The 130,251-nt window shown below is 48.1% G+C and overlaps 7 protein-coding genes across 11 annotated transcripts; 2 read left to right on the top strand and 5 right to left on the bottom strand.

The window, feature by feature from the left end:
- Positions 1–2,060: 2,060 nt before the first annotated feature.
- On the top strand, positions 2,061–3,076 carry GPR119 (G protein-coupled receptor 119). Its single transcript, XM_048513809.1, is given in 2 exon segments — positions 2,061–2,813; positions 2,816–3,076. Coding segments are annotated over 2 exon segments (1,014 nt in total).
- An 8,281-nt stretch (positions 3,077–11,357) lies between these two features.
- On the bottom strand, positions 11,358–27,687 carry SLC25A14 (solute carrier family 25 member 14). 2 transcript variants are annotated; one of them, XM_048514928.1, is made up of 9 exons: positions 27,400–27,687; positions 24,331–24,478; positions 23,633–23,727; positions 21,918–22,003; positions 21,385–21,480; positions 15,842–15,966; positions 13,830–13,965; positions 13,130–13,210; positions 11,358–11,817 (listed from the first exon to the last, which is right to left on the bottom strand). In XM_048514928.1, the coding sequence occupies exons 1-9, from the start codon at positions 27,461–27,463 to the stop codon at positions 11,776–11,778; spliced, it is 873 nt and encodes a 290-aa protein (XP_048370885.1). In that variant the 5' UTR covers positions 27,464–27,687; the 3' UTR covers positions 11,358–11,775. The 2 variants fall into 2 exon arrangements, with proteins under 2 accessions (XP_048370885.1, XP_048370883.1); XM_048514926.1 differs by lacking the exon at positions 27,400–27,687 and adding an exon at positions 27,157–27,274.
- Positions 27,688–32,788: 5,101 nt separating this feature from the next.
- Positions 32,789–39,034, bottom strand: RBMX2 (RNA binding motif protein X-linked 2). The gene is made up of 6 exons (XM_048514592.1): positions 38,960–39,034; positions 38,255–38,370; positions 38,100–38,151; positions 36,384–36,513; positions 34,844–35,024; positions 32,789–33,690 (listed from the first exon to the last, which is right to left on the bottom strand). Exons 1-6 carry the CDS (start codon positions 38,962–38,964, stop codon positions 33,098–33,100), a joined length of 1,077 nt encoding a protein of 358 aa, XP_048370549.1. The 5' UTR covers positions 38,965–39,034; the 3' UTR covers positions 32,789–33,097.
- Positions 39,035–47,053: 8,019 nt separating this feature from the next.
- Positions 47,054–53,592, bottom strand: RAB33A (RAB33A, member RAS oncogene family). Its single transcript, XM_048514593.1, has 2 exons — positions 53,075–53,592; positions 47,054–47,642 (listed from the first exon to the last, which is right to left on the bottom strand). Exons 1-2 carry the CDS (start codon positions 53,267–53,269, stop codon positions 47,187–47,189), a joined length of 651 nt encoding a protein of 216 aa, XP_048370550.1. The 5' UTR covers positions 53,270–53,592; the 3' UTR covers positions 47,054–47,186.
- A 3,945-nt stretch (positions 53,593–57,537) lies between these two features.
- On the bottom strand, positions 57,538–62,428 carry MARS2 (methionyl-tRNA synthetase 2, mitochondrial). The gene is made up of 3 exons (XM_048513697.1): positions 62,137–62,428; positions 59,608–59,942; positions 57,538–58,800 (listed from the first exon to the last, which is right to left on the bottom strand). Exons 1-3 carry the CDS (start codon positions 62,387–62,389, stop codon positions 57,634–57,636), a joined length of 1,755 nt encoding a protein of 584 aa, XP_048369654.1. The 5' UTR covers positions 62,390–62,428; the 3' UTR covers positions 57,538–57,633.
- A 69-nt stretch (positions 62,429–62,497) lies between these two features.
- AIFM1 (apoptosis inducing factor mitochondria associated 1) lies at positions 62,498–89,954 on the top strand. Of its 2 annotated transcripts, none has more exons than XM_048515001.1 (17): positions 62,498–62,670; positions 68,221–68,348; positions 71,095–71,188; positions 71,515–71,544; positions 73,293–73,417; positions 73,515–73,645; positions 75,313–75,403; positions 79,763–79,847; positions 79,977–80,053; positions 80,690–80,798; positions 83,115–83,222; positions 84,878–84,966; positions 85,076–85,216; positions 85,846–85,988; positions 88,162–88,286; positions 89,316–89,512; positions 89,663–89,954. In XM_048515001.1, exons 1-17 carry the CDS (start codon positions 62,592–62,594, stop codon positions 89,732–89,734), a joined length of 1,824 nt encoding a protein of 607 aa, XP_048370958.1. In that variant the 5' UTR covers positions 62,498–62,591; the 3' UTR covers positions 89,735–89,954. The 2 variants fall into 2 exon arrangements, with proteins under 2 accessions (XP_048370958.1, XP_048370957.1); XM_048515000.1 differs by lacking the exon at positions 68,221–68,348 and adding an exon at positions 65,165–65,307.
- Positions 89,955–93,217: 3,263 nt separating this feature from the next.
- Positions 93,218–127,007, bottom strand: BCORL1 (BCL6 corepressor like 1). 3 transcript variants are annotated; one of them, XM_048514558.1, is made up of 14 exons: positions 126,764–127,007; positions 116,390–116,522; positions 114,445–114,535; positions 111,142–113,541; positions 108,779–108,917; positions 107,679–107,759; positions 106,839–107,264; positions 103,462–103,697; positions 102,746–102,952; positions 100,124–100,290; positions 98,303–98,448; positions 96,998–97,075; positions 95,759–95,912; positions 93,218–94,667 (listed from the first exon to the last, which is right to left on the bottom strand). In XM_048514558.1, the coding sequence occupies exons 2-14, from the start codon at positions 116,473–116,475 to the stop codon at positions 94,385–94,387; spliced, it is 4,494 nt and encodes a 1,497-aa protein (XP_048370515.1). In that variant the 5' UTR covers positions 116,476–116,522; positions 126,764–127,007; the 3' UTR covers positions 93,218–94,384. The 3 variants fall into 3 exon arrangements, with proteins under 3 accessions (XP_048370515.1, XP_048370517.1, XP_048370516.1); XM_048514560.1 differs by having other exon boundaries at positions 103,480–103,697; XM_048514559.1 differs by lacking the exon at positions 126,764–127,007 and adding an exon at positions 125,383–125,551.
- Positions 127,008–130,251: the final 3,244 nt, after the last annotated feature.

Below are 130,251 nucleotides of genomic sequence, written 5' to 3'. Positions count from 1 at the left end.
TGGGTCAGTAATTCTTTCAGCATAACATGCTATAATTTTGTATTGAATTCTAATAATTGTTGGAGTGTTGTGGGGTTTCCGGGCTGTATGGCCGCTCTTGACAATGCCAGCCACAGATGCAGATGAAACGTCAGGAAAAAAATGCTACTGGAACACAGCCATACAGCCTGGAAACCCCATAACACTCCAGTGATTCCTGCCGAGAAAGCCTTTGACAATACATCTAATAATTGTGTTGATCTTACTGTACTTTCGGCAAAGCCAAGACAGGAGGGAGCAACAATCGGCAAGAAAACAGCAGGGGCAAAGGCTTTGCAAACTCTACCTCCCCTCCCTGCATGCTTCCATCACTAGAATTATAACTTTGGGTAAAATCAGAGGGGATCTCTCAGGTCTCACCTGAACTTGTCAAAGGCATTTCAATCATGAAGGAAGCAGCTAGGTAAAACCTCCCCTTTCCGTTCTGTGTCCTGGCAAAAGAAAAAAAACCCTCATCTGACAATCCTCCGCTAGATGAGAGAAAAACCAGTCATGCCAGTAGAAAATGGACCAGCTGGCAAATTCAGCTGGCAATTTGGGATAGTAGAACCAAGAGAGAAATGAACACCAAGGGGAGGAGACAGCAATAGAAAATGTGGCAGAAACCATGGGGAGCATTCCACGCGAAGAGTAAAGTATCAATTACAGCAGAGATCAGCAACTCTTTATAATTAAAAAGTCCAACTATGCCACAATTCCGAATAAGAGAGCAGTAAGAAAGCCTGTATAAGAAAGCCCGTTTTCTGAAGTAGGATTTTGGCATTACAGATTTATCAGTCAACGTGTCACTTATGAGTATCTGTAGCCCAAACACTGGTTGTTGCCAATCTTTTTTTAAAGGAGGTGATACAGCTCAGATCTTACAATAAATAATAAAAACACGGGAGCACCCTGCACAATTGTTTTAGTGGACTGAAGTCTGTGCAAGGTTTGTCCTTTCATTACTGGCAATTGTTAATCACCTCTACCATTTTGCTGTCCGTAAAGCATTTCTAAAAGCCTTCAAGTAGCATAAGCATGTTTGCTTGCTTTCCCTTTCACAGAATTATTATTCTAGCGTTCCACTCACCCCTCCAATATGACTTACATTTTTCAGTTTCTTTTGAGTTTTATACTGAGCTGCATTTGGCTCTGAAGTCATCGGTTGCAGACCCCTGAGTCACAGGGAGTGTGGGGGAAATGTTGGGGAAACCATGTCAAGGATGAAGGACATTTTGGATACATGAAAATTTTTGCAGGTAAGTATTTTAGCTCTGGGAAGCAGCTTCCCTTGTTTTAAACTTATAATGATGTCCTTCCAGAGAGCTTATGAAAGCCAAGGTGATGTGTTTGATTCTACAGGCCCCTTAATCAATGTAGCTCTCTGAAAAGAGGAATCTTGGTTTATATGGAGCTCAGCTGCAGCCTCCCTCGTCCCTCATTACTTCCATGATCACAGGTTGTCATTTTTAAATAGCATTAAGCATTCATTTTTCTTTTAGACCTTTCTCAATTTTATTTCCATGCAAGGATACTCAAGGAGATGAATACATGGGTTATAGAAAATAATTCAGAACTTTTGATAAATCCAGATAAAATATTCTCCATCCCACCTACAGATGGGCTTATTATAGAGCCTAGAGGCAAAGGTCAAGGTTACTCAGAAAGCTGTGCGCATACAACTAAGATGCAGGAAGCATTTCCGTCCTGTCCTTGGGGGTTGTCTGGAAACTGATCCTGCCAGGGGGAGGGATTATGCCCAGCACGGTAGGAGTTTCTATCAATATGAGCTTTTCAAGGCAACTAGCTAGATGTAGTTGCTCAAAACGGGCTAGAGCTGAACGGGTTGATCCCTGGTCAGAGTCAAGGGCTGATCATCTCTTGCTTTGAGATTTCCCCCCATCACCTGCACAAATCAGGCGGTCTTCTGGACAAATAGCTCAAGGAGAGGTGCTCCCATTTGTGGCAGCTCTACTGGTAAACTTCAGCTTCCGACTGCTTGGAGTCTCAAGCCCTGCCTTGCTCCAGTAAAGAAAACTGCCATGGGAGATGTGTACTTTGGGGTGCTGCTTGCCATCCTGGCCTTGCTTATCATAGCCACCAATGCTGTTGTGACTGTCGCATTGGTACGGCTCATCTGGAAGACTGGCTGTCTTGGACTGTGCTTTGTTTTAAATCTTGCCATCGCTGACTCTTTGGTTGGCTTCACCATAACTGGGCTGGTTACAGAAGAGCTGGCCGGCCACGCCCACCACACGACCCGAACTTACTGTATCCTGCGCATGTCGTGCATCGTCTGCCCCTCGGCTGCTTCCATCCTTACTGTCATTCTGGTGGCCTTTGATAGATACCTGGCTATTAAACATCCTTTCCGGTACTTCAAAATCATGCATGGTCTGGTTGTCAGAGCTTGCATTGGAGGACTCTGGCTCCTTGCCTTCCTGATCGGCTTTCTCCCTTTGATTGTTCAGAGCTTCCAGAAGAAGGACTATCAAGAGCCATGCACCTTCTTTGGTGTCTTCCTGCCCACCTACATGCTCACTGTCTTTTGCGTGGCCTTCATCCCAGCCTTGTTTGCTTTCACCTACATTCACTGCCACCTGCTGAAGATCGCTTCTTCGCACGCCCAGCAGATTCGAGAACAGGAGCAAATCCACTCGTCAGGGACCTACGCTGCCTCACAGCCTTTTAGTGATACCAAAGGCCTCATGCGACGCGGTGACCATCTCCTCCTGAGTGGGTGTGTTTTGCTTTTTCCTGGAGGTCGCAGCACGCCTTTTATCTGCGAATCATCGAATTGCAAGATTGTGCATGCCAACACTGCAACTTGCATCACGTCCTTGAGCACTACCTGTGGGTGTTGGGCTTATGCAACTCTCTCGCAAACCCCCTAGTCTATGCCTACTGGCAGAAGGAAGTGCGCTTCCAGCTCTATCAAATGTGCTTGTGCATGAAGAGCAAAGTCTTCCCCCTGTTCCATGTAGACAGCTGTCATCATGCTCCCAGCGGGACGGTGGCCTCTGTTCACACCATCTCACTGCCCAAGCTCGAGGAGTGACATGGTAAGAGACATGTGTGTGTGTGTATCCTGACTTTTCAGTGTGGGGTTGTACCAAACCTTCTAAAGCCTTACCTGGTGTACCTGTGACAAAATATGGTTTCAGATTTTCTTCCGCACACGCAAAATAATGCGTTTTCAAACCACTTTCACAACTGTTTGCAAGTGGATTTTGCTATTCCGCACAGCTTCAAAGAGTACTGAAAGCAGTTTGAAAGTGCATTATTCTGCATGTGTGGAATGAGCCTCTCTCTTAGTGTTAAGAACTTCAGGGCAGCCTTTATGGTTGCATTTGGAGGCGAGGATACAAGATGTTTATAACATCTCTGTAGATTTTAAAGCACGCAGATTGAGTGGGCTTTAAGGGGCACAGAGACAGGCAGTTCCAAAGCAATTCCAGACCTTTCTCTCCAAATCATGTCTCTTTCCAGCCCAGGCTAAACTGCTGTTCAAACCTTCTTGCATGTACATAGAAGAAAGAATGATTTCAGTATGTTCGTGTGTGTATGTGTGCATGCATGTGCACATACATACCTCACATCCCGAGCTAACAACAAACTCCCAGTGGTGTCCATTGTCCCTCATCAACAAGCATATTGCGCCACCTTAAGGGGAGTGATTTCTTCATTTGACACCACCTTGCAGCACAGCGCACAATTCAGCACATGCTTGTTCTTTGGCACTTGCTGGTGCAAAACCTTCAGTTTTATTAAATAAAAGGAATACTCTATATTTGGGGGAAAAAATATTGGCAGAAGCCAGATGGGTATTTCATGGTTTGCACTGAGCCCAAAATGTGGATCTCCCTGCCATGCAGACTGAAAGAGCATGCAGACAAATGTTTTTGTGAGCATGTGTCATGTGTGTATGTTGGTCCTCACTGTGTGGCTTTATGGAAAGCTGCAGTTGCAATCACTGCCAGCCAAAAGAGCCATATCTTGGCATGAGGGCAGCACTTTAAAAAGGCTTGCAATGTATCCATTCCTCTGGTGGCAGCTGACTCAAGATGGGAACCCATGGGCTTATTGCAAGAGGAATGGGGCAACGGGCAAGGGCCTTTCATACTTTCCTGAGAGCTTGTGCGGTGTAAGGGTTAAGAGCAGGTGGACTCTAATCTGCAGAAGCGGGTTCCATTCCCCACTCCTCCACATGAGTGGCAGACTCTTCTCTGGTGAACTGGATTTGTTTCCCCACCCCTCCACATGAAGCCTGCTAGATGAGCATAGGCTAGTCATTGTTCGCTCAAAACTCTCTGAGCCCCACCTACCTCAACAGGTGTCTTGTTGGGGGGAGTGGAAGGGAACTCTCTCAACCCCACCTACCTTAACAAAGTTGTGGGGAGTGGAAGGGAATGAGTTTATAAGCTGCTTTGAGACTTGTTACAGGAGAGAAAGGTGGGGTGTAAATCCAATTCTTCTTCTTTTGAAGTATTGGACAGGTTCTACATTAGAAAAACAAGGCTTAGAAGAGCCATAGATAGCATCTTAAAGAGCACATATAGATCCCAAGCCATTGAGTTTGTATCACTGTGAGATACCGATTTAGCACCTTATCGTGTACCTCAGTAATGAGACCATTGTGGAACGCCACCACATAGAAAACCTATGTTTACACTAGACCTTTGGACTGAGCCCCAGGAGTGCACATATTCTCGTTTACACACACATCCTAAGAGTGGAGAAAGAGGAGTTTATAAGGATGAGATAACTGGTCATGCAGTCAGTGAGCGGGGAGCGGAAATTTGACTTGCTTGTGAGTAGTGAAGTGTGAGACGTTCTATTTTAGACCCTGCCTATTCAGGCAAGAGAGAGGAAGCCAAACAAAACAGCCTGGTTTGACGCAAGCGCCCAGTAAGTGAGATAAGAGCAGCAGTGGAGTCCATAATCCCTTCCCCACAATACCCAGCATCCTGAAGCCTGGGTCGCTGGGAAAGACAAAACTGCACCTTCCTGGCAACACAGCAAATTTAATAGGCAAAAGGGTCAAACATCCTCCACAGCTCATGCATCATTTTGCACCGTTCCTGTCAGCCGTAGTTCTATAATTGTATCTGTCAGCTGCCCTATATAACAACAGGGAAAATGGCCTCGCCTCAGCCACTGGGCACCGGATCAAGTTGGTGCCTGTTTGATATGGCTCTTATCTTGAACTGTATTGTAACAGTAAGCTGTTCTGTGAGTGACAGCCACAATGCAGTAGTGCAGTACAGGGTATTGAGAGAACACACTTTACAAAAAAATCTATTTTTTTTGTTTTAAAATATGCAAAAATGACTTACTTCACACTGAGGGACCACCTCTCCCATATGGGTTTAGGCCCAACTGGGAATTATGCTTGTTTTATTAGTATACTTTGCATCCTTGTTTCTAAGCTGGTCCAGTCTGCATTTTAAGAGGGGAAAGGTGAGGGGTTTTTTTTACATCCTAAGCATTACATCCTAGGCCAGTGGTGGCGAACCTTTGGCACTCCAGATGTTACAGACTACAATTCCCATCAGCCCCTGCCAGCATGGCCAATTGACCATGCTGGCAGGGGCTGATGGGAATTGTAGCCCGTAGCATCTGGAGTGCCAAAGGTTCGCCACCACGGTCCTAGGCGTTACTTTAAGTTGCTGTTCACAAAGATTATGGTTGGCCCTAGATAGCATAGCATTTTTTGGCCCTAAGGGCTTTTGCCTGTAGAGCATACCTTTCTCACTCCCTCAGGGAACTCCAAATATCCCTTGTAATTCTGGTCCAGTGGAGCCCCCTCCCCAAAGACCAAAATTTCGTGAGGCCCCACATGCAGAATGTCCCAAAGTTAAATCCCTGGCATTCAGTTAAAGGATAGGGAAATAGGTGATGTGAAAAACCTCTTCCTGTGCCCCTGGTGAGTTGTTGCCAATCTCAGTAGGCAATATTATTTATTTTTTGAACTTATGCCCCACCCTATACAGAGGTCTCAGGGTGGATTACAAAATTTTACACACAAACAGAACATCATGTAAAACAATCATTAAAATCATTGAAACAAACTTCCAAAATATTACCCATTCACAAACCCTCTCCCACCCAGCTTCCAGAGGGGGCATCAAGGGGGTCAAAGGCCAAAGGTCGGCCTTAAAGGGTTGGCACCTGGCGAATTTCCACAATAGCGACCTCGACAGAGCAAGGGTCTGGTGCAGTATAAGGCAGCTTCACGTATTCATTTTGGGATGCTGCCGAGGTGGCGGTGACAATTCCCAGCACTGTCTGACTGAATGTCTTCATTCTGGCTGCAATTATTTTGTAACATGCAAATTGGCCCTAAAGTAGCATCCACAGCTGTATGTGGCTGTTCTGAGAAAAAGGACCCTTCCCTATGCAAGAATGCAATTAAGGTGGTTTTCTGTGGTGCAGGCAGGATCATTGGTGCCTTCCCTAGTCTACAAAAGAGGATCTATCCTCTATCAGAGCAATAGGCCCTCACTCTGCTTCTCTGTTCTGTTGCTGCAGCACTGGGATGTCTTGCACTAGAAACAGAAGACCGCAGCAGTTTGTGGACAGAAACACGAGCCATTCCTGCACTGACTGCTCTGCTATCTCCTTACTCGGAAAAATCAATGGGAAGAAAACCTGAACTATATCTTCAAGTATACTCAGAGATGTTCATGGGGATCCACTGCTCGGCAGTGCTACGGCAGGAACAATAGTAGCCTTGAATGCTAGATGCACAGTGTGATGGGTGTCCTCCACGATTTTGAGATTTATCTTTAGGAGCAGCAGTGGCATAGTGGTTAAGAGCAGGTGCATTCTGATCTGGAGGAACCGGGTTTGATTCCCCGCTCTGCCGCTTAAGCTGTGGAGGCTTATCTGGGGAATTCAGATTAGCCTGTGCACTCTCACACACGCCAGCTGGGTGACCTTGGGCTAGTCACAGTTCTTCTGAGCTCTCTCAGCCCCATCTCACCCATCTCACAGGGTGTTTGTTGTGAGGGGGGAATGGCAAGGAGATTGTCAGCTCCTTTGAGTCTCTTACAGGAGAGAAAGGGGGGATACAAATCCAAACTCTTCATCTTCTTTTCTTGTAAAAACTTCCAGGAGTATCGAAGCAGCAGACAACTTCATAGGTGGCTGTTGTGGGTTTTCCAGACTGTGTGGCCGTGGTCTGATAGTTTTGATCCTAACTTTTTGCCTGCATCTATTCTATGGCTGGTATCTAAATTAGAGAAATGTCCCAGTTAAGATGTGTTTATGGAGACAAATTTTTACTACTGTGGACATGGAGACATTTTTACTACTGTGACATGCCTTTGAAGATGCCAACCCTAGATGCAAACTAAAACACCAGACCACAGCCACCCAGCCTGGAAAACACACATATCAGCCATGAAAACCTCTGACAATACAATTCTATGAACTCATCAGTGGGTTTTTTCCCCCCTTTCAAGTTCTAAGTCATACACTGAGCTGGCGCCTATTATAGTAAACATATTTGTGGCCTATTCTCTTTTGTGGACTTAACTGCAAGGCTGATTTAAGGCATATGGTTATTAAGATGGGAGATGTGATTCCAAACTTGTACAGCCAGCCTAATTGGCACCTCGTAAGTGTTAAATGTTCAGATACTCCAGATTATGCAAACAGCAGCTACAAACTGTTTCCTATTTAGGCAGCTTTATTGCCCTGTTGATTGCATTTGTGCTCACAAACAGAACGGCATGGATAAGTGAGTGGTACTAAAGGAATAAATGTTAACCAATACGCTACAGCATGGCATGATTGCATTGCTACCCATGTTATCTGTGAGACCCACCAATCCCTTCTAACAGTCATCCTGAATCAATTTCTGCCCAAAGCATAGAATGCTGAAGGCAAACATACGCCCATATGACGAAAGGCAAGGGAGGACAATCAGGAACAGTTATGTTCTTGAACTCTGCTGTTCTAGGGCTCTTCACTTTCACAGACCCCTTTCACTGTAACCACAGAGAGCCAATACAGTGCAGTGGTTTAAATGACAGGCTATAACATGACAGATGGGGGAGACACCAGTTCAAATCCAGTCTTTGTCATGAAATTCAGCGACTGACCTTGGGCCAGTCCCGCTCTCTCAGCCTGACCTACCTCACAAAATTATTGTTATGAGGAGGAAATGGATGGGAAAAGCATAATGTAAATGGCTTTGGATAAATACCTACGATAAAACATAAATTGCCATGCACATACACACACAGCAGGTATTTGTGGAGGTACCCTCACAGGGCCAACAATCAGATGGTGCTTGAGTGTTCCTTTTAATCTCTATTTTGGTAGATTCTTCTTTGTGGCAGAGGCAAGTCTATAGTAAATTACATACACATTACAGAAACACGCTGCAGTTATTTTTATAATCTCCTTGCCCTGCCATGCACCTGTTCCCCAACCTGTAACCGAATTTCATCAGCAGGATACATTTTCTACCCAAAAGGGTATTCCCACCTTGTGGCAGAAGCAAGTTAAAGTAAATTACATACACATTACAGAAACATCTCGCAGTTATTTTTACAATCTCCTAGTCTTGCCATGCACCTGTTCTCCAATCTGCAACCGAATTTCATCAGCAGGATACATTTTCTACCCCAAAGCGTATTTCCACCTCCTCTAGAGTCCTGCATATCCACACCCTTACTAGCAAGGCTCCCCTCGACTTGCAACAGTTTCATGAAGTAGTGAGTGCGCCACTATCAATGCCTTTATAGGAACACTCAATTTTCAAGCTGTTAGTCAAGTGGTTTCCTGCCTGCTGGTTCATGGTCCAACTAGCAGAAATGTTTATAAGGTCACATATGGGCTAGGGCAGTATGGCGGTTAAGAGTGTCAAAAGGACCTTGGAGGTCCAGGTTCAAATCCTCACCCTTTCATGGAAACCTCCTGGGTAACCTGGGCTAGTTACAAACTCTCAGTCTAACAGCCCAATCGGGGTGGGGGGTGGGATTCCCCTCTGGAACCTGTGCAAGACTATGCTGGTAGATTTGCCCTCCCTGGGGTACTTAACCCAGCGGAGGGGCAAATTCACCAGCACTCGAGTCGTGTCAGCATGGTGGGGGTGTTCCCGAGGGTGCAGCTGACCTTAGTCAGCTTCCATTACCCATTCAGTGCCCTTGTGTCGGCATAGCTGGCTTTGGAGATACGCCATGATTTTCACGGTATATCTCAGCGGTGGCGAACCTATGGCACGGGTGCCAGAGGTGGCACTCAGAACCTTCTCTGTGGGCACGCGTGCACAGAGTTCATCGTGGGGGGGGGGGAATTGCCCCCCCCCCCCACATCTAGGCTGGCCTGGGTCGCTGGACTTGATGTGTGTGCACCTCAGCCAGGGTGCGGCTGGACTTGATGTGGCCATGAGGAGGGAGGCAGGGAGGACTTGGCTGGCAGGCCTGGTGTCTGTGCTCCAGGTGGCTGCTGCCTGGGTGGGGGGGGGTGGGGGGGCGAGGGGGCAGAGATGCTAGAGAGGCGCAAAGCGGCACATGTGGGACTTGCTGGAGGCTACAGCAGGCTGACCCCTACTTGAAGGGGTTATTCAGGTTAAATTGCCGCATTGGCACTTTACGATAAATAAGTGGGTTTTGGGTTGCAATTTGGGCACGGTCTCGAAAATATTCGCCATCATCGGTATATCTTCACTTTTCCCTAGGGAAGGATTCTTGAAGGTTTTTTCAAAAACTCTTTGGGCTTCCTGCACTCAGGAAAGATCTTTGGAGGGGCGGGGCGCCGCCAGAGCAGTGCTGCCCCATCTGCCCAACAGCTCTGGATTAGGCTGTAACTTACCTAAGCAGGGTCAGCCTTGATTAATACTTGGATGGAAGACCTCCAAGGAACACCAAGGATACTATGCAGAGGAAGGCAACAGCAAACCACCTCTATTGGTTTCTTGCCTTGAAAACCTTGTTGGGTTGCCATAAGTCCGCTGTGACTTGATAGCACTTCATAAACACACAGAGTATACCGTATATTTTAGAAGCAAGTATGTGGCTATTTATTTCAAATCAAATTAGGACATTTTGCTCTTCTTCTCTAACCTCTCTGCTGACCTTTCCCCTAATCCTCAATTCCTCCCCTGTCAAAACAGCAAAGATTCTGAATGCTGCACAATTGATCCTTCCTTAAAAGGCATCAGACCTTTAAAGTGAAGAACTGGAAAACAGCACCAGGGTAAAGAAAAACTGAAGAAAAACCTCAAAATGGTGCTCCAAAATGGCTGGAGGTGTGTGTTCCTAATGTCCTTTAACATTCCTTAGGGGCAACTTTTTCCCTTTTTTAATGCCAACACCTAGAAGTTAAGATCACAGCTCTGATGTCTAAATCAAGATGGCTGCTGTTTAGAGATGCCTTCCTGTGATACCTCAGATACAGAATTCACAGCTATTTACCAACATCTAGTCTTTTCAGTACCAAATAAAAACTTGACTGCTTGTTAAAGACATTAATTTTTCTTTGTAAATTGTGCTGTTTTGTTTTACTGAGCCTGTTAAAGATAGCGTGTTACGTTTTTATGCTACTTTACCCTTTCGAATAACCTGTATAAAAATATTTAAATGTTTCTATTTTGCTGTACTGTTATTAACAATCATCACTGATTTTGTATTGTTGAAGGCTTTCACGGCTGGATTCAACTGGTTCTGGTAAGTTTTCCGGACTGTGTGGCTGTGGTCTGGTGGATCTTGTTCCTAACGTTTCGCCTGCATCTGTGGCTGGCATCTTCAGAGGTGTATCACAGAGGGAAGTCTGTTACACACTGTGTCCAGAGAGAAGGAAATGTTTGGTGTGTATATTGTCCATGTCCCAGGGTGCCAGCCACAGATGCAGGCGAAACGTTAGGAGCAAGATCCACCAGACCACGGCCACACAGCCCAAAAAACCCACCAGAACCAATCACTGATTTTGTTTTATTGGATTTTTGTTATGGAAGAAGAAGCTAAAAAAACATAAAATTAAGAAAAAAAGTGAAATGTTCTAGCTGTTACCACTGGAACGCAATAGACAGAACACTTACATTCTTGATGAAGAATAGGTCTAAACTGGAGCAAGCATAGCACCAAGTTATTGCTCACCCTGTTCCCTACTCCCAATGATAGTTGCATCAAATAGGGTACTCCGGCATTCCATGATGTCACAGCAGCTCAGCCTTGAGGGTGACCCAATGGAACACTCAGATGAGCAACTTACAGTCTCAGATAGGCAATTTGAGTTTTTAACTAAAGATGTCATCCAAACCAGGGCCAGGTTGCCTACTCTGACCATGACACAAAGAAACCTGCACATCATTAAACACGAGACACAGATGAACTTCCAATAAATAGTTTAATAAGGTCACGTGATAATGGAGGGAATGCAGCAGTCCCTTGTGTTCCCCTTTCACTGATTAGGGGAAGACAGCCTGCTGCAAAACCCACACTGCAGTAAACTGCACTGGGAAGGACCTCTGAAACGGACACAGCTCTTCACAGAAGATACAGACTCCAACCCACACGCTCTCCCCCTCACACTCCACCTTTCCCCTGTGGGAAAGCACATGCAACAGGCTCCGGGTATCTCTGGCCCCGACATCCCCCTTCATCCAAGCCATGCTCCCACGACTGAGCATTCAGCACAGGGACAGAATGGCGGCAGGCCTCAGTCAGTCCAGGCAAACGACGTGAAGATGCAGGAAAGGGGGAGATGAGCTGGGAGGGCAGCTGGGTCGCCCCTCAGAACTGGTCCCTAGAAAGGGATCCTCTTCAGCTGCTCATAGGTGATAAAAAACTGCCGGTGAGTTAAAGGAATGACCAGAGAAGACTTCAGGGTTAGAGTTCTCATCCCTGTCCTTCATGTGCACTTATTCTTAGCCCACCAGCTAAGCAACTATGTTCATGTTACATGTCTCAGCAAACCAGCTAAGCTTCTTTTGAGGCTGGTGCTACCAGGACAAAAGAAACGCTTAAACCACCCCGTTGTGAGTACCAACCTAAGAAATATCCACTTCTATGAAATGTTGTAGTCAGTCTCCACTGCAAATAGAAGGGACAGTTACCCAGCCAAGTGAGCAACAGTTTATCTACAGCTCTGCACAGCTTCCTGGATTGCTTTCCCCACCAGAGCTGCAAAGATAGCTTATCAACTGCAGCACGTATGTGAAGAAACAGAGAGGCCTTCAAATGGAAAGGCAGCTGTTTCTCAAAGGCTACGACCAAGAACTTAATCCTCTCAGCCCAAGCATGGAGTAACTGCTTCAAGAATTTTCCAAACAGCCCGGGTAGCGTTTCACCATCTGCGGCAGGCACGGCAACTGGCCCCGTTCCTTTCCCGTACGGACTTAGCCGCAGTCATCCATGCAATGGTCATCTCCAGGCTTGACTATTGTAACTCACTGTATGCTGGTCTGCCTTTGAATGTGATCTGGAAGCTTACACTCGTCCAACATGCGGCAGCCAGACTCCTCACAGGGACGTCTAGCCAGGACCAGATCACTCCGGTCCTGTATTACCTTCATTGGCTGCCCATCGAGTTCCGGGTCATGTTCAAGGTGCTGGTTCTAGCCTTTAAGGCTACCATATAAGTGGCCTTGGGCCTGAATACTTGAGGGACTGCATCTCCCCATACTGCCCCGTTAGGACCCTCATTGGAGAAGTACCTATTAGAGGTCCCTGGCCCCAAACAAGTCTGGCTGGTCTCTACTGGCTGGAACTACCTTTTCGGTCCTGGCCCCCCTCTGGTGGAACAGGCTCCCTAGAGAGACTAGGGCCCTGCAGGATTTGTTGATTTCTGCAGGGTCTGCAAAACAGACCTGGTCTGCCAGGGATTTGGCCAGCCAGGTTGAAGTATGTTCCATCATCCCGGCCTCCAGTGGGCTCAGGAGCAGGGGATTTTTTTTCGCCATCTGTATTCTGTTGGTTTTACTGGTTATGTTTTAAATGCTGTATAGTATAGGTTTTAATATTGTTAGATTCTATTTTATATTAAATGCTGTATGCCGCCCTGAGCCCTTCGGGGGGTGGCGGCTAATAAATTGAAAGAATGAACAAATAAAATAAATAAATATCTCTTGCCCACAAAAGGCTCACATGTGAAAGGATACAAGGATATTCCAGGGTCCAAGCCGCAACCAGTTTGGCCAGAATCCTTTATACAGTGCGAAGAAGCCCTCACTTTTCCATGTCTGGGGATGAGAGAGAGAGTTCACTCAAAATTCCATCTAACCTACACTGGTCAGAATGTCAAAAGGGCAGAGGTGCATATACTGGCTGGTGACCAGCTGGCCCTTTAGTTGCTTGCCACTGTCATTCCAAGGGCTAAAAGGGAATACTGGAGCCCCAGGCAAACTACCCCAAACCAGTTTTCGGGTGTGGGACAAGTGCAAGAAACAGACACACTCCTGTAAGGATGCCAATGGTCATTAGAATGGGATTTGTGTAAGCCACCATTCTCAGGAGATTATTCCACTGACCCCAAGAAAGGGATGAAAACAAACCTATAACCAAAAGGTTTAAAAACAAACAGAATTCTTGCTCAATTCATGACCATCTTCTTTTTCTTGTTTATTAAGAGGAAAAGGTATTAGAAGAGGGTCCTGTCGTACTCTTTTGCCTCTTCAACAAGCAGTACGAGGTTTGGGATTTTGATGAGCTTTTTGTTAAGCTTTCGGGCGTAGCAAGGAGCAGCTCCCCATATCTCAGCACTGCATTTCGCTTACCCAACCGCCAAGCTTGAAATCTGCCTCACTTCCCATTTTGTCTATGACATTTGAGGACCAAAAAGGACCCCTTCTCAGAACTCACCTTTACCAAACCATCCAATGTGCCCTTGTAGAGATCCACGCTCCCCACAAGGGCCCGCTGATTCATCAGACGTGTCCGCACCACATCCACTGGGTTTGAAGCAATGGCACCGGCCAGCCCACACGTAAAACTGGAACTAAACGGACAAGCATATAAAAACATGCAGAAGTTCTGCACTTCAGACAGAGCACACTGGAGTTATGGAGTCCCCTCATCTCCAATGTTTCAGTTCTGGAAGTTCTTGGCTCTCTCAAGATATGGACAAAGCAGACTATGTGTCTATATACTTTGCCTAGGCTTAGTAACTACCCATTATTTGAACCCCCCACATTTTCCTTCCTCTGGTGTACAGAGGGGCGGTGTAAATCCCTCTCTCTGGGTTTGCTTTGGAAGGAAAATCAGAAGCATCACTAGGCTTCCCTTGGTACTTCCAGACTCTCTCTGATACCCGAGGTCAAGCAATTGACAAGATACGTTACCAGATGACTCCCCCAGAGACAGGGCTGGCCTCTCAAAGTGAAAGATGTTCACACGGAGGGCTCCAGGCCTCTCACTTGTTCAGCAAGCAGAGGCAACCCAAGAGACAAGGTGGTGGGAACAATTAGTTAAAAAAAAAAAAAAGATGACGCCGATGAAGGGGGAGCAGAGCCTAACTTGAAGAAAGATACAGAATGCACCACAGGGTTGCAAGATTAGTGTCAAAAGGGAATGGATTTTACCTTCCCTCAACAATCGACACACGCAGCCTGTTTTTATCACATATGAACAGCAAGCTCATGTTAACACAAGAGGATCCCCATTTGATATCTAGGTTGGCCCAAGTGCTGTCCGTTTTCTTTCTCAACTGGAGCTAACTAAACTTTTCACCTTGTGCCTAGCAGGCACAGGACAGAACAGCAAGCAAATAGGACCTACTGCTTATATAGTCAACCAAATCAGTTAGCCAGCAAAGGGACTGAGGTAAACAGTATTCTGAAAAGACACACTTATTAGGACAAACCTCTTTGGTTGTACAATCTGTATACAACTGCTGACTGGAAAATATGTCAGTTGGCGTTGACCAGTAATTTTCTCCACATCTCCCCCCCCCCACCCTTTACTTTTTGAACTCTAGGATAGACAGCTAAGAAACAGAACAACCCCCAGATATAAAGACTACTGGATATTACAACAGAGAATTTTCCTATTTAAATTGTTTCTTATGTTTACATACCAGGCATTTTGGGTTTTGATAAATTAATATCTGAATGCTCATCCTACCTAGCGTATCCTCTAAATATATACACAAACTATTGCATCTAAACGTTTCCCAGTCTTTTAAAGAAACTCCCACAATGGGTAACTGCAGCCATTCTTAGATCACCAAATGTATTCTCTTGTTAGGCTAAGGGATAACTATATTATTTGAGGCATACATTGGTGACATGGAACAAATGCAGTAATCCCTGAAGTTGCCAGATGTATCTCCAGCCCTTGACAGAGGAGCCCATTCGAAGATGGTCTCTTTCTCATCTACCTGGCAAACTAATCTGCACACAAGGATACAGCAGAAAGAACTGCATTTCCAAACACCATTCTCTCAATCCTACAGTAGTGCGTTTTCCAGTCTTCTCCTTCAGTAAGACTGCCTGTTTCCCTCCCAGGGTACAGCACCATGGTGTAGCTGTTAAAAAAAGTAGACTCTAATCTGGAGAACTGGGTTTGATTCCATAGTCCTCCACATGAACTGCAGACTCCAATCTGATGAACAAGGTTTGTTTTCCCACTCCTACATATGAAACCTGCTGGGTGATCTTGGGCCAGTCACAGTTCTCTCTAAACTCTTTCAGCCCCACCTACCTCACAAGGTGTCTATTATGGGGAGGGGAAGGGATAGAAATTGTAAGCCACTCTGAGACTTACACTCTGAGAAGGTAGAGAATAGCGGGGTATAAAAATCAACTTTTCTTCTTCTACAAAAGCTGAGAACAAAGCAGGCGACCTTAACATACAGAGAACTGGAAAATACTCACATAAAATGCGTAAGGACTGTGTCCCCTACAAATCCTGAAAGGATTAAGTGTTTCTTGGTGATGTCATAGACCGGCAGCTCCACTCCAACCACAATGGCAGCACGCTGAGCAGTAGGGACCACACCCTGTCAAGAGACAGAAAGTTAGCATGCCCATTGTCTGTAACTTCCTTCCATCATTATTCCAAACTGCCTAGAGCAGTGGTTCTCAAACTTCCTAATGCCGCGACCCTTTAATACAGTTCCTCGTGTTGTGGTGACCCCCAACCATAAAATTATTTGTGTCTCGGTTCCTAAGACCATCGGTAATATGTGTTTTCCGATGTTCTTAGGCGACCCCTGTGAAAGGGTTGTTCGACCCCCCAAGAGGTCGTGCCCCGCAGGTTGAGAATCGCTGGCCTGGAGGTTAGCAAGCTGCACAGTCCTTCTGGATGACAAAAGCCTGCTGGATTCTATGCCTACTCTCAGGATCCAGTTCTTTCTATAATTAGCATCAAAAGCTTTGTTTCCCTCAACCCCCTCTCCCCCCGGCCACCTTCAATTCTGCAAACAGAACTATGAATGCCTTGGCTGGAATACATTGTACAACCTTGCTTATGTTCATTTTCATTTACAATCCATCCCTCCTAAGAATCTATAATTTAAGTTTGACTGAGCAGGTCAAAGCCCAGGAAAAAGACTGGGTGGTGAGATGTTTGTATTTGACATTCCACAGTCCTGAAGATTCCTCCCCGCCCCTCTGCCCCACCCCAATTCTATGATCTCCGTTAAGCTCCACAAATCCAGTTGATCTGCAACTGTGATTCCAAATTGCTTCCACCAGCTTCTGAAAAAATATTCTAGTGAACCCACACAGAGAAATGAGCAAATCAGTATCCTCCAGATATTTATCCCCAGGACCAAACCACTATTTGAGTCTTTAACAAGGTAACAGAATGAGTTTGCTTTTTAAAAATATTATATGAACAACAACTGATTCATGAAACCTCAAAATTGTGCCCATCTGACATCCTCTTTCCCACAATGGAGTAGAGCTGGGATTTAGGAAACTTTGACAACAGACATCGTTTTCTGTAGTGAAAAGAGTCTCTGGATGCAAGGCAGAGAGTGGCAGCGAAGGTTAAGAACCTTGAAATCCATCCATTCTCATCAGTGCCACAAAAATATTTGTTTTATGATTGAGGACAGTGACGGTTGTCATCTAGCTGGCCTTTCCTCTAGCGGCGGTGTCAAACTCGTGGCCCTCCAGATGTTATGGACTACAGTTCCCATCATCCCCAACCAGCATCATGCTGGCAGGAGATGATGGGAACTGTAATCCATAACATCTGGAGGGCCGTGAGTTTGACATCTGTGCCTCCTTATACCTATTCTTCCCTTAATTATCTTTGAAAGCATTTTTTTCCCACCATTGAACTTTACTATTCCGTTCCTGCTTTTTTCCCCCTTTGAAAGGCTCAATATGATTCATTCATCGCACCGGCAGAACACTGTTCTTCCGGGTTTTAAAGTGAGTAATATGTTTTAATGGCCACTGTCATGATGTAAGCTGCCCTGAGTCTGGCCTAATCAGGAAAAGGCAGGTTAGAAATCGAACAAACAAATAACATTGCTAGACCTCATTATGGAGGAAATATTGAAAGTTTGCAAATACAACTTAAGGGGAATTTCTGCAGTGATGAAGTAGAGGCTCTTTGCTTGGTTAGCAACATTTGTCTGAGCTCTATACCAGTATGGTTCCCTATGCAGTAGCTGTCCTCTCCTTTCTGTCTGGTCAGTCTGTGCTTGGAGTGGAGGAGGCAGTCAACAGTTTGCATTCAGAACTGAAAGTACTCCACTTCAGAGGATATAGCTGGCATTTTCATGTGTGGCAGAATGGCCCCTGCTGACCAATGTGCACCACTGTTTGGTTCTCTGAGGTGACTAGATGCCAGCAACCATTCTCAGTCTCTGCCCAGCAGCACATAACTCTACTGGCTCATTCAACCAATGAAATGGTTCTCTCTTTCTCTTCCCTCTCTTTTGGAATGTGGCCACCAACTAGTTATTTCAAGACTTGTTCATTTAAAATATTTCTAGTCTACCTTTCAACCAAAGGACAGTCCCCAATGCAGTCCAATTACCTGCCAAGAGGACCAGTACTCCCAATACCCCTACAACGCTGCTATTCTAACGCTCCACCTAGTGCCCATATCTCCTGCGACTGAAGGTCTGGTTACCATGGGGACAGCTTGCCACATTTGCACAGTGCTGGGGAAATAGCAATTTCGCAAATGAAAGCCTCCTTCCTCCTGGCACCCATTTTAGTGTGTTTGAACAGTGGAGGTTTATATGGTAGGGAGAACAACTACCAATATTTAAAATAGTGCAGATTTTATTAAAAATAAAAAAATCTACACATATACACCCTGGACTGCAATAGATTGAGAAAGGAACAGAAGTGAAAGGTGCAAACACACAGTTCCTCTGTCCTTCACCCTATATGAGCCCTAACTGATTTGTTCCAAATCAGGCTCATCAACTTAAAAGTTAAGTGTTCTAAAAACTTTCCTGTCCTGCCTGCTGTAAGTGGCATTGGCAGCTATCAAGATGGAGCTCATATGTGAAAGCTCCCACGCGCAGATGGAATCAGCCAAAATGGACCCATGTTCCTCCATGCCAAGGAATCTTATCTCTTCTGTTCCCCCTGCCCCCCTCCCCTTTGTGGGCCAAAGAATACTTTTCTGAAATCTCCACAAAATACAATCAAGAGCCAGCACAGTATAGTGGTTAAGAGGAGGTGGACTCCAATCTGGAGAAGTGGGTTTGATTCCTCACTTCTCCACATGAGTAGCAGACTCTTCTCTGATGAACTGGATTTGTTCCCCCACTCCTCCAAAGGGAACCTGCTGCGTGACCTTGGGTTAGTCACAGGTCTCTCAGAACTCTCTCAGCCCCATATATTTCACAAGGTGAAAGTGGTGGGAGAAGAAGAGAAGCAGTTTGGAAGCTGCTTTGAGACTCCTTCCAGGAGAGAAAGGTGGGATATCAGTCCAAACTTCCCTTTTTCTTGCAGCCCCGAGTCACTATGTCGACTTCTAGGTGTCAGATTATAGCTACGGTGTGATCTGGTCATTTCACAGTCTCAGGCCAGGATGGCCATTAGTATTTTCAAATCTTTGATGGCTGGTACTTGGGACAATGTTAGAGAGCAACTGACTCAGCTAATACTAGGGCCAAACAACAGTTCCAAACCATTGGGGACTTATCTGCCTGGACCTGAAGCACGTACCCGAGAGACTGGTATTATCCTTTCTTTGCTGTCCTTTCTTCCCTTCTCTCTAAAGAACAGAAACAGTAGCTGCTGAGCTGACATCTTTATAGTAGTCAGGGCTAAAAGCTTACTTATATATAAAATATAAACAGATTCTTAGAATACTGATCTTCACACTTACAATGACATACTGCTGCTCCACAACTGTAGCATGTAGCACAGCCTAGCATTAACCCACATTATTCAATTACCACAGCTGAGAATGGAAGCACACATAGAACACAGCACATCAGCCAGAACTACAATATTTACATGAAAGGAAGACAATCTCTGAAAAAAATAATTGTAGCTTCTATACAAATGTCAGATGAGCCCCTTTTTTGATGGTGGCATTTAATATTGTAGCTCTTTAAGTCCAGGGTAGTAGCAGTGACTTTCATTCAGCTCAGGACTAAGATGAACAGGACCATCTGCCTGGCTACTGTCAGGTCAAATGGCTAATCAGACTGGGCCTGGCAGATGCCTTCAGCGTGGTGTAGTGGTTAAGAGAAGGTGGATTCTAATCTGGAGAACCAGGTTTGATTCCCCACACCTCCACTTATCTGGTGAACCAGATGTGTTTCTGCACTCCTATACATTCCTGCTGGGTGACCTTGGGCTAGTCACGGTTCTTCGGAACTTTCTCAGCCCCACCCACCTCACAAGGTGTGGGGAGAGGAAGGGAAAGGAGCTTGAAAGCCACCTTGAATCTCCTTACAGGAGAGAAAGGTGGGATATAAATTCAAACTCTCTCTGTGGCTGTTTCTGCACAGCCAAACAACAGCGCCCTAGGGACGGTAAAAACACTGTCCCTGGGGTGCTGTTTCAACAGCTGGGGCGCTGTTTGCACACCCCTCACTCCCTCCCTTGCATGCCACCCCTCCCCTGAATTGCAGCAGCACCGTGCTTGTGCCCCCAAGCAGTGTGAAGATGCCGCTTTTGAACCTCGTCCATTGAGCAAGGTTTTTCAAAAGCAGCGTCTTATTGCTGGTGCAGTGTGAACCGCACTGGTGTGAGGGCGCCACTTTTGGCCCCTCCGGTGTTTGTGAGGCACTCACCTTTCCTTCCTGTGCAGCTCTGGACAACTGCAAAGACACACCCACACTGCCCTCCGACCCCCAGGGGTCAGAGTGCAGCATTGGCATGTCTTTGCAGCAGCCCAGAGCTTCACAGGAAGGAAAGGTAAGTGCCTTGCAAACACCCAGGGCAGCTCTGTGCAGAGACCCCTGCAGGCAGCGTTGGCATCAGGACTGCCCGCATGGGACTGTGTGAGCGATCCCGACGCTTCACCAGCTTTATTTAAGCCGGTGGGAAGCTGCTGCTACGGCCATGCAGAAACAGCCTGTGTCTCTTTTACAGGAAGGTAAGTAGAACAGTTTTATTTCAAAGGGCGTTTAGTGGAGGCCACATTGGTCTGACAGGCCTTGGTACACTATTTTTATCTGTACGCTATTATGCTGATTTACAGTGTGCACTATTATGCTGATTTACAGTGTACACTAGTATGCCGATTTACAGTGTACGCTATTATGCTGATTTACAGTGGAACCTCAGCAATCACCAGTAATCCATCCGGCAGTGCTCAGCGAACTCCGAAACTGGCGTAAACTGAGGCTATGCCATTTGCGCATGCGCTAATGCAAACAGCATAGCTAATTTTTGCAAAAAGCATAAATTTGCGCAAACAGTGTAGGCAAACACCAAGGCACCTGGCGACAACCGAGGAAGAAAAACAGCCGGGCGCAACCGACGCACTCCAAAACCGGCGTAAACCAAAGATGGCGATTACCGAGGTTCCACTGTATTTGGGTTTTTTAAAAAATGTTTTTGCTACATCTTGCTTTTGCTACCAGCAGGATATAGCTGGATATAAATATTTTAAAAGATAAACAAAGTTATTTACCAGGCAACATTCCCACACTCTGAGGGGACATCCAGAAAGGAGACAGCCTTAAAGGAGTCAGCCACAGAGGGAATTTTTAGCCAAGTGGGCACGGGGGCCAATTAGTAATGGTATCCTCCTCCCTTGACAGCACAGTGGATTCTGCTGCTTTCTGCACTACCCCAAAAGAGCATATCCATGTAAACACAGGGATCCAACTGAAATAATCTTCTATCGTTTCAAGGATTTCCTCTGCAAGGGTTTTCTCTCTCCTAAACAAAGCTGCGCAGGGCAAGCAGGTGTGATGCAGGCATTCTGAGAGCAAGGCTGTTGTTGGACAAAGACAGACTACACCCGAGGCAGCACTCACCCTCCAAAGCCCCCGTGTGCCTTCCTGTTGGTAGATGTCGATGAAGCTGTGAATCATTCCGCCTTGAAACAGGCTGCCCTGAGCCTGCATTCGGATCTAAAAGAAGAACAAGAGTCACAGCAGCAAGCAACTTCCCTAGCGCAGAAGAAAACAAACTTTCTGAAAATGTAGATCACTCGTTGTGATCCAAAATAATCGTCAGGGAGACCAACAGACTAAGTGTACATATTTCCAACCTGGCTAGGAGAATAAACTTACATTGCTGTCTCATACCTTTCAATGCCACTTGCCACAAACAACACACCACTACATGAGTTAGCTGAACTGAACAGACACAACAACTGAGGAATGTTACAAAACTCTCTGTTCCTATCTGGTGGTCTTTTGCTTAGGGATGAGGAGTATGACACACATGGAGTAGAAGTCATAATAACGCCAGAAGCTTGGAGAACATAATGTGGAATCTGCAGGTTACAGTGGGCCCATATTGGCCAAGGAAGCAACAAGCATTAAGTGCAGGCAGCCCCTCTTACCTTCAGCACATCTGTCGGATTTGCCAGTGTAGAGGAGATCACCCCTGACACCACCCCACAGATTACATTGATCAGTAACGTTTCATCTGCAATGAGGAAGAAGATATTTGGGGTACACTTAACAAGACTGCATGCTTGAGGAGAGCATTAAAGTAGATTTCAAGAGGGGTAACAGAAGACAAGGATACACTACTACATAAAGACCAATTGCTCCAACTTTCCAGTCTCTTCTCTCCTGTGCCTATGGTATCAAGGACAGCATTGCATGACTGCTGGATTCTAATTCAAGCATTTCGGCAGCTAAGCAAATGATAGTCAGGGAGAGGATTCAGTGCAGTTATCTCCCTCTTAAGGAAGGCCACCCACTCTTCATGGGCACAGGCCTTTTGTGAGAACCATGTTCAAAGAGCTTTAGTAGTGGGGATTCTATTGACACCTGGAGCAACCATCCCAACACAGGAGGACAAATACCCCAGCAGAATATATTAGATTTTTATTAGTTCAGAATGGAAAGGCCAAGAGTTAGAGCAGTTACGGCAGTGGTACTGACCGCAGCACTCTCCAAAGGAGACCGGGTCACTGGCTACCCTGGGCCTGCAGGGAAACAAACATTTAGGACATAGTACCCAGAAGCACAGAGACCACAACACAGCACATGTGACACAGGAATAGATAGAAACTGTGCCAGGGAGTGCAAAAGTCAAGCTAAGATGCGTGCTTGTTGGATTCTAATCAAGGAATGATAATTGACTGTTGCAGACTTTATAGTCAGTCCCTCTCCTGTCTGTGTTTTCCAACAGTTACATGAGAGCAGCAGCAGTACTAATGTGCGCTTAAGAGCAATGGCACTGATCTGCAACCTTCTAACGGGAACGTAAAAGACCTGAGCTGCTCTGGGATACAGTCCTGATGTGCAGAAAGAAGCTGAATAGCCCTGAGTTGCTTGAACAAACACCAGAACTTGCCCAGCTCTAAGAAGAAGCACTTTCCCCATGCTCTACACACCCAGAGATAAGAACATAAGAAAGAGCCTGCTGGATCAGACCAATCTAGTTCAGCACTCTGCTACTTGCAGTGGCCCACCAGATGCCTTTGGGAGCTCACATGCAGGATGTGAAAGCAATGGCCTTCTGCTGCTGCTGCTGCTCCAGAGCACCTGGTCTGCTAAGGCATTTGCAATCTCAGATCAAGGAGGATCAAGATTGGTAGCCAAATGTTATAGATAGACATAGTGACAGCACGTACAGGCAGATAGCTGTTAGCTCAAAAGGTTTTCATCTTTGAGGTATAAAAAATGACTCTCTACGGCAGTGGTTCTCAACCTGTGGGTCGCAACCCCTTTGGGGGTCGAGCGAACCTTTCACAAGGGTTGCCTAAGACTCTCTGCATCAGTGTTCTCCATCTGCAAAATGGATAAATGTTAGGGTTGGGGGTCACCACAACATGAGGAACTGTATTAAAGGGTCGTGGCATTAGGAAGGTTGAGAACCACTGCTCTATGGCATCTTTGGATGTAATTTCCCTGTCTTGTCTTGGTGGCGCTTGTGTGTCCACACTGGGTATTTAGGACCCGGGGCTATAAACAAGGAAGAAAGCCAAAACAGCATACAAGGGGCAACCAGCTAAACAGCAAGTAATTATTTATACATAACCATCAACATACAGCTTTACAGATTACGTTTTTTGAAAGACTCATAACATCTGGAAGCACTGACCTTCCAAGCGGTCCACAAAGAGCCGCTTCAAGCTCTGATATATGCCAATCTTTATGGTGCCATAAGACGCTTGTCTTAGCAAGGCTGGAGCAATTCTGCAGCAGAAGAGGAAGAAAAATGACAATACAGATTGGGGGAGGTGAACTGTGGTGGCTGGGGATAGCATGGCGACAGCAGCGCCATGCTACCTACATAGGAGTTTCAGACAGAACAGAAAGGAGGGTAGGTTTAAATCCCTCCAGCCACTAAATTGCCCCATAGAACAAACAAGCTTATGCTGTACTTTTGTGTGGCGCTAATCTGGAATGCGGGGAGGTAGTGTTCCCTGGATGGTATGCTGAAGTCGGCTCCATCCCCAGGAATACCTTGGGTTTGCTCATTGTGGAGCTGTGGGGCAGCCAGATGCTGACATTTTTACTCTCTCAGCCGGCATGTGTGCCCCTTACACCACCGGAGGGGGCAAATGCGTTGCCATGGCCCTTCACCACTCCCACAGCCTGCTGTCTCTCCCCACATCTGGCCTGTCCAACCCACAGAACAGAAGCACTGCTGTTTTCACCAGTATCTCAGAAATCCAGCTTTGACTCTTAGTACATAGACGACCCTAAACCTCAATGCAAAATTTTGGGAAAATGGCAAAGATGTTGTGAGGTAACTAGCAAGGAAGATGTTATATAAAAACAAATGGAAGACCTTACCCTGAGTAGAGTGCTAGCACGCCTTCCTCCTTGTAGATGCAAAGCAAGGCATGGAACATGCCCCTGTATTTGATCTCTCGGAAACGGGCATCAATGCTTTGGCCTTGAACCTGAAGTCGTGTTTTGGTGAGATCCACAGGAAACGTCCCTATAAAAGAAGACAGGCCACAGCTCACAGCTATAGATAGGAAAGCAGGTGACTGCGATTCCACTCAACAGAAACGACCCGTTTCCTTTGGGCTTTGTTTCCTTGGGCATTGCAGAGCTGTGTAGTTCATGGAAAAATCAGTCTTCAGGTACCTCCCAATGTGTAATTCCAGTGCACACTGGCCACTCAAACTATATTTGAGAAACAGTGTTTTGCAGCCAAAGAACAATGGAGTAAGTTTTTTTTAACTGGTTAGAACACGATGACAGAGAGATGATTTGTTACATAAGAACAATGCTTCTAAGAAAAATTGAGTAAACTTGTATTTTCAAGTGGTATGAACAACTTTGAAAAACTTGTAGGTCAAAAAGCAGTATATAGCTCTTAAAAAAGAAATAAAAATCAAATATCTAATAACTCTATATGAAAGTAGGATGCAAACAAGCTCATGGGTTTGCTTTTCTTCATACAAACACAGCTTGTGCTAGCTTAACCACTCAGACTGGTGGATGAAAATGAATGTACTCCATGTGTACCTCAACATTCTTATAAAGGAGCTTTGGTGGTGCCAATGACTCAGGTTCTGGCCATATCCAGATCTGTAAAGTGCCAGAGACAAAGATCTTTTGATCTTTATTTGGAAACATCATTTTACTTTGAAGTACTGGCAAACTGGCCAGTTCCCAAAATGGGTGCCTTACATGTGCACGGCACAATCGAGCCGTCCTGCTGCTGAGAAATGTCTCATTTGAACTGGCACAGGGACAGTCTCACAAACACTGCTTAGAGAAAGCAATTCTGTATTAGTGATGGATTAGGCAGGATTGTTGCTGGGTTTTTTTTTTGTCAAGACAGCACTATTGGCTTTTGCCATCTTGATAGCAGAATTTCTCAGCCATTGCACTATAGTAACTCTGAATTCCGAATAAGGTCAACAAAGTCAAGTCATGCCAGCCTTCTGCAATAATACTACAGAGCTGTCATAAGGATTATCAAAATAATGAATTAAAAGTAATTTGAAAGTCATATATACTTTTCATATATCACAGTTACATATTACTTTCTCCCAATGGGCTTACAACCTAATGGAACCCTCCAAAGTTGGGGAAGGGGGAGAGAGAACAGAACAGAAGAATAAGCAAATTCTGATAGTGCTCTTTTATATTGTTACATAATGAAAATTACGCAACTATCCAGTGAAACCACCAGCAGTAGAGACAAATGCCAAGTTTTAGTAATTATTATTTGAGGGAGAGAACACCCAAGGTCGTTCGAGGTAACTTGAACAGTCAACTCAATATTTTGCATTCTGTGGTCTTTCAGCGCAACCGTTTGCAACCTTTACAAAGATGTACAATTAACACCAGCTGGCTGCCTGACCTTCCCATGCTAGTGAATGAAATACACTCTGCACATGCATGGCAAATTTTTCATGCCTACAGATATCAGCTGGTAGAATCTCATTTTCAGAGAGGTACACCTCACAAAAAGATGTTAGTCAATGGCAATGGTTAGTCATATTCCTCTGCCACAGAACTCAACATACTGGACCTCCTTTGCTGTAGAATGCTCCACATGGGTCCTAGTGCCCACCTAGCCCTGCTCCCCACATCTGTTTGAAAGTTTGATGATAGTCATTCAATGAACTATAGATGCTCTTGTATCAAAATACCACGTTTGGTAATCCACAAAATAATGGTTTTGACAAAAGCGGTGTGTAAAAGTGAACGATCATTCTCATATTTGTTCAGGAATATATTCTAATGAGGAAGTACACAATTTTCCTCAAATGCTGTAACTCAACTGACTGTACTAACATCTTTATCTGAGCCAGATTATAGATACCAAAAGCAGGAGAGGGCTATTGCTTCTTGTAAGCTTTCCAGTTACACAATTACAAGAGCAATGAAGAAGAGGAAAAAAATTACTGAGCGGTTAAGGAAGAGCTTTTCTTTGTTTTGCATCTACAACGGCACAGACAAAGCATGACATGAATTTCTATGAAAGGAGTTACAAAGATGAGATACCACTACCTGCCCCTGATAACCCCACCCAATTTCTGAAGAGCGCGTATAGAAAAGGGCCTGCAAGGAAGGTTTTAATTGTTCTTAATTGAACAGTAAGCTCTATTACATTTTCATCCTACCCACCCCCATCTCCAGGGGGGTCAAGCCAACATATTCTCTATTTCAAGCTCCTGATAACCCTACAAGGTTGAGTGAATGACTACCTCAAGGTCACCCAAGAAGTTTCACTGGCAATCAGGACCAGAACCGTGAGCCAAGGCAAAGTAATGGCTAGTGGTATACTAGATCCAAGCCCCGCTGCAGTTTGTGAAGTCCATCACTGTCTCCCTTGGCCTAACCCACCTAACAGGGTTGGTTTGAAGATAAAAACAGAATCGGGGAGAATCACTGACAACTTCTTGGAGAAAGGGCAAAATAAAACACTTAAGGATGCTCGTATGGGAATACCAATTGATGCAGATACCCACGTGTCAATTTACCCTTGTCAACATCCAAATAATGCAAGTGGAGAACTCAACCCGGCCCCTCTTGTATACCAAACTAACTACTGGGTAGAAAGCACGGTCACCTTCTGCGGTGCAGGACCTAACCAAACCCCCTCTTGCCATGAGATTGGGTGACTGCAGGCCAATTCTTCTCAGCCTGTCCTACCTCACAGGGTTGTTAGGAGGATAAAATGGAGCGAAGAGCTTGGAGATCCTTTAAAAAGATTAAAATGCGCGAGACAGAGACATGCAGGCCTCCTGACATGCTTCAGAGAGGAAGGGGAGCCGAAAGGGAAGGAATCTGACTTGGCCGTTGCTAGGGACCGGGAAGGGGCGTGGCATGTTGCCCGGTAACGGCAAGGGGCGGGGCGCGCGGGAGGCCTGGCTCGCTTTCTGTATTCTCACCCACCGAACTCAGCCACGAGCGAAGCCAGCCCTCCGTACACGAACGGCTTCCAGCTCAACGCCGACATGGCGGCGGAGGAGGAGGAGGAGGGAGCCGGCGGGGACTCCCCCTCCCGTAGGCAGCAACCCGGCTCCCGCTCTCGCCGTGCTCTTCTTTTCCCCCTCAGTGGAAGAGGCCGGTTCTGAGGGACCGCACGGTAGCCGGCAAAGGCCAAACAGGAACGAAAAACGAACCCTTCGCGGCCGTGTGATCGACACGCGCCGCTTGGAATTGAGCAGACCAATGGGCGGCTCGCGGGCAGGGCCGGAGAATAGACGATTTGGGCCAATGGGAGAGTGGGGATGTGAATCCCCGCACACTCAGCGCTCGTGATGTCATAAATATCGCCCCGCCCCTACATTCTGCAGGATGGAGGGGCGTGACGATGGATCAGGCGGGGGAGGTCGGAAATGTGGGGAGGGATTTTTTTGTTGTTTCAGTATTAGAAGTGGTGGGAGTTACGTAGTCGCTGCGCAGGTCTTGTGCACGAGGCTTTTGACCTACGTGAAATATTCATTTCACGTAAAAGGTCAAAAGCCTCGTGTATGTGTATATATATGTGTGTATACACACACACACACATATACACACACATATATGTATACACACACGCATATATATTTGCCGTCTCATCTGTTAAGCCAAGATTGACACATGCGAATAAGCTGTCTATGTAGAATTAGTTATTAAATCACCCCTCCTGTCGATGTAGAATTAGTTATTAAATCACCCCTCCCAGATCACTATTGTCTACTGTGGCTAGCTGGCAGTGCTTTTCTGCAGAGGAATCACTTGCTAACCGAGATCTTTTAGATTCCTAGGATCCAACCCTGAAATATTCTATATCTAATACCTATGGTTACATACACCTATTCTGTATGTAACACCTGTATGTAACACCTATGTGTGTGTATGCCCAGGGTGTCAAGTCACCATCAACAAAGTCTGCAACATTGGGGCATGCAATATAAATGCTGCAGAGAACTATGCTGGTGGTCTCACATCTAAATACTAACCAGGGCCAACCTTGTGATTAGGCTAACCTAGCGTGTCAGGCATAACATACATTCTCTACCCCATGAAAAGGTACATCCTTTTGAATTGACTAGTTAATGTAAACCTGCTAAGAAAATGCTGGTGCTTCCAGAGCTGCCAAGAACCATGATGATATGTCCCTGGACACAGATGCCATCTGCCTCCCCCATATATAATGACCTTAATTCAACCCATTTTTTTTTTAAAAATGTGGCATCCTGATAGCATAAATACAATAATAATTGTTTATTAGATATGAAACAGTAAATGAAAAGGGACAAAGTTGTTATAGAATAGCTTTTACATGATCTTTGCAGATGGTAATAAGGTATAATGCAATAAAATAGCAACCAGAGTCAGAAAAACTCCCCTGTTAATGATGCAATCCTAAAGAGCATTATTCCAATCTAAACTCATTCATTTTTACTGGAGTAATTGTGTTTAGGATTGCACTGTAAGAGCCCAGCGGAATATTGAAGTGACTATCTATAAAATACTGATGAGACTCAAATACTCCACACAGAATGAAGGGAGGCATCAGTCTCTCACAAAAAGCAATCAACTAAGAAAATATGTTAAAATATTCTGCTCATTCAAAATAAAAAAGCAAGCTCACAACAATGTGAAGGAGCTTAATGGGGAAGGCAAACTAAGGAGATGCGACAGGTGGATTGTTTCTTTCACAGAGAAGAGGCAGAAGAAGCTGCAGGTCAGCTTGGAAAATTGCCAGCTGACGGTTCTGCTCAACCCGCCAAACTGGTCTTTCACACTTCTTTTGCCCTTGGGACTGACCATATTTTAGATTCCAGGCATTTTCTCCCCAGTTGGAGAAAAAAAACTACCCTAACAATATTATAGAGGGAGCATCCCTTTCTCAAAAAACTGCATACACTCAAATGTATTAGATGGGGGTGTCCAACTCTGGCCCTCCAGTCATGGATGACGATTCCCATCAGTCAGGCTGATGGGAATCATAGTCCATGAACATCTGGAGGGCCAGAGTTGGACACCCCTGATTTCGATATTTCCTGAACGAAGAAAGGGAGCAGGGCTATATTAAGCCTTGGTTTTTTGAAGATGAGAGGACAGTGTGGGAGTCGTCCTTGGAAGAGTGCTTAGCTTTGTGACCAGTAGATGGCAGTCGCAGAATTTTGCTGTGCCCGTAGAACATTACAGCAGAAAGATATGAATGACACATGCTGACACCACGCATGCAAGCCATGAGGGTTGTGGGGCTATGCAGACAGATGCCAGGAAGATACTGCAGTTCTTCAGGTGGGCACCTCTTTTCCTGACATGTTCTCTGACCCTTTCAGTGCTGCACAATAGGCAGAAATTAGTCCAGTATTTTTTCCAAACAATACACCTCTAAGGTTAAAACAAAACAAAATAAAACCCCTTAGGGTATGGTGGAAAATCTTTAAATATCAAATTACTGCTTCTTGAACAGCTTTTAAAGACACCTCCCCCCCATGCAACCCCACAAAAAGAAGCAAGTGATCAATGTCTTCTCTGGACAAAATCTTTCTGGTATCAGCTATGCAACAGGGAGATGTTTGATGAGATAAAATGGGCAAGAAACATAGATGGTACTCTGAGCTCTCTGGAGGAGGAATGGGATATAGACAGATAGGAACAGAAGCTGCAATAAATGTATTATTGCCAGACATCAACCAGAAATTAAAAGGACAAAACCCACTCAGCGTAGCACTCACAACATTGCAGAAAATGTGCGTTCTATTTATTTATACTCCACTTTTCTCCACAATGGGACCAATGTGGCTTACATCATCACTATCCTACAATCCTCCATTTTATCCTCACGACAATCCTGTGGGGTTGTGTGCTGACAGCAACAGGCTGGAGGTCACACAGTAAGCTTCCATGGTGAATTTGGGAACTGAATCTACCTAGGTCTTCATACCATCACCCCTACTCCACGCTGGCTCTCTTTTTAAGCATCTTCTTGAAGCAGAAGGAACTAGAGCAATCACATTTTCCCCAATATATATGAAGCTGCCTCCTATTATGCCATCTATTCTGACAGGTAATAGGTCTCCATGGCTTTCGTCAGCCTAACACTGGCCATTGATGTTCTTCAAAAGGAGATGCCAGGGATCGAACCTGGGACTTCCTGCATACAAAGTGTGTCTGCTGCTAAGCCCCTGGCTGCTTTAGCACAGCAGGGAGAAATTCAGGGGGAACTGTATTCTTCACTGGGGAAAGCAAGACCTGCTGAATTTGTCATGTACCGACTGCTGGCAGAAAGCATCTGATGGTTTCTAACAAGGTTTGTTGATTTTCCTAACCACCTTCAGCCTCCCTAATCTCTACCCCCTAATCAGCACATATATATATAAACCCTTTCACTCCATGACACCTCCAGTTAAAGATTGCAAATGATGTGGAAGACCTTTCCTGGAGACGCTGGAGAGCCTCTGCTACTCAGAGTGAACAGTACTAACCCTGAGAACTCAGTTGCTTGAATCAGTATAAGGCAGCTTCATGTATTCAATGCCCCCCTTTGCATGTGGAACATTCCCTCCCTCCCTCCCTCCCTGTTCCTGCTCTGGTTGGAATGAGTCCCCCCTCTCCAGCTTTCAATAGGCATTAATGGGGCCATTGGGGGAGAGGACAGGAAGCAGCCAAGCATTCATCCATCATGTCTTGATGTAGCTCAGGGGAGAATTCCTTCCCAAGAGAAGTATTTTGTGCTGGGATTTTATTGCTGTTTGCATTGTTTTTTGCAGTCCTGCGAGCTTCTTTAACATACAAATTTAGGCTGAGAAGTAGGACAGAAAACAGAACGGGGTAGAGCCCACAAGCTTTTCAACAGCTGAAAAAGGACGACCAAAAAGGCTACATTTGGGATCTTGGGACACACATGTACAAAAACTGTAGCACGGAGAACTGGGTGACATTCACTGGAAAAGCTGGCTGAATTCAACCCATTAACAGAGCCGTCCGGGGGGTGGGGGTGGGGAGCTCAGTGGCAGCAGGGAACCGTGCAGGGAAAGTGCTGCTGTGCCACTTCCAGTGGAGCTCCAGGAAGCACAGCAAGCTGTTGGGAAAAGAAACTCTACTGCTACCCAGAAACCCCCACTGGAGAAACTAACTTATGCCATGTGTTTTGGTGGCATAAGTTACAGACCTGCACCAGTGGTGTTCCAGGGCCAAAAGCCCAGTGGAAGCCAACTACTGTCAGTTTCACACCCCAGGAACGACCCTAGCTCACCCCCAGCTGTGATGGTGTCGTGTTTTACACCACCACAGCTCTAGGGCCCAGAGGTGTCACTCCAAAGGGGAGCAGGGTGTGCTTGACACACACCAGTTAGCGCCCCCCTGTGGGAGGGAGTGTGGTGAGGATGTTCAAGGAGCAGGACAGGGGGGTGGAGGGCCTTTACCAAATGCACCTGGTGCTTTTCCTCCTTGCTACGCCTCTGCTAGGGCCAGAATCCATTTCTGGATTGGGCTCTGCAGAACTCTGTGGTGTCTGCCTGCCTCCCTGTTTGCCCTCTCACCAATGTAAGTGCCCCTTATGCTGGTGAGGTGGGCAAATGCGTCAGCACAAGCCCTTCCTGTTTTCACTGCCCATCCTCCCCATCTGGATTGGACTGTAAAAAAATATTTAAATGGCACACAGAAGTCACTAGGATATCACGCAAAGTTTACCTCAGAGATTGTGATCTGACTTGGAGATCTCCTAGGCCTATTGGACCCAGGTCATTTGGGGCTTTAAACATTGACACCAGCATCTTCTAGTATGTTGAACAAAGAATCCGAAGCAGCCCAGATGCTGGAAATCCAGTGCCGTAGCTTCCTAGTAACCCCAACTCCTAATTAACTTCTGCAGTAGCTAAACTCCTTTTCATCTATTGGCATCGTTCCAGGGGCCAGCCTAGCTGCTCCATAGATTGAGCTAGCCCAGGGGTAGGGAACCTGCGGCTCTCCAGATGTTCAGGAACTACAATTCCCATCAGCCCCTACCAGCATGGCCAATTGGCCATGCTGACAGAGGCTGATGGGAATTGCAGTTCCTGAACATCTGGAGAGCCGCAGGTTCCCTACCCCTGAGCTAGCCTAACTTGCACCAAGAGTCCACATAAGCAAAGCTCTACGACTGCAGATGTTACAAATCACGTCTTCCAGAAACAGTCTGGCTTTGCTGCCTCTTGGTCTCCAATGAAGGTTCTCTGTGCAGTAGAACATACCCATCTTCAAGCCTTTACACCGCCTGACTCAACAGGATTCATGAGTGAGAATACAACAGGAAAGGCAACTTTGGATGCACCACGGTCTTCAGAAACATAGCAGTCACAACTGTTCAAAGCACTTTTATTCAATCTTGGCTTGCACAGGACATATTTTTTACAAGATACTGAGCCACACCATTCTGGCCAAAGTAAAGATAGTCCCCAGCATATATGCTATGTCCAGGCAAATGAACCAGCAAGATTCAGTCCTTGGGCCTTTTTCTGCCACTCAGAGGAGCACAGAGTAGCAGTCAATCCCCATTCAGGATATCTGCCAGTAGCCAGGGCTCTAGCCTTCATTTCACTGAGCTAGTGCTGCAGTAGCTCCACCATCCCCCGATGTCTCTTTCCACTTGCAAGCTGGATCAAAAAGGTCAGTAGTATCTGGAAGACTCCTTCTCCCTGGATGACTTGTCACTGTTCTCCCACCGCTCTTGGGATCTCCTGCTTTCTGCTACTCTCACTCTGTCATCCACCTTCTTATGCTTCTCCTCATTGCGACCACCATGAGATGATCGATGATTCTGCCAGCCCCACTCTGCGCCCCTCTCTCGAGACCTCTCTCTCTGATCCTGCCGGCCCCTCTCTCGAGATCCCTCTCTCTGATCCAGCCAGCCTCTCTCTTTCCCCTTCTCTTGAGATTCGTCTCTCTGATCATGCCAGTGCCTCTCTCTGCCCTTCTCTCGAGACCTTTCTCTTTTATCCTGCCGGTCCCTTCCTGTGTCCCTCTCTCGGGACCTCTCTCTCACTCGCTCGTACTTGAGTCCTTGTTCTTGCTCTGTCCGGCTGCCATGTTTGTGGCCAGCTGAGCTCAATGTTTGCTGACTTGCACTAGCGTACCGTTCGTAGCCTGGATCTTCCTTCTCCACTTTGATTTTGGCTTTAGCAGGTGGTGCATTGACAGGTGGCTCCTCTTTCACACGTTTCCGATGTTCCTTCTTTTCTTTCTTCTTCTTCTTGCTTTTCTCTTCAGAGGGAAAAGGAGCACATATTGAAATCTGAAAACCTTCTGGAGAAATCCATCTTTGCTCTTTACCCTTCCCATCTGCATATTCCCCACCCTCATCCCCCCAGTGAATATTCCATCTTAGCCTCTCAGCTTCCCTGGACATATCTTGTCCAGCATCCCCAGACAGGGAATATTATCAGGACCAAAAATTATTTCTCCAAGGATGTCAGGGAAATACACATCAGGCTCCCCTCCTCCATTTTATCCCTGCAACTACTGTGTAAGACAGATTGGTGTCAAACTCGTGGCCCTCCAGATGTTATGGACTACAGTTCCCATCATCCCCTGCCAGCATCCTACTTATCATACTGGCGGAGGGATGATGGTCAAGCTAACTAGTCCATAACTATCTGAGGGCTATGCAGTATTGACACCTGTGGATTAGACTGAATGTGAACAACTGATCCAAGATCACCAAGCAAGCTTCATGGCAGAGCAGGAGTTTGAACTGGAGACTCCCAGATCTCAGTCTGACACGACACCCCACTGGCTAACATACCAAGTTCTGCCCTGTGCCTGAGCACGGACTCTTGCCCTGAATCTTCACTGAAAATTGTAAATTGTCCTGACAGACATTCAATGCTATCAATGAGTGCATGTTTGCAGGCCAGCAGAAAGCAAAAAATCCCACCTGAATTATACTGTGATGCAGCTGAACATCTCTCTCCCTCCAGCTCCCAACTATCATCAAAGGAGGGCAGGAAGCAACAGTGCATCTCTCTGCCATGCCTAATTTCAGTTCCCCACTGAGAATTTCCCCCTCAAGGAATTTTTTGTACTGAACTTTGTATTTGGGAACTGGTTTGTGAGCCACGTTTTGACTGGAAAGCAGGATAAATACACCCATTTAACATTTTCTATGGAAGTAAATCTTTAAAGACCAAGGAATGTCATTCCAGCTCCTCCTTCTCTTCCTCCTCCAAGCAATCAGATCAAATAAGCCTCTAGTCTACCACACCACACCTAGCTGAGCAAAAAGCATACTGGTGACACAGCTTATTTCCCAATATACCCAGTCTTGGCCTACATTTCTGTCTAGGAATCAGAAACTCTCTCATATCAAGATGCTTTCATGCATGCTCTTGCTCACCAACTCACACACAACAGTCACCTTTTTTGTGCTTCTTTACTTCCACCTTTTCATCTTCTGAGGATTCAGGTGAGCTGGGAGGAGGCGTCTTAATGCCACATCCTTTTTCCCGGAGCGTTTTGGTTATATCATCAATATCCTCAGAATCTTTGGGAGGGCGATAATTAGCCACATGGTCCACACGAATTGTCCTTCCTTTAATCTGTCAACAGAGTCATGCGTTATGGGAGAAGCACACACATCTGCTAAATGCTCCACGAGATGCCAAACAGCTCTTCTTTCTTTCTTTCTTTCTTTCTTTCTTTCTTTCTTTCTTTCTTTCTTTCTTTCTTTCTTTCTTTCTTTCTTTCTTTCTTTCTTTCTTTTTTACACACACACAGAGAGTAATCTAAAACTTAATCATGACATGGGTCCATCAAAATACTCACTGGCAGCTCCCCACCAGGGTCCCAGGCAGAGGACTTTCACAGTACCTCCTATCTCAGGGGTCTGCAACCTGTGGCTCTCCAGATGTTCATGGACTACAAATCCCATCACATCCTGCCAGCATCATGCTGGCAGGGGATGATGGGAACTGTAGTCCATAACATCTGGAGGGCCGTGGGTTTGACACCAATCTATCCCACACAGTTGTTGCTGGGATAAAATGGAGAAGGGGAACCTGGTGTGCATTTCCCTGACAGCATGGCCAATTGTAGTCCATGAACATCTGGAGAGCCACAGGTTGCCGACCCCTGTCTGATCCTTTTTAGCTGGAGATGCCAGAGATTGAACTTGGGACTTTCTGCATGCTAAGCAGGTGCTCTACCACAGAGTTACAGCCCCTATAGCTCAGTAGTAGACTAATGCTTGCTGGCATGGAAAAGTCCTAGATTCAATCACCAAATGAAAGGGGAAAAAATAATGTAGGAGGAATGGAGAGTCACTGCCAGTCCAAATAGAAAGTACTGGGCCAGAAGAATAGCCTGACTCCTTACAGGTGGGTTCGAAAATCGTGACAAGTTCCTCTGACATCTAAGGGAGACCTTTCAAAGTGTCTTGGGCAGCAGGTGTTCTGAAAGACCATGGAAAACTTTCACCACTCAGAGCAGACAATACCAAGCTAAATGGGTCAACGGTTCACCTGACAGTGTGAGAGCTTTATGTGTCCCGCAGTTTCCTAACAAAAGACAAGATTGATAGACATGCTGTTTCCACTCTGCTTCAAGCCTCAGAACGCTGTCACAGAGATAGCAGCCATTTCAGATAGAAGCCATGTCAGTAAACCATACCAGGAGGTAATACAAGCGGGGTAGGCATGTAAATTTGTTTCAGCAAAATTAAAACAGCAGTGGCGACTTCAGGACCAATAAGACCTATTCCAGCATAAGCTTTCCTAACTCAGATGCATCTGTTAAAGTGATCAGCTGACTCTCAAAAGCCAGTGCTGGTGCCACTGGGACTTTTAAGGTGCCACTGGGATTTCCATTTTAATTTTTCTTATCAGGTGGTGGAGTTATTTCATACGGCACAATACCACAAGGGTAGGATTTCCTGGCTTTTCCCTCATTGCCAGACATACCTTTATCCCATTAAAATTGTCCACAGCAAGAATGGTGCTTCGCTGATCTTCATAGCAAATGAAGCAGAAACCTTTGGATTTTCCCGTCGTCTTATCGCGCACCAGGTTGATATTCACAATTTCCCCATACCTGAAGGGAATGTCAAGGAGGTCAAAAGTCTTTCCCAAAAAAACTTTCAGAAAACGTAACAAATGCTTCCGCAGTTTTCCAAATCATGCAGTTCCCTGGGGCAGGTAGCTGAGAAGAACATAATTCTACTTGTTAATGAGGACTAGGAATCTGAAAGTGGGCTCAGGCCAACTAGTCCAACACCCTGTTTACAACAGTAGCTAGAATTCACACACAAGGCATAGTAAGGGTCTCCTCTTGCTGGTTATCAGCATTGGCTTTTCAGAAGTGTCCTGCCTTTGTCCACGGATGTTCCATGGTTCTTCCACTCATCTAATCCTTCTTCAAAACTAACATCACATGCTAAGAAAAATGTAATATTATTTATTGTCAATTATATATGTAGTTGGTTGAATTTTTTATTATTAATTTATTAATTAATTTATTTATTTTTCGAACTTATATACCGCCCAACCCCCGAAGGGCTCTGGGCGGTGAACAACATAAAATTCAAATACAAATAAACATAAAATCCATATAAATTAATCACTAAATAACATTTAAAATGCAGCAAATTAATACATAATACAGCAATGCCCGCAAAGTCCTTCTTAGAGTTGGTGATGCTGTATTGTGGATTTGCTGTTTATAATGTGATGTTCATTGCTACTTATAATGCTATGTTTTCCAATTTTTAATATTTTGCATAACGTTATGGTGTTGCTATGATCTTCTACCCATGGTTTTTGTGATTATGATATTATGGTATTATGCTTATTGTTGCCATATATAATGTGAACTAGCTTGCTGGGCTGATGTTATACTGTTGCTATGCAATGTCATGATGTTATATTGATGGTGATTTGATTATCGATATTTGTTACTTGAAATACTGTTGATACTGCTGTTATATATTATGTTATTGATATATATTTTGCTGTGCACAGCCCTGAGCCTTTCGGGGGAGGGCGGTATACAAATTAAAGTTCCATTCCATTCCAAGAATCTCAGATGTGTGTCAGCACCAGCTAAAAGTGAATTATTAACATGGATCTGTGGGCAGCAGGTTAAAATCTCAGTGGCCCACAAAGAGACATTCTGTCGTCCAAATGTGTGTCTCCTACACGATCCTTTCTCAGAATAAGTATTTAGCAGGGACGGACAAAGGATTCTTTTAATGGCTGTTTTATCTGAACATAATTTATTGTCATGGTGTTTCATGACTACCTAAATAAAGAATTAAAAAGAACAAGGGGCTTTGGGATAGTAAGAGACAGAATTCAAAGTAAATGTTCCTTGTCAAGACTAGGGCCCAAAGGGCTTCATGACAGAATTAGGTATCACTTCTCAGCTGCCAGCATTGGTGGGGAGGTGGGGGGGGGAGGGGGGGAGTTCTGAATGGAATGGAAAGTGTCATCAGGTCACAGCTGACCCTGTAGGTAGGGTTTTCAAGGAAAGAGACAAACAGGGGTGGTTTGCCACTACTTGCCACTGCATGCCAACTCTGGACTTCCTCAGTGGTCTCCCATCCAAGTACTGACCGAGGCTGAGCTTCTGAAATTGGACTAGCCTGGGCCATCCAGGACAGGGCAAGAACTTCAACTTACTGTGAAAACACGCAGATAATGTCTCCTTCGGTCAACTCGTATGGTAAACCTCCTAGAAAAAAAGAGCAAAATCTAATGTGGTTTTGACACAGACAGTTAACCACCATTCCTGCAGGGATTGGTCACCCAAGGCTACCTCATTGCTGGATACATACCCAAAAACACCCACGCGCTGTCACTGTACTCAGCATGCCAGGAGACCTTCTCTTGCACGCCCAGCTCAGCTTCACGTTTGTTCAGCTCGTTGATCAGCTTCACTTTGGTCAGAGGACTAAAGAAGATGAACAGAAAACAGTGCTTTCAGGAAGTCTTGCTATTACCTTTCGTCCCTGCTCTGTCGCCTGCCCAGCTTCGACAGGGAACCATTGGGGTCTCAAGTCTATGGAGGAGGAGTTTATACCTTGTCTTTCTCTCCTGTTAAGAGACTCAGGTGGCTTACAAGCTCCTTTCCCTTCCCCTCCCTACAACAGACACCTTGTGAGGCAGGTGGGGCTGAGAGAGTTCCGAAGAACTGTGACTAGCCCCCCAAGGTCACCCAGCAGGAATGCAGGAGTACGGAAACACATCTGGTCCACCAGATAAGCCTCTGCCACTCGTAACCACTACAACCACGCTGGCTCTCAGGAGGGCTAAAAGAAGACCCATGCTACATAGAAGACATGTTTTGAAAGCCCAGCATCTCCAAACAGCCGAGGGGTACAGAAATTGGTTGATTTGAATGAGAAGGCACTCTGCACATGCTCAAGAGCACTCTTCCATGTTATCGCTTCACACGCTCCAGGCGCAGACTTGGCACGCGCACAGAAGGGGACTCTTGCCCGCTGCATCTCGACCACCCCCAAACCCTTCCACCAACCTACTTCATATTGCTGCCTTCACTTCACGCTATGCGCATGCTCGACGCAGTCCGGCAGTCTGTGCGAACAGGGTTCCCATCACGACTTTCCCGTATTGGGCGAGTCTCTTGGTGAGTAACCAATTCAAATTTCTCTTTCTCCAGCCTCCCTTCCTCTTTGCACTTCGACTGAAACGCAAACAGCCATTGGTTACACAATTGTTGGGCACGCTCGATAGCAGCCGCCCGTGAAGCCACATTCCCCGTTTTCCGCCCACGTTTGTAGTGGAAGGCTCTCAACCTGGTTCCAAAGGTTGGTAAATAAGATGCGGTAGAGAGGGAAAAGAAATACGGGATGTGTTGCCTTAAGGCTTAAAATATAAGGGCAAAATGTTTTTATTGGGACGAATCTGGACTGCTACCGTTGAAGGCTGAATAGTAATTCCCTTAAAACCGACTTCATGGGCTGTTAAAGCCTGTAACTGTGTACTTTCCAAATGCTTAGGTACTAGACCAGTTCACTCCATTGGAAGAAAAGGTTTTATGTTCATAAATAAAAGCGTTAATATGTTTAGTTATAGAAGTGCCTTGCTCTATAGAACAGATGACCCTCCAGCTGTGCCTGGAGTGGGGACTCAAATAAAGTATGTGTGCTGAAAGCAAAGGAAATAAGGACTTATGTACGTTTAAATGCTTACAAATACCCTCCCCAAATGCTTACAAATATACATACCCACCACAAAGATCATAATATTCTCCCCCAAGCCATTCTCTCTTCAGATCCATATAGATCAAAATAGGATAACTGTAATTATTCTGTCAACAACTCATCCGTGCTCTATTTTGGAACATTGCTTTCTGCATCCAGCTTTTGTATGTTAATGATTTAGGACCAGTCTGGATGGGAGTCCAGCTTTAATTCTCTCAGCTGAGGAGGGCATCCAGTGCTAAAAGAAACTTCAGCACTTCTGTCGTTTATCTTCCCATGCCAGTGCTGCCTCCTTGTGTTGGATTTTGAAAGTCAGGCCCCCTCAGTCATGAAAGAGTTCACTTGGTATTGCTTGTAACCAATAATTAGACTAGCATGTAGCAAACAGGGGGCCCAGCATAAAAGGTCTTTACACCAGTGTGGTGTAGTGGTTAAGGGCAGGTAGATTCTTATCTGGAGAACCGGGTTTGATTCCCCACTCCTCCACCTGAGTGGCAGAGGCTTATCTGGTGAACCAGATGTGTTTCCGCACTCCTGCACTCCTGCTGGGTGACCTTAGGCTAATCACAGTTCTTCAGAACTCTCTAAGCTCCACCTGCCTCACAAGATATCTGTTGTGGGGAGAGGAAGGGAAAGGAGCTTGTAAGCCATCTTGAATCTCCTTACAGGAGAGAAAGGTGGGGTATAAATCCAAACTCTTCTTCTTCTTTCAAGAATGTAGGTGTCCCTGCTTCATAATATTATGCACTCTTGAGGTGCAGGAATTTGGTCGCACAGTTACTAAGGACCCACCTGAAAATCTGTAAAAATTGGAACGATTTAAGAAAGATGATGCATGAGTCAGATTATTGCTTCTTTAAATGAAGATGAATGTCTCTTAATACTACATGTGAAACTTCAAAGCAACTACTTAGAAATACTTAGCTAGATCCACAAAGCATTGTCAAATCTTAAGGCAACCATTTCATGCATGCAAATTAAAGGAAGGAGCTGATGTGGAGGATGACCGAGGAGCCGCACCACAAAAACCAAGAAGTCATAAGTCCAAGCAATCACCTTGTCCCAGTGTTCAGTGTCTGAAAGTTAAATAGTCACAATTACTTGCAGTGGAAGTATATAATGCTATGCGCTCTTGAGGAGCAAGAGATTGGTCATGCAATTATTACAGACCCTCCTGAGAACCAGCAGAATTAAAACACTTTAAGGAAGATGATGCATGGGCCAGGTTATTGCTTTTTGGTTCTTTAAATGAAGATGAATGGCCCTTCATAACCACTTATGAAACTTCAAAGCAACAGTCTGTGGGCAGTCCTCTCTATGTGTATGGAAATGTAACTGTGCTGTTAAATGTTCTTAATACAGAGCAGATGAGTGTGGAATTGAAAACTGTCCATACGTGAGAGAGGTCACTGAGAATTTATTGGTGTGAACAGAGTTATTGATGGCACCTGCAGCGTTTTCCCTAAAAAATAGTCCTGAAATTCTGACTCAAAGAGTTCATAGCATCATAGAAGCATAGAGCTAGAAGAGACCACAAGGGCCATCAGATCTAACCCCCTGCAATGCAGGAACACACAAACAATGCACTCCCAACATATATTCATCTAGCCCAGGGGTAGGGAACCTGCGGCTCTCCAGATGTTCAGGAACTACAATTCCCATCAGCCCCTACCAGTATGGCCAATTGGCCATGCTGACAGAGGCTGATGGGAATTGTAGTTTCTGAACATCTGGAGAGCCGCAGGTTCCCTACCCCTGATCTAGCCTCTGTTTAAAAACCTCCAGAGAAGGAGACTCCACCACTCTCTGAGGCAGTGAATTCCACTGTCGAACAGCCCTGACAGTTAGAAGTTCTTCTAAATGTTTAGGTGGAATCTCTTTTCCTGCACCTTGAATCCATTACTCCGTGTCCTAGTCTCTGAGGCAGCAGAAAACAAGCTTGCTCCCTCTTCGGAGTTGGAGCATTCTTTTATCTAAGACAGAATGTGTGCAGTTTAAACAAAGGAGTGTGCTCTCATAATAACTGAATTGCAAATGGCACATCAGATTCACACTTAGAAGTATGAAATCAGTACAAAGGATATTGTACAATACAAAAGACTGTGATATTAAAGTGAACAGTGATCTTAAGGAGGCCAGGCCACTGTGAGACAGTTGCAGAGAAGCAACAAAGGAGTACTACCATTGAGATATGGCTATTGTGCAAAATGTGCAACTTGCATCTGAATCCTCAAACTGGAAGGAGATGGTTAAGCTATCGCCAGATGAAAGAGTCAAGTGGTTAAAGGCAGCAACAGAAGAATTGGAATCTTTGCAAAAGAACCAAACTGGACACTTACAGTGGACACTTACAGTGTTATCCCCCTGGAAGGCAACCAGGGGATAGATATTCAAGATAAATTCAAGACTAATGAAAGTGTTGAAAAGTACAAAGTATGCCTATTTGCAAAAGGATTTTCACAGAAACCTGGGAGTGATTGTTTGGAGATTTATGCACTTCTAGTGAAATACACTTCAGTTCGGATTCTATTGATCTTGACAGCTTCAAAAGATAATTCATTTAAATGATGGGCAGAAAGGTTCCAACTGGATATTAGAGAGAAAAAATTTACAGTAAGAATTATGCAACAGTGGAATCAGCTACTTTGGGTGGTGAGCTCCCCCTCACTGGCAGTCTTTATGCAGCAGCTAGACAAAGGCCCCTTCTGCACATGCAAAATAATGCACATTCAATCCACTTTCACAATTGTTTGAAAGTGGATTTTGCTATTCTGCACAGTTGCAAAGTGCATTGAAAGTAGATTGAAAGTGCATTATTCTAAGTGTGCGGAAGGGGCCAGCCAAACAGTTGTCTGGGATGCTGATCCTGCATTGAGCATGGGTTTGGACTAGATGGCCTGTATAGCCCCTTGCAACTCTATGATTCTGTGTTGAACATCTGGATATTAAGACTGCATTCCTCAGTGGAGATTTATCAGAAGAGATAATCTACATGGAACAACTTTGGGCTGGCGTAAGAAATGTCAGGAGAATCTTGATTATAAACTTGAAAAGAGCATTTATGGACTTAAACAAGCAGCCAGAGGATAGAATGAAAAACTGATAGCATGCCAGGTGCTCGGGAACAGCAGCAGCAGAAGACCATTGCTTTCACATCCTGCATGCGAGCTCCCAAAGGCACCTGGTGGGCCACCACGAGTAGCAGAGTGCTGGACTAGATGGACTCTGGTCTGATCCAGCAGGCTCTTTTTTATGTTCTTATATTACAAGGTCAGTGCTTCAGACCAGGAAAGGCAGAATCTTGCTTTTTCACAAGAGAGGCAAAATAAATTGCTAACAGCTTGAACTAAGCAGTAGATGTCAAGCAGTTGGGATGTATAAACTTTCGAATGAAAATTGAAAGGACTGAGGATGAAAGTTTTCTTCTGAACCAAAACCACAAAATTCTGGACTTAGTTGAATCTAAGGGTCTAAAAGATGCCAATGGTAAAAGCATACCTCTTGAACAAGCATATATTAAACTCAAAGGTGGAGAATTGCTGTGAACAGACAACGATACAGCAAGGCAGTTGGAAAGCTACTCTGAGTACTGTGTCAAAGCCTGATATATCATCTGCTGCTGTTGGAATACTGTGCAAAGAGATGAACTCACCAAACCATGATGATTGGAAAACAGTAAGGAGGCTGGTTAGATACGTCAAAGACACAACACATCTAAAACTAAAGATCTCAGCTTGTGACCATCCTCAGTTGGTGGGTTACAGGGACTTAGGCTCATTCTGCACATGCAGAATAATGCACTTTCAAACTGCTTTCAGTGCTCTTTGAAGCTCTGCGGAATGGCAAAATCCACTTGCAAACAGTTGTGAAAATGGTTTGAAAATGCATTATTTTGCGTGTGCGGAAGGGGCCTTAGAGTGGAGCAGATACAAGACTGACTACAGGCCAACCAGTGGATACCTGTTCTTTATGGAAATAGCCAAGTTAGCTAGACTAGCCAAAAGCAGGTGCTAGAAGCCAAGTCAACAACTGTCCCTCTACAACTATCCTTATCAAGCCACTGGCCAGAGACAAGTTCCACTATCTATGCAAGAAACTGAACATTCATGGCTTCAGTGACTGACATTCAAGAAGCAATGTTGGCTTTTGAGAGTGCCATCTTCCTCAGTCATGAAATGGTTACCTTGCTGTTTGTTTGCTTGTAACCAGATAGTTAGACTAGTGTTTGGCAAATAGGGGCTCGCTCGAGCATAAAAGGTCTTTCTAGACTGTAGGTGTCCCTTGCATAATAAGCAGAGTACTTGTTTGACCATTGGATATCAGTGAAGATGGGTCTTGTGCCACATGTGCAGGGAAGGGTGAGTTTTGGGTATACATTTATGGCCCTTTGTTCCCTGCTTACTTTCTCTCCCCCTTGTCTGACTGTTCTACTTGTCTGGTCACAATGTAGTCAGGATGCAACTTAGTTGGAGAGTTGTCTTATTTTTATCCATGCATTTCCTCCCTAAGTAACATCTAGTGTTATTTAGTAAAACATTTTTATATAAACTCACTCATAGGGTATCAGATCTATTGGTTGCTCTCTCTGCTGAATATAATTATTATGAATATTAATATTTTATAAGGATAACATCTTGCTTGTTGCACAACTTACTGGTGTAGAAAGCAAAGATTGTTCTGGTCAGCTCACTTAATCGAAGCTGTGATGCACACCCTTGCCCTTGCAATTTCTGCTTACCCTGGACCCCTCTTATTTCTCCAGGTCTGAATTACATTGCCATGGTGTATTGACAGTTAAATTTGAACACTTTTACAGTTATGTAAACCTAGATGGAAAACAAGACAGATATCTCAAAGAAGCAGAACGACTGAATGTTCTCCCCTCCCTGCAATTAGGCTATGTCCAGTTCCAATCTGTGATACATGCCAAGCATATTGTAATAATCAAAGGGTTCTTGTGAAAATGGAGGGGAAGAGAACAGTCTATTATGCCACTTTAAGTCCCCATTGGGTTGGGGAAAGTAGAGTAGAAATGTCTGAACAAAGAAAGTGATTACAGCTCTTGTAGGAAAAGATGCCCTGCTATTCAGACCCAGAAATTAAAAAAAAAAAATCTCTGCTCCAGCTACCAAGGACTGTCCCTCCTCCTCCTCACTTAGAGGCCAGAAAAGTGCTTTGTTCTATATTGACAGTTTCTTTATTTGTCTCTTCAGATAAAAGTCATCAAGCTGACTGTGACACCTCTTCGGCATCTTATAATATTGTAAGCTACGTTCGTCTTTTTAATTGTGAAAGTGCTTTTTTTGTTTAATTGCCTAATCCCCCTTGAGTCTCAGTGAGGAGGCAGACTATCAATGAAGTCAATAAATAAAATAAGCTCCAGGCTCACTCTGCTCCTATAACATTGTCAGTGGAATGACAAAATAGCAAGGTGGAAGCAAAAGCAGACAGCCTCTAAGACTTTGCTAATTACTTTTCAGTGGGCAAGGACAGTATGCGCTGTCACTCATTTCTAAGCTTTCCCTTTTTCCTGAGAAACAATCACTGTATTGGACTAACCCTGCTTCTGATCTGTTGTGGTAGGAACAAAAAGTTACAGGGATCCCTCCTGAGATTCCACAAAGATAGGAGCTCTTCTTTTCCTAGTGTGTGCAGCTGGCCTAATTCAATTGGCCACCAACCTAAGGACGGCAACTGTTTTATGTATTTATACAGTGGTGGCAAACCTTTGGCATTCCAGATGTTATGGACTACAATTCCCATCAGCCCCTGCCAGCATGGCCAATTGGGAGTTCTGGCAGGGACTGATGGGAATTGTAGTCCATAACATCTGGAGTGCCAAAGGTTCGCCACCACGGAGCTAGGAGCCACGTGGCGCAGTGGTTAAGTGCTTCTACTGCAACTCACACCGTCAGGAGTTCAAGCCCCCAGTGGGTCAGATATTCTGGCAGCTGGCTCATGGTCAACTCAGCCATCCATCCATTCCTTGGTCGGTGAATGAGTACCTAACACATAGCTAGGGGGTAAAGAATAGCTGGGGAAAGCAATGGCAAACTACCCCACAAAAATGGCTTGCCTATAAAATCACTGCTTACAGTGGTACCCCAGGGTCGGACACGACTGAAGGGGAAACTTTACCTTTACTCTATAGCAGGGGTCTGCAACCTGCGGCTCTCCAGATGTTCATGGACTACAAATCCCATCAGCCCCTGCCAGCATGGCCAATTGGCAGGTTGCAGACCCCTGCTCTATAGCTATCAAGGCCAGGTCTATAACCAACATTTTCAATAAACTGGATCTAGAATTCCTCCACCACAGCAAGAGGAGCATAGGGCAAAGAGAAACTGACCACATCTTCTAAACGTGTGTGATGGTTTCAGTTTTCGTTGGGCTGGCAGGAAACCTTACCTGGAAGGGCCAGCCAGGTTTTGCATAGCACACTCTGGGTTAACTCACAGCCTGCTGGTGATTCATCTTTCAAGGACAGAGCTGCCTTGTGACTGGAGCAAAGGGGAGTTGGCTCCCAGGGGCAGATCCCCCACAGTTCCAGTGACCTCTGTAGAAAAGATTACTGTTGAGCTATTAAGTGACATGTTGCTTCTTATGTTCATGTCTCCCTTCCTTTCAGTCCATTCCAGTGAAAAAACCGAACCATATTATTCATCCAATCCCTACTCAGAGATGGCTTAAGGGAGTTTGGTGCTTGAAATGAAACCTCCAGACTCCAGAGGATGAACATATAATAAATTGGCAGCTTCCCCCACCCCACCAAGGCCCTGTTCTCCTTACATACTTTACTAGAATAACAGGGATATAACTCCTCCAGGAAACAGTCAACAGGATACAATCTACTGATCGCATTTGCTAGCAATCTGACTCTGTCAGATCTACAGGGGGGTTGCTAAAGTATATCCAAGGCTTTTACATTGTTGAATCCATGTTCCAGAAAAGCAAATACTTCTCTAACCATATTTGTTCACTTGCAAAGATCAGCTATCTGTGTTCTTCTGCTATCCATGTTATGCCACCCCCTCGAACCTTCTGGAATACAGACTATACTTCTTATCCTGGTTCAAGTGGGAGATGATACATGTTTAAATGTATCCTACAGTGATAAACTGGCCATTGGTTTCGTCTTATTAAAACAGAGATTCACCATTTTCAGTGTGGTACAGATTTTAAAGGGGAAAAAAGTCCTTTAGGTCCCCAAACCTGAGGAGGTGTTTTGTGTTCTATCAACATTAAGATCATCAAGCATGGCTAGTGGACCCCATTCTCTATTGTAGTAAGCAGTGTGATTAACCCAGCCAGGGAGATTGGAACAATCAGACAGCTCAGAATTTTGGATAGCTACTTTTCAGCCTTCCTCAAAACGAATCCCTGCAAAGATAAAAGTTACACCCAAACCACTTGTGAGCCATACAAATTTTATTAATTTAGCATTATTTTAGATTGAGACTATCAGGGGACTGTTCAGTTTGTGCAGGCACAAAACTGCCTGCCCCTCTTCATTAAAATGATCAGGAACAGAAACCTCAGCAGTTCAGCAGGGACAGGAATTTTTGCCGCTCGCTTCTGGCAATAGCTGCGTTTTCTGGGCCTTCCCTTGCTGTCTCTCCATGTCCCGATACAGCAGAGATTTCTGGGCCTTCAGCCGACAAGCCAGGCACATGAAAATAGACTCCACATTCTGGCTTTCTTTGGGGTCCTTGGCCGAGGTTTCAAATAAAAGCATATTGTGAGCGTCGGCAAACTTCAAGGCCACACTGGACGGCACCTGGATTTGATCTTGCAAGTCACACTTGTTTCCGACGAGCACCTTTGGGACAAGTGCAGGGACGGCGTGGCCGTTGCACTCCTCAATCCAGGTCTTTAGGTTGAGGAAGGACGCCATCTTGGTAACATCATAGACAAAGACAACAGCATGCACATTGCGGTAGTAATGCTCCACCATGCTCTTCCGAAACCTCTCCTGGCCAGCTGTGTCCCATACCTGCACCTGAAGAAGATGACAGAGTTCCGGATGAGGCAGAGTGCTTGCATAGTCTACCCTGTTTTCCCGAAAATAAGTCCTATCCCAAAAATAAGCCCTAGCACGATTTTTCGGGATTTTTGGAGGGTGCTTGAAATATAAGCCCTACTCCAAAAATAAGCCCTAGTTACAGATATCCCAACGCAGTTGATCTGGTCACGTGGGGGGCACAAAATCATGGGGGGAAAAAATAAGACATCCCCTGAAAATAAGCCCTGGCCTAACGGATCTTGTGGAGCAAAAATTAATATAAGACCCTGTCTTATTTTTGGGGAAACACTGGTAGCATACTTCCCAGTTAAGGCCACTGCGTTGCCTGGAAAGTACATCATTAGCTCTACATGGATCACAAACTTAACCGCCTTGCAGTTTTCTGGGTTTATTTTGGAATACAGTTATCCCACATCACTGGCGTTAGGGGCGCAGCACCCCCCAGGATCTGGTAATTTGTATAAAATTTTATGGCCCTTCCTTCATACCAGAGAATAAGTCTGATGTTTTTCATTTTCTTTTAACTTAGAAGAACTTGTGTATATTTATGTATTAAAAAATAATGTATTTTGATATTATACAATACTTATATTTTATGCATTTCTGAGTTTCTAAATGTATTCTGTGTAATCCGCTGGTCTTTGCATGTTGTCTGTGGCTAGTGTGGTGTAGTGGTTAAAAACAGGTGGATTCTAATCTGGAGTACCAGGTTTGATTCCCCACTTCTCCATCGGAGTGAACCAGATGTGTTTCTGAATTCCTACATTCCTGCTGGGTGACCTTGGGCTAGTCACAGTTCTTCAGAACTCTCTCAGTTCCACCTACCTCACAAGGTGCCTGTTGTGGGGAGAGGAAGGGAAACGATCTTGTAAGCCACCTATAGTCTCCTTACAGGAGAGAAAGGTGGGGTATAAATCCAAACTCGTCTTCTTCTGCAAACACTCTCCAAAAATTCCCACTTATTTTCTTATGCTGACCCATGATATATCAAAACTGCGATGAGGAAAGTTGCAATGGGGAAAGTTGCAATATGGAAAGGATAACTGCATTCACGGCCTTTGAGACGCAGAGGGAGTTCGTGTGTCACATGACTATACTTGGTATATTCTAGAAACTCAACATGGGAAGAGCTGGTGTGGTGAAGTGGTTAAGAGCAGTGGAGTTTAATCTGGAGAGCTGGATTAATCTGCTCCTCCACCTGAAGCTTACTGGGTGACTTTGCGCTAGTCACAGTTCTCTCATAACTCTCTCGGCCCTATTTACCTCAGAAGGTTCCTGTTGCAGAGGGAGGAGAGAAGGCAGTTGTAAGCCACTTTGATGCTCACGGTAGAGAACAGCGGAGTATAAAAAGCAACTCTTGTTTTTCTTCTTCTATCCCTCCCTTACTATTGATTACATTTTATTTATAAAATTATGTTCTCTCTCCCCAGACCTCAGGATTGCTCAAAAAAACCCAACCCCCTGCAGCAATTATCAAATTAAAACAAGTTGTTGAAATAGCGTATGGACAAATATTGTCTGTGTAGGGCAGAGTTCCCTGAATGTTTACCCCACACCTTGTTATATTGTAGCTTTTTCACTGAGTGGAGGAACTCAGCCCACTCTTACACAAATTTCAGGGTTACCCAGATAAGTGACTGGTTTTATACCTTTTGTCTCTCTGGAATCCATACATTACCAACAAAGTTATTAGGTATTTCCTAGCTGCTGTGAGGATCTGTGAGTTGGCTGCGAATAATAATGAGTTATTTTATCAATTTTATTTAATAAGTTTATGATAATTGATCAGTGTGCTTTCTGGTTTGTATATTTGTGATAATTGGCTATGTAGTATCTTTTGATTGTTTGTAACAAATGCAAAGAAAAAGGTCCCGTGATGGATTGACTGAGCAGAAGGACATAATTATAACCCACTTATTCCATAAAGGAATTCAAGGTGGAATAAAGTTCTAAGGCAGTCTCCCACATAGGAACTGACCAGAATCCAGCCCTGCTTAAGATTCGTAAAGGCTACTATTTTGTGGACCTTTCACCCATAACCTGGGACCATTACCCAGTTGGGGTAATCAATAAATTTGTCTCTCGCTGCTGTGCTCAACTTTGCCCCATTTATCTGTTGCTTGCATGCAGCTCATCTGTTATATAGAACGCCAGTGTTACCTATTGTCCGTTTATACATTTTTATCTGGCTCTTCTGTGAAGGAGCCCAGAGTAGCAGACAACATTTCTGCCTTCTTGCACTCATAATTAATTCCCTTGTAAGGTAGGACAGACTGAAAAAAAAGAGAGAGGGTCAGACTCAAGGTGACCAACTGCATGGGAATTTGAACCCGGGTCTTCCCGCCCCCCAGTTGGACACTCCAGCATACTAAGCCAAACATTCTGGTGGGCAGAAAGGAGTAGTAGTAGTTTGGATTTATATCTCCCTTTTCTCTCCTGTAAGGAGACTCAAAGGGACTTAACAGTCTCCTTTCCCTTCCCCCCCCCCCACAACAAACACCCTGTGAGGTAGGTTGGGGCTGAGAGCTCAGAAGAACTGTGACTAGCCCAATGTTGGCGTGTGTTGGAGTGCACAAGCTAATCTGAATTCCCCAGATAAGCCTCCATAGCTCAGGCAGCAGAGCGAGGGGCTGAGAGAACTCCAAAGAACTGTGACTAGCCCAGGGTCACCCAGTTGGCATGTGCTGGAGTGCACAAACTAATCTGGTTCACCAGATAAGCCTCCACAGCTCAAGCGTCAGAGTGGGGAATCAAACCTGGTTCTCCAGTTTAGAGCACACCTGCTTTTAATCACTACACCATGCTGGGTCGGTGAAGGGAGGAGTCTAGTTTCTCCCTGATAAGCAAGCAAAGTGCTCCCTTTGCTTAATCTCTCTCCCCCTCCTCAAATCACTGATCTTTCACCTGACTTGCCTACTCCTCTTGGCCTTTGTACTCTAGCACAGAAGCCTTCCAAGGCCACAAGAGCATTTTTGCCTTCACAATTTGCTCTAAAGGAGCTGGTTTTACCCACAAAGCACAGTGAGGTGGTGGAATGGATTGTACTATGGAAACTAGTGGGTGGAGAGAAACACTGGTTTTGAATGCTCCCCCATATTAAGAAATATGCTGCTATAGTTTTAATAGTTTTAAGGTTTTGTATTGTTTTAATTGGGGCCATTCAATTTGTTTTATTGTCTTGTTATTTGTTGTTGTACACCGCCCTGAGCCCTTTGGAGGTAGGGCGGTTTATCAAATGAAATGTAAATAAATAAATAAATAAATAAATAAATAAATAAATAAATAAATAAATAAATAAATAAATAAATAGCTAGCTTCCCTGCCTAGAGAAAATTCAATCAGGGATATTGGTAGCAACCTGCTGAGCTGATTTTCTACTGGTAAGAAGGTTTCAAATGCAACAGAGCATTCACACTTGATTTCTCCGACCAGTTATCTGAAAAGGCTCTGGCCTCATTTGGGCTGCATGAGTAAACCAGCACATTTTAAATTGGAATTCTGCTTCCACATTCATGACAACTATGGCCCACTGTGGTCAACGGCAAATCTCAATTTTTGAAGCTAGGAAAAATAATTTGAGTGTCACTACACCACCCTTCCCACGGTATCCCAGGGGACACAGAAAACGTGTGATGCAAGCTAGTATTGCTGTTTTTAATGTATGTAGTCTCCCCATGGAGAATGGAGCCGTGCTGGTGGAGAAGTTGCAAATTAGCATTACACATGTGAAGGCTTGCAGGGAGCAGGTTTTGGGAGGGCTAGAGGAGAAACTTAGGCTCATTCTGCACATGCAGAATAATGCACTTTCAAACTGCTTTCAGTGCTCTTTGAAGCTGTACGGAATGGCAAAATCCACTTGCAAACAGTTGTGACAGTGGTTTGAAAACGCATTATTTTGTGTGTGCGGAAGGGGCCTTAGAGCAGAGAAATAGTGAAAGGGGGGGGGGGCTTTCCTGCTAAGTTCTCCTCTTTGGCAGCAGTCTTGTTTAAAAAAATCCTTCAAGCATTGTTACAGGTGGAGTTAGCTTGTCTTGGGTAATCGACTCACAAGTTCAAAGTGAGAACCTGCAAGATGAATAAGATGAATGCTTCCCACCTATGGTAATTTTTCATCTCTCCCCCTTCCCCCCCAAAGACACCATCAGAGCTTTACTGAGTTAGCAAGGGCAAGGATGCAGCAGAGAGCTGCACTACCACATATATGTCCCAAGGTCTCCCTTTACATAACAGCAGTCCCAAATTAATGCTCTAGACCCATTATAGTTTCAAAAAACATCACACCGAAAATGTAACAGCGCAGGGTCGAGGGAGATCAATGCCGGATGTGGGCCAACATTGTACTATTTTGACTGTTGCTCAATTAAACATAAGGCACTTTTTCAAACAGCGGCTCTGAACACAGTATAAAATACGAGTTCTTGCATAGTTCAAGTTGGTCTGGCCAGTAATAGTCTAACCAGTAAGGATGTTTTGGAGTTGGTGGATAAATGACTGATTTAAAGATTCCATAACGGTTTCTCGAATAATATCTGAATGTTATATCAGGATCCACTATGTAATGTTTCATCAATATAGATTCTGGGTAGATGTCTTCTCTGTTCAATTTTTATCTATCCTTTAGTATTTTTTGTTATTCTATCCTGTTAAATATACTGTGAAAATAAATTAAAAATATTTTTAAAAGTTGGTCTGGCCAGTTAACATACATAAAGGCGCTCCCAGCTCCCAAACCGCAGGCAGACCTTCCCCACGGTCTCCTCTGGCGCTCTGCCTTCCGGGGGGGGGGGGGGTCTCATTCACACATGCAGCTGCAAGTCATCACTGAGTGCTGAGTAACGGGTGAAGTACGTGCACGTGTGAACGTGGCGCGTTTCTTCTCTCCCCCACCCCAGGAATTACCAAGGGTTTTTTTGGGGGGTGGGCAAAGGACAGCTCAGAACAAAAGAGTGGAGACCCCCAATAGCTTGCTCTTGCAACGTTAACCCTTCCCTCCCTTTGCCACCCTGCGCCTCCTTTTTGCGCCATCCTTCAGATACTTGGGTGGGGGAGGAAAAGGTGGGCGAGGGTCCTAGAGGCCATGAATGGGTTGCTAAGGTCCTCCACGAGGGTTTTTACACCCTTGCCTCCCCGGACCCCGAGGGCTCAAGTTAGGAACCCCCCCCCCCCCCGACTATTTTCTCCCCCCAACGGCGCGCCCTTCTTCGGATAGACAAGACAGGCCTCTTTTCCAGCGGCGCCTGCGATCACGGCCGCTGCAAGAACCGGAGACCTCCGCCCCCCGCCCCGGGGGGCTTTTTAGGAGGCCCCTCGGTTGGAGCAGACGACGCCTCCTCCGGCTGCGTGAGGTCAGGGGCTGGGGCGAGAAAGAGCTCTGCACCCACCCACCCCCCCACCCCCCCGCGGCGTACCTTGATGTGCTCGCCCTCGATCTCCACCGCCTTCTCCCTGAAGTCCACGCCGATGGTGGCCTCAGTGCTGGCCGGGAAGGCGCCCCCGCAAAAGCGCACCGTCAGGCAGGTCTTGCCCACGTTGGAGTCGCCGATGACGATGATCTTGAAGATGCGCGTCTGCACCGACTGCTCCAGCGAGGCCTCCAGCTCCATGCCGGCGCCGGGGGGTGGGGGTGGGGGGTGGCGGGAGGGTTTGGGGGAGCGCCGTCCGCGCGCACCGTGGGGTGCGGGGCTGGCCGAGGCGCGCGCGGCAGGGAGGCAGAGACCAGGGCGCGCCCCGCACGTCGCCTCGCCCGCCGGCTCCGGGCTCAGCAGCAGACGCAGACGCAGCAGCAACGCTGGCGGCGGCGGCGGCCCGGCATGAGATGGGGCGCTGCCCGCCGCCCAGCCCGGTCACCCAGTCCCGCCGCCGCCTTGATGCGCCCAGCTGCAGCCGCCGGAGCAATCGCGCTTCGCCGGGCGGGAGCCGCCCCTCGGCCGCGCTTCCATTGGCTGCCAGCCGCGCGCCCGCCAGCCGGCTTCCCAGCGCCCCGCCCCGCGGAGGCGGAGCCCACGCAGCAGCCCAGCGGCGCCTTCTGCCGCCCTGCGCCTCGCCGGCTGTCAGCCGGGCCGAGGGGCTCTTCTTCTCCCTGCCTCGGTTTCCCAAATGTCGTCTTCATTCATTGCTGGGGGTTTTTCCCGGATTGTAGGGCGGGCTTTTAATCAGGGGTCTTAGCCCATTGGCGGATACAGGTGTGAGCCTTGTAAACCTATGTAGTATTGTAAAAGTGTGCCGCAGGTTTTCACGCGTGTACAGTTGTCCCTAGCCCTCTAGGGCAGAGGTGTCCAACTCTAGCCCTCCAAATGTTTATGGACTTTTGATTCCCATCAACCCCTGCCAACAAGAATTCAGGCCCTCCAGATGTTTATGGACCATGTTTCCCATATGTAATAAACATCTGGAGCAGTGGTGGGATTCAGCAGGTTTGCACCACTTCAGCAGAACTGGTTGTTAAAATGGTGCTTGTAAACAACCAATTGTTAAATTATTTGAATCCCACCACTGGAACCGGTTGTTAAATTATTTGAATCCCGCCACTGATCTGGAGGTGCAGAGTTGGACACCCCTGCTTCAGAGCATGGGTGGCCAAATTATGACTTGTGAGACCAGGGTGTAACGTGGGTGGGGCAGGCCAGGGCTCTTGCCTTAGGTGCCAGTTGCCTGGGGTGCATTGGCCATTGTTTCCTCCACCACCCCCACCATCATCAAAAACTGTTGCAAAACCTGAAATTGTCTCTAATTTCTCCTCACCTTCACAAAGCCACAATCCAACTTTGCAAAGGGGGGGCGGGAGGTTATGGAGATGGGGAGAATTCCCCCCTTTTGCAAATCCAGGATGTTTGGGGGGGGGAGCAATTCCAGTGCTTGCTCTTGGCACCATTTTTGTTCATACACTCCTGCGTGATCCACATAACGTGTGGCTCATGGCTGGGGAGACTCAACAACTTGCACAGTTTTATTTCCTTTTGGTCCTTCTCTAGGACCTTCTCTTTTTAGAGAGCAACCAACTTGCACTTGCTGCAGGTATAGCAACCCACTTCCTCCAGCAAAAAAACCCAAACATACCACAGCTGTTACAGGTGACTGCAGCAGCTCCTTTACAATCCATATTCAGTAGTCCCAAATAGGTACTGGAACAGAACTCTGGGCCTCCCCCACAAAATTATTTCACTAAAATCCCTGACAAATGCCTGCTGGCCTTCTAAGCTGAGATGTTCTGACCTGGCCAAATGTCTAGCTAAGCTGAAAGTGATAACAAGCACTGCAAGGTGAATGCCTCTGAACTAATTATAGGTCCCCAGGCCAAACATCCATTAGCTTTTGCCCTTCAGCTCTGCCTCCGGCAGGGAGGAACCATGCAATTCACAGCCCCCGCCACTCAGCAGCCAAAGCAACAGCAAGTTATAGTGGTTAAGAGTAGTGAACTCTAATCCGGTGAACTGGATGTTTCCTTGCTCCTCCACATGAGCCCTGCTGGGTGACCCTAGCTAGCCACAGTTTTCTCAGAACTCTTTCAGCCCCATTTACCTCACAAGGTGTCTGTTGTGGGGAGAAGGAGTCTGTAAATCACCTTGCGTCTCCTTACAGCACAGAAATACGGGGTATAAATCCAAACTCCTCTTCTTCCTAAACCAGCGGTGGTGAACCTATGGCACGGGTGCCAGACGTGACACTCAGAGCCCACTCTGTGGGCGCGTGCGCATAGAGTTCGTCATGTGGGGGGGGGATTGCCCCCCCCACATCTAGGCTGGCCTGGGCTGCTGGACTTAATGTGTGTGCACCTCAGCGACCAGGGAGGACTCGGCTGGTGGGCCTGGTGCCTGTGCTCCAGGTGGCTGCTGCCTAGGGGTGGGGTGGGGGGACGCAGAGGTGGCAGAGATGCTAGAGAGACACAGAGCGGTGCATGTGGGACTTGCTGGAGGCTACAGCAGGCTGAGCCCCTGCTTGAGGGGGTTATTCAGGTTAAACTATCACGTTGGCACTTTGCGATAAATAAGTGGGTTTTGGGTTGCAATTTGGTCACTCGGTCTCGAAAAGGTTCGTTATCACTGGCCTAAACCAAGAGTACTTACGACACACATAAAGAGTTAAAATTGGGCTTTTTCGGCCTCATCTAGTATGCCGATGTTTTAATTACATTCATTACTATTACTGATTGGGCGAGCCACAATCTTTTTTGCAATCACCTCCAGTGCTCTGCTCTCCTGCCTCTATTATAGATTGCTTCACCTCTTGTAGCTTCCAGGATTGGCTGCTACACAGACATGTTTATAGCATCCATAAACTTGCAATTACCGGAAGAAGTGGCATTTAATTTGTCAGTAAGAAATCAATAGAAATCTCCCCCTTTTTACTCCTGGTACTCCTTCTCACTCCAATTTCCTCCAGCAATTTGGTCTCAAACATAAAGTGTTTGAGATGCAGTTTTATCATTTGCTTTCCCTGTTTCTTGAGACGTGGTGGAGAAATTAACAGCATAGTCCTATACTCTGTCCCACTGAAAAATCTCAGGAAATGTGTGAATTGATCTGATATTCAGATACACAGCTTGAAATGGTGAAATGGCTGCAGAAGGATTATTGTTTGAGTCTGAATAGCAAGTTTTGTTTATGAACAGGCTTCAATACTTCCCTAATAAAAGGCAAAACTGCATTTCATGTCCCTCGGTAATTTTTTGAAATGGGGAAGTGAGCTATGCCTAACAGTTCAGGCTGAGAAGTGTCTTCATCAACTCAACTGCCTACCCATATCCATTCATTCTTGCACCAGAACTAAATTGCAGCACGTGCGAAAGGGCAACACAAATGCAATTGTATTTTTTTAAAAAAACAACAACATTATTATACAATGTTCTAATCGCCTGTGCTATTGGTTCACACATATCAAGTTTAGCTGAAACAATTCCTCGAGATATAAATGTTGCTAAACCTCCCGATGGTCTGCCTCTTATTTGAGGTTGCTGCACGGAGTACAAATGATGTGTAACCTTGGATAGTAATTGGAGAAGTAGCCCATGTCTCCTGAAAAAAATAAAATAAACCAGGATGCCACCATTGGTCAGTCAGCCAAGAGAAAGGGGAACAGGTGATGGTAGTCAAAGGCATTTGGGCACCCCGTTTAATCTGTAGTTCTGTTGCTTTGGTGGGTCTAGAGGTCAGATGCCACTTTGAAAGTGCAATAAAGGGGGCAGTCGCAGAGACCCACATCCTCACAGCAAGAGTTGCACATTACGCCAGTGCCTCCTTGTGTGTGTCCTTCTGAATCTTAATATGGGTAGCAGGGACTGGGAAAGAGGCACTGCTGCTTGAGACCTTGGAAGGTCACGACCAATTGCATGGGTGATATCGAGTTAGGTAGGCCTATAACGAGATATTCCCTCCAGCAGCTTATTAGTGGACCTGTACAAAACAATTTTAACAGAAATGCTTCTTTCCAGAGGGGACGCCAGACAAAGAGGCCCCCCAACCCAACCAGGCTGGCTTTCCTTTTTCAAAACTGGGACAGGGTAGCAGCAGTGGCGTAGGAGGTTAAGAGCTCGTGTATCTAATCTGGAGGAACTGGGTCTGATTCTCCGCTCTGCCACCTGAGCTGTGGAGGCTTATCTGGGGAATTCAGATTAGCCTGTACACTCCCACACACACCAGCTGGGTGACCTTGGGCTAGTCACAGCTTCTCAGAGCTCTCTCAGCCCCACCCTTCTCACAGGGTGTTTGTTGTGAGGCCGGAAAGGCAAGGAGATTGTAAGCCCCTTTGAGTCTCCTACAGGAGAGAAAGGGGGAATATAAATCCAAACTCTTCTTCTTCAAAAGGTGCTGTTGAAAAACAAACCGAAAAGACCATACAGCCCCTATGACAACATTAACTTGCCAGGACATCATCATTAGAAAACAGCAGCCAATTTTACTTCTGACAGCGTGAAAAAAGGCCACAGAAGATTCAGGCCCACCATCCTTTTGTCCTCTGAAGTTTTAATGGTTTAGTTGTGGCTCACGGCTTTGGGTTTCTCCAGTTTAGGAAATAACAGCCCAGTGTCAGGACCAAGATTTCTCCCTTCAAAGGGACACTGTTCGTCATGGTAGCGAGAAAGGAATGTCAAGTTCCTTAAAGATCTTTCTGAGGGACCAACACCTAGTCTCGAGAGCAGTTTATCAGCAATGGTGGGGGTCATCGGTTGCAGAAGGAGACCATAAACCCGAAGGCACTCAAGGGTGACATGGAGGATGGTGTCTCGCCACCGCTGTTGCAAGGGATCCTCACAACTTAGTTTCCAGGGCTTATGCCTCTGGATAAAGCCATTTGTCTGCCTTGCGCAGTAAATAATAGATTCCAAAGCCTTGTAGATCTGAAAGCGTTCAAAATAGCTGCTCACTTGCAAAGGAAGCTCCTTCACGGAAGATATTAGCTTGTAGTCCTCTGTGCAAGCATTGCCAAGTCCCTTTCCATCCTGAGCACTCATATCTCTAGGGAAACACACCCCTGAGAAATGTGGGTAGGTCCCGCTGGGATTCAGGCTGGGGGCTGTGCAGCGATTGAGGAGCCCTCCCAAGACATCTGCCAGCTCCGAGTTGACCAACTTGATGACCTTCTCATCATAGTAGTCACAGTCTCGCTCGGGAATACCCTGTTTCAGCAGGAAATACCGAAAGCCATCCACTGTGTACTGCTGGAAACAGATTTGGGGGTCCACCACGTTGCCCGAACTCTTTGACATCTTCTGCCCTTGCACCGTCCAATGGGAGTGGACAAAGATCTGCTCTGGAGGGTCCAAACCTGCTGCCATCAGTAAGGCAGGCCAGTAGATGGCATGGAACTTGAGGATATCTTTGCCCACGATGTGGCAGGCTGCAGGCCACCAGTCATGGTATGCATCAGGATAACCCACGACAGTGAGGTAATTCACCAGGGCATCCACCCAGACATAGATGGTTTGTGTCGCGTCTCCAGGGACAGGGATACCCCACTGCAGCCGGTTTCTGTCTCGTGATACGGAGAGGTCTGGCAGGTCCTGTTTCAGCCACTGGAGCACCTGCTGGTAGAATGGCTCAGGGGTTATGGTAAGCCTGCTTCCCTGGAGCCATCTCAGCAATGGCTCCTGGAACTCAGACAATTTGAACATGTAGTTTTCTTCTTTGGTCCAGTGTACCTGAGACAAGAGAGAAATGGGTCACAGTTTTTCCATTGGCTTGGCTGACAGGTTTTTTTTCAGTTCAACTAAATCATCACACCAAGGTGGTTTGCTCTAATCAGATTCGAATCCAAACCACAGTTTGAGCTCCCAAATATACAGCATACAAACCATGATTTAGCTCTGCTTTCTACCTGCTCAGCACTGCTGGTTCTATGGGGCAAAATCTGCTGAAAGACAGAACGACAGCCACAAGATAGCCTATTAATTTAGGCATCTCATAAAGACATGGTTTGCAAACCTGTATCAAACACTGGTTTAACCACCTAATTTTAAAAAAAATATCCAGTTCTGGGTTTGCTAACTGATCACAAACAGTAGCTGTTAGTTCAGACACCATACTGAGTCAAAGTTGGTGTGGGCTGAACTGAATCAATCTCTCTTGCACATGCACATACATGGGGTTGCAGGAGAGTAGATTTACTTTGTAGGATGAACTTTTCTTTTTTGTAGAAAAAAGGATTCAAATATGGAACAGTTTAAACCAGCATCTATGGATTTCAGAGCATGTTCAAGAGGGGTGGTATTCAAACCTTTCTTGCTTCTACAACGAAAGAACAGGAGACGCCCAAAAGCCATTCTCAAAATAAACATTCAATTTCTGAGGGCCAACTGTGGCTCCCTGAACAGGTAATTCCATCATCCCACGACTACCACACAGAAGGCTATGCTCCAAACCCAGGAAGTGAAGGAATCCAAAGCAGGGCCTTCCCAGGAGATCTTAAAAGGTACAATGGAAACTCATGCAGTTTTTCTTCTGGATACCTGGTGGCCACTTTCTAGTGAGACCGTGTGCCGGTGGCCTTGGGCGTCAGGGCATTCAGTGACCTGAGAAGCCGCCAAGAAACTCTCTTCCGCAGTGCAGTACCAGCCTTCATAATTAGCCCGATAAAGCCAGCCTCGGTCCTGCAGGCTGGCCCAGAAGTGCTCCACTGCTTTTCTGTGCCGTGGCTCTGTGGTGCGGATGAAGTCAGTATATGAGATGCCTGCCTGGGTAAAGAGCTCCCGGAATTCTGCTGACACGCGATCGCAGAAGTGCTGAGGCAAACTGCCTGCAGCTGCTGCTGTCGTCTGGATTTTCAGCCCATGTTCATCTGTGCCTGGGCAGGGAAACAGGAGAGGGTGATGAACAATGAGCTCAACCCTGCCTCTAACCCAGTGGTGGCGAACCTTTGGCACTCCAGATGTTTTGGACTACAATTCCCATCAGCCCCTGCCATGCATGCCAATTGGCCATGCTGGCAGGGGCTGAAGGGAATTGTAGTCCACAACATCTGGAGTGCCAAAGGTTCGCCACCATGGCTCTAACCCAGGGGTAGGGAACCTGCGGCTCTCCAGATGTTCAGGAACTACAATTCCCATCAGCCCCTACCAGCATGGCCAATTGGCCATGCTGGTAGGGGCTGATGGGAATTGTAGTTCCTGAACATCTGGAGAGCCGCAGGTTCCCTACCCCTGCTCTAACCCATCAAAGATCTGCAGGAATCCCACCATTAGCAAGCTCTCTATCCCACAGTTTCGATACCATTAGCAAGCTCTCCACCCCACAGTTTTGATACCATCAGCAAGCTCTCCACCCCACAGTTTTGATACCATTAGCAAGCTCTCCACCCCATAGTTTCGGGCAGGGGTGTCTAACTCTGGCCCTCCAAATATTCGTGGGCTATGATTCCCAAAAGCCCCTGCTAGCATGGCTGATGTGAATCATAGTCCATGAACATCTGAAGGGCCAGAGTTGGACACCCCAGGTTTAGGGACTATGAAAAACAGGCAGCATGGATGACAAGATTAAAGGAAGAGCCACCCTGTCCCCCCCCCCCCCCCCAATACTCTGTAAAACCTGGTAACAGCCTTGAATCAGCCCCCAGGTCTGGAGAAAATATGCCTCTTTCAGGCTGGGGGAGAACTACTGACCCATCCCCTACTAACTCTCCCTTGAGCACTTCCAATTTGTTCAGCAACCGCTAAGCATGCTCAGCCCTATGCCACGTCCATCTGGCAAACAACAAAACAATCTAGAAAAACTATCATTGCAAGTTTCTTGCACGTAGTCATTAAAATGAAGCTGAATGACTATTTGTGTCATGTGGGCAGTTACCTGGACTCAGAGACAGAACCTGCTAACGCCGGGCACTCAGAAGTGGCTCCTCAGGAGGAAGCAGCCGACCACACTGTTCAGCCAGAGCAGGCTGCTCATGAGGAAGTTCAGGCAGCAGAGTCAGCTACCAGCCCTTCCTCACCTGCTACCACACAGCTGAGAGAACCTGCACAGTCCTCCATCCAGCCCTGTGATGAGCCAGCTGTGCAAAGGAGGCAGAGACAGCGGCAGCAACTACAGAGCCAAAGGAGGAGTGCTCGTTTCTCTTCCAGCTAAGGCACAATAGTGGAGCCTGCATCAGAGAAAGATTACTTGCAGGATCTCTGATGCAGCAATCAAGCCTTTCCATATTATAAGCCCTGCTTTGAGCTTCGCTCTGCCTGGGTGCAATGAGCGCACTTCCTGCTGGATCTTCCAGTGCTTGCTGTAGCTCCCAGTCTGCCTACCTGCTTGGCTTCCAGTGCTTTGGACCTGGGACTGTCTGCCCACACCTGCAGCACAATTTAGGGGCTTTCACACATGTTAAAAATGCATAACAATTGTTTGCAAGTGGATTTTGTCATTTCCCACAGTAAAATCCAACTGCAACGTGCATTGAAAGCGCTTTATCTGACATGAGTGAAAGCTGCACAAACAAACAAATCCATCTGGCATAGAAGCAAAACCAATTAGAAAAACTTAACCTTGCATGTTTGTTGCACGTACATTCAAGTGCAGCTGGATGACTCCTTGGGCACTTTCACACATACTGAATAATGCACTTTCAATGCATTTTAACAATATTTTGCAAGTCAATACGAACACAACCTCCCCAAAGAAAACAATAACAAAAATCAACACTACCAAATTAGAAAGAACAGAGCTATCCTTTTAAAGTGTATGGTTTCTAGTAAAAACGTCACAAAATTCACAAACTACAAGATCAGAATTATTTAACAAGTATAAGATCTTTTGGGTATCTGATAACCTATCACAGTTCAAAATAAGAGCATTTGCAAATTTCCCCCCAATTCCCTCGTATTTAGTGCAAGAGAAGAGGGAAAGTTTGCAAGTCGATTTTGTCGTTTCGCATAGTCAAATCCAGCTGCAAAGTGGATTAAAAGTGCTTTCTCCGGGCAGGTGTGAAAAAGCGGCGTTATTCTCGGGTCTTGACCACTCCTTCTCCATCCCACCCCACCCCACCCCACCCCACTGACCGGTGGCCAAGCGCCCTCCACGTTCGTGCAGTTCCCGATGCCGGTGCAGCGCATCCGCCAGTAGCGCCGAGTAAAGGTGCCCGATGTGCGGAGAGCCGTTCGCGTAAAAGATGGGCGTGGAGAGAAGCTGGCGCCCAGGAGAGGAACCGCTTTGGCTCCGGGTCGTATCCGGGGCGCTGCAAACGCACCCTGCTCTTCCCCACCGCGGCTGCAGCAAGACAGAGCAACGGCGCGCGGCAAAAGGTAGCCGCATGATGCAGACGAGGCGCGGCTGTCAGAAGAAAGAGCGGTCCCGCCTCCACCGAGAGCTGATGTCCTAGAGCGGCGCCGCGCGAGATTACGCCTGCGCAAAGGGTTCGAGCCGCGCGTGCGCAGAGCGGACCGTTCCTCTCCCCCTTCCCCGGGCTGTAGGAACGGGAGCGCACCTGGGAACGGTCGGCGCTCGTAGCCGTCACATGGTCATGTTCCGGTGCCGCGTGGCTGCGAGGCTGGTGCGGGCGCTCGGCCCAAGGTCGCGGGGTCGGGCGGGGGCAGGTGAGAGGCAGTCTCAGGGGGTGGTCGTCCGTATCCTCCTTGCAAAACGGGGGTAGTGCGTTATGCATGGCATATTGCAAACAAGCAAATAAATCAGATTTTTGTGAGCACGTGAAAGCCTTATGCACTCGTTCACCGTGGTCATGTTTATCTGTCCCCAGCTGCAAACTTTTTGTCTGTTGCAAACTTGGCGTAAGTATATCTGCCGCTCTTGTGAAACCTCAAGAGCAGGATGACCTATTCTCTGAGGTCGACGTTTCAAAGAGTAAGATGCATTAAGTGTCACATATAGAAAGTTGGCCCTTGTTTGCTAGGAGGTATGTTGTTAGTCACTGTAAGTAACTCATGTAAAGATTATTCCCCCCAAATTATTAAGATCATCATTCACCCAAACCAGTTGGATAGGAAGCACAGTCTGCTGATTTCAGTGGAGCTCACTGCTTCAGTATCAAGTGCCCTTGGAGTCATAGGCCTTCTATAAGTTCTTTATATTGTCATGCCTTTTTGGAAAACTGAGCCAGGGTGGCATAGTTGGAAGAATGTCAGACTAGGACTGGGGATACCTGGGTTCAGTCTCCAAAGATCGCAGGGTGACCTTGGGCCAGTTGCTGTTTCTCAGTTTAACTTCCAGAATAAAAAGGGTGGAAAATTCTGTGAGGGAAAAAAAATAGGGAGAAAGGATCGCGTGCTTTACCTTGAGCTCCTAGGAGGAAGGGTAAGATTAAAATCTGATCAATAAAAGTAAAGGAAGTAAAATCGGATCAATAAAAAGTAAAGCTGTCACTTCTAATTAAATGCCAGAGCCAGAATATCCCAGAATTATTTTTACTCATGCCCTACTATGAAGTCTCTGTCTTTAGTCTTGTGAAGAGCATCTTTAAAAAAAAAATTCAGGTTGCAACTACAATCAGGGTGACGGCAGCAAGAAACTAAACTGAGATTTAAAAACTAGTGAGAGTAGAATTCAGAACATCTGGATTGGGAATTATCAAAGGACAGTATCATCAGTCTCTAAGATACTGGCTAACTAAATCAGCAAGTGGAGACCAACATTTGGAATGTTCATACATTAAACTAACTGGACAGTATAGAACCTGGGCTGTTGAACTCCTAAACTGATTTCTAAAATCACATTTAAGATTCATAGTAATGAATGAGAAGGACATGGATGGTTTTATCAAATTAAAATTATGCCTGTAAAACCCCCAACTTTACTGGAAAGTGCCCCAGTGATCTTAACACTGCTTCTAGGTGTATTTAGGATGGAAGGATTATTAACTACCTTTGCCTGTCAGTTTGGTTCCCAAGTCAAAGCTTGAAAATGCAGTTCTAGCAACAAAGGAACAAGTGGTAGAACTGCTGGAATTTGTCAGGTTTGGCTCTTTGCTTTTTTGCTCTACTAGCCCATCTTAGGCTGAGTTAGTTGAATTCAGATTCACTGATTTCCCTGGGCATCTGTATGCCTAAATCTGCATAGGGTAAGACTGTTGTGGAGAAATCTGCATAGGGTAAGAGTGTTGTAGAGAAACTGTAGATGAAAATGTGGGCATGTAGAATATTACTTATCTGTTGCTATGCCCTTGAGGGTGTTTAGACTTAGTTGATGAACAGGTTAATCAAACTACAGGGCTAATGGATGGTGATGAACAAAAGTTATCTGCTGATGAAAATCTGCCTGTTTTGAGACTTGAATGCAACGTCATGTTACAAGGTGTCTAGATCAAATTCTCTTTAGTAACATCAGCAGAGTTAAAGCTCAGATTTTTTGCTTTGATTTTAAGCAATATTGTCTATTTGTACATTCCCGATAGTATGCTCTAATTGTTGCATGATGCTTTCATAAACTTTCATGCAAGTGAAATAATCTGTGTTGAGCAGGCCTTATCTTTAACTAAGATCATGAATGTGGCATTGTCTTATGTGGAGCCTGCACAGTATAGACCAGGGGTCTTCAAACTATGGCCCTCCAGATGTTTATGGACTACAATTCCCATCAGCCCCTGCCAGCATGGCCAAGTGGTATGGCTCATGGGAATTGTAGTCTGTGAACATCTGGAGGGCCGTAGTTTGAAGACCCCTGGTATAGACTGTTGGACTGGGTCTAAGAATGCCTAGTTCAAATTCTTGTTCAGTCATGACCTTGGGCTAAATCTGTGTTACTCAGCTAAAGGTTATTTACAGCATTGTTGTGAGACTAAAACAGGAAGGCACTCATATGCTTCTTGGAACTCTTTAGAGTGAGGGCGCTATTAAAAATAAAAGTGTTTAAAAACTGGTCTCTGCTGTGATGGAATTCTTAATGTCAGTGTTCCTTTGCATTTTGAAATGGAGAGGAAAAGGTCAGCTTTTTAATGCTGACACTGATATGCCTTGATAACAAAGTTTTAGTGTCATTGGGCTCTCAGTTTCCCAATCTTGATGATTTATTTGATCCACTAATGTCTCTTAATTTAATTATTGACAATTTTCCCTCCCTAACAAATTGTGTTTTTAGACAGCTTGTTTCAGCGATGGAAAATCCCCTTAGAAGTGCAGCTGAGCAGACAAATGGCTAGTTCTGGTGTTCCTGGGGGCAAAGGCGATAATGCTGTCTTTGCCCTCCTGGTGGGCTTATCAACCTTAGGAGCAGGGGTCTATGTAAGTAGAAAGTTTTGATGGGGAGCAAAAGAGCAACATGTCGCCTGCTACATGATGGCTCTTCTTTAGTTTGTGCTTTTCTTGCATCTCATCTCTGCTTTTTTCTTCTTTTCCTCTCTGCGGAATCTCACAGGAATTCTAAAGCCCTAAGGAAGTGAACCTAGGAGTGGTTCACCGCTAACATCTTCTCCTCTTATTGTTTATTTTTCTGCCTCATTAGAGAAGTGCTTGGTGCATTTACAGAAATTACCTAGCACTAGGCCTGTTGCCTTGAGTTTGCATACAAATCAGCTCAGAGATATAGCTAAGTGGCACATGCATAGTGGGCACTGAGCATTGATGGACATGCAGGTTAACATATGTCATGTATGTCAACACAGGTGTGTTTAGCCTGAGTTGTCAGTTGTGGACCCTCTACAATTCAGACCTCCTTAGCAACAGCAGAGCCAATCACTTTGTTTCTTCTCCTGGGATACTGATACATGCCTAATTATTCTTGGGGACCTGTCATATGCAAATTCTTTAGGTGTTGGAGCTCACCTTCCCTTTTTAGTGTCTTAAAAAGAGAGTTGATCTGTTTAAATTCTACTTTAAAATTAATTCTAAACTAGCAGGTCCCATCAGGCAGATGGAAAAGTAAACCTCCCAAGAGTTTAACGTGCCTGAATCTGCAGGGAGCTCTGGTTCAGTTCATGCCATTGAATATAACTTCTAATCTCATTTTGCTGTCTTGGTTGAAGCTGCTATATTTCTGGGAGCGTGCCCTGTGCACAAGCAGACTTTTCAAAAATAGAAACGTATCCATGAGTCAGTGCTCCTTTCTGCCCATCAGGTTCTGATTCTGCATTGGTGTCATCATCTGGTCAGCTTTTGGAAAGATGTATTTATTAAAATGTTTCTGTTCCACACTGTGAAAAAGGAATATTCAAGACAGCTCTCACCTTCATGAAATACACAACATATGTAATAACCCCACGCCCCAAGAAACTTCTGAAAGTCTGAGCTTGCTGTCCCAGGAACAGTTTCCCTGGAGTAAGCCTCATGGACTAACATGGGAATTACCTCTGAGTAGATCTGCTTAAGGTTGCTCGTGGAGTGATCTTGTGTGTGTTGCTTATGTGTGGGATGACTGCCTGGGAACATGGCACTGGGAGTAAGCAATCAAACCAATAATCCATGAGCCTCAGGGTGGTACTAACTACCTTGACTGGCAGTTGATGCCATAGGTTAGAGTTCTGGCCTATGTCAGATCTTTTAAGTGGCAAAGCTTTAGGGTTAGAGCCTTTGTACATACAAATCATGGTCTGCAAGGGGAATTGGTGGGGTTGAGCTAAGTGATAATGTATCCTGTTAAAGACTTCAGGGATGTATTTATCATGATCTCCACAGAATGAGTTCCTTAATGCTGGCCTCATCATTAAAAGAATGTCGTCACCCAGTGGGTAGAGTGTTTGACTAGGATCCTGGGAGACCTGCGTTCAAATCTCTACTTCTGCCACGGAAGCTTGAGCTACCTCATAAGGTTGTCATTGTGTTGGAATGGAGGAGAAGAGAAAAGTGTTCTAAGCTGCTTTCAGTTCCACTTGGGAAGAAAAGCAGGGTAGAAACAAATATGCAAATGATGATGGCGTTGTGGTATCTGGTTGGAGATTGCAGAAAAAGTCACTGTTGTCTTGAATGGCAGGCAAAGACACTTAAAGCTATTTGTTCCTTTTGTGCCACACTGGCTGTTTTCCTCATAGTACTAAGAAAGAAGAGAGAAGAGTAGAAGATTTTTGAATTTATACCCACTTTCAATCCTGTAAGGAGACTCAAAGGGACTTACAAACTCATTTCCTTTCCTCTCCCCACAGTAGGCACCTAGTGAGATAGGTGGTACTGAGAGAGTTTTGAAAGAACTGTGACTAGCCCAAGGTCACCCAGCAGTCTTCACGTGTAGGAGCGAGGAAACAAATCCAGTTCACCAGATAATAGTCCATTGCACGTCTGGAGGAGTGTGGGATCAAACCCGGTTCTCCAGATTAGAGTCCACCTGGTCTTAACCACTATACCACACTGGTTCTCAAAAGAAAAATAATTAGTACTCTAAGCAAAATAGACCAAAGGAAATAAGGAAAAAAGTCGAACTGTTGGATCTGGGGTCAGGCAACTGCCTACCTAACATTCACATCTGCTGAGTACTAGACAAAGGATAGAATAATGTCTACTGAATACTTAATAAAATATAGAAAAATCATTTCAAAAGCTGTGTTCGCCTAACCGTGCCTATTTTATAGCTACGCAGGTAGAGGGTGCCTCAGCATCTGAACAGGGTTTCCTTTCTTAATGGAGAACAACAGATCTGGAATGAATAAAGAATAGAAGAAGTCTTCATTAGCTTAGTCATGTGGTTGAGTCTGGTAGAAGGGCTAGAGCAGGGGTGTCCAACTCTGGTGCTTCAGATGTTCATAGACTACAATTTCCATCAGCCCCTGCTAGCTTGGCTGAGGCCATGCCAGCAGGGGCTGATGGGAATTGTAGTCCATGACCACCTGAAGCACCAGAGTTGGACACCTCTGGGCTAGAGCATTGCGTAGGATTAGGACGATCCAGGTTCAAATACCCGCTCAGCCAAGAAGCTGAGTCAGTTGTTCGTTTTGGAGCCTCCCTACCTCACAGGGTTGCTATGAGGATAAAATGGCAAAGAACGAGATCTGCTGCCCGGAACTTCTTGGTGGAAGGGCAGAATAGAGAAATATGATATCTTCCCTCTTACAGCCAAGGCAGTTTTGACTGAAGAAGCTTAACTGACAAAGCCAGAAGCTTTGCTCAACCCAAGACCTGTATAATCTAGTGATTTAATTTTAATACCTGGCAATCTTTTTTTTTTCTTTTTCCTGTTTCTTCTTCTTTTCTCCCCTCGTCTGCCTGCAGTTTTGCAGTGTCCGCACCTCAGACTTCCTTCTAGATCACTATCGTCTTCAGGGGCTCCCGAGAAAGACGCCAGCAACCTTGTGTACCTCTTAATTGTGGGAGGAACAGTCACAGGGGCAAGCATTTATGTAAGATGCTTACTGTTGTGGTTGGTCGTGGGGCTGGTGGGGGCGTTATGTGCATGGCATAACCAAAGGCTGCTTTTTGTGTGTGTGCGCTGAGTGAATTAAAATCAGAGGATCCAGTCCTGTGGCAAACTGTCCTTCAAACTGATTTTGAAAGGGACGCTGTATAAGAATAAAGACACTGTAAAATGCTGTAGTGCTCCCCTCCCCAAGCTGATCCATTCACAAATGTCTCCATGTCTAAATTTGGGTTTCTAACTTCTGCTGTCCCTTCCAAAATGTAAATTGCAAAATATTATCTTCTGTAACATTTTGGAATATATGAAGCTGCCCTAAACTGTCTCATACCTTTGGTCCATCTTGTCCATAGCTGGCTAGCAGCGATCTTCTAAGACAGTGGTGGCGAACCTATGGCACGCATGCCAGAGGTGGCACTCAGAGCTCTCTCTGTGGGTACGCGCGCAGAGTTCGTCATGTGGGGGGTAGAAAATCACACAAACACACACAGATCTAGGCTGGCCTGGGCCACTGGGCATAACCCATTCAAAGTTTTGCATGGTTGCTTACCAAGCTTACTCCTGAGTAACGCGCCTTGGAGCCAACAGTTTTTTCTAAACTAAGAGCTCAGTATTCAGGTTAAATTGCCGTGTTGGCACTTTGTGATAAATAAGTGGGTTTTGGGTTGCAATTTGGGCACTCGGTCTCAAAAAGGTTCGCTATCAGTGTTCTAAGATCTCAAGGAGTTTGTGTTCCACCCTGCCTCCTGATATTCTTTTTAACTGGGGTGGAAGGGACGGAATCTGTGACTTGCTAAATGCAGAGTTCTCCCAATGAGGAATGCGCCCCTCCTTTCCTGGAATGTTTGATATCCATTCCCTTGTTCACTTGGGTTTGTTGGGACTTTGGAACCCAGGACCTTTGCCCTAAAAGTGAAAACACTGACCCTTGCCCACGAAGCCTGCTCTTCCGTTGCTAAGCAAACCTATACCCTCATTCCTCAAAGCAGTTCAGTAACCCAGAAGCAGAAGTTGAGGCAGCATCCCTATCATTCTAGCTGCCATAGCCTTTTCAGGTTTCCAGTAGACACTATGATCTGAGTGCGTGCCTCTGGTATTGTTGGATCCTTTGCATGAATCTTTGGCTTTTCCTTCCCTGAAGACCCAGCTTTTCGTTTGTGCCTGCCGGTGCTATCCTTTTCTCTGTCTGTTTTATTGCTTTGTGTCAAATTAAGGGTACATTGTTTGCAGACCTTTAGCATTTGCTACCAGTTGCTGTACTATTCCCCTTTCCCTCCTTCAGTCTTGCCTTCCCCCAAATCCTTGAGATTCTGCTTCAAGCTAGGAGATGCACTTTAATTCACCTGTAGTATAGAGTTGGAATTATTGATCTACTAAATTCCTTATTTTCCTCCTTGGGAGTTTCTCTGGATTGATTTTATTTCAGGTGGGGGAGGGGGCAGAGTCCAAAGCCAAATGTAGCCCACAGACAATCTTGAGCTACTCATGTAGCTAGAGTTTGTAAAGAATGTTTTCTCCGGCCTAGAAGTAGTTTTATGTGAAGTCACTTGAATAGTGCCTGACCAGTACGTTGCTGCTATAAGCCAGAATGCTGGCAGCGGCAAATCCCAAGCCCAAATCCATCATGGCTTCTTCCACATCATCTCTGGGTTAAGATTTATTTACAAACGTCTGCTGTCAAAGAATCGCTGGAGAGGAGAATAACCAGAAAATCCTCACGTGCAAAATCTCCCCCCTCCAAGATTCCTTAAGCTCCCGGGAGCTTCAACAGGCTGTTTTTGCTTCCATGGGCCCTTGGCTGCTGTCGTCCGTCCTTTCAGACGCATATTTAGTCCTCATTAGTTTGAATTGTTTAATTCTTTTTCATTCAATTTACAAAAGCCTGGGTTTTTTTTTTCTTGGAAACTTGGGAAGTCCCTTGACTACGTAGAGACCTCTAAGTTGTCTGTGGGTGGTCTGCTTTTTCTGTTTTTATAAATGGCACAGAGCTAGGCCAGTTTACCATTACAATTAGTGATGTCAGATATCTCTATGATGCTTTTCCTGCACTCAAAACTTGGTGGCCTACTGAACTGTTCGATAAATCTAAAAACAAGAATTAATAACATTCCACTGCAATGCAAAAATACAATCAGCACCTTTCAGGGGACCAAATCTGCCTGGACTGTCAGCAGTTGCCGGTGCCTGCTTTAGAGTTTTAGTAATTGCTAAAAGCCTTGGTTTGTTTTGGTAGCAGAGGTCCCTTGGAGGGGCAGATGGTTCTCCCTTTGCCTAGCTGCCAAATAGGACCCTTGTGATCCTTCTTCCAGTTCATGTCCAGGATCCCTGCATAAAGACATGGTCTCCTGTAGGGTCTTCTGTGCCTAGCTGTTGAAATGAAGCTGCTTTCCTTGAGTCTGCAAGAAGACAGAAGCCCTTTGGCTTACCTAATTAACAATATTTTAAGGAAAATCTTCATAAATGCCTAGGAAATTTTCCTGGGAATGCCTGGGAAAATTTCCAGAAATATTTCCTTAAAATATTGTTAATTAGGTGTACACTTTTTACGTACTAATTTTGATTATAAACTGTTACAGTTAACTGGATCCTCGTAGAATTACTGATTTACCTGGTGTTGAGTCCCCCCCCCCCCTTTATATTGATCACCAAATTGACACCTAAAGCGCACAATGAAGTTAGAAACTGAGCACACCCAGCAAATGGATGACAGATGTCCCCTTTTGACTCTGTAGCTTTATAGGACGCTGAAAGAAGACAAACAGCGTTACAATGAGCGGATTGCAACACTGAGTTCTGGCCACCAGGAAGAAGTGAAGCTACCAGCAGGTGAGAGTTTACCTGGCCCTGGGTGTCTCTTGCAAATTTTAGAATATTGGCTGTCATGTGGGGGGCCTGCAGACTATCTGCTCAAAGAAAGATATTGGTGGATGGTAAATTAACCAGGTGAGACCCATGATTCAAAGGAGATTTCCTGGCATGTAAGAATGAAAGGTGGGCTGGGGGCAGTTTTTCTGTAGCTGGATATGCCTGGCGGTTGGCTGTTTCCAGCATCCCCACTTAATTAGCATGTGGGTCAGATCTGTGGTGTGTGAAATATATTCTGTTTACCTGTGCTCAGGCATCTTGCCAAATCATTTCTTTTCTCTTTTCAGAAGCAGATGCTGCCTCCCAGAGCACAGCAGGTGAGTGGATGCTTAAAGATGAGCAGAAGTTGGTCCCTGATGTAGTTGAACGTAACAGATGCTCTGATGGAAGCTGATCAGTTGGTCTCCATTTTGGGTGATAGTTTATTTGTTATTTAGATTCATTCTCTGCCCTTTTCGACAGCCTCAGGGAGGGTTACAGTAAAAGCCATAATAAAGTCCCATACAGTATGAGAATAAAACCACTGTAAAGCCAATCCTAGAACCACAAAACATTCTAGAATAAAACTCCCACACGCAACCACCCCCAAACGTGGGAGGAGTGTACAGGACACCTCGAGCTCCCCCCGCTCCCCCTCCTAGCAGGGTGGGAATCAGCCAAATACTTGGGTGAAGCTCCCAGGAAAATACTGTACTTTTACCCCCTTGGAATGGTTGGCTGGGAAATGTTTTGATCCTGCAGTGAATGTCATTTCAGTTTTAAATCAGCTTTACCTAAGCAGTGGAAAAGGACTCTGTTGACTCTTGGTTTAATGCCAGGAAGCAAACACTTGATGTGGGGGGGAATCAATAAAACCCATTTCATGTGGTTAAAATGTCTTCGTATGTAGTAGATTGTGTGACAGAATGAAATGGATATGCCTGCTTCCTAGAAATGGTCCCCTAAAAAAAATTAATCACAGTTTTGAAACTGACTAATTTTACTGGTACTATAGCCATTTGTTGTATTACAGATTTGTTTTATGAATTTTTTTTGCCAAAAAAAGGTTAAACAGTAGAAACTTTTCTGCATCACTGCAATGAAGTGATCCAGAACAGCCTAAGAAACTGGCAGATTTGAGTATGCATCACAGTTACCTTCCTGTATATAGTGATTCTTGTCTCTCTTGAAGTCAGTGAATTTAGACTAGAGTAACTCTATGCAAGATTGCACTGTCTCCTTGCCATTCTTAAGCTTCAATTCTATAAACAATTCCCTGAGACTAAACCTCACTGAATAAAATGGAACTCAATTCCAGGTAGACCTGTTTGGGATTGTCAGACTCCTGCTCCTTCCATCTTTGTAGACTATCATTCTTCTCTAATGGTTTGCTGGGGAGGAGTCCCTCTTCAAACTTGCACGCATCTCAGGTTTTCTTCATAGGAAGTAATGATTCTTAGACATGGTGATGGTGCTCTTCCCACAGCGGCAAACGGCTTCTTGACAGCAACAGTTGCTCCTCGGATGTGAGATCGGCATGCGTTCCATTCTCTTTTCCTACCCCTGTGAAGATTTGCCCGTTTCTCGCTTTCCTGCCTGCTGGGCTCCTTGATTGAACAGTGGCTTAGACACAGTGGCCAGGTGTGATAAGAATTGGAACATTCGTAGGTGGTGTGGCAAACATGTCACTGACTCTCTGAAGCAGGATTCTTTCTGACGGTTCTATTCCAAATGCTGACCAAAATAAGGGGGAGGGGGAATACAGAAGAGGATCTTTGGGGAGAAGAAGGACTGCAGATCAGGAAGTCCCCCATTCATATTGGGCCTTTGGCATACAAGGTCCTAGACAAATTATCTCAGGCTTCCCTCCGTGGTACAACAACATGGACCTTGCAGGGCTGTTGTTAGCAAGAAAATGTATATGAAGCACTGGGAAAACATGAACGTGCTGTATAAATATGCAGTATTGTTGTAAGTTTCCCACTGCAGAGGAATGAAAACTGGTTAGTTCTTTTTCCCTACATGTGTTTGGAAGAAATTTTGACAGGCAGACTTCCCTTTCTACCCCTTTATCCATCTGTTGCAGCCCCTGAGGCAGAGGCCGCTGCTCGCCCGGAATGTCCGTCTCATGCTCCCTTCCTGCTGATTGGTGGAGGCACTGCTGCTTTTGCGGCTGCCAGGTCCATTCGGGCTCGGGATCCTGGTGCCAGGGTAAGCGATAGCAACAGCAAAGCGTCTGAATCCGTGTCGATGCCTGAATTTTTATCGAGGCTCTGAACTGACCCTTTCCTCCACCCTGCTTTCAAAGGTGCTGATTGTGTCTGAAGACCCCGAGCTTCCTTACATGCGGCCCCCACTTTCCAAGGAGCTCTGGTTTTCCGAAGACCCGGATGTCACGAAAACTCTGCGGTTCAAACAATGGAACGGCAAAGAGCGGAGGTTGGTTCCCTGCTCCTCCTTTGTACCAAAATGAGTATCAGTGGGGGTGGGCTGGAGGGGTTTGTCCAGATTATGTGTTGGGCAGGATTTGGTGCCATCTCTGCCCTTTGCTGGGGAAGACTTGGTCATCTAGCTTGAGCTTTCCCATCTGCTCATCCCCACTCCTTGACTGCTGATGCCTTTCGAAGGAGCTGCGATATGGAGGTGCTGCCATTTGTCTGGGGAGATCTTCTTAGTTGTTGTGTCATGGGTGATAATAGTATTTCAAGGGCCCCGTAGTGTGGAGCGGTAACTGCAGTACCGCAGTCAGAGCTCTGTTCACGACCCAAGTTTGATTCTGACTGAAGTCGGTTTCAAGTAGCCAGTTCAAGGTTGACTTAGTCTTCCATCCTTCCAAGGTCAGTGGAATGAATGGGGAAGACAATGGCAAACCACTCCCTAAACAGTCTGCCCAATAAAGGTCATGATGTGACATCACCCCATTTGTCAGTAATGGCCCAGTGCTTGCCCCTTTACCTTTTAAAATTGGATTCCATACTTGATAGCCACTGAGGGTGTTCCTTTGAACAGAAAGGCAGCATGTGAATAAATAAAATAAATCAATCTCAACTTGTGCTCGATGTTTGTCATTGAATGGAGTCGAACAGGAAGCCTGATCAAAAGGGCTCAGGATCAGAAAGGCCCTTTAGATTATCTAATGGATCTCTCTCTTAGTAACCATGTGAATTTTGATGTTTTACATTAGTTTTAAAACTCCCATGCCCCTTTGTGCATCAAAATGCAAAGGGTTCTGCAGGCAGCGTTACAAATCAGCAATGAGAACAGCATGAATGATCACACCTATGGCCTGTCTCACCAAAAGAACAAAACCAAAATTGTCACTTAATTCGCCGCATGCTGGACTGTCTTTCTTTTAGAATGCTCCATTTGGGGACCCAAATGGAGCATTCTAAAAGAAAGACGGTCCAGCATGTGGCGAATTAAGTGACAATTTTGGTTTTGTTCTTTTGGTGAGACAGAGTAACCATCTAGCACAGACTAAACCTAATCTGGAAGAGAAAAAGTTACAGCCCAGTGGCACTTTTAAGACCAACAAAGTTTTATTCTTGGTGTAAGCTTTTGTGCGCATAAACACTTCTTCAGGTACATGTGTGCATGCACACAGAAGTTTATGCCAAGAGTAAAACTCTGTTGGTCTTAAAGGTACCCAAACTTGACCCAAACTTTTTTCTGGTGCTTCAGACTAACACAGCTACACACCTGACCCTAACCCGTAAAAGCCAACTGTCCTAAACAGTAAGTATTTGTTCCAAAAGAGGAACTTTTTAACCAGCTTTCTAAAGATCATCATGGGGTAGTATTTCACCAAGAAGGTATCCTAGTAGGAAAAGGTGTTCTATTTCTGGCAGCCATCTGCTAGACTTTATACATCTAGAACACATCACCCTCCAACGGTATTAGAAGCCGGCAGAGATGCCTACCTCATGAGGCTGTTGTGAAGAGAAAATGGAGGAGAAAAGAAAAATGTAAACAGCATTGGACTGTCAGTGGGGAAAAATGCAGGGTATAAATGACGTAAATAAATACATAAATTTGGGAAGAAGCAGTTCTGAAGGAAAAAATGCTTTGACACTGGTGTCTCTTTTATCTTCTATCCCTTCCTCCAGTATATACTTTCAGCCACCTTCTTTTTACATACCTGCTCGTGATCTGCCTTACACAGAGAATGGAGGAGTGGCTGTCCTGTCTGGAAGGAAGGTAGGTGGAACTGAAGCCATATTTATTGCTGTGCTACTGTGGATCCTCCTCTGTTTTCTTGACCACCCACCAGGCAGTAAAGGGAGATTAGAAGATGACTGTGCCAGGGAGAGAGTCTTGGTTGTTGGATAAGAGATAGTAAGGATAAAAGTGGAGCGGGAATGGTGAAATTCGCAGAGTGCCAGTGGGTTGTCTTAAAAACTACGGGTTTCCTGCTTTCTCCTTCAGCGTAGTGTTGTGGTTAAGAGCAGGTGGATTCTAATCTGGAGAACCGGGTCTGATTCCCCACTTCTCCACCTGAGTGGCATAGGCTTATCTGGTGAACCAGATGTGTTTCCGCACTCCTACATTCCCACTGGGTGACCTTGGGCTAGTCACCTTTTTTCGGAACTTTCTCAGCCCCACTCATAAGGTGTCTGTTGTGGGAAGAGGAAGGGAAAGGAACTTGTAAGCCACCTTCAGTCTCCTTACAAGAGAGAAAGGTGGGGTATAAATCCAAACTCCTCCTCCTCCTTCTTCAATTTAACAAGCAAAAATATCTGTAATGGCACACATGCCCCAGTGTAGGCATAGTGATTGGAGAGTAGAATTATCGTCTCAGAGACCCAAGTTTGAACTCTCATACTGCCATGGAAGAGGAATGACCTTAGGCTGGTAACATGCTCTCAGCCTAATCTACCTCACAAGGATGTTGTGAGGGTAAAATGGAGAACTATGTAAGCAACTTTGGGTCCCCACTGAGGAGAAAACTGAGATAAAAATGAATATTTGGTTTTAAATTATTGAATGTGACTAACATAATGTTTTTAAATTGATAGAACAGGTTCCAAAATCAATCAGTCAATCAATCAATCAAAATAAAGAAGTAAATAAAATATGTCTTCTAGATACTGGCTCCCAAGAAATCTTCTATAAAATATTACATAGGAGGTATTGCCTTTGTGCATGATGACAAAAAATGTCAACAATAGTCTTAGTGTGTAATGAAAAAGGAAGCGGTACTTTTTCATTTCTCGTTGGCCTCTTTGTGCTTCCTCTGTATAGAAACTTGATATCCCCCTTTTCTGTTAATGACTGTTAGTAACCAAGGCGGCTAAAAGTAGCATAAAAACAATTAAAATGGTAAATCACCTTGATCAGAATTAAAAAATGTGAATAGCAAAATCACTCAGATCAAATTTAATCCCAATAAGTAATGTCTTAAAATATCACAGCATTAATGCTAGCATAGCTGTATAAAACACTAAGCTGTAAAACTGTCATGATATATAAAATTGTGGAAAGCCAGACCACCATAAAATGTCAAAACGGTAAACCATCAAAGCATAAAGGACACAATGATATCATCAGAGCATAAAAACCAAAAGGCTGCATAAACCTTGGCTGATCCTAGGCCAGTGTTTAGTTGTATTTGAAAAAATATGTTAACAGCTGCTCAGGATAATAGCATGTTATGACATTATAGGTCCAGTTAGGCAAACTATAAAAACCAATTAAAAAAGAAAACAGAGCTGTTTGGGCTTCTAGCTACAGAGCTTTTCTTAGTAAAGTGTTGGAAACTGAATTAGTAGAAGAGGAGGAGTTTGGATTTATACCCTACTTTTCTCTCCTGTAAGGAGACTCAAGATGTCTTACAAGCTCCTTTCCCTTCCTCTCCCCACAACAGACACCTTGTGAGGTAAGTGAGGCTGAGAGAGTTCCAAAAACTGTGACTAGCCCTAGGTCACCCAGCAGGAATGTAGGAGTGTGGAAATGCACCTGGTTCACCAGATAAGCCTCTGCCACTCAGTTGGAGGTAGAATCAAACCTGGTTCTCCAGATTAGAATCCACCTTCTCTTAACCACTATACCACACTGGAAGGTAACAACACTGGAAATCTAGATGCATTAACTGTGCATATTATTGTTTATAAAGCGGAGGAGAGGGAATACACTGTTGGGGAACTGTCCCTCTCCTCAGATTTTCCCTCCAGGAAACTGAGGGGCTAACACAGGACAGATTCCTAATTCTTCCTCCTGTCTTTAATTAACACTCAGTTACCTTTTGTGTTCTCTGACTACTCAGAGCATGCTCAATCCGCATTCAGATATTTGTTTTTGTCAGGGGTGGGTCTGTTTTTTAATTTAAAAGTATTTATGTTGATCTAGTATATGAGTGGCCCTGTTTTACTGCCATACATTTTTGAGGAGCCTGTTGACTAGCTGAAGGGATGATTCCTTTGTTTAAAGAGAGCTGTTCATGTTGGCAGCAGAGGATAGGACTTGCAATAATGAGTTTAAATTATGGGTGGAAAGGCTATCAGGGAAAAGGTTTTTAAAGTAAGAATTGTTCAGCAGTGGAATCTGCTGCCTAGGGCAGTGATGGCGAACCTTTGGCACTCCAGATGTTATAGACTACAATTCCCATTAGCCATGCTGGCAGGGGCTGGTGGGAATTGTAGTCCATAACATCTGGAGTGCCAAAGGTTCACCACCACGGGCCTAGGGAGATGGTGTGCTCCCCATCCCTGACAGTCTTCAAGCAGTGACTGGACGAACACTTGTAAGGTATGCTTTAGGCCAGGGGTCTGCAACCTGCGGATCTCCAGATGTCCATGGACAACATTTCCCATCAGCCCCTGCCAGCATGACCAATTGGCCATGCCGGCAGGGACTGATGGGATTTGTAGTCCATGAACATCTGGAGAGCCACAGGTTGCAGACCCCTGCTTTAGGCTGATCCTGCATTGAGCTTGTCTAGATGACCTGTGGCAGGGGTGGCCAACCTATGCTGCTCCAGATGTTCATGCAGTTCCCATCAACCCCTGCCAGGATGGCCAATTGCCCATGCTGGCAGGGACTGATGGGATTTGTAGCCCATGAACATCTGGAGAGCCACAGGTTGCAGACCCCTGCTTTAGGCTGATCCTGCATTGAGCTAGTCTAGATGGCCTGTGGCAGGGGTGGCCAACCTATGCTGCTCCAGATGTTCATGCAGTTCCCATCAACCCCTGCCAGGATGGCCAATTGCCCATGCTGGCAGGGACTGATGGGATTTGTAGCCCATGAACATCAGGAGCGCCTATGGCCTCTCCCAACTCTACGATTTTGAACTGGGCAGTGACCTAATGAACTGTCAAGGAGGAGATTTGGGCCATCAGTTCCTTTAATGTGATACTGAAGATGGTTCTTTAGCTCACATTTCTCGTTATTTTAATTAATAGATTTCTATCCCATTCTTTGGTTTAGGAGAGAAAACCCACCCAGTAGCTAGCAAAGTTTAGTGACAACAAGCCCATATAAGTTAATGTTTTAAAAGGATGAAGTCAGAAATAAAATAACAGGATTCCCCTTCCACACCCACATGGAGGAGGAGGCGTCAAAATTCAGCTACAGAACTAACAGTAGCAGATAGAGTACCCCAAAAGCGCTTGTGGCAAGTACTGCCTTGTAAACATTGGTAGGCAAAGGGTGTCATGCAGATTAAGGCCTTATCCTATGTAAATTTACAGGGGTAGCTGTCTCAGGCTCATTCCGCACATGCAGAATAATGCACTTTCAAACTGCTTTCAATGCTCTTTGAAGCTGTGTGGAATGGCAAAATCCACTTGCAAACAGTTGTGAAAGTGGTTTGAAAATGCATTATTTTGGTGTGCGGAAGGGACCTCAGAGACCCAGCGTGGCGTAGTGGTTAAGAGTAGGTGCACTCTCAGCTGGAGAACCGGATTTGATTCCTCGCTCTTCCACTTGAGCTGTGGTGGCTTACAGGAGAGAAAGGGGGGATATAAATCCAAACTCTTCTTCTCTTCTTCTTAATTGGATTGTAGCAAAATAAACCCAAAGTTCAGTAGCTCCTTAAAAACTAGCAGTATTTATTCCCATGGGAACTTCCGTGACCAACAGTTCATTTCTTCAGATGCGCATTAGAAGGAAATTATGTTTCTTATGTGCAAAATGACTCCCCAAAGCTCCCGCTGGTATAAATATTGGGTAGTATTTAAGGTGCCGCTGGACTCATTTTCCTATCTTCTGTAGCTACCAATAAAAGAAATGCAGCAATTAGCAATCAGAAGAGAAGTATTAGAGGAGAAAGTTTGACTCTTGTGACCAGTGTGGCTGTTACAAGTGGTAGATTTTGTTTAGCAAACAGCAGCCAAGAAACTGGCACGTTGACTTTTCGCCATGAAGTTCCTGTGTCATCTGTCTTAGAAGATGATACCACTTCAAAAGGGCACATGCTGATAACCCTTTAATGCTGCTCCCTCTCAAACTGGAAACGGTATTCCTGAGTGAAAATTGCCTTCAGGCCAAGGCCACAAGGAATGTCTCAGAACCCCCCCCCCCCCCCCGCAAGATGTGATCTTGTGGTTTGCCTTGCAGGTGGTCCACATGGATGTTCGGGGCAACGTAGTGAAACTCGATGATGGCACCCAAATCTCCTATGACAAGTGCTTAATCGCCACAGGTGAGGATGCGGGATTTTCTCTTCCCTCCGTTGATCAGGGAAGAGACTGGAGTTGTTCTCCAGCAGGCTTGCATGCTCAAGAATTCAGGTCTTCAGAATTTGATCTTGGAATCTAAATTGCATCTTCAGGTGGTTCCCCGAGGAATCTTCCTGTGATCGAGAGGGCGGGCAAAGAGGTGCTACGGAGAGTCACGCTGTTCCGAAAGGTAATCCTGACCTGGGTGGGAAGTCTTTCTGCGATGGCTGAGGGGTGGCATGCAAGGCAGGGGAGGGCCCCAGCATCTGGACATGGCCCACCCACCCTAGTGGAGGAAGGGGGAGGGGAGGGAGGGTGGCATGCAAGGGAAGGGGAGGGACAGAGGGGAGTGAGGGAGGGAGTGAGGGGCGGCATGCAAGGGAGGGGACCTTAGTGACCTTAGGCTGAGAGCATGTTACCAGCCTAAGGTCACTCCTCTTCCATGGCAGTATGAGAGTTCAAATAAGAGAATCCATTGCTCTGTTTAGCTTTAAAGTCCCCAGTTAAGATATCAGCCAGGTGCCATGGCTGATGAAGGCCTTTTGCAAATGTCGTATCGCAACCAGTACAAGAGGCAGCATGTCCCCTAGTTTGCTTTCCTACTCCTTGGCAGTTTTCTTTTACTGCTATTTTGTATGAAGCACAGTCAGCTGCTTGATACTTTTAAGAGGGAAAGAATCCTGAAGAGCTTGCAGTCTAAAGTTAGTTGGAGGTGCGGGCTAAAACAAGAACTCCTCTGCAGATGCCTCGAGACGGGGCATCGCTCCTGCTACTGAGCAAAGAGACCAAAACAAAAAACCTGGACCTCTTTCCCTTCTCCCTGCAGATCGATGACTTCCGCTCACTGGAGGAAATTTCCAGGGAAGTCAAGTCGATCACCATTATCGGCGGCGGTTTCCTGGGGAGCGAGCTGGCTTGCGCTTTGGGGCGGAAGGGTGAGTGTGACTGATGGATAGTTGAGGGTGGGAGGCCTGGGTTCCAATAGGTGCTCAGCCGTAAAGGTTAATGGGTAAATCAGTTCCGCTCTTTGCCTAACCTATGGTGGAGAGCAGCTATCACCGATAAACAAAGCCGGAATTGTAAAGTGCTCCGAATGCAGAGCAAGAAGCAAGGTGATCCTGAGTTGCTTTGGAGTGAGTTGCTTCATTATGGTGGCATGTTTCTCCAGGTTTTAAAACTTCTGCAATAAGGAGAATTTTGCAATCTGTAAATCATGCAAAAGGTGGATATTTGTGGCAAGGCGGGGGCTCAGGCCACTTAAAAACCTGACTGCCTGAACACTTATTCTGCCTCTGGCTATGAGATTTCACTCGCCTTCACACCGGCAAGCCTGTCTTTGCAGAAACTTGCTTTTGAAACATGCGAAAGCCACGGCAGTCAGCATTTGCAGTTCTGAGCTACATATGAAATTCCACACTTGTGTGGCATCAGCATTGAATACACAGAGCTCTGTCTGTAGCCCTGTTTTGTCAGTCCTCTGTCTAGCACAGGGGTAGGGAACCTGCGGCTCTCCAGATGTTCAGGAACTACAATTCCCATCAGCCTCTGTCAGCATGGCCAATTGGCCATGCTGGTAGGGGCTGATGGGAATTGTAGTTCCTGAACATCTGGAGAGCCGCAGGTTCCCTACCCCTGGTCTAGCAGCAGGATTCTTTCCCAGGTCTGTGCGTTACAACTTCAAGCTTGTGGAATATGTGCTTACTCTCTAAACTGAAATGTACCCTCTGCAAATGATGCCCCAGTGGGAAATAATCTCTTGCTTTTACGCCTGTGCATAGAGGAAGAAGACAAGTAACACCAGCACCTCTTCTTTGCATCTCTTTAGCCTTTGCTTACCCATCTTGGAGTGTAGACTTTTGTAATCCGGAAAAGTTGCTGGCAGCAGTGCCGTATTTAGATGAAGAGAGGCCCTGGGGCCTAGGCTATTCCACTTGCGAAGCTCTTCCCAATCCCCCACCTTCATGACTAGAAAAAGATGGAAGAGTGTTTTAAACGACACTGAGTAAAGCCAAGGATGATGACGGGTGTTTAAAATCCTGCAGTTCACAGTTTCTTCCCTAAAGGACGTGAGATGTTATTGTTAAATGCTGTAGTGATCAGGGGGAAAAGCATAAATAAAATGCATGCGTCTGTTGCAGTGTCTGTTGCACCTTGTCCAAAGACCCCCTAGATTTTGAGAGCCTGGCCTTTTGCCTATCAAGCCCGGAGGTAATTCCAACACTGGCTGGCAGACTGGCAACAAGCGAAAAGTTTTGTCATGCAACTAGGCCAATCATAATGGGGGCCTACCAGACTGATCCTTTTTCTGGTGTCAGAAAACCTTAACTGACTTCCATTTTGTTTTGTAGGCACAATTAAAAGGGTCTGTTTGTTTTGGCTCACATAGCTCCTAAGTGGCTTGGGATCAGGCCATCTAAAAGAGAGGTCCCTAACACGCTGCCCACTGCCCACCAAATGTTTTTTAAAAGGGGGGGGGGCTTTGCCCAGCAAGGTTCTGATTTTCCATTGGAGATTTGATTGGCTGTACTGATTTTAAAAATATTGCTTTGGCACCAGCTTCTGTAATAGCTCAAGGATTATCACTGCGTGACTGAAAGTAAGCTGTAGGAGCCATTTTATTGCTGGCTCCGCCTCTTGCGGCAGCTATGTTGGCAGCCATTTTGTGTCTGTGCCCATCACGCTATGTCAGAACTCCTAAGGGTGCCCTCAATCATAAAAAGGTTGGGTACCCTTAAACTAGAGAATGACAACCCTTGATCAACCTGCCCATTCACAGAGATACAGCTGAGGCCCTGTTCTGGGAACCTGACAGGTGACCCCTGGAGACAGGTGGCCTTCTCTGTCATGACAGCTGTCCTAAGTTTTGGTAAAGGGTCATGGAGCTATTAGTGGGTTTGAATGATGGTGGAGACTTTTCGTGTCAGTTGAACTGTGTCAGTTAAGGCAAGATCTCAAGCAGATGAACTCTGCATGTCTGGAAAAGCACTTTGGGAAGCTTGGACTTCACAACCCTGGCTCAGCCACCTTCCTTGTGTGCTGCTGCATGCCAGAATTCTGGGACAACCGAGCAGAGAATGGATGATGATCAGTAGGAAGTTTGTTTGGCCTGGGTGAAAACCTCTCTTAGGCATTGAGAAGGCCTCGCTTAACATACAACAATCCGTGGATCAGTTTGTTCAGCTTGGCTGTAGCTGGCCTCATCCCTCCCCCCAGCTTGGCCAATACCATAAGCTCTTGGGTTTCCTTTTCAGCACAGTCAAAGGGTCTGGAGGTGATCCAGATGTTCCCGGAGAACGGCAACATGGGCAAAGTCCTTCCTGAATACCTGAGCAACTGGACCACGAATAAAGTTATCCACGGTAAAGTCTTTCTCTGCCTTCTGCTGCTCAAAGGCATTGAGCATCTCTTTGTACATCAGCCTGGGGCCCAGCTGATGCTTCCTCATCCTTTCCACTGAATGTCTTCACCAGTATGCATCTGTCTGTTTTGTGGCCATTGTGCAACAGGAAGCACAAATCTATGATTCGGTCCCTGAGAGTGCCTGAGAATACTGCTAATTCTTCAAATTCTAGTAACCTCCTTCCTGGTCACCAGCATGTTCTAAAGTTGCTCCTGAAAAACTGGGGAGCAAATTTTTTTAAAAATACATTTTTAAAAAATAAGAGTCCTTAAAACAGGAACCGTCTAAGAGGCATTCCTGAGTCTGCCACGCATGAAGTAATGCCTCTTCCAAGATGGTTCCTGCTGGAATTTGCATGCACGTCTTGTCTTCTAAAACTCTGCCTCTTTTCCCTTTAGAAATACTGAAAAATGGATACGGATTTAGTCGATTAACAATGGGCCTCTTGAATTGGGTCCCAGCCTTTTGTCTGAAGTATTTTCCCAGCTGCTGCTTGTTCAGTTCAAAGCCACTGCTGAGCATCAGCATCGTGTCTTCTACTGGAGATGTGACCCAAGTGGCCAGTCTTTTATATGCTGGCTCCACATTGAACCTCCTGCCTACCTGGATGACGTGCACAGACACAGTCCTCTCCGGCTGGTCTGCCAAATCTGTCTCTCCACTGGCTGTTGGCTTCCTGGTCATAACCACCATGGTTTCTTCCAGTCTACATCCACACACTTATTTGCAGGCACATTCAGCGTTAGGAGACATGGTAGGCAGTCTACAGGTCCCACCAAACTCTGAGATGTAGGGCGCGTGAGTGTGTGTATGAGAGAGAATGGGAGAGGGAGAGATGACCGACGTGCAGCACACATCAACGGTCTGGGACTGGAAGTGAGTCTGTTTGCCCTGTAGCTTTGGTCTCCTGTGGGGAGCTGGACTGTAGGTCATCTTTCCTGCATCCATTTCTCAAATGGCGGTGCTGTTTTCATGCGCAAGAAGCTTTTCAAATGCAGTCAGCCAAATGGATCTGCAGGAATCCAGCCTGTGGTTGCGATTGTAATGTCTGCTCCCACTTAGTGTGCAATCTTTGTGTCATTTGCCCTGTGGCACAGAGGGGTGAGCTGTAGGGGAAGGCAGTGGCAAACCACCCCATAAACATAGTCTGCTTAGTAAACCTTGTTGATGCTTATTATTTCATTGTATTGGTGTTGTGGGAGCCTGGTTAAAAGGGTTTTGTTCTGTATACCTGTGGTTGGTATTTTCAGATTGAGAGGGACAGCAAGTGGAGTATATATACTGTGAGATCAAATATATATACTCCACTTGCTTTCCATTCCTACTCTCAGATCCTCTGAAGATGCCAGCCACAGATGCAGGCGAAACGTCAGGAGAGAATGCTGCTAGAACACGGCCATACAGCCCGGAAACCACACAGCACCCCAGTGATTCCGGCCGTGAAAGCCTTCGACAATACATTACTGCATGGGTCACTAATGCTTGCACAGAGGACTCCCTTTGCCTTTTTGCGACCAAGACAGTGACCCACTGGCCCAGTCTGTAGGGATACTGTGCTTTCCGGCCTCGGTGCTTTTCTCTGGGCTGCAGATTTATTCTGTGTTTTCCTTTCAGAGGGGGTGAACGTGATGCCCAATGCAGTTGTGAAGTCAGTGTCTGTCTCTGAAAACCGGCTGCTAATAAAACTGAAGGATGGAAGGAAAGTGAGTAAGGCAGCATGAAAGAGGGGTCCCTTCTCTCTTGCCAGGTGTGAGCAGTGAGAAGCAAGGAGCTAATCTGTTTTTGCACGCGTGTGCGTTCTCTCCTGCTCAGGTGGAGACGGATCACATTGTGGCGGCTGTAGGTCTGGAGCCCAACACGGAGTTGGCAAAGTCCGCGGCCTTGGAGGTAGACTCGGACTTCGGGGGCTTCAGGGTTAACGCAGAGCTGCAGGCCCGTTCCAATATCTGGGTGGTAAGTAGTGATGGAGCAGCATCTTTCTCGCTTCAGCTGAATTGCTGAAAACGAGATAGGTGGGTGGTGAAGGAAACAAGAGCAGCAGCCTTCAGATTAGAAACCTTGCGAGTGGGATTCGGCTGTCCCCTCACTCTTGGAATCCAGTTGCACATGAAAGATTCTGTAAGTAGGTTTTAATCCTCATGGGTAGGGGTCTTCAAACTTGGCTCTCCAGATGTTCATGGACTACAATTCCCATGCTGGCAGGGGCTGGTGGGAATTGTAGTCCGTGAACATCTGGAGAGCCAAGGTTGCAGACCTCTGCTCATGGGAAGCTCACAGCTACCTATTGGTGAGAAAACAGAACTGGTGTGTGACAGTAGATTTTGAATAGACATGGATGGGCGGGGCAGCATCATTCTACCTGATTTTTGTCCTCCTTCAAAGCCCGTTTCACGTTTTGCTTCTGTGCCACTATGACGTGGTGCTGCTCAACCGTTACAAGGATCAAATCTTACTTCCCTCAGTTGGGGATCGAAAGTGCCAAAATTTGAAGCTGCACCAAGACGCTGAGAACACTTTTATCTGTAGCATTTGTTCATTAATTTGGCCTTTCCTGCCTGGGTCTTTCTGTGGTTTCTTTTAAGGCGGGGGATGCTGCCTGCTTCTATGACATCAAGCTGGGCAGGCGACGTGTGGAGCACCATGACCATGCCGTCGTGAGTGGAAGGCTTGCAGGAGAGAATATGACCGGGGCGGCAAAGCCATATTGGCACCAGTCTATGTTCTGGTAAGGTGGAATGGCTTGTTTTTGACTTCCCTCCACAGCCAACTGTAGTGCAAGTTATTGCAAGGTCCCTGTATAGCAACCACACTTAAAAGAGCAAAGGGGTGGAGAGACCTGTTCTTCCTCTCCAGAGCTAGTCTCTTCCCAGAATACCAAATCAGACATCTTTCATCAGCTCCTGGCTGTACTGTGAGAGCGTTTCCTACACAGAAGAGTTGCATGTATTCTACAAAGCTGGTGTTTGACACAGAATGGGTCATCCATTTGAAATAGCTTAGATTGGATTTTACTTAAAACAAAAAGAATTTGCCTAGTCCTTATGGTTGGGGCACACACACCATCCACAAGTCATAGGTGTCAAACTCGCGACCCTCCAGATGTTATGGACTACAGTTCCCATCACCCCCTGCAAGCGTTATGCTGACAGGGGATGATGGGAACTGTAGTCCATAACATCTGGAGGGCGCAAGTTGTGTGACATCTGTGCACTAGATAATTGATCCAGTAAGTACTCTGCACTCTTGGGTAAGTGCTCTGATGCCAGGGAGGAGGATGTTCAGTGAGAAGAGGTTTCTAGGTTCTGCAGAAGTCTTTGCCTCTTTGACAGATAGATGTAGAACAAACAAGGTTGCCTCCTGATTAATGACCCTGGCCACTGTAATCCATGCAACGGTCACCTCCAGGCTAGACTATTGCAACTCGCTCTACGCTGGCCTTCCCTTGCGGCTGATCCGGAAATTGAAACTGGTCCAGCATGCGGCGGCTTGTTTGCTCACGGGAGGTGCCTTTAGAGACCACATCACGCCCGTGTTGCATCGCCTGCATTGGCTTCCAGTTGAGTTCCGGATTGTCTTCAAGGTATTGGTGTTAACCTTTAAGGCCTCCTATGCTGTCTGGGACCTTCAGATCTGAGAGACCGTCTGGCCCCATACGTCCCACGTCGGTCTCTGCGTTCAGCAGAGGCCAACCTGCTCGTGATCCCAGCCCCCTCTATGATGCGGCTGGCCTCCACTAGGGCCAGGGCTTTTACGGCCCTGGCCCCTGCCTGGTGGAATGCTCTTCCTCCAGCTGTCCGATCTCCAAGTGGGACCTTAACGAAGTTCCAGAGGGCCTGTAAGACCGAAGTTATTCCGCCGGGCTTTTGGAGAGTCCAGCCGCTGATAGGGTGCCCAGAAACAACTAAAACCTGCTCCTCCCTTATGTAGAGATTTAATAGCTGGAGGCCATCTTATTTTAATTGATATAACCGAATGCTGCTTTTAAATTGTTTTAATTTTCAACATATCCACTGTTTTATTTAATGTTGTAAACCGCCCTGAGCCCTTCGGGGGAGGGCGGTATAAAAGTGGAATAATAAATAAATAAATAAATAAAATTGATCGATGTATCTACCTGTATGAATTTGGTATGAATGAAAGGTACAGAACAAACTTTGTTTTTGCAAAGTGATGCCAGTGTGTCATGGCAACACACCATTGAAGAGGCATTCCAGTTTCCAAGAGGGAGAATGGGCAGTGCCTCTTCCAAAATGGTGTCCATGGTGTTTGAAGAAGAAGAAGAGTTTGGATTTATATCCCCCCTTTCTCTCCTGTAGGAGACTCAAAGGGGCTGACAATCTCCTTGCCCTTCCCCCCTCACAACAAACACCCTGTGAGGTAGGTGGGGCTGAGAGAGCTCCGAGAAGCGGTGACTAGCCCAAGGTCACCCAGCTGGCGGGTGTGGGAGTGCACAGGCTAATCTGAATTCCCCAGATAAGCCTCCACAGCTCAGGCGGCAGAGCAGAGAATCAAACCCGGTTCCTCCAGATTAGATACACGAGGTCATAACCTCCTACACCACGTTTGAGAGTCCTTAGAAGGAAAACTGATTGGTTTTCATTTGAAATATGTCCTATCCATTTTATCATCTCTTGGTTCTGTGAAAAGTTTTTTAGTGGCTTAATAAATGTTAATAAGAATTAATAGTGCAAAACACAGGTGGACTGTAGAATTCATTAGTGCTGGGCTACAACTCTTCATTATCTGAAATCTTACTCAAAAAATAACTCCTTGGGCCGAAAAAGCATTCCTGGGTCAAAATGTCTTTGGGGGTCGGTGTCCTACATTCATCTGTAAAGAGAAACGAACTGTTACTGGATTTCTGAACGAACAGTCCCTGCTGTTTGGCTTCTTTTTAGGAGTGATCTGGGCCCAGATGTAGGCTATGAGGCTATCGGTCTTGTAGACAGCAGCTTGCCCACTGTAGGAGTATTTGCTAAAGCAACAGCAAAGGACACCCCAAAATCTGCCACAGAGGAGTCAGGTAAGGTTTTAATCCATCACTGCAGAAGGATTCTTGGCAGTCAGTTTTGTGGTGATGATGTTGGGGTGCATAGCTAGGCCTTGAGAAGACATGCCACCCGTTTCCTCCAAACAGGTTTGATTTCTCAGCACCGCATCTTCAGGCAGTGTTAAAGATAGCTAGCATGTTTCAGGGTGAGAGATGTAAGCAGATTCTGTGTGACGCTTGTACCAAGGAACGCATGCGTGCTTCACACCTAACCGTGGTTTAAGAAAGCATGGAGTTGCCACGTTTGAATTGACAAAGTGTGGACACCAGAAAACAAAGCCTCAAAGAGGGTTTGCGTAGTAATGGCAATATGGCACAACACTTGATTTGGCAAACCTGAGCTGCTGCTGATATCTTGCCTCCGGGGAGCTTCTTCATTGTGGAGAGGAACTTAGCCTGAGAGCATGGAAAATGTAGCTAAGACTGGCAAGCAGCTAGAAACTCTGGTTTGCTGGTTGGATTTCTCAGCTTTCAAACATACTAGTCGTGTGGTTGTTGTGGGTTTTCCGGGCTGTGTGGCCACACTGTGCCCAGTCCTGTGTAACAGACTTCTCTCTGTGATGCACCTCTGAAGATGCCAGCCACAGATACAGGCAAAACGTTAGGAACAAGATCTACCAGACCTCGGCCACACAGCCCAGAAAACCCACACCCGCCAGTTGAATCTGGCCACGAAAGCCTTTGACAATACATACTAGTCATGCATTCAACTAGGATTAAATGCAGACAGTGTCACTTCTAGGGTGGTCAGCTCCAAGTTGAAAACAATGTGTAGATTTGGGGGGCGGAGCCTTAGGAGGGCAGGGTTTGGAGAGGGGAGGAACTTTAAAAGGCTATGTTGTGGTAGAGCCCACCTTCCATAGCAGCCATTTTCTCCAGGTGAACTGCTCTGTCACCTGGAGCTCAGTTGTAATAGCGGGAGACCTCCAGCCGTCCCCTGGAGAAGAGCAACCTTGGCTCATTGCAGTGCCCGAACTGAGCTTGTGTTAACGCTTGCCCTAGGAACTGGAATCCGCTCCGAAAGCGAAACCGAGACTGAAGCTGTGGAGCTCAAGGTCTCGGCCGCCTCCTCTTCCAGCCCGCAGGTGCCGCAGCAGGGAGAGGATTATGGCAAAGGAGTTGTTTTCTACCTCAGGGATAAAGTGGTGGTGGGCATCGTGCTATGGAACATCTTCAACAGGATGCCGATCGCTCGAAAGGTCTGTGTGTGTGCGTGTGTTGGGGGAGGAAATGGGTCTTGCTGCCAGCCGTTGCAGTGGGTGTGTGCAAGTCCCCGGTGGCAGCCAGTGGAAAGGGAGCAGTCAGTGGAAGCCACTTCAGACTCAAGTTGTTTGCTTTCTGTCTCTCAGATCATTAAAGATGGGGAAGAGCACACCGACCTCAATGAAGTTGCCAAGCTCTTTAACATCCACGAGGAGTGAATGCTGCGGGCAACTTCTGCCCCCAGGCAAGGATGCAGTTGGAAACAGCAGAGAGAAGGAAGGGAGGGTGGGTGGGCATCTGCTGCAGGCAGTGTCAGCATTTTTAGCTGCATGCCTCCTCCCCCCCACCCCATATATGAACACGCGTAAATATTTGCAGTGGCCCAAAGTTCTCTTTGCACCACAAATAAAGCCCGATTAACATTCTAAGTGAAACCGAGATCTGTAAGAACTGGTCCGAAGCCTTCCTTTACATTGGATGTCGGCAGCGTGAGGGGTGGGGAGGGCAGCTGCGTGTTCCGGGAGTGAAACGCTGAAAGGCTACGCTGCCCCAGCCCCTCTACTCGCTGCCATGTAAGCAGGTCGCGCCCTTTCACCCTCCGGTGCTTTCGTGTGCAGCGATGACGACAATACTGGCTTTGCTCGCTGCTTAAGAATTCCTCGGCGACAGCGCACCAAGCGAGGAGCTGCTCTCTTGTCGAAAATGTGAAGCGGTCCATTAAAAATGACAGCTGATTTTTTTTTGCAAAGCTGCTGTCAGCGGGTGGCACCAGGAGCCATCGTCTCAGCCGACACCTTATCTCCATTTGAGAAGGGGCCAGCCAGGTCCAAGGAAGCACCGGTCTGAGGATCTGCAGTAGCTGTATTTGCCCTGTCAGGAGGATATACTGGTGTAACTAGAAGAGGAGTTTGGATTTATATCTCTCCTGTAAGGAGACTCAAAGGGGCTTACAATCTCCTTTCCCCCTCACAACAAACACCCTGTGAGGTAGGTGGGGCTGAGGGAGCTCCGAAGGACTGTGACTAGCCCAAGGTCACCCAGCTGGCATGTGTTGGCGTGCACAAGCTAATCTAGTTCACCAGATAAACCTCCACAGCTCAAATGGCAGAGCGGGGAATCAGAACTGGTTCCCCAGATTACAGTGTGCCTGCTCTTAACCACTACACCAGGGTGGCTATCTCTACAGCCTGAGACGGTGCGCCAAGAATTCCAGGTGTCTACAGAGGCTGTTGCCCCTGATTGCTGCTGCATCTTGCCCTGTTAAACGCCAAGGGTCCCTGCAGTGATTGCTCACTTCCAGGTGGGAGTGGGTGCATAGGGGCCAAAAGGAAGGTATAGAAAATGGCATTCCGTTCTCTGCTGCTACTTCACGCGTCTTTCACCAAACACAGCAAACTGACATTTACTAAATAAAACCATCAGTCCATTAAGATCAGTATTGACGACACAGACTAGCCGCCCTCGCTGAGGTTGCAGGTAGAGGTCTTTCACCTACCACCTGGTCCTTTTAATGGAGATGCTGGGAATTGAAATTGGAACCTTCTGCATGCCCAACAGAGACTTTTCCACTGACTCACAGCCACTTTTCAGTGGGGAGCCTTTGGAAGACCTTTGCCGCTCTGTTTGTCCACATTTCTGTTAGGAAATGGGAGAATCCGCTCAGTTGTGGTCTCCTGCACTCTGAAGGTCAACCGAGCTCTTGTCGCTTTCTGCCTGGGCAGGATCTAATGACCCTGAATACTCATAAATGTGCATTAACCACCTCCCACCCATCTGTATTTCAGCATTTTAGAATACTAATGAAAGCAGGGGAAGTTGATTTGGTGTGACTGTCTAGTCCAGGGTCAACTGCTGTCTTCGTTTGAAGGCCTGAACCACTACAGCATTATTTGGCAATGTAGGCAAAGAATCTCTGTTCCAGTTTTTAGTTCAGCAGTACCCCCAAAACTAAATATGAGGTTTACATCCCTAAAGAAGAAGAATAGTTGGATTTATATCCCCCCTTTCTCTCCTGTAAGGAGACTCAAAGGAGCTTACAAATTCCTTTCCCTCCCCCCCCCAGCAAACACCCTGTGAGGTAGGTTGGGGCTGAGAGCTCAGAAGAACTGTGACTAGCCCAAGGTTGGCGTGTGTGGGAGTGCACAAGCTAATCTGAATTCCCCAGATAAGCCTCCATAGCTCAGGCAGCAGAGTGAGGAATCAAACCCGCTTCCTCCAGATTAGAGTACACCTGCTCTTAACCACTATGTCATTGCTGCTCCTGATGCACCCTTAATGCTTTCCTCTTTCAGAGGGTGCACATTATGTTCCTTTGCGTAATGTGGTTCACCACGGCTTGTTACAGTTAATAGTCAAGGTTGAACACCTGCCCTACAGAATTTGCCTGGTTGTGAATCCAGAGGCCAAAACACCAGCTAGTAGAGACAAGGCTCCACTCCAGTCTTTGATAACAGACCAAGAATGGGGGCGAGACAGTACAATGTAGAAACCGACCTCTGTTCCTACAGGGCCAGCCAAATAAGCTTCAGTGAGCCCTGCGGCAAGAGAGGTGGGAAGGTCGCTGTTAAATACAGGAAGACCTGCTGCAGCCTCACTTGCGGCAAATCTGGTGTAATGCTATGGATTCTTCATCACTGCAGTCCCCAGTGAGGTCTGCAGACTTAAAGGGCCACGCTAGACATGACACCCTAGATTTCCCAAGTTGTCTGAAAACACAAGCAACACACCACCTTTAAATAAACTGTCCCCTCTGCTGTTTGCCTAACTATAACTGCAGTGGCGTAGGAGGTTAAGAGCTCGTGTATCTAATCTGGAGGAACCGGGTTTGATTCCCAGCTCTGCCACCTGAGCTGTGGAGGCTTATCTGGGGAATTCAGGTTAGCCTGTGCACTCCCACACACGCCAGCTGGGTGACCTTGGGCTAGTCACAGCTTCTCGGAGCTCTCTCAGCCCCACCCCACCTCACAGGGTGTTTGTTGTGAGGGGGGAAGGGCAAGGAGATTGTCAGCCCCTTTGAGTCTCCTGCAGGAGAGAAAGGGAAGATACAAATCCAAACTCTTCTTCTTCTTCCAAAAATTGCTGTCTCGCCCCACAAGGAAAAAAGCCTGCCGTTACAGGCATGAAATTCAAGGCTAGGAAAAGAGCACAGGACAGAGGGCCTTCTCCACCCCCTCTGAGTTAAATTCCTTTCAGAAATTTAAAAGAAAAGGCTGGTCTGGGGATCTCCATCTGCCATGCTTTTCTGACTAGCCAGCCAAATGGTCCCCTGGCCACAGGCTGTTTGGCCAGCGGCTCTTCTCTGGGCGTGATGCTGGTGGGGGCAAGAGACCAGGGAGGAACACGCAGCTGCCCAATCAGGATTTACCTTCAAGATTCCACCAGACAGGTGCTGCCTTGTTCTTTAAAAAGCAGGTAGGCATAAAATGGTACCATGAGAGCAACAATCTCAGCTGGTTCACTGATTGGTCAGCCGGTCGGAATGATGTCACAAGTCCCTCTTTGCAGTCCTAGCGGGCTGAGACTGAAAACCCGACTCCCCGGATAAAACCTGCAGAGCCGCTGTCATCGTTGACGGACGCAAGTGGTCTTTAACATCCTAACTAGCAAACAGATGAGGTGGAGGAGGCAGTCACTCCCCACCCCAATCATTCATTCTTCCACCAAAAGCACCAGGGACGAAAAACGAGGCAGGAGACAGGAGCCCTGATGCAGGTTTTTTCTGTACATAAGTGTTTTGGACACCACAGCCTGTTGCTTAAGAATAAATCAAAAATCAGAAAAACAGCAGCCAGAACACATACTCCAAAGGCTTGAAAAGCCTTGGCGTAAAAGAGAGAGAGAGAGAGAAAACGCTGTCTGCTTTGACCAAGGTGGGAGCCGGGAGGGGCAGCCACCTTGGAGGGGTGGGCGAGGCGGGGCAGGCAATGCAGCTCCCTAAGTGGGGAGGGGAAAGGAGGAGAAAAAACACAACACAAATGAAGAAAATTTAACACCCCACCTTCCCCACCCTGCAGCGCAGGGGAGAGCCAGGAAAACCGATTGTCCAGTCCTCATTAGCACCTGTACAATAAAACTGTACCATCTACAACCCTCCCCACCTCACCCCTCCGGCTTGTGGGCGCTCCCCCCCCGACCCCCCCTGGGGATGACCAACTTGCCTCCTGAATGGATTAAACAAAGGGGGAGGGGAAAGCGTGTTGGGGGGGGGCCGGGGAGGAGATAGCCGAGAACACCCAGATGCCTTTGGCTCTGTATTCAGTCTCTGGTTGCCTCTCCAGTGTGGCAGGCTTAAACTCTGGAGCCAAAACAGAAATCTCACAAACGGGCCAGAGAGGGAGAAAGAAACACACCCAACCGGAACCTGGGCGGCCCTAAAACTGAAAGGCGAGAAAGCGGGGGGTGGGGGTGGGATGGCAGCTCCTGGCCTCCTCGCAGCCCGAGAGACTAGGAAGGAGGGAAGCAGCGGCCCAGTCCCTCAGCACCTCCCAACCAGGGTGGGCGGCTCTAGGAAGGCCTCCCTCCCCTCCCAAGAATCACAGTGATGCAGACTGAGCAGGAACAAAGGAACACCACAAATTAAATACTAATTAAATAAATACTCTGGAAGAGCTTTGGGGACAGGAGGGTGGGGAGAGATGCGGTTCCACGGAGAGGTTTTGAAGCCACCGAAGGTGGCAATGGGTCCATGAGCGGGAGTCCACGGCACGGGAAGAGGCAGCTTCTGACGATCCCCCTGCTGCTGCTGCTGCTGTTGTTGTTCCCAAGGAGGGGCCCTGCGTTCGGCCGTGAGAAGGCTGCTTCTCGTTGGTCCGTCATATTTATTGCCTCGCAATGTAGTCTGAAGGCGGGAGGGAGCGCCCGGGACTCCGTCAGCTGCTCCAAGCCTCAAACGCCACCTCCGAGCCCAGCAGCCGCACCAGCTCCGCCTCGTAGCGCACCAGCTCCACCGTCTCTACGGTGACTGGACCGGAGGAGGGCACCATGTGCTCCTGGATCTCTTCTGCGGCCAAGACTTGGCTCGACGCCACCTGGCGCTGGAACTCTGCCTTGGGCAAGGTGGTCACCTCGAAGTGCGGGAAGCGAGCCTGGAAGATCCGGGACGAGAGCTTGAGGCGCTTGAGCACGTCGGAGAAGAGGAACCAGTTGCAGGGGCTGGCGGGGAGAAGACGAGGCGGGACAGGATCAGAGCGTGTTGTGTGGGCCCCAGCTCCCCCCCCATCTCATCACTCCCTGACGCTGACCTTCTCAAGAAGAACTGTCAGGGCAGAAGTTGTCCCACCCCCCGTCCTGGACGGAAACCTTTTGCCCTAATCCAGATGTGCAAAAACCTGCCCTTCAAGAGGACTCCGTGGGGAGAAACGCATGCTTCAGGAGCATCCCCCAGCTCTACAGCTGGAAACGTGAAACGTACTGAAGGGCACAGTCCCCCGTCCCGTCCCCTTCCTCCTCATTACTGGCTCGACTGGCGTCACGCCCACAGTTGTGACTAGCATGCCAAGCGAGCAGAACGCAGCTTCGTGATCTTTCCTTTTTTTAGCATCGCGTTTCTCACCCTCGTAGAAGTGGGGCGTGCTCGAAAAAACCCCGGTCAGCGTCTACCGCAGCCTTAAGACGCTGCAGACACAAAAGCATGCGGCGGGCAGGACTTCAGCACACCCGCTCCTTTCGTCTACCCCTCCCCTCCTGCCTTCCCCAAGCATGGATACTAAAAGCAGAATAAATGATGCGGAGTGGATCAATACGGGCCCCTATTGTTTGCATAGGTTACTGATCCCACCCTCCACCTCTACCTTGCTCCAATTCTTTCTCAGGCCTTTCACAATAACTCTCAATTTCCTCCCAAATGCAGAGCTGCCTCCTCTCGGAAACACTTCTGTCCTGGTTTGGGGGACCTGCCCTAGGTCACGAAGGGTTGTCTGAACACCTCTTCCCCTTCTCAAGCAGCTGGCACGGCCCTGCGCAGGCGCCGCCCGAGCCCAGCAAGGCAGCTGTTGGACTCCGTAAGCAAATGCTGCTTTCCCCTCCCCCCACGGCTCTCAAACCTGTTCTTTGGTCTTTGTGTCTAATTGCTTTGGCCTTCTGTCCCTGCTGGTAACTGTCAGGCCTGCCATCCAATTAAAACTGCCCTTCCCTGCAGGCGAGGGCTCGCTCCGCAGCTCTTCCTCTCCCGAGCAGCAAAGGTGTAGGAAGTGGGTGCTGCTTCCCGGGACTCTCCTCGGCCGACGGGGGAGCCAGCCACTTACCCTCGGGAGACGGAGACCTGCAGGTTGTAGCAGGGGAGCAGCGGCTGGTCGGAGAACTCGAACATGAAGCGGTCCGACTCCTGCTCGTCTTCCTCCGGATCCGAGCTCCCGGGCGGGTTGAGCAAAAGGTCACAGCCGATGTCGTCTTTCCCCTCTGAAATGAGGAGTGCGGGGAAAGGGGAGCATAAGAGATCGCTTTCCCCGTACCCGACTCACACCCCAATCCAGCGCAGAGAATGCTGGTGGCAGTGGCCCAAATTCCCACATGCGTGCTCAGAAACCACGCACGGGGCTTTGTGAAACCCTGCTCAGCCGCTCCTCTGGCTTCTGAAACAGCAGGAGACCCGCTGCTCACATGCTTGCCTTAAGTATCTCCTCTTCGCGGGGTGGGGGGGAGAGATACAGCAGCAACTACTCCTTACGGATGTGTGTTTGGGAGCGTGTGGGCAACGTGTCTAGAAGCTACAGGAACAGGTAAACAAGGTTTCCAGTGCTAAACATTGTGTTTGTGTGTGAGAGATGCAGAACCTGGAAACTGCACGGGCTTCTCAGTTTTCATATACAGGTCACAGAACTTGGATATTCTTGGAGCAACCCATATGTTGTTTTCCTCCCAGACGCACACACGGGCTTGGCCACATGTCGCCTTTCTCAGGCCCCGGTCACGTGTCACCTTTCTCTACCAAGCACAGGGAAAGAACAGGGCACCGCAATGGTTAAAAGACTGAACTACGCGTCAGGAAGGCCCCGGTTCAAGCCTTGCCTCCGTCGTGTTCTCACTAGCTGACATCAGGCAAACCTTGCCTTCTCAGCTTCAGCCCCCAGCTCTAACATGGGGGAGGATACCTGACAGTTCCTCCCTTACAGGGTTGTTGTTGGCAAGGACAGCAGGACAATCTGCGGGAAGAGCTTGCACCACTTGAAAGACTTGTGCAAAACATTTATACAGGCGTAGTGGGGGAGGGGGGGTACCTTCTCCCTAAAGTATCAGCTCTCTCACTTCCTTTAGCACAGGAGCGACAGATTCCTTATGACAGTGAGAAAGGCCTGAAGTCTGTAGCAAAGAGATGCCGATTTCTCACATATCACACCCTCCCCCCGTTACTTCCTCTTTTTTGAGCCTTCCACAGTGAGAGACAGACTCCTATGGGTGGACCCAGAATCCAATCCTTCATGGTTGGGGAAGGGCGAGCATTCCTTGCCTTTCCTTTCCCAGGCAGCACTGATAGCTCCGCTTACCCAGTACTGCGCTACTATAGAACTCCCAAGCGGCTCCAGAGTCCTCGTCAGATCGCCCCTGCAGGTCCAAGAGGTAATCTGCAAGAAGGAAACGGAATGAGTGAAGAGGCTGATCGCTGTGTTCTGGGGCACGGGGGAAACATTCCCACGGAGGTGGGAAACACCAGGCTGGCGAATGCACGTTGATTCTGCAGGCCAGGTCCTGTGCGGCAAGAACGGGGTACAATTATATGCCCTGTTCAAGAATCCCTCCCTGCAAAACACATGTAACCCTCCAAATCCCATGTTTTCTGTCTGGAGGAATCCATCAAAATAGGAATGCTCAGAGAAAACAGGCCCACTAGGATGGCTCTTAGATCTCAGTCCACCAGGTGGAGGGAAGAGGTGGGGCCAAGAAGGGATGCCCCTAGACTGAGACCTTCAGCTATCAGCTCTCAAACACCTGAGAGGCCACCCTCTACCCCTTCTGACCATTCAACAAAGAGACAGGGTGTATACTTAGACAGCTCCCCCACATGGGTGCCAGATTGAGGGGACATGACTCACTGGTAGAGAACATTCAACGCAACACAGAAGGTCTCAGGTTGAGTGCGTGGCATCACCATAAGAACATAAGAAAGAGCCTGCTGGATCAGACCAGAGTCCATCTAGTCCAGCACTCTGCTACTCGCAGTGGCCCACCAGGTGCCTTTGGGAGCTCACCTGCAGGATGTGAAAGCAAGGGCCATCTGCTGCTCCCAAACACCTGGCCTGCTAAGGCATTTGCAACCTCAGATCAAGGAGGATCAAGATTAGTAGCCATAGATCGACTTCTCCTCTATAAATCTGTCCAAGCGCCTTTTAAACCTATCCAGGTGAGTGGCCATCACTACCTCCTGTGGCAGCATATTCCAAACACCAATCACGCATTGCGTGAAGAAATGTTTCCTTTTATTAGTCCTAATTCTTCCTCCCAGCATTTTCAATGTATGCCCCGGGGTTCTAGTATTGTGAGAAAAAGAGAGAAAATTCTCTCTGTCAACATTTTCTACCCCATGCATAATTTTATAGACTTCAATCATATCCCCCCTCAGCCGCCTCCTCTCCAAACTAAAGAGTCCCAAACGCTGCAGCCTCTCCTCATAAGGAAGGTGCTCCAGTCCCTCCCTCAACCTCGTTGCCCTTCTCTGCACTTTTTCTATCTCTTCGATATCATTTCTGAAGGATGCCAGTTCAAGAATCTCAGGTAGACGGCGTCTCTGCAAAAGCCACCGTGGATTTTTCCGTCTGGGCATATGCATTTCGTCACAAAATCAGGACAATTACCGTGAAGGAAGCTTTTCATCACGTCGCTGCTGGCCAGCTTCAAGGGCGTCTGCCCCGAATAGGTGGCCAGGGTGGGGTCAGCACCATAAGAAAGCAGGAGCCACATGGTCTCCAGGTTGTCATTTGCTGCGGCATCGTGAACCGGCCTGTCGAGAGACAAGAGCAAAACACAGATTTCACAGAACGAAGGTCCAGGACAGTTGTTGGAAATGTGGCCATCAATTTATTGATGCCCCCTCTTTTCTTCCCATTGCAGTCTGTGCTGCTGTTCTCCCCTTCCCCGTTTTACCCTCTCTACAACCACCCTGTGAGGTAGATTATGTTGCGAGAGAGTGACGGGCCCAAAATCATCCAGTGACTATCCACTGCAAAAAAGGAATTCGCACCCAGATCCTAGTCTGACAGACTGGCTCTCTGTGAAGGTACAATGCAGAACAGTCAGATTAGTTTAAAAATCCATCCAAAATGTTTTTATCATATTCGATATGTGCTTTATGTGTGAGCCAGCAGGGTGTAGTGGTTCAGAGCAGGTGCACTCTAGTCTGGAGAACCGGGTTTGATTTCCTGCTCTGCAATTTGAGCTGTGGAGGCTTATCTGGTGAACCAGATTAGTCCGTGCACTCCAACACATACCAGCTGGGTGACCTTGGGCTAGTCACAGTTCTTCAGAGCTCTCTCAGCCCCACCCACTTCATAGGGTGTTTGTTGCTGGGGGGGTGGGAGGGAAAGGCCATTGAAAGCCCCTTTGAGCCCCTTTGAGAAAGGGGGGATATAAATCCAAACACTTCCTCTTCTACTTTGGGATTTCAGACCGGAATGCTAGAAGACAGGAGCAGCTTTAATTGTTAGCAATTGGGTAGAATCCCCTGCCCCTCCGGGCACACTTTCTGCTGCATCTCCACAAGAGTTACAGGTGTCTTTTTTTCACAACAGATAAAAGCAGGAAGGAAGCCCAGCCTATGGCTCCCAAAAGGACGAAAACCTATGTGGACCACCTGTCCTCCCTTGACCGCCTGCATCCCCCAGGGCAAAAATATCAAGAACCTTTTGATAAGGACACTTCAAAGCAGCACAAGCAGAGCTCAGCGCAAAGAACAGAATTTGCTCGCCTCTCCCTTCCTAGAACAGCTTATTTTAACTCCCCTCCCCAATTGCTGCCACTGGAGAGACCCAGCAAACAGCACTGGGGTGGGAAGGAAACAATGAAAGCTGACTGCTAAAGTCCAGGTTTGGATCAGTCATTAATAATCTGGAAATCACACAGTTTCATCCTCTTGCATTCACACAGTGCTGACTGCACAGAGCTCTCTCGGTTCTTTCTGCTAACCGGACTCACCGGTACACTGAACATTCTCAGATGCAGAAAACTGGCCACCGCTCCTCTGTTCTTGGTAACTGAGCAACCACCATATTATTAATAAATAATATCATGAGCTGCAGGAATTTTAAAGTGACAGGCAGGAGAAGGAGGAGGAGGAGTCCAGCGCCTAAATGCATGCTTTTTTATATACACTGGCTCCGAGTCAAACTCTGCAATCTCTAGATGAAGGGTCTCCGATCAGCTGGGAAGATGCCTGTCCAGAGACCTTACAGAACAGCCACTGCCCGAAATAGACTGTTCTGCGCTACGTGGACTGTGACTTTGACTCACTGCAGCCATGAAGTCCAGCGCTTGTGGTACTCAACTGTTTAGAGACCTGATGCCTGAAAGCTACATACCCCATTAGGAAAAAAAGCCCTGGAAATCCCATCACCCATTTTACTACAGGCCATTTTGCTCAAGCCCTCGGTATGGACATTCCCTTCCACAGGTCGACTTGCCTGGTGCCATCCTGTGCACTGCAGTTGACGTTTGCACCATGCTCCAGCAAGATGTGTAGGATGTCTATCCAGCCCCGCGCACAGGCCTCATGCAGGGCAGTGTAGCCTGCGTTGTCCTGGTGGTTGACATCGCTGTTTTCCTTCTGCAGGCAGTATGTCACCACGTCCTGCAGAAACACACACAGGTACATAAAACACCTCTCAGGTTGGCAACAAAAACAGCCCTCGTTCGTCCCCCTGTGCTCTTAGGCTTTGTTCAAACATCGCAAACAAACCACAGTTTGTTCCCTAAGAATGAGCTTTAACGGTCTTGAGGCCTGGCATCCCTGCCTCTGTTTATCAGGAGCAGCTTGGATAGCTCAGATATTGTATTTTCAGAAAAAAAAACACTAGTTTGCCGGTACGATGTGATGACTGTTCACCTGACAGCTTGCTACTATCTAGCGATCTGGAAAAGGCACGCTTGAACATAAGAACATAAGAACATAAGAACGTAAGAACATAAGAACAAGCCAGCTGGATCAGACCAAAGTCCATCTAGTCCAGCTCTCTGCTACTTGCAGTGGCCCACCAGGTGCCTTTGGGAGCTCACATGTAGGATGTGAACGCAATGGCCTTCTGCGGCTGTTGCTCCCGATCACCTGGTCTGTTAAGGCATTTGCAATCTCAGATCAAAGAGGATCAAGATTGGTAGCCATAAATCGACTTCTCCTCCATAAATCTGTCCAAGCCCCTTTTAAAGCTATCCAGGTTAGTGGCCATCACCACCTCCTTGATTTGCACTTGATTTGCACTCTGCTAATACTCAGAGGATAACCCTTCCCAGGCTGGCAAAAGGTTGTAGGCCAAGTTTTTTTAGCTGGCTTTCAGCCTCCCCAAAGGTTGGGGGTGGGGATAGTGACTGATATGTTAACAAGGAGTAACCAGCAAGAGAAGAAGAATTCTGCTAAACACAGACAAAAAAAAAGCCAAGTTGTGGATGATTTCCCCTCTCCCAGAACCCTGAGACTAAAACCTTCTACCACACAGGGGCTCGGCTGGCCCTGAAGAGAGAACCAGTCCATTGTTTGGGGCATGATAGCAAGACAGCCTTCATGGAGATGCTGATGGGGGAGAGGGGGCGGGGTCTGTTTTGGCTCTTCCCTGGTTGGGATTCTGAGGCCAGGTGATCCAGTGGAAGGAAAAAAAAGTCCCCCTGGCTTCAAGCACGTTATGGAGAGATGGGAACTGACGCCTAAGAACTGTCAAGACAGCTCTATCTATCTCTCAATTCCCTTAAAGAGGGAAATGGGAGCAACATTCATCCTCATTTCATTTTTCTTGCTCAGTAGGCTTTTTTTCAAAAGAAGAGGAGTTTGGATTTATACCCCACTTTTCTCTCCTGTAAGGAGCCTCAAGTGGCCTACAAGCACCTTCCTCACCACACAACAGACACCTTGTGAGGTAGGTCGGGCTGAGAGAATTCCAAAGAACTGTGACTAGCCTAAGGTCACCCAGCAGGAATGTAGGAGTGAGGAAACACATCTGGTTCACCAGACAAGCCTCTGCCACTCAGGTGGAGGAGTGGAGAATCAGACCCGGTTCTCCAGATTAGAATCCACCTGCTCTTAACCACTACACCATGCTGGCAGTATAATCTTAAGCATCGTCACGCTGTCCGATGCCCGTTGACGTCAGTGGATTCAGAAGGATGTAACTCTGTGTCGGATTGCTTTGTAGATAATGGAGAGTTTCAAGCAATTGCTTTTTATGAATCTGGTATTATTCTGCACCTACTCTACCTTTACCACCAAATACCATGGTAGAAGGAAGGTAGCCAGAAAAAGCTTGGTGATCCTAATCTGATGAAAAGGCAAAAAGAGACTGTTTAATTTCCAAAGGATCCAAACTGGCATTATCTCTACAAGCCTCCGGTGGCAGCAAGTGATAGAAAGCTATCATTTGGATTTGGGTGCTAGACCAAAGGTAACGAGGTCAACTCCTCCTTGAGGTCTACTGACTTGGAATGAAGGCCAGTTGAGTAAATTCCATATCCTGGTGGCAAGAGTGCACTGCCTGCAGGGCTGTTCTGCCAGAGTCATAATGTCAAAATTGGGTATTATGTTAGCGGGCTGTTCTTTTGACTACAGGTTGCAAACTTGGTTTTTAGTCAAGAAAACAAGCCAAATGGTTGTTGTGGGTTTTCTAGGCTGCGTGGCCGTGGTCTGGTAGATCTTGTTCCTAACGTTTCACCTGCATCTGTGGCTGGCATGTTACACTTCCTTCTGTGATACACCTCTGAAGATGATGGCCACAGATGCAGGCGAAACATTAGGAACAAGATCCACCAGACCACGGCCACGCAGCGTGGAAAATCCAAAACAACTAGTTGAATCTGGCCATGAAAGCCTTTGACAAAACAAACCAAAGTTCATTGTTTGGCCTGATTCAAAACTGCAGCTTCTAAGGAACCAGGCTAGCTTCAAATATCTAGTCACAGACAAGAAAAGGAGGGGAGGGAAAAGAGCACCTTATCCCAAGGACTTTCAAGTCTCCATCTTGTAACAAACATACCATGGCTTATTCAATGACTCTGCACTGAACCACACTCTCTCACCCCTTCCCAACAGAAAAGGTGCCCACCTTGTAACCGAGCCGGGCTGCCCTTTGCAACAGCGTCTCCCCGGCATTCTTGTTCACTATCAGACGCCGAGCTTCGGGGGGCACCGGTGGGGCTGGGGGCGGTTCTGAGGTCTTCTCCGAGCTGTGCTGCCGTGACTTGCTGGATGGACAGGGCTCCTGCGACTTCTTTGGGGAACGCGTCTTGGACTGATTCCCTCGTGCCTTGGCCTGAAAAAAGTGGGTACAAGGAAATCCACCAAGGAAAGGGGGAGGAGAAACAAAAACAAATTTGTTCTTTGTGTGTTTCTGAAGCAAAATTTTTCCATTAACTACTGGTTTCTGTGAGCCGTATGCGGAATGCACGTTAAGCACTTTGGACACATTTGCCTATGCTTTGTTCTTATCATGGTAAGAAAGGGTTGCGGTGCCCTGACATCCTGCAGCCTTGTTCAATCCTTCCCTCCCTATACTAGACTGCTGACACTTCTCTCTGTGATACACCCCTGAAGATGCCAACCACAGATGGAACAAGATCCACCAGACCATGGCCACATCCACCAGAACAAGATCCACCAGACCATGGCCACACAGCCCAGAAAGCCCACAACAACCAGTGGAGTCCGACTGTGAAAACCTTCGACAATACACTGAGGGGTCTGTTGATGGCTGTCCTAGATAATACATCAGGCCCTCAAAGGTTTTACCCAGATACTCCAATATTATCCCTCCCAGCCCACCTCTCCACACTGTTGTACCTTCTCTTCACAGATTCCGGACAAATGTTTGGTTTTGCATTTGCGTTTCCCGGACGGCTTCTCTAGCACTTCCTGAATAGGAGGCGAGTCCGTGTGATCCAAGAGGAATCCGTTGCGGAAGTCCAGGTGCCCTTGAAGCGTTGGAGAAAGCCTGCTCCTCAGGCACAGCTCCGAGCCTTTGCTGGGGGTGGATCCCTTGTGCTTCCGGTACCTGAAGTCTGACAGATAAACCAGATGGAAGAGGGATTAAGAGCGCAGAGTATTGTGGGAACTGGAGACTGATTCCTTCAATGTGGCGGCCTAGCTCAAAACCACGGGCCCAAGAAAGAACCAAATATGCAAGTCAATGAGGGGAACAGAAAAAGAAGGGATTAAAAACAGCCTTCCTGTATCAGAGAAACCGATCTGCCTTCTGGAGCTCACTCAAAAACCCCTTGGAAGCATAGTTTGCTCTATTGAGGGGTGCCCCCAGGCCATTTTGGGAAGGGAAAAAGGCCCTTTCCTGCACCATAGTCCCAATCTGAACCAGTGCTCCGCCTTTTAGAATCAAATTCCATTCGACTGGTTCTGGAGGGTTTTCCAGGCTGTGTGGCCGTGGTCTGGTGGATTTTGTTCCTGACGTTTCGCCTGCATCTGTGGCTGGCATCTTCAGAGGTGTATCACAGAGAAAAGTCTGTTTCTCACTGTGTCTAAGTGAGAAGGGAAAGTTTAGTGTGGTATATTGTCCATGTCCCAGGGTGGGGAACCAATCCAGGGTGGGAACCAAACCAGGGTGGGGACATGGACAATATACCACACTAAACTTTCCCTTCTCACTTAGACACAGTGAGAAACAGACTTTTCTCTGTGATACACCTCTGAAGATGCCAGTCACAGATGCAGGCGAACCGTTAGGAACAAGATCTAACAGACCACGGCCACACAGCCCAGAAAACCCTCCAGAACCAGTTGAAACCGGCCGTGAAAGCCTTCGCCAATACATCAAATTCCATTCATCTGCAAGTCCCCCCTGGCAGTCATGTGTCAAACATAGCATCTTGTTTGGACCTCAGAAGTACAGTTCGGCAGTATCCTACCCTGGGAATACTGTGAGAGTTCACATTGTCCCATTCTGGCTGAAATATATGGATGAGACTATTGGAAAGGACTAGGAAGGTACCCTTGTGGAGCGCCACAGTTTTTCTCCCTCATCATCCCTTTACGTTCCCTCAGAAGCGCCTTGATATGGTTGCTCAGAAGAGGATTTTAACCAAGCGTAGCTTCTTCTGCCAGGGAGGAGCCATGAGAAAAAGAGAAGAATTCTCCCCTTCATAGGACAGGAGGCTTTCCCTAATTGCTTTGGGGTTCAGGTTGCCAACAGCCCAGGAAAAAAAAAGTCCCACTCCATTAACAGAAGTTTAATGTGCAGAAATGGGTCGTGGAAGCTCTTTAAGGCATGGGGAGATACAACCTCTCCTTAAACCTCAGCTTAAGCAGATGTTTTTCTCCAGACCTGATGGCGCCCCTACTTGGCTACTCTCTCACAGGACACATATGCAAGAGGATGCTACAGAGAGGCACTCAACAATTGTGCACTCGGGTCCCCCCCAAACTTCTACCAGGGCTCAGAAACCCCGCAGAGGGAAAAGGGAAGTGTTTGTTGCGCCCGCTTCACAGGTTCCCTCCCCCCTGACCGGCTTCCCTCTGCTCTCCACACCCCTGAAGCTTCCGGGGCCTTGGAGGCTGCTTGCAAAGTCTCTTTCCGCCAAGTCGAACACAGAAGCTGCGCAGGAGCAACCCGCCCCCTGGTGGCCGCTGGCTGCAGCTGGCACAACCAGAAGGCCCCGGCTCAGCACGCTCTGCGCCGCGACAGATGATTTAATCCTCGCCCGAGCCTGGCAGGGTTGGAGCAAAGGCCGCAAGTGAAGGCCGGCTTCGCTGCCACCGACTACAGGGTCCCTTTGGCAAGCCTGTGAGGGGCCTTGCTGCAAAATTAAGTGGCCTCTCAGCTTTCCAACATCTTTTCAGATAATTCGGGGGGGGGGGGGGGAGTATTTCTGAAAGGAGACAGGCTGCCGATCGCTGTTGCCACTCAGGTTAGGCTATGCCTTTAAATTGCAGGGAGGAGGCAGATACAGACAAAGCCTTATAACAGATGTCCTAGTTGTTGTTGTTGCCGTTACGGTTCTGCAATGGAATACGTTGCCGACAGAGCTTACGGAACTGGAGATTTTTTTAAAATGGAAGCTGGAGAGGCATCTGTCAGGGCTGGGTATCTGATTCCACAGTGCAAAAGCCCAGAATTGGGACTGGGTGCAGGAATCCAACTCAGCTTTCATTTCCCAGTAAGTTTCCAACCCAAATGAGCTTATTCGACGCCACACACCATGCGGGTGAAGCCTGGAACGAGAAAAGCCTCAGAAAGCCAGGAAAGGGTGTCACGAAGGCAGAGCAGGATTCCCAGTAGCTCCTTGCCCGGCCACCTGTTCCTCTTTCCCAGCTGGCAGCAGCGGAATAAATTATGCAAAGCAAGCCAATACATATATTTGCATAATTTATACTGGTTGTAAAATTCAGCTTTCCAAACTTTAAAAAAAAAAATACATGCACAAAATAGCCCTGCCCAAATAGTGTATTCTCCCTTCAAAAGACAATGGATTAAAAGGACGCCGTACGCCCCCTTCTGATACGTTCTCCTCAAAACGGTGTGTCTTCAACTTTTTAAAATTTGGGCCTTCTTTTAGGACTGGAATCTATAGAACAAACTGCAAGAAAGATGCCGGTTGCTTGCATGCAGAAGGACCTTGGGATGCTGATCCATTACCTATGCAACACTGGCTCCAAACATGGATTACTTCAGGGCATCTCAAATCCCTTCCCTAAAACCAGCCAGTCAGGTAAAGAGGTATGAACAGGAGCGGCAGCATCCAGCCGGAGGCCTCCCTGTACCCCCTTCTTTGCGGTTTCCAAAGGTAGCAGTTTGGGTCGCCGCAATTCTGATAAAGGGGAAGAAAAGCTTACCACAGGGAAGTCTTATCCTAGAACGGCCTCTTCCGATCCCTTCCACAGGGGTGGAGGGGTGGTTACTTTACAGCTTGGGGAGCAGAGCCTTACCCCATGGATACCCCGCCCCCCCTCAACAGCAAAGCCGTTTGGAGCAGTTTCCAAACCACAGTGCCTCTTCCTTCTTCTCTCTTGACCATTCCCATGCCTTATGTCCAGGGCCAGCAATCAAAATACAATGTGTGTCTGTCCTGTATGTGGACATCAAGTAACATCAGGATCAGACTTGAAATTAATGGCAATGGGAAAACCTAGCTGAAGGGGCGCTGCCTTGAACCAACCCCGCCCCCTTCCTCCACCTGCAGCCTTCCTGTTACCTGCTTTCGCTTTCCGCCGCTTGTGGCAACAGCTCGTGTGCTCTTCTTTCTCCCGCTCTATCAAGTACTCCCCTGTCTGATACTTCCGGCTTTTCAGCCGCCTCCTTTTCTTCCTCTTGACGTGGCCGCTCTCCTCCTCTGCTTCCTTGCAGTACCACAGCTGCCTGGTGGCCTCCACTTGCCACGGAAGCTCCCGAGTCTTGCTCGAATGAAGGCCGCCCCTTTCAGAACGAGACCTCTCTCTCTCGCGGTCTCGGCAGCCCGAGTGCGGGGAGAGCCGGTGAGACTTCCTTAGCCGGCGATGCTTCAGGGACAGCAGGTTCTCTTCCTCGACATTCTCCTCATCCTCTAACAGCAGTGGAACGATCTCGTGGCCGGCCCCGTCGCAATCCCCGAGCACGCTAGCGGAAGACCCCACGACACTTCCTGCAGGAAGAAGGAAAGAAAACGCTCTGTACAAATCAACGTTAAAGGCTACAACGGTAACCTTAGCCTGGGTACCACTTCCTTTTTGGGGGGTGGGATTATTTTTTTTAATTCAACCCCCCCATGTATATTTTACTAAACAATCAACAGAAAAAATGCAAAAGAGGCAAAAAAATCTCCCCCTTCTTTTATCTAGCCTGAGAAAGAACTCTGTGTTACTGTGAAGTCTGTATGCTCTAAAACAAGTCACTGTCTTGTTCTACATTTCTTAGGACATGGCACCCAGTGCTGCTACGAGGATGCTCTTGTACAGCCTGCTCACCTGTACAGTACTATTACCCACGTTCTCCAGCCTGACTGCAGCCAAACAGGCCTGCTCTCCTCAGATCTAAGTCCATTTGCTCAGCTACCCACCTGACTGGCTTCGTGTCCGGCTGCTCAGCACCACGGGGATGAAGTCCCGAAAATTGTTCTTTGCTTTCTTCTCAACAAAAGCTGGGAGGGGGAGAATAAGAAGAGACCTCTGAAAACTAATTGCTATCTGGAAAAAGACATGGTGACTGTCACCTGGCTAGCTATGTGGGAAGCTGCACCAACAGAATGTGTGAGGAAGAAGCAGAAGCCTGTGTGGTCTCAGCTGAAGAACCTGACATCGGGAACCGATTGTGCAATCAGCAAGCAGCTCCATGATTACTCCACGAGTCAGAAATTGCCCGTTTCTGCTGGCACATGAAGGAATCACGGCCGCATCACAGAAGCACCTTTATGGAGTGCAAACAGGAAAAATCTAAAGCTGATTTGTAGACTTTATCTAATGATCCTAAAACAGCATTAGATTTGAATAAAAACAAGAGATGAAGATGCCAACTACGCAAGTAAAGTGCCTTTTGGTTACCTATTTTTATCCTGCACTTCCTCCAAAGAGCTCAGGGAGGTATGCGTGCTTCTTCTCTCCTTCGTTCTATTCTCACAACAGCCCTCAGAGGGAGATTAGGCTGAGAAAGTGTGGCTGATTCAAGGCTGGGCAAGGATTCGAACCCAGCTCTCCCAATCCTAGTTAATGATGACCACAGCCAGCGGTCTCTGTTGCTTGATAGATCTCAGTGGCTTTGCCCTCTCTGATCAGAACACGTCAGGTCTGATTCTTACTGAACAACCGTCTAGAGTTCTGCACACTATTTTAAAATCAATCATCCTGCAAACAGATAGAACTAGAAACTTGGTTTTCTTAATTAAAGCTGAAATTTTAGAATGATGCCTTGGGTATCTCTAAAGGACCAGGCACTCTCCTCCTAATGCGCGCAGCCCTGACCTTTTAACATTACTCACTCTCAGTAGCAGGGGCCGTATTATTCCTCCCCACCCCTCGCTCCCACCCACAATGCAGGACCGACAATGCAGGACCATGGAGCTGGCAAACATGCAGGCAAAGGGGTCAGGGTAAGATGCTTCCACGGCTATAAAACATTTTGGGGGAGAGGACACTGCAGTAAGCCCAGATTTGGTTACTGTACCTTCTTCACAGCTGTGCCCCAGGTGCCCTGGCGACAGCTTCCGGCGCTTGCGCTTAACTCGGAGGCTGCTGCGTTCCTTTGTGGAGCCCAAGAGGCTCTCTCGCTTGATGTCACGGAGGTCGCCATGATGCTTCCGCCACTGGGGGCACAAAAGAGACAGGTCAATCAGGGGCGCGTACTCACTTTGCCAGGCTATCGATCTAGCCCACCCTGCCGGTCAAGTGTCAGATGGTACCAATTCAAACAGAACTGAGAGGCCAATCATAAGACCTAAATGCATGGGGCAATAGAGTGCCTCTGAACCTCTGCAGAGTGCTTTAACCTCATCGCTAAGTAATTGGACTAATTGGAGAGCACTGCCCTCAGGAAAGGAAAGATCTGAGTTCCAATATCTATTCCTTTGGAAATTAAGCATGGCAGCTATGGACTCAGTGCACGACTGCGGGCAACCCGCTCCTACCTATCTGTAAAATGGGAATGGAAGAGAGCTGGCCTAACAGAAATGCTGTGTGGTTGAACAAGAGATAGGCTACAAAGCAGTATGGGCTCTATTGGTAGAATCCACCTCTAATGTCCCCCCCCCCCTCACAGTTTGTGATCTAGCAAAGATAAAAGCAACCTGGCAAAGCTGGAAGAGTCTTTACTCGGATTTATATCCCGCCCTACCCCAGCCAAAGGGCCGCTTACACGTAGTCAACAAATCACATATACAATCAATACACGATACAATAATCAATACAGTCTATAAATAATACGTCGTACAACAAGCAACGTAAATAATTCAAATCAGAACAATAAATAGTTTACATTTACAAAACACACAAACTCGGGCACCTTTCCATTTTCTGTTTCCATCTTCAACAGTGCATACATTTATCCAAACAAAAGTATAAATAAATAAACCCGGAAATAATAAAATAAAGAGTTCCCACTAAAACCTTCCGGGGCTGCCCACCCACCCACTTCCCTGCTCCAAAATATGAGCCAAGTCAGACCCAAAATGAAAAGCAGGTGGCCCACCCTGCCCCCAAATGGGAAGCACCTATAGGTTGCTGCCCTTCAGTTGCTTCTCCTGCTTAAGGGCTTGCCCAGCCCTGCCTTCTCCAGGGGTTGCAAATGGGGGTGGGGGTGGGTCCAAGGCATGCAGAAATGCTTGTGGTAGCCTTCTCTGGAATCCCCGTGTTCCCCTGGCACCTGACCGCTTCAACGCCACATCAAACCACATAAGAACATAAGAACAAGCCAGCTGGCTCAGACCAGAGTCCATCTAGTTCAGCTCTCTGCTACTCGCAGTGGCCCACCAGGTGCCATTGGGAACTCACATGCAGGATGTGAAAACAATGGCCTTCTGCGGCTGTTGCTCCTGAGCACCTGGACCGTTAAGGCATTTGCAATCTCAAATCAAAGAGGATCAAGATTAGTAGCCATAAATCGACTTCTCCTCCATAAATCTGTCCAAGCCCCTTTTAAAGCTATCCAGGTGAGTGGCCATCACCACCTCCTGTGGCAGCATATTCCAAACACCAATCACACATTGCGTGAAGAAGTGTTTCCTTTTATTAGTCCTAATTCTTCCCCCCAGCATTTTCAATGAATGCCCCCTGGTTCTAGTGCTGTGAGAAAGAGAGAAAAACTTCTCTCTGTCAACATTTTCTACCCCATGCATAATTTTATAGACTTCAATCATATCCCCCCTCAGCCGTCTCCTCTCCAAACTAAAGAGTCCCAAATGCTGCAGCCTCTCCTCATAGGGAAGGTGCTCCAGTCCCTCAATCATCCTCGTTGCCCTTCTCTGCACTTTTTCTATCTCTTCGATATCCTTTTTGAGATGTGGCCACGACCCAGGTAATTTAAAATAAATAAAGAAATAAATACAAAGCGTCGATTGATATGGTTCTTTCCACCCCAGTTTTGTCAATTAATAAAAACCGATCCCAGGGAAAAGCTGGATCAAAAAGCCAATCAGATCACTGCAAATGGCCGTTACAATAATTGGACCCATCAGAGACGTGCTTGGCAGGAGTGCGATTCTTTACACGGTCTTCAGCGGGTGAGGCAGCGTGCCACAAAGTGTTCCCAGTTCTACCATAAACGAGGGAAGAATCTATCAATCCCACTGCCCGTGGTTTCCAAAGCACGACTGAGGAATGCTTTTTAGCCCACCGGTGAGCGCCTGGGAGCCCTGGACTGTAGACCCCCTTAAACTCCCATTTCCCTTCCACAATCCCTTAGCCCTGAACGTCGGCACCTGACGACGAACTAGTCCCCAATGAGGGTCCCCAATCCTCAGTCCGCTCTCTACCAATCACTTCCACCTGCCCTGTTTTCGATAAGGCGCCTGAGGCCACGCCTGCGTTCCTTACCTTGCGAGTGTGCGAATCCTGGCTGCCCGACTTGCACGAAGCTACGGCTTCCTCGCCATTTCGGCACTTCGGCCTCTTGTGTGCCGGCCGGTTCAGCTCATCGTGCGGCCTTTTGGACTTGCAGGGGAAGCCCCCCTCCACTTTGATGTGGGCCAGCGCCTTCAGCTTGGCCTTCGGAGGGTCTCTCGAGGCGTGCAGGCAGGCGGTGGAGACAAAGGGCATGTCGGGCTCCACCCGCTCCTTCTTCACACGGCTGAGGTCTACCTGGTGAAGGGCACGGGCAGGAATCTCTGGGTTCGAATGGTTCTGCGAAGGGTCGCGCCTCTGGGCCTTGCACTGGCTCTCCACGAGCGGCATCGACTCGGAGGACGTTCGCACGTTGGGCTGGCCCGCCAAGGGAAGGTCCCGGGCCAAATAGGTGGTTAAGACTTGATTTCTCGGCTTGTGGTCCCCAGGGCGCTTGAGGCCTTCCGGGGCAGCTTCCGGCTGGGGGGCGCTCTCGGCTGCGAAGTCAGTCTCTGGTCTGTCACAGCCGTGGCTTGGAGCGAGGGCTTTAGAGCTCTTGGGGTCTGCAGAAGAGGTCTGAAGAGATGCTGAGATGCACAAGGGGTTAGCCGCGTTGGGCAAGGCCGTCTTGCAACTCTTGCCCTGCGGGGGAGCTTCGAGGGCCTTCGGTGTTGCTGGGCCAGACTCTGCCGGCTGGGCGTTGGGGAATGCCGCCAACTCCCCTGCCCCAGCTGGCTTGGAAGGACCAACCTGACTGGGAGGGACTTGTCCGGTGGCTGTTGAGATGCCGATAGAAAGCAGAGGGGTTTGGTGATAGGGCGACCACCCCACCGGCAGAAGCTGGGGACTGGCCGCCTTGCCGTTCACCGAGCATCGAGGGTAAATGTTGCTCTGGCCGGGATTCCAAAGCGAGAGCTCCTTGGTGGAGCGCGCCGGGGGCCCTGGAACGCCTCTGCCATGAATGACCTGCCGTGGAGGCTCCGCCTGCCCATCCGCACTGGCAGTGCCCCCCTTCTTCCCAGAAGGGGTCGCAGTATTTCGAGGCTCCCCCTGGTCGACAATGGAAATGGGCTCCTGCTTGGGAAGATGGCGGGAGTCCCTGCTGGGACCGACGCTGGGGTCTTTGCCCAGCAGCACAGAAGCAGGCACCGGGGTGGCCACCCCTACGTAGGTGCCTGGAATGGTGCTGATGAGCGTGGTCGGGTTCTTCACCCAGGGGCCCTGCTCCCCGTTGCGCAGGAACTCCGGGAAGATGACGAAGGGCGAGGCAGAGCCCGGAGCCCCCACAGCCTGAGCGACCCGCTGCGACTTGGAGAGGACAGTGGTGAGCAGCGCCTTGCCACTGGTGTGCACCGGGGTCAGCACGGGCATGGGGGGGGTCTTGCGCTGGCTCGGGGGAGGCAGCTTCTGGCGGTTGGACTTGGAGGAGAGGTCCAGAGGCATCTCGCTACATTCAGGGGAGGCGATCATCTCGCGTTCCAGCTGCGGAGGCGATTTCAACGGGGAGATGGAGGCCAGGACCCCCGGCGCAAGCTGCTCTGGGACCGCGGGGGCCCTGGCCAGCACGCTGGGGCCTGACAAGGGGATGGCGCTCCCGCACGATGCCACCAAGGCAGGAGTGCTGGGTGGGAGGTCCGCGTTGTCAGAGGGAGGGGACGGGCCAGTGGACGTGGAGGTGTTGCTCTCTCCCGAGGAGGGAGGGCAGCTGAGCTGGGCCGCATCCACAGGCGTCACTTTGGAATCGGCGGCCAAAGGTCTGGCCACAGAGAAGGCATACGAGTACGAATGCAACTCGGAAGGGGCGAGGAGCCCTGGCAGACAGTGGTCTTGCCGGAAGGGGGGTAAGACGGGCAGTGTGAGCGTGGACGAGACCCCAAGCGGGCTCGGAAGCGCAGCCACGCAGCTGGGGGGCGGAAGGTAAACGAGGGGCTGGCTGGGTGCCAAGACCGCTCCCGGCTGGAAGGAGAGGGTCATTTTTTGCATAGCAGCCGTCTGAGATGTCGGGAAACAGACGCTTTTCAAAGTGAAGGTGGCCGGGGTGGGGGCCGGGGTGGTGCAGCTGGCAGTGGTGTTGGTCACAGCTGCTCCGGTAGGCAGGGTGCTCTTTTCCCTGCCAGCGTGCTCGCCCTCTGGAGCCCTGGGGCAGGTGGACAGGATGTCAGCCTCCTTCTTCGCAGAGGGCCAGGAACAGTCCGGACTGCTGGTCTCCGGTTTGATGGGCTCCGCCTCCCCGGCATCCCCTTGGCTGGCATCACCGCCCTTCAAGGACTTCCCAGCGCAGTCCGGTTCATGGGGCTGATCCTCAGGCTTGGGCCCGAGCTTTTCCTCCACGACGCCCTCTGCCTCAAACCCCAGGGCACTGCTGCCACTACTCGAGATTGCTGTGAGCTCCACCTGTGGCAACAGGGCGAAAGGAAGAGGGCAATATTTAGAGCTGTTTAGGTCGGACTGCAGCCTGAGAGACAGAAGCTGACTGGGGGAGTTTGGACTGATCCCACACTCTCCGCCTAACCTAGCTCACAGAAAAGCTGTTGTGAAGTTAAAAAGGAAAGGGTGAAGAACGATGCTGTAAAGTTGTTTTGAGCCCCTGGTTGGGAAGAAAGGAGGAAATACATTTTTAAAGGAACACCTGTGCTTTTTTTCTAGCAATCCTAACAACCTTCACATAAAGAAGGTGGATATATGATTTTCTCATATTGACAGCAGTGAGAAGTAAACAATAAGATGGGGTAGGAATGCGGAACTTGTATAAAGTCCCCTTGTGAATCCCTAACAGGCTCTAGGTCTGAACTCCCCTCTTCCAAGTCTACAGCCCCGTCTCTTAGTTGCTATGCTACGCTAGGTTCGAGAGAAGAAAACAAAATAATTCATAAAAATCTTTCCATGCTAGATTGAACTCACCTTCCTGTTTTCCATGGTGACTCTCAAGAATGCATCTTGGAAGCACGCAAGTAAAAATATCAAGGCATTCTCTCTTGCATGTTCACAGCACCTAGCATTCAGATACATTGCCTCTGACCATGGAAGTTCCATTTAGCTATCATGGCCAATAGATGCTGAACAGGTCTATCTTTCAAGAATTTGCTACAGCCTTTTTAAATGCTATCTGCCTTTTAAAATACTATCTTGAAGACTGGTTAATTTACACATTGATTTGCACAGATGTTCCTTGACTGCAAGGCAGCTGGAAAATTTGGCATCCAAACCTTCCGTACCTTTTCACCTGCCAGGATGAAGGCTTCTTTCCTATACTAGCTCTTCCTGCCATGCCCCAGCAAATGCCAAATGCCCCCTCACCTTGGAAAAGTTGCTGCCAACGCAGAACTCCGGGGACCCCAGATGCTGGGAGCTGCTGGTGTTAGATACTTCATCAGAAAGTGGAGCTCTCCTGTTGTGGATATAAAAGAAACCGGGTGAAATCCAGTCACGCAGATCCTATCTATGCACATCAGACCTGGAATGGGAAGTGCCAAACAAACAGAAGTTCTCTTCTACTAGATATCTGTCACTAGTAGACATAAAGACTTTATTGAATGGATTCACCCCATAGGTACGGCTCATTGCCTACAGTGCTCTAGAGCACAGGTGTCAAACTCACGCCCCTCCAGATGTTATGGACTACAGTCCCCATCATCCCCTGCCAGCATGATGCTGGCAGGGAATGATGGGAACTGTAGTCCATAACATCAGGAGGGCCACGAGTTTGACACCTATGCTCTAGAGGGTATGCAACCTGGCCTCCTTCTTTCAACTCCTAGGGTGCACCACAAACTAAAACCAGTACACTGGACCTTCTCTGGGACCTTTTGCTTCTCATCTACATCTGCTGCACCAAGTCCCCAAATCATGCGGTGACTCCTTTGAGTTCGGGCGCCTGAGACCCTCAGAGAGCTGCCAGCATCCTAAGCAAGTACGTGGTGTAGTGGTTAAGAGCAGGTGGATTCTAATCTGGAGAACCAGGATTGATTCCCCACTTCTCCACCTGAGCAGCAGAGGCTTATCTAGTGAACCAGATGTGTTCCCACACTCCTACATTCCCGCTGGGTGACCTTAGGCTAGTCACAATTCTTCGGAACTCTCAGCCTCACTTATTTCCTATGGTGTGTGTTGTGGGGAGAGGAAGGGAAAGCTTGTAAGCCATCTTGAGTCTCCTTATAGGAGAGAAAGGTGAGATATAAATCCAAACTCTTCTTCTCCTTCTTCAAACGACACAGAGCTGCATGGGCCACTGGTCTGCCTCAGTGGAGTGTGAGCGACCTGTAGTTGCGTGAACCTCAGCTTGGGGAGGCAGAAATGCCTCTCAAATTCAAAGAGCTGACAAACTGTCCAGGTTCAGACCAGGCATTCTACATTTTTCAGATTTCAAATCCAAGGGGCCCTGGTCTGGGAGCCCCTGAAGATATGAGCATTACTGAAACGAAGCAGGTACGGTCCCCATCAATCCCTCGCATGGCCGACCTCCAGGAACTCCACAGAACAGTGCAATACATGTCTAAGAAATTGTCTTTTAAAAAAAACTCAATTCTGAGATTTGGATTAGGAAACGTCCACAGTTCAACGTTAAAACTGGATTTTGAGTAACGTTTTAAAAACACACAATAGTTTCTCAAGTGCCCTTTCCATGCATTGTTATGGCAAATGCTAGCTTGCCAATTTTAATACTTTGCCATAACTTCGCCCCCCAGACCCTGACAGGGTCTGTCAACAAGGATGATTGTGAAAGAGAAGACAATTTGAATGGGAAAATATCAATTTAAACTTGAAAATTGCCTCTGCCAAATTCCTTCAAATTAACATACTGTAAAAATAAGACTTTTGGGGGGTACAAACTGAAAAATTCTCCTTGTCTTATCGTGTCAGCTTTAGAAGAGAGAGAGTAAGAGTAAGAGTTTTGGATTTATATCCCCCATTTCTCTCCTGCAGGAGACTCAAAGGGGCTTACAATCTCCTTGCCCTTCCCCCCTCACAACAAGCACCCTGTGAGGTAGGTGGGGCTGAGAGAGCTCAGAAGAACTGTGACTAGCCCAAGGTCACCCAGCTGGCGTGTGTGGGAGTGCACAGGCTAATCTGAATTCCCTAGATAAGCCTCCACAGCTCAGGCGGCAGAGCTGGGAATCAAACCCGGTTCCTCCAGATTAGATACATGAGCTCTTAACCTCCTACGCCACTGCTGCTCCTCCAAGGGATCCCATGGCCTTTCTCCCCAACACACTCAGCCTGGGGCCGCTCACGTGCACCTCACCTCTCTTCGTTGAGTCCGCACATGCGAATCCGCTCGGCGCTGGTCCAGTTATGCACCCCGCTGTAAAGAGGTGCCGCAGAGATCATGGCAGCCGCTCAGCGCCGACCAGACTCAGTCCTGCCAGGGGCTCCGCCTGTCAAACCAATACAAAGCATTAGGGCAGCATGAGCCGCGCACGGTTGTTTTGATCATAGGAAGCTACTTTATAGCGAATCGAATCAATAGTTCATCCAGCCCTGGTTTTTCCCCCTGCTCTGACCAGCAGTCTTTCGTGCGAGGGGGTTTCCTGGCCCTTCTATCAGAGATCCCTTGACTGGGAATTCTGGGGACGCAACCCGGAGCCTTCTGCGTGCAGAGCATGCATTTGGCCACTGAGCCACATTTTCCTCTGCAGGCTACCAAGAGGTAACTGGGACAGATCCAGTGCAAACAAGGAAGGAAATGGTGGTGGTAGGGATATCCACGTCTAGTTAAGGCAGGGCACTACTACGCACAAAGGGTGGGGGTGGAGGTGGGGTGGGGTGAAACAGCTCCGTCTGAAAAGGAACGTCAAGAGACAGAGGCAAAGTTGGGAGGTTCCTGCCCCCATCTGGATGGGAAAGACTCTGGCTGAATGATTCCTGCTTCTGTTTTTTCCTAAAGCAGCCATCATCGATCAGGAAAGGATTCCAAAGACAGCACTGCGAGCCAAGTTGCTGGTTTGGGTCTGATAAGGCGAAGGATATACTCGAGCAAAGCGGTGCGAGAGGTCCTCTGATGTTCACAAAGAGTCATTAACACTGGGACAAAAATCCGAAGGAAGGAGGAAGGCAGCAGAAGCGAGGAGCGGGGTATCCGAGCCAAGTGCGAGCAGCAGAGCCCACCAGCCCCGTGCGGTGCATCATGAGTCCAAGACATTCAAGGTGATACAACTCAGGTCCTAAGGGGCTCGGGGGCTAGGGGAGGGAGAGAAGACCGAGTCAGGCAGAGAGGACCAGTTGCTTACAAAAGCAAGCACCCCCCAGCCTTGCAGAGGGAGGTTTGTGGGATCCGGGGAGGAGAAAAATAAAACAGCAGAGTCCTGTGCTAAATAGAGGGGCTGTCAGAGGAGAAGTGGAGCGCAGATGGGGCTGAATCCCTGTGGACCCAAATGAAAGATGCCAGAAGCAGAGGCCGAGGGCTGCAGGAGCCTCGCCTTTGCTGAACGAGACAGAGAGGAGAGACTGGTCAGCGGCAGAGGCGAAAAAGAGAAGATACAGCCACAGAAATGGACATTGTTAAATGTGTTTCTTTTTTTCCCAGGGAGGGATGTGGGACGTTAGCCAGACAGAAGCATTCCCAGGGAACAGGGGGAGGGGGAAAAAAGGGAGAGGGAGAGAGGCAAAGGATCCCTGCCAATCGGGAGAACGGGACCCAGGGATTCAAAGTGGGGGAAGAGAGAGGCGAGGAGAAAGAGAAACACACACCCCAAATTGGGGCAGTGCAAGAGAACAAGTTCCCCAGGAAACTACGGGGAGTTTCCTTCTGGACGGGCAGCGAAGGGGGAGGCGCCAAGAGCAGAGAGAATTCCACAAAGGAATTTGCCGGAGCCCCGGCCCACCCGACCGGCAGCTGTCCTCGCCACCGTCCGGGCGCTGCAAGAGGCAACCAGGAGGGCAGGAAACGGCTCGCGGGAGAGGCAGGTAGCTCCACCAGCCCGAGACTGGAAGCCAGCCACGTCTATCGCACGGCCCACAAGAGTTCCTGTCAGCCATGCGGCTTGGCAAGCCCAGCCAGAAGCTCGACAGGAAGGTCTCCAGCGCGTCTGATCCCTGAAACAAGAGCCATGAGGATGTGCCTGGGGACAGAGAGGACGGGCACACGAGGGGAACGGGGAAGGGGGGGGAGCGCGGGTCCGCGGAGCAAGAGTCGCACCCTTGTTTTCTAGAGGAAACAACCCTGACAAACACGAGGGGGGAGGAGCCACTCTAGACAGTCCAGATGAAAAATGTACCGGCCCTTCTATTATTTCCTGCACCTCAAGCCTCCCGTGACAACAGCAGTGTAAGGCGAAAGTCTCGCGCACAACCGCTCGGGGTTCCCATTGGTTTGAAGTAGCTTGTTCAGAAGGAAGTGGACCCAGGGGTGGCATCCTGAAACAGCAAGTTCTCTAACTGCAGAATCACCCCAATTCCATCAACACCTGAGCAAGGGATCTCTTCACTCGGGAGTCGCATGCAGCCCCAGCGGGAAGGGAGAGAAGACGGCCAACTCCCCCTTATTCTTTGCTCCCTGCTGCAGAAGAAGCCAATTGCAGCACTTCAAGATAACCTTCGTAGGCGTTAACGGGGCCTAACCTCTTCTGGCCGCAAACCTGGCAGCACCGGCATCAAGCTCTCCGGTTCTGTCCCTCCACAGAGTTGTTCAAGAAGTCATCCATGCTCCATCAGCCAGAGAGTGACCTGGAATTTGGCGGTTTGTTTTGGACCCCGAAATTCAAGGGGGGACACTGGCAAAATGGATGGGGACTTAGCCAGAGGATGAAATGGGTACTTCGCTTAAACGTTTGGGAGCTATGCGGTGCTATGCAAGCTGGCTCTAATTGGGGCGGGACAGCTAAGAGGGAGAATCCACCCCCCCTTTCTAAAGACGGGGTTGTACCACGTTTCCCCGAAAATAAGACATCCCCTGAGAATAAGACGTAGTAGAGGTTTCGCTGAAGTGCTAAACATAAAGCATCCCCCAAAAGTAAGATGTAGCAAAGTTTTTGTTTGGAAGCATGCCTGTCGAACAGAACACCAGAGCTGTGGACTGGAAAAATAAGACATCCCCTGAAAATAAGACATAGCGCATCTTGGGGAGCAAAAATTAATATAAGACACTGTCTTATATTTGGGGAAACACGGTATGCACCATCACAACAAAAGATGGAATATTCGGCATGAGAACAGGGCTGCAGAGACAACTGAAAGGAAACAGTCCCAACACAGAGTCTGGAGAAACACCTTGTCTGAATCTTTCTGCAGACTTCCATGTATGTGCCAAGGTCCAAAAGCCCAGAGGTTTGTGATGAGAGTGCAGACCTTTACAAAGGGTTTCCACACAAATACTCAGTTTTCCTCTTGCAAGTGGACCAGAGTCAGGGCACAGCACTGCGCGCTGTTGCGTGACTACCTGAAGTGATGGCATGGGCACTATCCAATAGGCATCATTCGATATCTGCACAACCACATTCCAGACAGGGCTCCCAACAGCATCGCTGCCAATTGCATCATGCAGAAGAGAACCAATCACACCTGCCCAGTTTGAGCTTTCTCCCAGAGCTCTCATACAGGTAAAATGGGACAGTCTTCATGTATGCCACTGTGAAGTTCTTGAAAAAGGAGGCTAGGACACAAACATGATCCACTGGGGTTGGGGGTTCGAAATTCTTCCCACCCACAAAATCTTTAACTCCCAAGATTCTTGTGAGCTCTCTGAGGGTTCAGCAGGCCAATTTCACTTCTGCCTCACCCATCTGACTCTAACAATTCCCATAATTCCATGATTTTCAATCATATTCTGTTCTCATGAAGCTCTTGATAGGTGTCTTTTAGTTTGGCTGATTTCCAAATCCATATTTTTCTGCACACCTGGTAAGGGCCGGCAGTATGGAGATACCTCAACCTTGTATGTAACTGGCCTAGTTCAGCCGTTTTTGTAATCTGCACAGGGCCCTGGCAATTTCCTATTAGGCATCATGGTAAGGAGACCCCTACCTTTAGACCAGATACCTTAGGTAGGAGCAAAGTGAGAAGAACTCACATCCACCTGAACAATTATTCCACTCATAACTGCTCTTAGTATAATCTTTTGTCTGTACCCAAATAACAAAATCTGGGTTCTAATACTTAGAAGAAGAAGAAAACAATGATGATTTTGGATTTATACCCCACCTTTCTCTCCTGTAAGGAGCCTCAAGGTGGCTTACAAGCTCCTTTCCCCTCCTCTCCCCACAACAGACACCTTGTGAGGTAGGTGGGGCTGAGACAGCTCCAAAAAACTGTGACTACCCCAAGGATACCCAGCAGGAATGTAGGAGTGCAGAAACACATCTGGTTCACCAGATAAGCCTCCGCCACTCAGGTGGAGGAGTGGGGAATGAAACCCGGTTCTCCAGATTAGAATCCACCTGCTCTTAACCACTACACTACACTGGCTCTCTTAAGAATCTATCATTTGAGAATTCGAAACAGAACGCATAAAGCTATCGGTGCCCCCCTAAGTTAGAAATTTCTGATTTCAGCCCATCACAAGAACACATGGCAGACAAACTTCAGTGAACCTTCCTATCTTCCTCCCCAGAAGTCATGAAGGGGATTCTCTGCTGATGGGTCTAGACAGACTCTGAAGGGTGCAGGCAGGTGGAGGGAACTACGAACACATGAAAGGGGATAGGGGGGAGCTAGATGGAGAAGTCTGGAGCTAGTGGGCAGAAGGGGAGTAATAAAAGGACCGGGTCCCCTTGTCTACAGAGGCCGGGAAGGTTTTACCCAGGAGACAGGGATTTGAGAGACAAGGAAAGAACAAAGTAGATGGGGTTTGTGCTAGGGAAGCCCCAAGAAAGAGGAAAAGCACCAACCGACACAGTTTATTGAGGTCTCTGCACATTCAGAAAAGTGGGGTTTAGTCTGAGCCTTCAAGAAAGGGCAGGACATAGAAATTTGAGCCGTAAATTGTCGATCACGTGCCAGGGTGACTGCACCCTTTGATGCAATTTAGCAAACCAGTTGATCTTATTGTCTCCCCGCCTGGCTCCTCCCCCTGCACCCCTCCAACTTTCAAACAACCGTCGCCTCCAAAGCTGGAGCTTCCCAGCCACAGCATACAGCGACTGGAGCTCTCACCAGCTGTCCCTTTTGGAGGACGTATATTCTCCTGTGCCACAAGCAAGGGGATTTTGCAGAGCACATGACGTGACAGCTTTGCTACTGACTCCGAGGGTACGAGATGCCTCGCCTGGGCTGCAATCCTGCCTTACGAGTTCATCCGAAGACCAGAGAAGTTGACTCAGCAAGCCAAGCCCCAAGCGGATGGATGCCTGCTGGCCCAAAAGGCAGACGGAAGGACTGGCGCTAGACGGAAGACCAGCACTAAAACTCCGTAGCATTTATTTAGCACTTTAGAGCACGTCACAGATTACTGCGCTAATCCCCACAAACAACCCTGGAATGTAGGTCAGAACCTCTCATGGCAGCTGGCGAGGGAGACAGACCGAGAGATGGTGCTTTACCTGAGTCCACCTAGTAAGGGCATGGTGGAGGCAGGATTTGAACTCTAGACTTTTACGTTTACAACTCAGTCTGCAAGCGACCGCACGGGTCCCTCAGAACAGACTCCTGGGGTGCAAAAGCTGATGTCTAGGGTCCACTGCTACACTTTCACCCACGCTCAGACCAAAATTAAAATATTATTTGAAAAAAGGGGTGAAACTTTACTGGTGGTGGAAAGTGTTGTCAAGTCCCAGCCAAACAGAGGCAGTTTGCCATTGCCTGCCTCTCCACAGCAACCCTAGACTTCTTTGGTGGTCTCCCATCCAAGGGCTGACCTGCTTAGCAACTGAGATATGACAAGATTGCGCTAGCCTGCACCATCCAGTCCGGGCTTTCAAAACTCTAACCCAAATAATCTTTTTAAAATTCAGCAGTAGTAACAGATTCTGAATGAAGCAGTGGCTTCCACCCCCCAAAAAAGTTTAAATTAAAATCTGTTTTGGCAAGGAAAAGGCCGAAAGGAAACAAGCCACATCAACAATTAAAAACCAGACGAGTTACCAGCTGTTTACTGTCGAAGGCTTTAACAGCCAGACTCAAACTTATTAGGTGGGAGCTCTGAAGTTGTGTATTGTGGTCTCAGGGATTTTGTTCTTTATCGTTTTGCCTGCATCTGTGGCTGGCATCTTCAGAGGTGTGTCACTGAGAGAAGTGTGTGACACACTTCCTTCTGTGATACACCTCTGAAGATGCCAGCCACAGATGCAGGCAAAACGTTAGGAACAGGATCTACCAGACCACGGCCACACAGCCCGGAAAACCCACCAGAACCAGTTACCAGAAGTTTCTTGAAGGTTTTCAAGTTTCCAGGTTTGCCACTGGGATGAAGAAAGAGGCTTCTTTCCAGACTACCATCTTTCGACTCTGACTTTGATGGTCACTTTGCATGCAAACAAACAGCTTCCCAAACCACCTTGTGTAGGGCAGCCGTGACTTCCAAACCACGTGCGAAATCACCAGCCACACCAAAAGACAAACACCCACCCCATCAGGAGTACGCTCAGCTTGTCAATCCAGAAAACAAAACATGATCCCAAAAGTTTAGCAACACAAAAATGCCGAAATTATCCTACTGAGCTGTTTAGGAATGCTTTAGGAAACAGCAAGTTCAGAGGCGGCAGGTAGCCACTCTGGTCCAAAGAGAAAGCCATCACAAAACGGGGTGAAAGTAGCTGAAACGTCTTGCCAGCACCATCTCTCCCCCAGAGCTCAGAGCTGAAGGTGGGGGTATCATTTTGGCCACTTTCTTACCAGTTTACTTACACCTCTGTGCAACACCTTTTGTTAAGGCCGGCCAAAACAACACACAATAGCATGCCATCTTTTTTGTGGTCCCAAATTCTTTATCAGGCCAAAAGTTTTAAAATAAGAAAAAGGGGGGGGGGGAGAGGATTGCTGTCCCATCCCATCGTCTTTTGTCTGCAGCCCCAAGTGGGATGCCACACAGGCGTGAACAGAGGAAGGGCTCAGCGTGGCACAGGGCCTCCGAACATGTACAGAATACTGCTCTTCTGATGCTAAACAGTCACAGACCGAGGCCAACACAACAACCAAGAGGGCCGAGGAAGCAGTCGGCTCCTGGACTTCTTTTGGGAGACCACCGCACAGGGTCAACACACAAACAGCAAATTTGATCTATAAATAATTCCAGCAACCCCTCCCAACCAGCGTGGAGGGCGGTGTGGGTTTAGCATCCAGGCCTCAGGGGGAGGTCCCCTTCTGAATCCAGCCCTCCTACCCTACTGTCTAATGTGGTCAGTACCTACATCACAAACTGCCCCCCTCCCCAATTCCTGCCCAGAAGATCTCTGCCCGAACACCTGCTTTCCCCCGCTTTTCCGGGTGCACGACCAGGACAATGCGCGCTCCAAGCGTGCGGAGACAATAACCCATCCTTGCCGGAGAAGCTAGGCTGTCTCACAAAGTTTGCAGCGGTCTCCCCCTCCCCAGCAAAGCCTGGCAGCAGCGGGCACAGCGAGGTTTTCCCGTTTGCTCACTGCAGCCTGGCAGGGAAGCCTCACCGTGGAAACCTGTCGCAGCTGCAGATTAGCATCACGTTTTGGGCTTTTTAAAAAGGAGAAGAAAAAGAGCCAGGCAGCCTACAAAAGGCTGGGAAACCCTCTGCCAGAGACCCCTTTGAAGAAGAAGGGAGGCGCCCCCCCCCCCCACCTCCCTGCCCAAAGCCAGGATTGTCCTGGCGATGATGACGCGATGCCTGCAGCACATCCCCCATCCCCATTTGAGCTTCAAAAAAGTCCCATCCCTCCCATTCCCCCTCCTGCCACCGCCAGGCTCCGGTTTTCTTGGCAGGGTGAAACTACACGACAGTAAACATGCGAACGCTCTCTCCTCTGGGCGGCTGCCATTTGTGGGGCCAATCCGGAGGTGGAGGTGACGGGCACTGGGGTGGGGGGCTGGAGGGCCAGCAGCCTTTCACCTGGGCAGGGCAAAGCAGCCGCGTTCCCATGCCAAGCCCCAAGCCCCCCTCTCTCTCCCCGCCACCCATTCCCCTCCAGCTCCGAAAAGCCATCCCAGCCCCTCTCCATTTTTCTGTGCTGTGCAACCCACCCAGTCATCCGGTTTTTAAAGGGCAGGCCAATCTCATACAGCCTTCGGAGCGGAGCCAAGAGGCACCCAGGAGGGCATCTCTGCTCGACCCCCCCCCCCCCGCACCCTCCCCAGTACTGCGAAAGTTGCCCCCAAAAGATAGCCACCCTCGCCCCCCACCTCCCGGCTCCGGGGAATTGCGTGTGGAGATCTGGCCTTCTCGGGGGTCCGGGCTCTCTGGCCGTTCCGCTTCCAGCCAGTGGCCCATCTCCATCCTCCGGCCGTCTAACCTTTGGTGCCTCCCGGAGCTGGCTCACCTCTGCAGCTGTGCCGCGTTTGCTCTCCTCCCTGCCCCCGCACGACGATCTGGGCTGCTGGCCCGTCCCCTCGGGACCGTCGCGGGCATTGCATGGCCCTCGCCTCCGGGGGGAAGGAAGGGGAAGGGAAAGAGGCCGCCCACAGCCCCGAAGCCTCCTCGGAGGAAGCGGACGGGACCGGCGCCGCCTGCGCCCTTCTCTGAACGGCTCGCAGCCGACGGCGCCTCCTCACCGTCCAATTGACGCGCGCCCACGCCGCAGGCGGAGTCCGGTCCGCGGGGAGGGCTCCGGGAGGAGCGGGAGCCCCGACGACGCCTGACCCGGATTCGGGAAGGACGGGGCGGCCGTTTGTGTGCAGGCTTCCCCGGGGCAAAGGAGGAGGCTGGCGTCCTCGCCGTGCCACGCAAAGCCCAGCGCGACCCTTTCGTCGGCGAAGGCCGCGGCGGAGGGGACTCTCCCGGGGGCCGTCGCCTCCTGTCCGCCCCGTCGATGGGAGGAAACACGCCAGCAAGGAGGGGGGAGGGAACCAGGCGGGGAAGGAAAGCAGGAGTCGCGCCCGTCGAGGGGGGGCTTTGGCAGCAGGGTAGGACGGGAAAGTCTCTCCCCCTGCCGGACGCCAGAGGTTGCCCTCCCCGTCGGGGATCCCCGCGGGCCAGACGGCCGCTGCAGGCGCCCGGCCCTCCTGTCACCGTCCTTGTCCTGGACGGGACCTCCGCGGGGGGGTGGGGAAGAGGGCCGCGGTCCGAGGCCCGCTCCCTGTTTCCATGGAAACCCCCCTCCCACGCCGGCCCCCCTCCCCCCCCCCGATGGCGCCGGAGGGGGGAGCGGGCCCCGGAAAGGGGAGAGCGAATCTACGCACCTGCTCCCGGGGCGGGCCCCCTCCCGGGGAGAAAGACCGTCCGAGCGGCGGGGGGCGAGCCCCAGAGCGGCCAGGCCGGCGGAGACGGAGCGCCAGGGCCGGTCAGCGAGCCCCGCCGAGCGGCAGCGGCGACGACGGCGGCGGCACTGGCAGCGGCAGCCCGAGTGTGAAGACGAGAGCGAGCCGCGGCCACCGCCGCCGACTGCTGGCTTGCCGCCGCGGGGCCTGCCGGGAACTGTAGTCGGGCCGCCCTCCGGGGCCCCACGCCCGTCCCATCCGGGCCTTGCCCGACGGACTACACTTCCCAGGCTGCACCGGGCCTGGCCCTGCCCATATGGGGAGGGGAGGGGGGCTCCCAGCCAGCCGAGTCCGGAGAAGCGATCGGAGGGAGGGAGGGGGGGGGGGGAAGAGATGAGAGGGGGAGGGGCTTTGCGCCCTGCCCGAGGAGGGGGAGGGGCCGGGCGAGGGCGGGGGGCAAGGGCGGCGACCGTCCTCCACCCGAGGGGCGGGAGGGGGAGAGATAAGGAGGGGTGGGGAGAGCGAGGAGGAGGCAGCTGCTGCCCGGAGGCTGGGCACCCCCCTTGCCCGCGGCGGCTCGTTTACACGCACAGCACAGCCCTCGGGTGGGCACCGCTCTCCGAGAGGCTCCGTAGCCCTCCCCATCGATGAGGTCACGGGGACCGTGCAAGAAAGGCCGGGGGGGGGGCGACTGCGGGGGTAGGGGGAGCGCACTAAGCCCACAGGATGTGTGTGTCTTATTTGGGAACGAGTGGAGGAGGGGGGGGGTCTCCCGCTGCTGAATCCGGCCCCTTCCCCAGAGGCGGCGGGGGACGAAGACACGAGGGCTGCGAGAAAGTGGGGCGCAGGGAACCCGCGTGGGCTCTCAGGCGCCGGGGAGGAAATTCCGGAGGCGTCGGTGGAGGAGAGGGCTCCGAGGTGCGCGCTCCTCCCGGGTCAGCCCGCGAAGGACGAGGGCGGCCGAGCGCGCTGCTCCCGACGACTTTGGGGAGGGCAGCAGGGAAGGGACGGCGACCCGCGGAGCGGCCGCGCCGGCGGTACCTGGCGCAGCCCGGATTGCAGCGCGGGGTGGTGGTGGCCTCGGGTCCCGCACCTGCGGCCGGGGTGGGGGGGCGCCCCCTCGGGGCCGTGGCGTAGTGCGGCGTCCGAGCCTCCCCGCCGCCTTCCTCTCTCTCGCTCTCGCTCTCTCCCGCTCCCTGGGCGGCGCAAGCCGTGATCAGCACCGGCGCGCCCCGGGGAGCGGCCGGCCTGCCTGCCTGCCTCCTTCCGTCGCCCGCTCGGCTCTCGGGGATGCGGCCGGAGGGAGGCGCCCCAGCCCGGCGGCGACTCGGCTGCTGCGGGGCTCGACCCCTCCGCCACCTACCTCACCGGCGGCCGCGCTCCCTCCGCCTCCTGGCCGCCGTCCGGGCTCGCCCGCAGAAGTTGCCGGAGCCTCCTCGCAGGCCGCGCTCGCCGGCCAGGCCTGCCGCCAGTCCCCCCTCGCGGCGGCGGCAGCAGCGCCAGCCCAGGGCCCCCGCCACGCCGCCTGCGCCGCCCTGCTCAGGCCGGCCCCCCTGTGGGCCGTCTCGGCGAGCAGCGCGCCCGGCTTCCCTTCCCCTGGGCCCGGCTGCCCAAGGCCCTCCCCTCGGCCGGCCGGGACCCTCCTCTCCCCACCCCCAGGCAGCCCCTTGCCCCCCGCTCGCTGCCCTGACCTGGCGCCGGCCGTCTAGGACTGGGGGCGCTCGGCCCGGGCCCCTCTCCTCCTGGTCCGCCCGAGTGACAGGTCTCCCCCGGCCCCCTCCGCAGACCTCTCCCCAATATCCTACTTCCGCGCCCCAATCGCTGCCCCACCTCCGGTTTCAAAGCGATCCTCTGCTGGGGTCCTCCTTGCTGGCTTGACTCTCCCCCACCCCCTCACCTGTCAGGTGGGGATTCCTCCTCCTAGTGCCACACCCTTATTTGGGGCTCTCCAAACTTTCCTGCCTTGCTTTTCCGTGGAGGCCGCAGGGGGCCTGGCTTGCCTTGAAGTCCCCCAATCCATGTAGTTTTCATTGGCTGGCAGCTAGGATCCTGAATTCAAGAGGAAGGGGTTATATGACTGATAGGGTGTTTAAAAAAACCAACCCTTTATTTAGCCAAATAATCCCATGTTTCTGTAGGAGTAACTTTGCATGGGGTTTGTTAGGAACTGTGGTTAAAAAAAAAACCCCAGAAACAGGACCGGCAAAGTTTAAGTCATGCTCCTTGGTTTTCAGAAAGGATTTGCTTCCGCCAGCCTTCTGTGCTTTCACTCCATCTCTCTCCTCACTGGTCCTTTCTGTGGGTTCCTACTTTGTCCCTTGTTTCTCCTTCCAGTTCTTACTTCCACAGGAGAGCCCACTTAAGATTCCTGGCTGCTGGGCCCCATAATATTCAAGATTCTCTCTGCAGTTTAAAATCTATAAAAACTAAACAGGGTTTAAAGCTACATGACGTGATTCTGCCAACTTCGTTTCAAGCGGCCCACCCAAGTGAGAATTGCCAAGCGGGGCTAAATTGATCCCACCTATAGTAAAGCCACCTTTATCTGCCTCAAGTGAGAGACACCTCTTTGCAGGACCTCTGTCCCCCCAAGGATATTCCCTTCTCTTGCTTCTGTGTCACCTCTCCTCTCTAAATGCTCACATGCCATCAGTGGTGTATTTTCTGCCAGGAAAGTGCCCTCTCAGCCACCATAGCTATTTCCTCTGCCAGCCCTAACTGCCGACGTTTGAACCTCTGAACCTTCCTAGCAGGAATGACCCTAGCGCAGTGCAGATGTGGGCCAGAGTGCCTGCGATGTGATCCTGCAAACTCCTAGTTTTGTTTTGCACAGCGAAGAAGCATCTCTTGGTCACAAACTTATAACTGTTGTTAAAACAGAAAGGAGATTGTCGTTTGAGACCAGTGTTTGCCTCGTAGGACACTGCTGAGTGTCAGTTGGAGGTTGCTGAGCTGGCCGACGCATGACTGAGGTTTTGTGGCTGCACCGGAGGAATGGACCTGGAGGTAGCTGCGAGAGTCATCGACCCTTGAGACCGTATTGCTCATGAGTCCTCAGCGGTGCTTTTCCCTACCATATGGATGCTAGGCAAAGACGGGCCTGGAGAACTAACTCCCTCTCTTGGTGCATAAGGTGTACCTGAAAACTCTGTTGCCCTTGAAGTCTGAGACACTGGTTCCTCCTGCTTTGGGCTTCTGTCTCTTGAGGCTCAGTTCAAAAAAACAGGCCAAAGTACAGCTTCCAGACCGTGACTTCAGCCTCTGAGTGTGAAAGCAAACCTGGGTTTAATGCTCCTTTTGTTTTCCACCTGCTCTGCATGTTGAAATTCAGAGCTGCTTCTTTTCCCTTTGTTTTGCCTCTGCCAGGCCCTCCCATGTCTACAGAATAGAAACTTCTGAACTTGGAGCAAGATCTATAACTAAGCTTTGCCAGTTAAGGCATTGCATCAGAGTACAGTTGGCATCAAACATCGGCCCAAACCCACTTTAAGCTCATGCTTTGCGAGCCTGATTTGCTGGCAGGTTCCAGACTGTTTTTAACAGTTTAGCATCATGGCAGGCCATCGGTAATGTCTTTATGGAGTCTGGGGTGACGTCTGAATTAAGCCCAAGAGCAAACACCAAGAAGGCCCTTGTTCAAACCTCACTGCAGTCACATGCTTTGGCCTTCAATCACCCCATGGGGGTAAGGATGCTGGCCTACTGTGTAGGGCTGTTGTGAGAATCACCGGTATGATATCTGAAAAGTATTTTGAGCACTATAAAATGGCAAGTAATGGTAGAATTGATAGAAGGCACACAGTTGAACAATATCACTATCTCAATGGCTCGTCTGTCATAAAGGAATGAAACTGCAGAGACCCTTCTTCCAACCTAAGGAAAATGCAAACATGGCTAGCCCATAAAAACAGGGCATGCGCTGTACTGCCAAAGAATGCATAGGTTGGGCAGAGTGGGGGAGTGATTAAGTGGGGGAGCTAAGTAAGGCACTGCACATGACTCGGTATATAAATACTGGTAGAAAGAGGATGGTTCTGGGATAGCATTGATGGTCTTTCAGTCTAACCTCACTTGTCAGGGCAGAGTTGCACATGGACGTACATGTCTCCATACCTGACTAGCATACAGTTGGAGCCAGTTCACATGTGCATGTTCATTACTTGGTGGGAGACATGCACAAAATGCTACAGACTTACACTGCTCATGGTACTTTTTAGTGGAGGCATTTGTGTGTTCCGAGGGCACAGTAATGAAACCATGATAGCCATTCACATGAGAATTACTCCTTCGTGACCGGTACATTCCACTGAAGAGCACTGTTTCTTGTTCGCCTTTAAAACTAGAAATGTGCAACTACTATACTGTATCTGTGGGTTGAATATGATGGGAGCGTTGCTTTTTATCCTGAACCGAAAACGGAAATAAGTTTCAAAAGAAAATTGAAAAGCGTAGCTCCAGTTCTCAAATTATTTGAGAGTTCTCTACAGTGTTCTGTGAGTGGCAGCCCCCACCACTGAAATTCATGTGGCCATGCATTCAACTCCGCTTTGTGTGAGTCAGTCCCTAAACTATGGAAGTTGACCCAAAGGGCAGCAGGGCAGTCTACGTGCAAAACTGGATTGTTGATGCAACGTCTCCTCCATTTCTGCCTAAGGTGAGGGTGCGGGGCAGATGCTTTCAGTAGGAACACTAAAAAGTACAGAAAACAGTAGATGTGATGAGCACTCAGAAGTGACCATGAAAGTCCTCTCCACCCCAGGCCAGATCACAGATCCATCCAGTCCCACATCCTGTCTCTGAGAAGACCAAAGCAGAGCATGCTCCTCATTCTGATACTCCCATCCTGACTCT

The sequence above is a fragment of the Sphaerodactylus townsendi genome, linkage group LG13 (assembly GCF_021028975.2).
Source record: "Sphaerodactylus townsendi isolate TG3544 linkage group LG13, MPM_Stown_v2.3, whole genome shotgun sequence".
NCBI classification, from domain to species: domain Eukaryota; kingdom Metazoa; phylum Chordata; class Lepidosauria; order Squamata; family Sphaerodactylidae; genus Sphaerodactylus; species Sphaerodactylus townsendi.
This window is presented reverse-complemented; position numbering and strand designations above follow the sequence as displayed.

What these genes read in the sequence shown, in the direction of transcription:
- RBMX2 (XM_048514592.1), bottom strand. An exon ending in ATTATCTGCGTGTTTTCACA is followed by an intron (nt 36,514 to 38,099) that starts GTAAGTTGAAGT and finishes CATTCCCTTCAG; the next exon opens with GTATGGGGAAATTGTGAATA. An exon ending in AGTAAAGAAGCACAAAAAAG is followed by an intron (nt 33,691 to 34,843) that starts GTGACTGTTGTG and finishes TTCCCTCTGAAG; the next exon opens with AGAAAAGCAAGAAGAAGAAG.
- RAB33A (XM_048514593.1), bottom strand. Translation starts at nt 53,269, where the DNA reads ATGGAGCTGGAGGCCTCGCTGGAGCAGTCGGTGCAGACGCGCATCTTC. An exon ending in TCGAGGGCGAGCACATCAAG is followed by an intron (nt 47,643 to 53,074) that starts GTACGCCGCGGG and finishes CATCTTCTTCAG; the next exon opens with GTGCAGGTATGGGACACAGC.
- AIFM1 (XM_048515000.1), top strand. Translation starts at nt 62,592, where the DNA reads ATGGTCATGTTCCGGTGCCGCGTGGCTGCGAGGCTGGTGCGGGCGCTC. An exon ending in CAAGTGCTTAATCGCCACAG is followed by an intron (nt 79,848 to 79,976) that starts GTGAGGATGCGG and finishes TTGCATCTTCAG; the next exon opens with GTGGTTCCCCGAGGAATCTT. An exon ending in TGGCACCAGTCTATGTTCTG is followed by an intron (nt 85,989 to 88,161) that starts GTAAGGTGGAAT and finishes GCTTCTTTTTAG; the next exon opens with GAGTGATCTGGGCCCAGATG.
- BCORL1 (XM_048514558.1), bottom strand. Translation starts at nt 116,475, where the DNA reads ATGATCTCTGCGGCACCTCTTTACAGCGGGGTGCATAACTGGACCAGC. An exon ending in CCGGACACGAAGCCAGTCAG is followed by an intron (nt 107,265 to 107,678) that starts GTGGGTAGCTGA and finishes TTCTTCCTGCAG; the next exon opens with GAAGTGTCGTGGGGTCTTCC. An exon ending in AGTGCACAGGATGGCACCAG is followed by an intron (nt 98,449 to 100,123) that starts GCAAGTCGACCT and finishes GTCTCTCGACAG; the next exon opens with GCCGGTTCACGATGCCGCAG.
- SLC25A14 (XM_048514928.1), bottom strand. Translation starts at nt 27,463, where the DNA reads ATGTCGGCGTTGAGCTGGAAGCCGTTCGTGTACGGAGGGCTGGCTTCG. An exon ending in CTTTGTGGACCGCTTGGAAG is followed by an intron (nt 22,004 to 23,632) that starts GTCAGTGCTTCC and finishes TCCTCATTGCAG; the next exon opens with ATGAAACGTTACTGATCAAT. An exon ending in GCACACGGGGGCTTTGGAGG is followed by an intron (nt 15,967 to 21,384) that starts GTGAGTGCTGCC and finishes GTCTCTTGACAG; the next exon opens with GGTGTGGTCCCTACTGCTCA.
- MARS2 (XM_048513697.1), bottom strand. Translation starts at nt 62,389, where the DNA reads ATGCGGCTACCTTTTGCCGCGCGCCGTTGCTCTGTCTTGCTGCAGCCG. An exon ending in TGGAGGGCGCTTGGCCACCG is followed by an intron (nt 59,943 to 62,136) that starts GTCAGTGGGGTG and finishes TTCCCTGCCCAG; the next exon opens with GCACAGATGAACATGGGCTG. An exon ending in CACTAGAAAGTGGCCACCAG is followed by an intron (nt 58,801 to 59,607) that starts GTATCCAGAAGA and finishes CTCTTGTCTCAG; the next exon opens with GTACACTGGACCAAAGAAGA.